Here is a 144,179-nt window from a genome sequence, read left to right on the forward strand (position 1 = left end):
CTAAGAATGGTAAATTCAAAGGAGGCAAATTAACACTGAGTTGCACCCATGGCTCCTTAAATAAGACACAGGCAAGGTTAATTTTTCTCTTTCACTCAATTGCATTTCTCATGCAAGAATGACAAATGTTCTCTCTTGTAATTTTCTTTTATGATAGTGATTCTTTTTGTTTAGCATTGTCTGGACATCTCAATATCAGACAGCACAAAAATTTCCATCCTATTTTAGTTCTCAAAGTATATTGATTTTTAATATACTGGGCTCAATTTTCTATGCAACCATACTTTATTCAGCATGAAAAGTAGTGCAAATTTTAAACATTTATAGAGTTATTTCTCCAAGGGAAAGCACAAGCTAGAAAGAGAAACAAAAATTTCATTTGATGAAATTCAAATAGCACTGGCTGTTCAACTGTAGATACATTTTCTTATCCAGAATAGTCATAGGAAGTCCATTTATGAAATGATATCTGGCCAATTTCTGTCCACTTTGTGGAGAGAGGACATTTTCTGAGGAATCAAAACAAGTGGGAATTTGCCATTGTCTTGTAAGGCTGATGTGACAGACAGGGGAAGACAATATATAAAGTTGAAGTTCCCCCTTTATACATATAACACATGTATATATTTTAAATCAACACATTAATGGATCACACAATGTTATTTTTCAAAATTTTTCTTTTTGTGTTTTTCTTGTCTTACTCCCTTGTCAAGCTCCCTCCTTGCCTCCTGCACAGGTGTGACAACAGGATGTGGCCTTTGTTTTTCATCGCACACATGAAATTGTACACAGCTATTGTTCATTGCACATGTGCTTACCTGTGTTTATATACACAGGGTATATATATGATGCAGAGGGTTTTTCTTCATTATTTAAAAAATGGGTTAAAAACCTATACACTATTCTGCACTTGGTCTTACTTACTCCGTAATTGCTCATAGACATCTTCCAAAGTCATTAAATATGGCTCTAATTCATCTTTTTGGATGGTTGTGGTGTGAACGAACGAGAATTTATTCGACCATTACTTTGTTAATAAGCATTTATTTGAGTTCCTCTCTTTTGCCAGTATGAACAGTGCTGCATTAAATGCTTATGTCCTCGCAGTTTAAAAAAATATATTTTTTAAAAAGCAGTTTAGGCTCACAGCAAAATTAAGAGGAAGATACACCGATTTCTCACTTGCCCTCTGCCCTCACACATGCATAGCCTTCTCCATTATCAGCATCCCTCACCAGAGAGGTGCATTTGTCACAACTGATGAACCTACACTGACACATCATAATCACTCAGAGTCCATAGTTTACATTAGGGTTCACCCTTGGTGTTGTATATCCTATGGGTTTGGACAAATGTATAATGACATGTGTCCATCATTATAGTGTCATACAGAAGAGTTTCACTGCCCTAAAAATCCTCCATTCTCTGCGTTTTATCTTTCTCTCCTAACCTCTGGCAAACGCTGATCTTTCTACTCTTTCCATAGTTATGCCTTTTCTAGAATGTCAAGAAGTTGGAATCATACATGTCCTTGTATTTTTATTTCTGTGTGGTAGATGAAGGTGGATATAGAAGCTTTAGTTTTGATTTTCGATCCCTTTTTGCTCTTTTTATTTATTTATTTAATTTTATTTTTTTTGCGGTATGCGGGCCTCTCACTGTTGTGGCCTCTCCCGTCGCAGAGCACAGGCTCCGGACACGCAGGCTCAGCGGCCATGGCTCACAGGCCCAGCTGCTCCGCGGCATGTGGGATCTTCCTGGACCAGGGCACGAACCCGTGTCCCCTGCATTGGCAGGTGGACTCTCAACCACTGCGCCACCAGGGAAGCCCCCACTTTCACTTTTTAAAAAGTTTTCATCAAAAGACTTGTTTCTTTCCTATTATTTGTTCTCCAGATATTTCCATGGATATCTAAAAACCACTTTGACAGACCAAAGGTCAAGTAACTTGGCACTGCTTAACATAAATTTTGATATAAAACACAATTTGGATTTAATGGTGGATACATATATCAAACTCTATATAAGTAAATCAGAGCTTCCTACAGATAATTTAGAAACAATTCAAAATACCTAAGAGACTTTTAAAATAGGCTTTCTCTTATATTTGATATTAGAAAAAATCTGTAAGAACTTTGAAAATATCTTACAGGATAGTTGTAAGGTGTACGTAGGCCACTTAATAACTGAATATCTTGACCTGTAGGCCTCCCATTGAGTACATTAGTCATTGATGATCTGCCTGTTTAAATGGCCCATTTGAATTCCCATGCTTTGGAGACCTAACTGTTCTTCCAGAAGATAGCATTGAAAGTACCACGTTACACTTCTGTGTGATCTTTGCTAATGGCACTTTGGAATTGTATTAGGTAAGTCATTTTAGATATAACATTTATCACTGTGGATCCAATTGCCAGGTATTGAATTATCAGTTCTTTGAAGAAATAAATTTTGAGGAGCTATGGGAGGAAGGAATACATTTTATAAAGTGTTACAATGCAGCTCACAACTGACCTTTGAATAGTAGTAGTTTTAAGTATGCTGTTAAAAATTTGTAAGGGAGGGCTTCCCTGGTGGCGCAGTGGTTGAGGGTCCACCTGCCGATGCAGGGGACGCGGGTTCGTGCCCTCGTCTGGGAAGATCCCATATGCCGCGGAGCAGCTGAGCCCGTGAGCCATGGCCGCTGGGCCTGCGCGTCCAGAGCCCGTGCTCCGCAACGGGAGAGGCCACAGCAGTGAGAGGCCCATGTACCGGAAAAAAAAAAAAATCTGTAAGGGACAGTTAAGGAAATTATCAGACTGTAAGAGAAACATGTGAGCACGCCAAACAAGGATTTCAGTGTAGATTGTTTTATCAAATGAAATTAAAGGAATAAGTTATAGTTAAAGTTTGAATGGAAGAGCCTGCCATTGTTGTTCCACATCTGGTTGTTGCTGTTTACATTCCTTTATTGAGCCTACATCTTCATAAGCTTTTTGGCAGGTATATGTTGAACATTTCTGTTTCATGGTCAAGACAAGATCAGAGGCAATGGATACTGACAACTGATTTGTCTGTTTTCTTCTGTCTTTTTCCATGACTGCATCTACTGCCTCATCTTGATTTACAAGTGAACCCTAGAAAACCTACAAAAAATAAGAGTTTTGTGGTTTATCTAGGAATAATACAGAAAATATTGCTGTTATTTTTGGTGAAGAAAATCAATTTTGTAGAGTTTATTTCAACCTAAATGAAATGTGAATTTTGTTTAAAGTTAAAAATAAATAAATAAATAAAACCCAATGAACCAGTAGCTTCAATAGACCAAAATAAAACATTGTAACACTATGCTTTTAAAAGACAGGCACCTCATCAGTAAAAGCAACCTGAAGTAACAGATGTGGGAAAGAATTTTTATCTGATAATTCAGTATGAATACAGTTTATCTTCTCATTGGGCTGTAGGGGTAACCGAAAGAGACAATTAGCTTTGAAAATACTGGAAATAGGAGCCCTATCAACCCTCATGTGGTAGGCTTTTACTAGGTGTCAGGCACTGTGCAATGATGTATATTTTGGAGATTAATCCTTTAACAGTTGCTTCATTTGTAAATATTTTCTCCCATTCTGAGGGTTGTCTTTTCATCTTCTTTATGGTTTCCTTTGCTGTGCAAATGTTTTTTGTTTTGTTTTGTTTTGTTTGTCTACTTTACCAGAATGAAAACTTCTTAGAGGCAGGGAATTTGTATTGTTCATTGCTTGGAACATTGTCTGGCATGCAGGAGGCACGTAATAAATATGTAATGAACAAATGAAAGAGTAAGAAAACACAGCAGGAGACAACTTGGCAGTTATGTGGTTGGACTGAAATGGGAGAGAGACAATAAACGCTTAGAGAGTCAGAGATATCTGTGCTGTTACCCTAAATATCCTAGCATTGTCTGATCATCCCAGGAAACTAGTACAAAAAGCTAGTGCTCAAAGAATAGAACAAATAGTATTATTCTTTATTTATGTAATCTTATTCAGTAACAGAAAAGAAGACGATATTCATCAAAAATGTTTAAGTCAAAATATTCCACTGCGAACTTCTCTCTCAGAGGGAAAGTGTTATAAAGGAATATTTTAACATCACCTTGACCTTCACACCAGAAGTTAGCTGGTGACTAGGATAGCATTCAACAGGCATATAATTCTTTTTTAAAAATTTTTATACAGCAGGTTCTTATTAGTCATCAATTTTATACACACCAGTGTATACATGTCAATCCCAATCGCCCAATTCATCACACCACCACCACCACCCTCCTGCCGCTTTCCCTGCTTGGTGTCCATACGTTTGTTCTCTACATCTGTATCTCAATTTCTGCGCTGCAAACCAGTTCATCTATACCATTTTTCTAGGTTCCACAAACATGCGTTAATATATGATATTTGTTTTTCTCTTTCTAACTTACTTCACTCCGTATGACAGTCTCTAGATCCATCCACGTCTCAACAAATGACCCAATTTCGTTCCTTTTTATGGCTGAGTAATATTCCATTGTATATATGTACCACACCTTCTTTATCCATTCGTCTGTCAATGGGCATTTAGGTTGCTTCCATGACCTGGCTATTGTAAATAGTGCTGCAATGAACATTGGGGTGCATGTGTCATTTTGAATTGTGGTTTTCTTTGGGTATATGCCCAGTAGTGGGATTGCTGGATCATATGGTAATTCTATTTTTAGTTTTTTAAGGAACCTCCATACTGTTCTCCATAGTGGCTGTATCAGTTTAAATTCTCACCAACAGTGCAAGAGGGTTCCCTTTTCTCCACACCCTCTCGAGCATTTGTTGTTTGTAGATTTTCTGATGAAACCCATTCTAACTGGTGTGAGGTGATACCTCATTATAGTTTTGATTTGTATTTCTCTAATAATTAGTGATGTTGAGCAACTTTTCATGTGCTTCTTGGCCATCTGTATGTCTTCTTTGGAGAAATGTCTATTTAGGTCTTCTGCCCATTTTTTGATTGGGTTGTTTGTTTTTTTAATATTGAGCTGCATGGGCTGTTTATATATTTTGGAGATTAATCCTTTGTTGATTCATTTGCAAATATGTTCTTTCATTCTGAGGGCTGTCTTTTCATCTTGTTTATGGTTTCCTTTGCTGTGCAAAAGCTTTTAAGTTTCTTTAGGTCCCATTTGTTTATTTTTGTTTTCATTTCCATTACTCTAGGAGGTGGATAAAAAAAGATCTTGCTGTGATTTATGTCATAGAGTGTTCTTCCTATGTTTTCCTCTAAGAGTTTTATAGTCTCTAGTCTTACATTTAGGTCTCTAATCCATTTAGAGTTTATTTTTGTGTATGGTGCTAGGGAGTGTTCTAATTTCATTCTTTTCCATGTAGCTGTCCAGTTTTCCCAGCACCACTTATTGAAGAGGGTGTCTTTTCTCCATTGTCTATCCTTGCCTACTTTGTCATAGATTAGTTGACCATAGGTGCGTTGGTTTACCTCTGGGCTTTCTATCTTGTTCCATTGATCTATATTTCTGTTTTCTTGCCAGTACCATATTGTCTTGATTATTGTAGCTTTGTAGTATAGTCTGAAGTCAGGGAGTCTGATTCTGCCAGCTCCATTTTTTTCCCTCAAGACTGCTTTGGCTCTTTGGGGTCTTTTGTGTCTCCATACAAATTTTAAGATTTTTTGTTCTAGTTCCATAAAAAACACCATTGGTAATTTGATAGGGATTGCATTTAATCTGTAGATTGTTTTGGATAGTATAGTCATTTTCACAATATTGATTCTTCCACTCCAAAAGCATGGTATATCTCTCCAACTTTTTGTGTTGTCTTTGATTTCTTTCATCAGTATCTTATAGTTTTCTGAGTACAGGTCTTCTACCTCCTTAGGTAGGTTTAATCCTAGGTATTTTATTCTTTTTGTTGCAATGGTGAATGGGACTGTTTCCTTAATTTCTCTTTCTGATATTTTGTTGTTAGTGTATAGGAATGCACGAGATTTCTGTGCATTAAGTTTGTATCATGCAACTTTACCATATTCATTGATTAACTCTAGAAGTTTTCTGGTGGCATATTTAGGATTCCCTATGTATAGTAGCATGTCCTCTGCAAACAGTGACAGCTTTACTTCTTCTTTTCTGGTCTGGATTCTTTTTATTTCTTTTTCTTCTCTGACTGCTGTGGCTAGGACTTCCAAAACTATGTTGAATAATAGTGGGAAGAGTGGACATCCTTGCCTTGTCCTGATCTTAGAGGAAATGTTTTCAGTTTTTCACCATTGAGAATGATGTTTGCTGCAGGTTTGTCATATATGGCCTTTATTATGTTGAGGTAGGTTCCCTCTATGCCCACTTTCTGGAGAGTTTTTTTTTTTTTTTTTTTTAAATGTAATTCCTCCGTCATTTTGTTTATTTACTTATTTTTGGCTGTGTTGGGTCTTCGTTTCTGTGCGAGGGCTTTCTCTAGTTGCGGCAAGTGGGGGCCGCTCTTCATCGCGGTGCGCAGGCCTCTCACTATCGCGGCCTCTCTTGCTGTGGAGCACAGGCTCCAGACGCGCAGGCTCAGTAATTGTGGCTGACGGGCCCAGTTGCTCCGCGGCATGTGGGATCTTCCCAGACCAGGGCTCGAACCCGTGTCCCCTGCATTGGCAGGCGGACTCTCAACCACTGCGCCACCAGGGAAGCCCCTCTGGAGAGTTTTTATCATAAGTGAGTGTTGAATTTTGACAAAAGTTTTTTCTGCTTCTATTGAGATGATCATATGGTTTTTATTTTTCAATTTGTTAATATGGTGTATCACATTGCTTGATTTGTGTATATTGAAGAATCCTTGCATCCTTGGGATAAATCCCACTTGATCATGTTGTATGATCCTTTTAATGTGTTGTTGGATTCTGTTTGCTAGTATTTTGTTGAGGATTTTTGCATCTATACTCATCAGTGATATTGGTCTGTAATTTTCTTTTTTTGTAGTAACTTTGTCTGATTTTGGCATCACAGTGATGGTGGCCTCATAGAATGAGTTTGGGAGTGTTCCTTCCTCTGCAAATTTTTGGAAGAGTTTGATAAGGATGGGTGTTAACGCTTCTCTAAATATTTGATAGAATTCACCTGTGAAGCCATCTGGTCCTACACTTTTGTTTGTTGGAGGCGTTTAATCACAGTGTCAATTTCATTACTGTAACTGGTCTGTTCATATTTTCTGTTTCTTCCTGGTTCAGTCTTGGAAGTTTATACCTTTTAAGAATTAGTCCATTTCTTCCAGGTTGTCCATTTTATTGGCATAGAGTTGCCTGTAGTAGTCTCTTAGGATGCTTTGTATTTCTGTGGTGTCTGCTGTAACTTCTCCTTTTTCATTTCTTGTTTTATTGATTTGAGTTCTCTCCCTCTTTTTCTTGATGAGTCTGGCTAAAGGTTTATCAAGTTTGTATATATTCTCAAAGAACAAGCTTTTAATTTTATTGATCTTTCCTATTGTCTTCTTTGTTTCTATTTCATTTATTTCTGCTCTGATTTTTATGATTTCTTACCTTCTTCTAACTTTGGGTTTTGTTTGTTCTTCTTTCTCTAGTTCCTTTAGGTGTAAAGTTGGATTATTTATTTGAGATTATTCTTGTTTCTTGAGGTAGGATGGCATTGCTATAAACTTCCTTGTTAGAACTGCTTTTGCTGCATCACATAGGTTTTAGATCATCGTGTTTTCATTGTCATTTTTTCTAGGTATTTTCTGATTTCCTCTTTGATTTCTTCAGTAAGCTCCTGGTTATTTAGTAATGTATTGTTTAACCTCCATGTGTTTGTGTTCTTTACAGTTTTTTCCCTGTAATTGATTTCCAGTCTCATAGCATTGTGGTCAGGAAAGATGCTTGATATGATTTCAATTTTCTTAAATTTACCAAGCCATGATTTGTGACTCAAGATGTGATCTATCCTGGAGAATGCTCCATGTGCACTTGAGAAGAAAGTGTAATCTGCTGTTTTTGGATGGAATGTCCTATAAATATCAATTAAATCTATCTGGTCTATTGTTTCATTTAAAGCTTGTATTTCCTTATTAATTGTCTGTCTGGATAATCTGTCCATTGTTGTAAGTGAGGTGTTAAAATCCCCCACTATTATTGTGTTACTGTTGATTTCCTATTTTATAGCTGTTAGCAGTTGCCTTATGTACTGAGGTGCTCCTATGTTGGGTGCATATATACTTATAATTGTTATATCTTCTTCTTGGATAGATCCCTTGATCATTATGTAGTGTCACACCTTTTCTCGTGTAACATTCTTTATTTTGAAGTCTACTTTATCTGATATGAGTACTGCTGCTCCAACTTTCTTTTGATTTCCATTTTCATGGAATATCTTTTTCCATCCCCTCATTTTCAGTCTGTATGTGTCCCTAGGTCTGATGTGGGTCTCTTGTAGACAACATATATATGGGTCTTCTTTTTGTATCCATCCCGCAAGCCTGAGTCTTTTGGTTGGAGCATTTAATCCATTTACATTTAAGGTAATTATCACTATGTATGTTCCTATTATCATTTTCTTAATTGTTTTGAGTTTGTTTTTGTAGGTCCTTTTCTTCTCTTGGGTTTCCCAGTTAGAGAAGTTCCTTTAGCATTTGTTGTAGAGCTAGTTTGGTGGTGCTGAATTCTCTTAGCTTTTGCTTGTCTCTAAAGCTTTTGATTTCTCCCTTGAATCTGAAAGAGATCCTTGTCAGGTAGAGTAATCTTGGTTGTAGGTTCTTCCTTTTCATCACTTTAAGTATATCATGTCATTCACTTCTGGTTTGCAGAGTTTCTGCTAGAAATCAGCTGTTAACCTTATGGGAGTTCCCTTGTATGTTATTTGTCATTTTTCCCTTGCTGCTTTCAATAATTTTTCTTTGTCTTTAATTTTTGCCAATTTGATTACTATGTGTCTCGGCATGTTTCTCTTTGGGTTTATCCTATATGGGAGTCTCTGTGCTTCCTGGACTTGGGTGGCTATTTCCTTTCCTATGTTAGGGAAGTATTCAACTATAATCTTCAAATATTTTCTCAGGCCGTTTCTCTCTCTCTTCTCCTTCTGGAACCCCTATAATGCGAATGTTGCTGTGTTTAATGTTGTCCCAGAGGTCTCTTAGGCTGTCTTCAATTCTTTTCATTCTTTTTTCTTTATTCTGTTCTGCAGCAGTGAACTCCACCTTTCTGTCTTCCAGGTCATTTATACATTCTTCTGCCTCAGTTATTCTGTTATTGATTCCTTCTAGTGCAGTTTTCATTTCAGTTATTGTATTGTTTAACTCTGTTTGTTTGTTCCTTAATTCTTCTAAGTCTTTGTTAAACATTTCTTGCATCTTCTCAATCTTTGCCTCCATTCTTTTTCAGAGGTCCTGGATCATCTTTACTATCATTATTCTGGATTCTTTTTCTGGATGGTTGCTTATCTCCCCTTCATTTAGTTGTTTTTCTGGGGTTTTATCTTGTTCCTTCATCTGGTATATAGCTCTCTGCCTTTTCATCTTGTCTATCTTTCTGTGAATGTGGTTTTTGTTCCACAGGCTGCAGGATTGTAGTTCTTGCTTCTGCTGTCTGCCCTCTGGTGGATGAGGCTACCTAAGAGGCTTATGCAAGTTTCCTGATGGGAAGGACTTGTGGTGGGTAGAGCTGATTGTTGCTCTGGTGGGCAGAGCTCAGTAAAACTTTAATCCACTTGACTGCTGATGGGTGGGGTTGGGTTCACACCCTGTTGGTTGTTTGGCCTGAGGCAACCCAACACTGGAGCTTACCTGGGCTCTTTGGTGGGGCTAATGGCAGAATCTGGGAGAGTGCACACCAAGGAGTACTTCCTAGAACTTCTGCTGCCATTGTCCTTGTCCTCACAGTGAGCCACAGCCACTGCCCACCTCTGCAGGAGACCCTCCAACACTAGTAGGTAGATCTGGTCCAGTCTTCCCTGGGGTTAGTGTTCCTTCCCCTGGGTCCCATTGTGCACACTACTTTGTGTGTGCCCTCCAAGAGTGGAGTCTCTGTTTCCCCCAGTCCTGTTGAAGTCCTGCAATCAAATCCCACTAGCCTTCAAAGTCTGATTCTCCAGGAATTCCTCCTCCCGTTGCTGGACCCGGTTGGGAAACTGACGTTGGGCTCAGAACCTTCACTCCAGTGGGTGGACTTCTGTGGTATAAGTGTTCTCCAGTCTGTGAGTCACCCACCTAGCAGTTATGGGATTTTATTTTACTATGATTGTGCCCCTCCTACCATCTCATTGTGGTTTCTCCTTTGTCTTTGGATGTGGGGTGTCTCTTTTGGTGAGTTCCAGCGTCTTCCTGTTGATGATTGTCCAGCAGCTAGTTGTGATTCTGGTGTTTTCACAGAGGGAGTGAGAGCACGTCCTTCTACTCTGCTATCTTGCTTCCTAAATCTGTGCAAAAGTTTTAAGTTTAATTAGGTCCCACTTGTTTATTTTTGTTTATATTTCCATTACTCTAGGAAGTGGGTAAAAAAAGATCTTGCTGTGATTTATGTCAAAGAGTGTTCTTCCTATGTTTTCCTCTAAGAGTTTTACAGTGTCCTGTCTTACATTTAGGTCTCTAATACATTTAGAGTTTATTTTTTGTGTATGGTGTTAGGAAATGTTCTAATTTCATTCTTTTACATGTAGTTGTCCAGTTTTCCCAGCACCACTTATTGAAGAGGCTGTCTTTGCTCCATTGTATATCCTTGCCTCCTTTGTCATAGATTAGGTGACCATGTGCAATGTATGTATGAACATGTTTCCCTTCTCAAGTTAATTTTCAATCACCCTCCTGATGTAGACCTCCTGATGTATTTCTAATTCTCTCCATTGACAATTGCCACTCACGGTGACCTGAAGTACCAAGTGGTCAATACAAACCCAAACTTTTAGTATACATATACCAACTGGTAGCAGTTCATAGAAACTAGGAAAGGTTTTGAGGGAAGAAATCCATTTTCCCTTTTCTCAGGAAAAGTGCTTGTATTTCTTTGTAGTTTTCCAGAAAAATCATTGTTTCCCAAACACGTTTATTCAAGCATTTCGGTCAACACTGGTCAGATTGTAGAGGATTCTTATGAAGGAAAGTAAACTGGACCTTGGAGCCCATAAGGAATATTTGTGCACAGTGAATCCTAAAGGCTCCATGCCAGAAGTTTCAGGAAATGCTTTGCCCTCTGTGCTCCTGCCCACCGAGAGGCACGCATGGGAGAATCACGTCTTTGTCATCACTCTGAAGCTACTCGCCACATTAATATCACGAGGGCCTGTTCGTATCTGGACGCCAGGGAATTGATTAAGTTATGGATGAACTAGTCTGGAAAAATCCTCAATGAAGCAATTGCTCTTTTGGTTTCCTTGTCATCAATGTACCTTTAAAATTAGTGAGAAAATAGTCAGGCTACTGTGTTAATGCCCAAAGACCAATATGTATTCTTGTTGTTATGAGCATGAATGAGCATAGTTACACTTCCAAATACTTAACAGTTTTTTTCAGAAAAGACACGTTTCCGAGAAGTGATCTTGGAATCACTTCTCAAGCCTGGAGATAATAACCTATTTTATCATGGGCTCTGGAAATTTCATTTTGCCAAAACCCTGGGATTTCAATGACAAAAACACAGCAGACAAATTAAAGAATCATTTCTGGCCAGCTCCCAATGTCATTTCATTGAAAAAGGAGAATTTTGTGTTAAGTGTTTATGTTCTCTTGGTTCCATTTCATGGATATGGCAGGATATCAACAATGCAAGTTGATTCAAAGTAGTAGCTTCACTGTGCTTCAGTCTTGGCAAAGGGGTGTATATTGGTCAGGGTTCTCCAGACAAACAGAACCAATAGGATACACACACACTCACACACACACTCACACACACACACACAATCACACACACAGATTTATTTATTTATTGTAAGAAATTGGCTCATTTGATTATGGAGGCTGGCAGGTCCACTCAGCAGAGCAAGTGGGGTGGGTGAAGTCTCTCTGCTGGAGAATTCCCTCTTACTCTGGGGAGGATTGTTTTTTTTGTTCTACTCAGGTATTCACCTTATTGGATGTAACCCATCCACATTAGGGATGGCAATCTGATTTACTTAGCTTATCAATTTAAATGCTAATCTTATCACAAAACACCCTCACAGACATATCCAGAAAAATGTTTGACATAATATCCGGGCACCCTGAGGTCCAGATAAGTTGACACATGATTAACCATCACAGAGATAATGCTGTTTTAACTTGGAAATGAGCCAGTCTGTGAGCAAGGGAAAATGGAATAAGCCTGGAGCAGGCTTAATGTCCTTTTTCAATAAAACCCTCATGCCGTCAGAAATTAACACATGAGGAGGGCTAGCCAGTTAGGGGCATTCAGTTGGGGCAACAAAAGAAATCTCCAAAGTGGTTGTAAAACATAGAAGGTTAGTCTTCCCCCGTGACTTCAAATCTTCAACCTTTTACTCTAGATTAAGGCATCACTTTGGTTTATCAATTCTCGAGAAAAAAAGATAAATATCTTTAGTTCCTTTCTCACCGATTTGTTTTTTCACTATTGTGTTCATATATATGAGAAGGAGTATTTGGGGTAACATTCTCACAGCTGGCACTGTAAAAAATTAATGATTATTAATAAACATCCTAAACCCTTTGCACCCCAATGGATGCCTCTCCTTCACTAGGTTCTCCTGGGGCCAGAGCACTTTCACCAGAGCTGCTGGCATGGCTCACAGTGTTTCTGGAAACCTTTTGGGAATTAACTCCAGCCTGTGCACTGGTGGCCTGAATGTGCCAACAGTTTTTAACTTCATTCTGTAAGACGAGTTTAAATCTTAGAAACAGTCAAGTCGTAATAGGTACCAAATCTTATTAAGAAGGATAGTCAAGAACTGAAGTAAAACAAATAGACCAATGTTTCATCCTTGACCTATAAACTGGTTGTGAAGTTGTATTCAGTGAGGAAGCTCATGACTGTTGGAACCCATTTGGAAGTGAGGACTTCCAGGAGGTATTTAGTAACTACCATATTACTCTCAGAATCTAGCAGAACATTTAATGACTGTGACTCATTTAATCATTCTGATGTCGCATTTAAAAACTTTTCTACCTGGTGAATTCCAGGAGACCTGACTTAGCATTTAGCAGTGGGGACTTTTATTGTCTCAAGATAAAGAATGGAAAACCAAGGCTGGTTGCAGTTGAGTCTTGTGTGTAGGCCCTAATTTCCTTGTGGTTCTGTTCTGGTGAGTGTATACCTGGCTTCTGGAGGGGAGGAGGTGATCTGTGGAGAGATTTCAGGGGCCACATGCAGATGAAGGGGGACAGGTGGGTCTCTAGGTTCCTCAACCCACCTTCAACCAGAACAGCTTTTCTTCTGTTGGTTTGTTGTGTTTTGTATCAGAGGTCAACATACTAGAAAAAAGAAAAAGAAGAATTACACCAATAAGAAAAAATAAATCCTAAATAAAAGAATAAATACATAAATAACACTCTGAAACCACTTGTGTAGTAGAAATAGCTTGTGATTTGAATTTGAAATCTGGGACTGATAGGTAAGTTTTGAAAATTTGAACAAGAGTAACAATGCAAGCATTGTTTCTGTAGAAATGGGAAATAACATGCAGTTGTTATGAAAAGGAAATTAAATATTAACATGTGTAATATCCTTAGCATCATTGCAGTAGAAAAAAGTAGTATTAGTTAGAGTGCAGGCAAAGTTGCTGTGAAAATGAGACCCCAAAATGCAGTGGTTCAAATACCATAGAATGTTATTTTTCTCAGGGCACAGCACCCAGATTGAAGGGTTCTTGGTGGGTGTCTTTTCCCCATAAGGCCCTCCAGGGTGCAGACCCTTCCATTGCTGTTCCTCACTCTCCTTAGGCCCTTGTCTGCATGGTCAGAGTGGTTCTTGATCATTTCAGCTTCAGGAAGGGGACAGCAGCATGGAGAACAGCATCCTCTGTGAGGGACATGTGATGAAAGAATTGTCCCTATCACTTTTGTTCCAACTCAATCCCAGGACCACCCCCAGCTGCAAGGGAGGTGGTATATGTGGTATCTGGCAGAGAGACTACGGGCTCAGCGAAAATTCTGCTGGGAGGGAAGAAGGGGAAATAGGTACATCTCTGTTTTTAACAACTCCTCTTTCTTCCTCTTCCAAAAGTGTTTCAACATGGACACTTCTAAGTCCTTTTTAATATTTGATGGGAAAAATGAAAACCAAACTACAAAAATACCAAAATACAATCACTATCATTTTTGTATACTGGCAATAACTGTTACAAATTGGTTATTCTACACAAAATTCTATACACAATTTTATATATTCTAAACAAAATTTCAAGTGTGTAGAAAGTAAAACACCACTCACCATGGACACCAAGATATAAAGTACTTAGGTACATCCTTATAAGAACACAGAGGACCCTTTTATGGAGAAAGTTCACAGCCAAGATCTGCCGTAACCCTAATCCTAGCCCTCTCTTCAGACTGAGTGTTGGAGGGCTATGGGACCTCAGTCAAGCTGACTAATATCTCTGAGCTCCAGTTTTCTCATTAATAAAATGGGGATAGTGACATCTTTCTCTTAGGGCTCTTTTATGGGTAAAATGTGCTAATATAAAGCACTTATAATATAGCAAAGTGCTGAATGAAGAGCAGTGTTATCATATTTATGAATATATAATTCAGTATTAAAATGTTCAGGGAGTAGGTATTTACAAAGAAGATTACTTGGGTTTTCTTTGCATGATGTCAAACATGACATTTGTCACCCAGATAAACTGCAAGTTATGTAAATGTTGCTCAACCAATCAGTGGCCACAAATTATGGCCCAAGTCTGTGCAAATATTTCTGATTCTGCAAGTTCTTCTTCAAGCATATCAGAACTCAAGTCACTTTTAATGATTCAGCCATTGCCTCCTGTTGCTTCCTTGGGGAGGTGAGCTCAGAGTTGAGCAGACCACTTCTATTGACTCTTAAGGAAGGAATTTTCATTTTATCCCTCTCCTTTTTTCTTCCTTCAAGGAACAAGTTTCACAAAGGTGTAGAAAGTTACTGTTGAAGCAGTTCCCTTCATGAAAATGGAAAAGGAGTCATGACAATCAAAGAGGCAGCTATCACTCAAGCATTACATAGAGCTACACTGACGGCAAGATGACCATGAGTTTTAACAATTACAAATGTCAGTTTCAAAGGTTTCCAAATATAAAGTCAACACACATGAACATTCAACATCATCCTCTATACCTGCAATAAACAAGTAGAAAATGAAACCACACAACAAAAATGCAATACCTAGGTATTATCTAATAAGAATGCATAAGATGTTCATGGAGACAGATTTTAACTCTCTTTTAAAGGGCATGAGAGGAGACCTGAATAAATGGAAAGATAGATCATGTCTATAGATGGAGAGACTTATTTTATTAAAATAAGCTTATTGTTTCATATGTTTAATGTAACTGCAATAAAAATCCTAGTAGAACATTTTTGGAAACAAAAAATTGATTCAAAAATTTATCGAGAGAAAGAAAAAGCCTCCATTTTGAAAAAAGAGCTAAGTATTTGGGGTAAGGGACTTACTTTTCCAATATTTAGACATATTACAGGGCCATAGCAATTTACAAAACAAAACCAACAGCATGGTCTCAGGAAAAGGCACCAGTGGGGGAAAAAGAGACCACTAAGTAGAACAGAATGGACAGCCCAGAAACAGACCTAAGTGTTCACAGGTACCTTTTATGCAGGAGGTAATATAACAAATTTACAAGATAAGGGTAGATTATTTAGTCATTGCTGATGGCAAAATTGGCCTTGTTAATAAGGGAAAATAAAGCTGGATCCTGACATCATGTCATATTTGAACAATTTGGAGTGAAGACCTAAATGTAAAAGATGAAATTTTAAAGAAAATATAGAATACCTTAGTGATCTTGGGAAGTGGAAAGATTTTGTAAACAAGATTCTTAAAGCCTGAAGAATAAGGCAAAAAATTAGATGGATTTGACTACATCAAAACTCAATATGGATTAAACTTAAATGTAAAGCCAGATACTATCAAACTCTTAGAGGAAAACATAGGAAGAACACTCTATGACATAAATCATAGCAAGATCCTTTTTGACCAACCTCCTACAGAAATGGAAATAAAAACAAAAATGAACAAATGGGACTTAATGAAACTTAAAATGTTTTGCACAACAAAGGAAGCCATAAACAAGAAGAAAAGACAACCCTCAGAATGGGTGAAAATATTTGCAAATGAAGCAACTGACAAAGGAATAATCTCCAAAATTTACAAGCAGCTCAATATCAAAAAATCAAACAACACAATCACAAAATGGGCAGAAGGTCTAAATAGACATTTCTCCAAAGAAGATATACAGATTGCCAACAAACACATGAAAGAATGCTCAATGTCATTAATCATTAGAGAAATGCAAATCAAAAGAATAATGAGATATCATCTCACACCAGTCAGAATGGCCATCATCAAAAAATCTACAAACCATACATGCTGGAGAGGGTTTGGAGAAAAGGGAACCCTCTTGCACTATTGGTGGGAATGTGAATTGGTACAGCCACTATGGAGAACAGTATGGAGGTTCCTTAAAAATCTAAAAATAGAACTACCATACAACCCAGCAATCCCACTACTGGGCATATACCCTAAGAAAACCATAATTCAAAAAGAGACATGTACCAAAATGTTCATTGCAGCTCTATTTACAATAGCCAGGACATGGAAGCAACCTAAGTGTCCATCAACAGATGAATGGATAAAGAAGATGTGGCACATATATACAATGGAATATTATTCAGCCATAAAAAGAAACAAAATTGAGTTATTTGTAGTGAGGTGGATGGACCTAGAGTCTGTCAAAAAGAGTGAAGTAAGTCAGAAAAAGAAAAACAAATACCATATGCTAACACATATATATGGAATCTAAGAAAAAAAATGGTCATGAAGAACCTAGGGGCAAGATGGGAATAAAGACACAGACCTACTAGAGAATGGACTTGAGGACACGGGGAGGGGGAAGGGAGACATATTACAGGGCCACAAAGTGAGAGAGTGGCATGGACATATATACACTACCAAACGTAAAATAGCTAGTGGGAAGCAGCCTCATAGCACAGGGAGATCAGCTCCGTGCTTTGTGACCACCTAGAGGGGTGGGATAGGGAGGGCGCGAAGGAGGGAGATGCAAGAGGGAAGAGATATGGGAACATACGTATATGTATAACTGATTCACTTTGTTATAAAGCAGAAACTAGGGCTTCCCTGGTGGCGCAGTGGTTGAGAGTCAGCCTGCTGATGCAGGGGACACGGGTTCATGCCCCGGTCCAGGAAGATCCCACATGCCATGGAGCGCTGGGCCCGTGAGCCATGGCCGCTGAGCCTGCACATCTGGAGCCTGTGCTCCGCAACGGGAGAGACCACAACAATGAGAGGCCCGCGTACCGCAAAAAAAAAAAAATAATAATAAAAGAAACTAACACACTATTGTAAAGCAATTATACTCCAATAAATTTGTTGAAAAAAAAAAAAAAAAGAATGTGGAGTCTGTTCCATGAAGTTAGCAGACAGGTAGTAAACTGGGGGAAGACATTTTTTATCGTACAACTTAGAAAAAGGATAATATTTACAACATATAAAATATTCATTAAAAAACAAAAGACAAGAAACAGAAAAATCAGCAAAGTATTTTAATAGGCAATTTATAGAAGAGGAAATCTAATAAGACATCATTCTCACTGACAATGAGGAAAATTCAACTAATTTATTTCCAATTAGTTTATTATAATCAAATTGGCAAAATGTAAAGATTGAATAATAAAATATTTCTATTTAAAAGGCATTTACCATCTCTCCCTTTGCAAATCCGACTAATGTAATATAATTTTATAAAATATCAATTTTACTTTCATGTTTAGGTCTTTACTAAAAGCGTAAAATGACTAAATGAATAGGTAAATGAACAAAAGAATAAACAAATAAATAAGATCAAACTACAAGAACAGAGACTGGGAAAAAAGAAAGATAAATGACATGAATTTTTAGGTGTATGGGAGTGTAACTGACTTAGTGGAGAAGATGAAATGAACGTCTAAATGCCTGCAGGGGTGGAGAACTGTGAAGAGTGAGTAAATACACTCTGAAAACTCCCTGAAGTCTTTGTATTGAAGACAACAGGCACTATGGCAGGTGGGGCTTGCGAATGGGGCTTGTGAGAGCCTGAAAGTTGGAAGGCTACATGAGAAGCAGTTGGGTTCTCTGGGTCTCGTCCTCCACCATACCCTGCAGCAGGTGTCTATACCTCTCCTGTGCCAGACAGGATCCTAGAGATGTAGTCTAAAGACATCAAATACAGAAGATGTGGCTGGGTGTGGTCATTGACTTGGGAGCCTCACAAAGAAAATGCTGCCTTGATTTCATAGTGAGGTGCACATAAGAGCATCTAGCAAATCTTTTAGTGCCTCACTCAACTATGAATGACAGATGTAAAGCATTAAGCATTTGAGGAAAATCTCCAACATGAAAGAGAAAGACAAAAACAGAGAAAAGCGAATTAGATTAGGCAAATCTATAAAGAAAGTAGGTTAGTCGTTGCTTAGGGAGAGGAAGGGTGTTGGAGGAAAATGAGGAGTGACACAGATAGACATGCGGTTTCTTTTTGCGGTGCTGAAATTTTTCAAAAATTGAATGGGATGATGGTTGCATACTTCAGCGAGTGTACTAATAGTGTCAAGATACAGAGTGAAATGGCCCCATAATTCCCTTTTCTGATCCCAGATCCCTAGAATACAATTATAAGAAGTTCATTGTGCTTCTGCCCAGAATTTTCTGTGTATATGCAAATTACATGCACCTGCATATATATGCAAATGACTTCCAGGCTGACACAAACATGTGTCTGGTATAAATTCATGGAAGCTCTGTGCATTTTTCAATTCACTATTGTTTGTACTCAACCATATGTATGGAGCATCCTTACATGTCATTAAGTATACTTCTCTCATTCATTTTAGGATTGCATGACATCATACAGGATGGCTGAAGCATAATTTATTGAGTCCTGGTGGATGGACATCTAAGTTGTCTCCATACCTTTGCCTTTAAAAACAATGAACAACTTTCTGTCCATAGACTTGAGAACTTGTGCAAATATTTCTGAACTATGAATTCCTGGAGTCAAATTACTGCCAAATTGCCTTCCCAGAGGTTGTTTCAGTTTACACTCCCACCTTTCCCTTCATTCTTTTTTTTTTTTGTCCTTATATTTATTTATTTATTTACATCTTTATTGGAGTATAATTGCTTTACAATGGTGTGTTAGTTTCTGCTTTATAACAAAGTGAATCAGTTATACATATACACATGTTCCCATATCTCTTCCCTCTTGCATCTCCCTCTCTCCCACACTCCCTATCCCACCCCTCTAGGTGGTCGAAAAGCATCGAGCTGATCTCCTTGAGTTATACAGCTGTTTCCCACTAGCTATATATTTTACATTTGGTATTATATATAAGTCCATGCCACTCTCTCACTTCATCCCAGCTTACCCTTCCCCTTCCCTCTACCATCTTTTTAAAAGTGCCACTCTCTCGCTTTGTCACAGCATACCCTTCCCCCCTCCCCATATCCTCAAGTCCATTCTCTAGTAGGTCTGTGTCTTTATTCCCGTCTTACCCCTAGGTTCTTCATGACATTTTTTTCCCTTAAATTCCATATATATGTGTTAGCATACGGTATTTGTCTCTCTCTTTCTGACTTACTTCACTCTGTATGACAGACTCTAGGTCTATCCACCTCATTGCAAATAGCTCAATTTCGTTTCTTTTTATGGCTGAGTAATATTCCATTGTATATATGTGCCACATCTTCTTTATCCATTCATCCGATGATGGGCACTTAGGTTGTTTCCATCTCCGGGCTATTGTAAATAGAGCTGCAATGAACATTTTGGTACATGACTCTTTTTGAATTTCGGTTTTCTCAGGGTATATGCCCAGTAGTGGGATTGCTGGGTCATATGGTAGTTCTATTTGTAGTTTTTTAAGGAACCTCCATACTGTTCTCCATAGTGGCTGAACCAATTCACATTCCCACCAGCAGTGCAAGAGTGTTCCCTTTTCTCCACACCCTCTCCAGCACATATTGGTTCTAGATTTTTTGATGATGGCCATTCTGACTGGTGTGAGATGATATCTCATTGTAGTTTTGATTTGCATTTCTCTAATGATTAATGATGTTGAGCATTCTTTCATGTGTTTGTTGGCAGTCTGTATATCTTCTTTGGGGAAATGTCTATTTAGGTCTTCTGCCCATTTTTGGATTGGGTTGTTTGATTTTTTGTTATTGAGCTGCATGAGCTGCTTGTAAATTTTGGAGATTAATCCTTTGTCGCTTGCTTCATTTGCAAATATTTTCTCCCATTCTGAGGGTTGTCTTTTGGTCTTGTTTATGGTTTCCTTTGCTGTGCAAAAGCTTTGAAGTTTCATTAGGTCCCATTTGTTTATTTTTTTTTTAATTTCCATTACTCTAGGAGGTGGGTCAGAAAGGATCTTGCTGTGATTTATGTCATAGAGTGTTCTGCCTATGTTTTCCTCTAAGAGTTTTATAGTTTCTGGCCTTACATTTAGGTCTTTAATCCATTTTGAGCTTATTTTTGTGTATGGTGTTAGGGAGTGATCTAATCTCATACTTTTACATGTACCTGTCCAGTTTTCCCAGCACCACTTATTGAAGAGGCTGTCCTTTCTCCACTGTACATTCCTGCCACCTTTATCAAAGATAAGGTGTCCATATGTGCATGGGTTTATCTCTGGGCTTTCTATCTTGTTCCATTGATCTATCTTTCTGTTTTTGTGCCAGTACCATACCGTCTTGATAACTGTAGCTTTGTAGTATAGTCTGAAGTCAGGGAGCCTGATTCCTCCAGTTCCTTTTTTCGTTCTCAAGATTGCTTTGGCTATTCGGGGTCTTTTGTGTTTCCAAACAAATTGCAAAATTTTTTGTTCTAGTTCTGTGAAAAATGCCAGTGGTAGTTTGATAGGGATTGCATTGAATCTATAGTTTGCTTTGGGTAGTAGAGTCATTTTCACAATGTTGATTCTTCCAATCCAAGAACATGGTATATCTCTCCATCTATTTGTATCATCTTTAATTTCTTTCATCAGTGTCTTATAATTTTCTGCATACAGGTCTTTTGTCTCCTTAGGTAGGTTTATCCCTAGATATTTTATTCTTTTTCTTGCAATGGTAAATGGGAGTGTTTTCTTGATTTCACTTTCAGATTTTTCATCATTAGTATATAGGAATGCCAGAGATTTCTGTGCATTAATTTTGTATCCTGTCACTTTACCAAATTCATTGATTAGCTCTAGTAGTTTTCTCGTAGCAGCTTTAGGATTCTCTATGTATAGGATCATGTCATCTGCAAACAGTGACAGCTTTACTTCTTCTTTTCTGATTTGGATTCCTTTTATTTCCTTTTCTTCTCTGATTGCTCTGGCTAAAACTTCCAAAACTATGTTGAATAAGAGTGGTGAGAGTGGGCAACCTTGTCTTCTTCCTGATCTTAGTGGAAATGCTTTCGGTTTTTCACCATTGAGGATGATGTTTGCTGTGGGCTTGTCATATATGGCCTTTATTATGTTGAGGAAAGTTCCCTCTATGCCTACTTTCTGCAGGGTTTTTATCATAAATGGGTGTTGAATTTTGTCAAAAGCTTTCTCTGCATCTATTGAGATGATCATATGGTTTTTCTCCTTCAATTTGTTAATATGGTTTATCACATTGATAGATTTGCGTATATTGAAGAATCCTTGCATTCCTGGAATAAACCCCACTTGATCATGGTGTATGATCCTTTTAATGTGCTGTTGGATTCTGTTTGCTAGTATTTTGTTGAGGATTTTTGCATCTATGTTCATCAGTGATATTGGCCTGTAGTTTTCTTTCTTTGGGAGTGTCTTCTTGATTTCACTTTCAGATTTTTCATCATTAGTGTATAGGAATGCCAGAGATTTCTGTGCATTAATTTTGTATCCTGCTACTTTACCAAATTCATTGATTAGCTCTAGTAGTTTTCTCGTAGCAGCTTTAGGATTTTCTATGTATAGTATCATGTCATCTGCAAACAGTGACAGCTTTACTTCTTCTTTTCTGATTTTGATCCCTTTTATTTCCTTTCTTCTCTGATTGCTGTGGCTAAAACTTCCAAATCTATGTTGAATAAGAGTGGTGAGAGTGGGCAACCTTGTCTTCTTCCTGATCTTAGTGGAAATGCTTTCAGTTTTTCACCATTGAGGATGATGTTGGCTGTGGGTTTGTCATATATGGCCTTTATTATGTTGAGGTAAGTTTCCTCTATGCCTACTTTCTGCAGGGTTTTTATCATAAATGAGTGTTGAATTTTGTTGAAAGCTTTCTCTGTATCTATTGAGATGATCATATGGTTTTTCTCCTTCAATTTGTTAATATGGTGTATCACGTTGATTGATTTGAATTCATTGAATAATCCTTGCATTCCTGGAATAAACCCCACTTGATCATGGTGTATGATCCTTCCAATGTGCTGTTGGATTCTGTTTGCTAGTATTTTGTTGTGGATTATTGCATCTATGTTCATCAGTGATGTTGGCCTTTAGTTTTCTTTCTTTGTGACATCCTTGTCTGGTTTTGGTATCAAGGTGATGGTGGCCTCATAGAATGGTTTTGGGAGTGTTCCTCCCTCAGCTATATTTTGGAAGAGTTTGAGAAGGATAGGTGTTAATTATTCTCTAAATGTTTGATAGAATTCACCTGTGAAGCCATCTGGTCCTGGGCTTTTGGTTGTTAGAAGATTTTTAATACAGTTTCAACTTCAGTGCTTGTGATTGGTCTGTTCATATTTTCTATTTCTTCCAGATTCAGTTGTGGCAGGTTGCGTATTTCTGAGAATTTGTCCATTTCTTCCAGGTTGTCCATTTTATTGGCATAGAGTTGCTTGTAGTAATCTCTCATGATCTTTTGTATTTCTGCAGTGTCAGTTGTTACTTCTCCTTTTTCATTACTAATTCTATTGATTTGAGTCTTCTCCCTTTTTTTTCTTGATGAGTCTGGCTAATGGTTTATCTATTTTGTTTATCTTCTCAAAGAACCAGCTTTTAGTTTTATTGATCTTTTCTATTGTTTCCTTCATTTCTTTTTCATTTATTTCTGATCTGATTTTTATGATTTCTTTCCTTCCGCTAACTTTGGGGATTTTTCGTTCTTCTTTCTCTAATTACTTTAGGTGCAAGGTTAGGTTGTTTATTCGAGATGCTTCCTGTTTCTTAAGGTAGGATTGTATTGCTATAAACTTCCATCTTAGAACTGCTTTTGCTGCATCCCATAGGTTTTGGGTCGTCGTGTCTCCATTGTCATTTATTTCTAGGTATTTTTTGATTTCCTGTTTGATTTCTTCAGTGATTACTTCGTTATTAAGTACTGTATTGTTTAGCCTCCATGTGTTTGTGTTTTTTACAGATATTTCCTGTAATTGATATCTAGTCTCATAGTGTTGTGGTCGGAAAAGATACTTGATACCATTTCAATTTTCTTAAATTTACCAAGGCTTGATTTGTGACCCAAGATATGATCTATCCTGGAGAATGTTCCATGAGCACTTGAGAAAAATGTGTATTCTGTTGTTTTTGGATGGAATGTCCTATAAATATCAATTAAGTCCATCCTGTTTAATGTATCATTTAAAGCTTGTGTTTCCTTATTTATTTTCATTTTGGATGATCTGTCCATTGGTGAAAGTGGGGTGTTAATGTCCCCTACTATGAATGTGTTACTGTCGATTTCTCCTTTTATGGCTGTTAGTATTTGCCTTATGTATTGAGGTGCTCCTATGTTGGGTGCATAAATATTTAAAATTGTTATATCTTCTTCTTGGATCGATCCCTTGATCATTATGGAGTGTCCTTCTTTGTCTCTTGTAATAGTCTTTATTTTAAAGTCTATTTTGTCTGATATGAGAATTGCTACTCCAGCTTTCTTTTGGTTTCCATTTGCATGGAATATCTTTTTCCATCCCCTTACTTTCAGTCTGTATGTGTCTCTAGGTCTGAAGTTGGTCTCTTGTAGACAGCATAAATATGGGTCTTGTTTTTGTATCTATTCAGCCAATCTGTGTCTTTTGGTGGGAGCATTTAGTCCATTTACATTTAAGGTAATTATCGATATGTATGTTCCTATTCCCATTTTCTAAATTGTTTTGGGTTCGTTATTATAGGTCTTTTCCTTCTCTTGTGTTTCTTGCCTAGAGAAGTTCCTTTAGCATTTGTTGTAAAGCTGGTTTGGTGGTGCTGAACTCTCTCAACTTTTGCTTGTCTGTAAAGGTTTTAATTTCTCTATCAAATCTGAATGAAATCCTTGCTGGGTAGAGTTATCTTGGTCGCAGCTTTTTCTCCTTCATCAGTTTAAATATGCCCTGCCAGTCCCTTCTGGCTTGCAGAGTTTCTGCTGAAAGATCAGCTGTTAACCTTATGGGATTCTCTTTTGTGTTATTTGTTGTTTCTCCCTTGCTGCTTTTAATATGTTTTCATTGTATTTAATTTTTGACAGTTTGATTAATATATGTCTTGGCATATTTCTGCTTGGATTTATCCTGAATGGGACTCTCTGTGCTTCCTGGACTTGATTAACTATTTCCTTTCCCATATTAGGGAAGTTTTCAACTATAATCTCTTCAAATATTTTCTCAGTCCCTTTCTTTTTCTCTTCTTCTTCTGGAACCCCTATAATTCGAATGTTGGTGCATTTAATGTTGTCCCAGAGGTCTCTGAGACTATCCTCTGTTCTTTTCATTCTTTATTCTTTATTCTGCTCTGCAGTAGTTATTTCCACTATTTTATCTTCCAGGTCACTTATCCATTCTTCTGCCTCAGTTATTCTGCTATTGATCCCATCTAGAGTATTTTTAATTTCATTTATTGTGTTGTTCATCATTGCTTGTTTCATCTTTAGTTCTTCTAGGTCCTTGTTAAATGTTTCTTGTATTTTGTCTATTCTATTTCCAAGATTTTGGATCATCTTTACTATCATTATTCTGAATTCTTTTTTAGGTAGACTGCCTATTTCCTCTTCATTTGTTAGGTCTGGTGGGTTTTTATCTTGCTCCTTCATCTGCTGTGTGTTTTTCTGTCTTCTCATTTTGCTTATCTTACTGTGTTTGGAGTCTCCTTTTTGCAGGCTGCACGTTCGTACTTCGTGTTGTTTTTGGTGTCTGTCCCCAGTGGTTAAAGTTGGTTCAGTGGGTTGTGTAGGCTTCCTGGTGGAGGGGACTAGTGCCTGTGTTCTGGTGGATGAGGCTGGATCTTGTCTCTCTGGTGGGCAGGTCCACGTCTGGTGGTGTGTTTTGGGGTGTCTGTGGACTTATTATGATTTTAGGCAGCCTCTCTGCTAATGGGTGGGGTTGTGTTCCTGTCTTGCTAGTTGTTTGGCATAGGGTGTCCAGCACTGTAGCTTTCTGGTCGTTGAGTGAAGCTGGGTGCTGGTGTTGAGATGGAAATCTCTGGGAGATTTTCGCTGTTTGATATTATGTGGAGCTGGGAGGTCTCTTGTGGACCAGTGTCCTGAAGTTGGCTCTCCCACCTCAGAGGCACAGCACTGAGTCCTGGCTGCAGCACCAAGAGCCTTTCCTCCACACGGCTCAGAATAAAAGTAGAAAGAAAGAAAGTAAGAATGAATGAATGAATGAAAGAAAGAACGAAAAAGAAAGAAAGAAAGAATGAAAGGAGGGAGGGACGGAGGGAGGGAGGGAGGGAGGAAGGAAGAAAGGAAGTAGGGAAGGAAGGAAAGAAAGAAAGAAAGAAGTTAAAATAAAATAAAGTAAGATAAAGTAAAATAAAGTTATTAAAATAAAAAAATAATTATTAAGAAAAAAAATTTTTTTAAGAAAAAAAATAAAAAGCAGACGGACAGAACCCTAGGACAAATGGTGGAAGCACAGCTATACAGACAAAATCTCATACAGAAGCATACACATACACTTACAAACAGAGGAAAAGGGAAAAAATAATATATCTTGCTCTTAAAATCCACCTCCTCAATTTGGGATGATTCGTTGTCTATTCAAGTATTCCACAGATGCAGGGTACATCAAGTTGATTGTGGAGCTTTAATCCGCTGCTTCTGAGGCTGCTGGGAGAGATTTCCCTTTCTCTTCTCTGTTCTCACAGCTCCCTGCGCTCAGCTTTGGATTTGGCCCCGCCTCTGTGTGTAGGTCGCTGGAGGGCGTCTGTTCTTCGTTCAGACAGGACGGGGTTAAAGGAGCAGCTGTTTCGGGGGCTCTGGCTCACTCAGGCCGGGGGTAGGGAGGGGCACGGAGTGTGGGGTGAGCCTGCGGCGGCAGAGGCCGGCGTGACGTTGCACCAGCCTGAGGCACGCCGTGCGTTCTCCCGGGGAAGTTGTCCCTGGATCCCGGGACCCTGGCAGTGGCGGGCTGCACAGGCTCCCCGGAAGGGAGGTGTGGATAGTGACCTGTGCTCGCACACAGGCTTCTTGGTGGCGGCAGCAGCAGCCTTAGCGTCTCATGCCCATCTCTGGTGTCCGCGCTTTTAGCTGCGGCTCGCGCCCATCTCTGGGGCTCCTTTAAGCAGCGCTCTTAATCCCCTCTCCTCGCACACCAGGAGACAAAGAGGGAAGAAAAAGTCTCTTGCCTCTTCAGCAGGTCCAGACTTTTCTCCGGACTCCCTCCCGGCTAGCCGTTGTGCACTAATCCCCTGCAGGCTGTGTTCACGCCGCCAACCCCAGTCCTCTCCCTGCGCTCTGACCTCCGAAGCCCGAGCCTCAGCTCCCAGCCCCGCTCGCCCCAGCGGGTGAGCAGACAAGCCTCTCGGACTGGTGAGTGCCGGTCGCCCCTGATCCTCTGCGTGGGAATATCTCCGCTTATCCCTCCGCACCCCGGTGGCTGCGCTCTCCTCCGCGGCTCCGAAGCTTCCCCCCTCCGCCACCCGCAGTCTCCGCTCGCGAAGGGGCTTCCTAGTGTGTGGAAACCTTTCCTCCTTCACAGCTCCCTCCCACTGGTGCAGGTCCCATCCCTATCCTTTTGTCTCTGTTTATTCTTTTTTATTTTGCCCTACCCAGGTACGTGGGGACTTTCTTGCCTTTTGGGAGGTCTGAGGTCTTCTGCCAGTGTTCAGTAGGTGTTTTGTAGGAGTTGTTCCACGTGTAGATATATTTCTGGTGTATCTGTGGGGAGGAAGGTGATCTCCGCGTATTACTCTTCTGCCATCTTCCCCTCGTCCTCTCTTTTCCCTTCATTCTTGTTAGCATTAAGTACTACCAATCTTCTACATTCTTGTCAATCTAATCAGAAAAAAGTGATCCTATTGCTTTTATTCACCTTCTCTGATCACTATCATCCCTTTTCATTTCTTCTATTAACTGCTTGTTAGCTTTCTGGATGCTTTTAAATAAGAAATATCCAGCCCTTAGAACTTTCTTCACTAGACCAAGAGTTCATGCCCTGCTGTGGACTTTTCATGTTGAACAGAGTGGCTCTTTTCCAAGGTCATTGAACACATACTGCGTTAGGCACTAGACACTGTGTTTTCCCTGCATTGTTTCCTTCTCTTGTAGTAATTCTTGTGAGGGGAACTATGATTTAGCCCCATTTTGTGATGAGAAACTGAAACCTAGAAGGATTAACTCACTTTCCCAAGGTTAGTACACCAATAGTGTTAACCACTAGGTTTATTAGTATTAACCAAAGGTTAATACATTGCATCAGGAGAATGTTTGCAATGTTAATGAGAAAAAAAAGTCTATTAACAATGCTGGATAATTTATTAAGTATCATTTTTGCTTTTGCCTCATGTTTTTCCTCTTCCATCCCCCAAAAGGTCTTACCTTAGGGGCCATTCTCAGGATGGAAATGAGTTGCACAGCTGCTACATCTTCTTAGTGTGTGGGATGTGTGTGTGTGTGTGTGTGTGTGTGTGTGTGTGTGTGTGTGTTTTAAAACCAGACTTTTCAGGACACTGATCCCCAGGAAGGAGGCTGCAGGCACAGAGGGATGGACTCTTGGGACAGAAAGGAAGTGCTGACCCTGCAGGAAGAGCCATTTCCCAGTCCAAGAAAGCTCATGGCTGTGGTGAGAAGCCATGTTGGGCAGGCCCAGATCCCTCACAAAGCTTTGAGGAGAATGGCTCACTGTCCACCCCCATAGGCAGTGAGCTGTGTGGACTGAAAAACAGACCTTTCAGAATTATCTGCTTGACATTAGGCCCCCAGGACCACCACATGGCCCTGTGGAGAGCTGGGAGGAAGTTCCCATAAAGACGGAGATTGAATTTTCCACCAGAAAGAGTGGAGAGAGATTTCAACTCAGATTTCATTTGGCTTTGTAAAAAATGAGACATTTCTTGCATTCCCATGTTAATGTTTGCAAGTTCATTTTTATTACATAGAAAGAGCATATCTTAGGCAGTTACTGATGTATCCAAGGTATTAACCAACAAAAGATGCAGATGAATCAAATATTTTTAGCTCAGCAAGGAAATGGATGAATGGATACCAGACCACCAGACAATGAAAGTTTGATTGAAGCCTTGCATCTGGTTCCTATTAACCAAATGGAGGCAAAATATGTGTTCAAGGTTTCTTGCCAGTTAATTTAAAAAGCAATTTGTATTTCATGGGCTTCAGTTGTAGTTTGGTTTCGGGGATCCCATAGGCATGAAACAACAAGAGGCTGTAATGAGTTAGACAGGCTTATAATTTCTTTTCCATATTGTAAAATCAATAATAACCACCTCTCAGAATATTTGGAAAATAGACACTAGTTACTCACAATTCCACTTTCAAATACAACTTATTGTTTTCTATTGCACATTCTTTTAATGTTCTTCCTGTGAGAATGGAAAGCACATTGTATCTATGTGCATATGTTTGTATTTATAACAGCATTGAATTACTTGTACAGAAGAAGATGGTGTGCATTCTGTATCTTCACAGAAAATTTATCATGTTTTTCTATAGCCATCATGGACATTATTAGTCTTGCTTAAAGTTCATCAGGTGTAGATACTCGTTTCCCTATTTATTCCCCGTGGTGTGAGTCGTTAAGATGCTGTCAGGTTTTTGCTCCTAGAAATAATGATGTAGCCACACCTCTAAGCAGAATGCCAGGAGCCAAAGGCAGGACATCCCATGGCTCTGCACTTGTGCCTGTCACCAAATCACCTTCTGAAAGGGCTGTGCCAGTTTGCACTCAGCAGAGCCTGTTCCCCACACCTCCACGGGGTTGGCTATTCTTCTTTTCCAAATTGGTTAGCAAAAATGGTGTATCATTGGTCTAATTTACACTCTAAGATCACTAATGATTTTGAACATCTTCCCATGTGTTTATTAATGAGTCGTTTGGCCTCTGTTGTGAATCTACTTCAATGACAGTGAGCTTGTACCTTTTAATTGCTCTGTCTGATGTACAGAGAAAAATCAGAAGCTCATTTCCCTAGAACTGATCTTGTCTTCTCACAAGATGGGAAAGGAAACTTAAGATTTTCAATGAATGACACACCTATAGTTTAGAATGGTCCCTTCCTGGGTTGTGCTCAGCTGTTCCAAGTGTACCTCATCTGCTGGTGTCTATAGAGGCTGTGGGCTCCTGGCTCCTGGGGCCTCCCTTGGGTCATCTTATAAACCCAATTCCCACACAAAGGATGGGGCTCACGTGCCATGGCTTTTGAGTTAATCAGGGTTTTGAGTGCTTTTTGAACTCGTTAACAATATAACCAGCAGGGAAGACAAATAAATACCAACCCAAGATGGTTAGAAGGCTGTTTAAGAAATTGGACTTTCTACAGTTCATTAGGAAAAAGTGTGCCTGAATGAGACTTCTCAGGTGTATCTGAGTGATCACGACTTCCTGCAGTCTTAAATGGGAATGGAGACAAAAGCTCTCTGAGTCACAGCTTCCCAGAGACGGTCAGTTTTCTGTGTCAGCTTGGCTGAGCTACAGTTGTCAATTATTCAATCAAATACTTGCCTAGGTGCTGCTGTGAAGGTATGTTGTAGATACGATTAAAGTCCCTCATCAGTTGTCTTTAAGCAAGGAGGATTATCCTGGATGACCTGGGTGGGCCTGATCTGATCAGTTGAAGAGACCCAAGAGCAGAGCAGAAGCTTCCCTGAGGAAGAAGAAACCCACCATGGACAGCAGCTTCACTCCCTGCCTGAGGGTTCCCACCCTTTCACACAGCCTACCTGACAAATTTCGAACTAGCCCAGTCAGACTCCAAAACCACGTAAATCATTTGATTGTGACAAGCCTCTTAATACATGTTTCCTACAGCTTCTGTGTCAATTGTTGAACCGTGGCTGACACACACCCCATTACCCTTGTCATCTACCTCCCCCTCCCTCCCCTTCCCCTTTCCATTCCACTCTGAAAGAACTTTCTGTACATCCCATCCTCCAGTTTTCCCTGGAGCCATGTGGGCAGATGCAACATAGAGAGAAAAATCAATTACTAATTACTAAGAAACCATAACCAGGAGGCATCTTAAATATTTCTACCTGTGTCCTCCCATCCAAACTTTTATTATGAAAGATTTCAAACTACAGAAAATTTGAAAATGTTATAGTAAACACCTGTACAATGTATATTCTACCACTAACATTTTATTACACTTACCTCTGTTAGGTATCCATCCATATATATTCTACTTGTTCATCAACCCATGTTATTTTTTGATGCATTTCAAAGCAAGTTGCAGATATTAATACCTTTCTCCCAAGTGCTTCAGCAAGTATATAGTGTATAGCTCTTTTTTTGAGGAAAAATTCATACAACGAGATGCACAAATCTTAAGTGTACCATTCAATGAGCTTTGAAAGTGCATTCACCTGTGTGATCTGAACTTCATCAACAGGACATTTACATCACCCCACATTTCCCCCATGTTCCTTCAGTCATCCTTTTCTCACCCCTCCAGAGGCAACCAATGATTTTTTCCCTCCATAATTAGTTTTGCTTATTCAAGAAATTAATACATATGGAATCACAGAGTATGTACTATTTTGTGTCTGGCTTCTTTCATTCAACATGATGTTTTTGAGATTCATCCATGTTGTTGAATGTATCAGTTTGTTCTGTTTTGCAGGTGAGAAGCATTTCATTGTACAGATATATCACAATTTGTTTAAACATTCTCCTATTGATGGATATCTGGGTTGTTTTTGACTATTATGAATAATGCTGATATGAATGTTCTTGTGTAAGTCTTTCTGTGGATATATGTTTTTCATATCTCTTGGGTTACTAACTAGGATTGAAATAGGTAGGTTTCATATAGTAGGTTTATGTTTACGTTTATATGAAGCTACCAGGCCTTTTCTCAAGATGGTTGCACTGTTTTATATTTCCACCAGCAGTGCTTGGGTGTTCTGATTGATCTATATTCTCATCAACATTTCATATTGTCAGTCTTTTACCTTTAGTCATTCTGGTGGGTGTGTTGTGATATCTCATTTTGGTTTTAATTTACACTTCCTTGATGACTAATGATATTGAGTCCTTTTTCATGGTAACACTATCTTTTGGTCATGTGTTTACTAAATCCCCGAATCATCTCCACCCCCAGCCTTGTGGGGGACCAGGGCAACCTGGTCAAGAGTTACATTCTGAAATTCTATCTTGAGTCGTGTCTTCATGAAGCCTGGGTAGAATTCTTGACTCCAGTGGGGAATCTGGATACAAAAGACCTTATATAAATGCCAAGTTCCCAACAGAAGAGATATCCTAAAAGGGCAGTTGAGCCAAGGTCTAGAGCAGTGAGTAAGGGAGCTAATGAGGACCATGGAGTCAGTGAGAACCATGGAGGTGAGTGAGGATGGTGGGGGTCAGTGAGGATAATGGAGGTCAGTGAGGATGATGGGGGTCAGTGAGGATGATGGGAACCAGTGAGGACCATGGGGGTCAGTGAGAACCATGGAGGTGAGTGAGGATGGTAGGGGTCAGTGAGGATCATGGGGGTCAGTGAGGTCCATGAGGTCCAGTGAAAATCATGGGGGTCAGTGAAGTTTAAGGGGCCAGTGAGGACCAGGAGGACTAACCATTGGCCATGAGGTTTCTGGGTGTCTTGTCCACCTCCATGCATCAGCAGTGAGTCGTGTAGGGATGTCTTGGGTTGTATTAACTATTTGGTGACAACTTTCCAATAGGGCAATAGATTTTTTCCTTATAAATTAGTATGTGTTATTCATATTATAAAATTATTGAACATTTTCCTATTGTAAACATTTTCCCCAATCTATTGTTTGAGACTCCAGCTTCTCCCATAGTGACTCTTCAAAGTGGGGGTGGAATTATGATGGTGGTTTTCAGATATTAATGTATAATCTATTGCATAACCCAAAATGCATTTGTCATTCTGTCATTACTGACAACTGTGGTTGAACAAAGGCTTTGACTTAGAGAAAAGTTAACACAGCTATTCAGCGAACAGAGAGGTTTGATGGTCAACTTTCCTCAAAGCAGAACTTTAGTCTGAATCAAGCACTTGGCTAGAAAATGATTTGCCTTTCTAGCCACACTAAATCATTTGCCTACAGAGGAAAATGGGTGGGAACTGTTAAATAACACCCCCTGTTCCAAGCAAAACATGTTATGCAAAGCTGGACTTTTACAAAGGATACAAAAATGAGAGGTGGTTTTTCTATCTTAAGTAGGTTTTGCTGGGTAGGAGTTCACTAGAGATCCATTCAAATTTCAAGCCCTTCTCCGGTCAAAACATAATTTGATTGTCAGAAATTCATCAGGCAACTGATTCTACCAGGCAGGCACAATCTCAGGGTGATAACCTCAGAGTATGTCTCCCAGACGTGGGAGTGCTTAGACACGACAGTATAAGCCAGCACATATGCTGAGGACACCCCCTGGTTTGTGTTGGTCCCACATGGCAGAGCCATGCAGGGCTGCTGCAGACTGAATGTTTGTGTCCCTTCAAATTCATATGTTCAAATCTAACACCCAATGATAGTGTTAGGAGGTGGGGCATTTGGGAGTTGAGTAAGTCATGAGGATGGAGTCCCCATGAATGGGATCAGTGTCCTTCTAAAAGAGGCCCTACAGAGTGTTCCACCATGTGAGGACCTAGCGAGAAGACAGCTGTCTCTGAACAAGGAAGTGAGCTATCATCAGACACCAAATCTGCCTGTGCCTTGGTCTTGACTTCTCAGCCTCTGGAACTATGAGAAATAAATGTCTGCTGTTTAAGTCACCTGGTCTATGGTAAATTTTGTTACAGCAGCCTGAATGGACGGGGGCTCCTTGGGGGTCCCTGTGTAAGTATTGGCTACGCTGCAGTGACTGAGGGAATTTGTGAGGGTGTTAAGTAACTGCCTTAGTCAGCTAGGGCTGCCATAACAAAACACTATAGGCTGGGTGGTTTAAACACCACAAAATTATTTCTTACAGTTCTGAAGGCTGTTAAGTCTGAGATCAAGGTGCCAGCCAATTTGGTTCCTTTGCTGTGTCCTCACATGGCAGAGAGACAGAGCAAGCTCTCTGGTCTCTTCTTGAAAGTATACTAATCTCATCATGAGGGTCCCACCCTCATAACTTAATCTAAACCCAATTACCTCCCAAAGGCCCCAGTTCCAAATACCATCACACTGGTCATTAGGGTCTTAACATATGAATTTGAGCCGGCACCATTCATTCTATAGTATTCTGCCCCTGGCCCCCCAAAGTTCACATCCTTCTCACATGGAAAATACATTCATTCCATACAACAGCCCCCAAAGTCTTAATTCATTCAGTATCAGTGCTAAACTTTAAAGTCCAAAGTCTCATCTGAATTAGATATGGATGAGACTTGAACTATAATTCATCCTGAAGCAAAATTCCTCTCCAGCTGTGAATCTGTGAAGCCAGACAAGTTATATGGTCCCAAATACAATGGTGGAACAGGCCTAGGATAGACATTCCCAATCCAAAATGGTGAATTAGAAAAAAGATGAGGGGGAGACAGGTCCCAAGCAAGTACAAAACATAACAAGGAAGATTCCAGAAGATCTTAAAGCTTGAGATTAATCCTCTTTGGTTCTATGCGCTGCCTTCTGAACCCACTGGGGTGATTTATTATGAGATTTGTTATAAGGAATTTGTTTATGCGGTTATGGAGGCTGAGAAGTACAAGATCTGCAGTCAGCAAGCTGCAGACACAGGAAGACCCAGGGGAGCCAGTGGTATGGTTCCAGTCTCAGCCCAAAAACCTGAGTAGTAGGGGGATCAATGATGTAAGTTCCAGTTAGAAGACCAATGTCCCAGGTCAAAGACAGTCACACAGAGAGAGCAAATTCTCCCTTAATGCAGATATTGTTCTATTCAGGCCTTCAACTTATTGGATGGGGCCCACTGACATTGGGGAGAGCAATCTACTTCACTCAGTCTACTGATTCAAATGCTAATCTCATCCAGAAACACCCTCACAGACGTACCCAGAATTCGGTTTAACCAAATATTGGGGCACCCCAGTCAAGCTGATACATAAAATTAGCCATCACAGTGACTGACTGACTGACTGAATGAATAAATAAATGGCATCAAGGGGCTCACGAGGCTGTGGAAACCGCAAGGACATGACTGCAAGCTTCCCAGGACACCTCCAGTTAATCCTCTGAACTCTACAAACTGGCTAAAATGATTTCTCAGGGAGTCCCCAAAAGACTCTGGCAGGGCAGCAGGGGCCGCTGTAATATGAGTGAGGAGGAGGTGGGGTGGCAGTGGGGTGGGAAGGGATCAGTGGGATTCTGCCCCTGACCTGGAGTCACCACCTCACCTGGTCTGGTTTTCTCACAGCAGTTTATAAGCCATCCTGTGTCCTCTGGCTCAGACACTCTGACAGGTCAAGGTGACACAAAGCCAACAAGAGAAGTCATAGGTACCTGGTCTCTCTCATCAGTGGCTCACTTTGCATCCTTCACCTGTTACCTTGTGCAAGCCTATTCACAGGCTGGAGAGCCTATGCCGTTTGGGCCCCACCAGGCTCCAACTGTTGGGTTGGGAACAACTGGACCTGTGCTTTTTCCCAGAATATGAGTGGCTGAATTAGACTCATATACTGAAAGTTTTCTGTCATTTTTTTGTTGTCTGTTTAAGGTTTCCTTTGTGCAATTCTTGTTTCTTCAACTAGCAAGTCACTTGTTCAGGGAAAGGACTGTGGCTTACACCTTGTAATCCCCACATCATTTTACAACCTTGAACAGATGTTCATCACTTGCGTTTTTACTGGATTGGACTGCATCACGGCTTCCAATCAATCCAGCCACTGGGATGGTGGGAAAACTTCATACACTTTTGTTTCTGTTTAAAAGAAAATAAAGGGTCAGGAGGAAAAGCTCAGTTGTCATGAGAGAGGCAGCTGTCTGAAATAAGGAAATATGGGACAAGGTCCCCATGGTGAGTTGGTTTGAATTCAAGCAAATATATTCATTGTAAAAATGTGAATTAACACTGCAGCTCTCGCTCCAATGGTCTGTCTGCCTGTCTTTCCACCGAGGACATTTCAGTCATGTATAGAAATGGAGAGGATAATATAAGGGCTGATGTTTTCCTGCTGTAGCAGAGGCCACAGTGCCCCACCCATAGCCCTCAGTCTCTGGAGTTTTGTGTAGAGAGTTCTTTCAGATGCCCATGGTCCTGTCCCTTGTGTGAGACAGCCTGAGATCAAGGCAGGCAAGATGCTCAAGGGTCAGGAGTTGGTGGACAAAGACCCTGCTCCCTTGCCCTCGGAGGGTGGGCCTTGGGTGTTCCACAGTTTCTCAGAACAGGTGCCGCTCATTAACCACGCCCCCCATATTTGTCTTCCTTCTTTTCCCTGCCTCACTCACTGCCACTCTCATGTGCCCCTGGTCACCTACCAACTCATGTACTGGAGTCAGCTTTAGGAGACCCAACCCAGACACCCACAATCTAGATTCAGAAATTATTAAGATTTTGCCACACTTGCTTCACCTCTTCCCTTTTCCGTGGAGTATCTTAAAACAAATCCCAGATGTCATGTGATGACAATAATGATTTATGGGTCTGCTCCAGGGGAGGAATGGAAAGGCCTCCTTGATATTGCTGCCACGCACATTAGTGCAGCCCTGTCGCCTTCCCAGCCCTCCCCTTCCCACCACAAGCCTGGATGTCCTTACGTGCTGTCTGGCCACAAACTGGGAACGTGTCAACCTGCTTATCGCTGTTTATCTTTTAATGTGTAAGCCTAAGGTTTCAAATTGTGGGTGGGTGTGATAAATTGTGGGGAAGAAGATTCCCTTCAAAAGGAAGGATCTTTCATTAGACAAGAGATAAGGAACAGGGGAAGATCACTCTTAGCAAGCAAACCCAAGCTGCACCTGTGGTGGGGTGAGCAGCTCGCTGTAAAAGACTCGGAAAAAGACCTCAGTTGGCACCAATGATTGCTTTCAAGGGCACCATCTGGTAAGGGCCAAATGCCTTCTGTCGTCTGCCTGGTGATGGTGATGTACTATGGTCACCACTCTCACATCCAGTGCACCTCTGTGCTCTCAGGCTCCTGGAAGTGAGCGTGAACATCATGGCTCTCTCCTTCTTCAACAGAATAGAGCAGCTGATCTCCAGAGAAAAGTCGGTTCTTTATTTTCTGTCTCCAGATTTTCTCTTGCCTTCAGCCTTGATAGTGAGAGAGAGAAGTGTGCACTAAAGCCCTCCTGATATTTGGATTAATGGAAATTAATGGAATGGACAAGACTCCTGCCAGCCTTATTCTCTGGATGTTGGAAGAGAGCACAGCAGATTAGACACGCCTGGTGCAGGGACCCACTGGCCGTAGGGCCTGCATCCAGGGAGCCTGTGATAAGTGAGTGGCTTCATCTCTGAGAGCCACTGAAAGCAGGCCAGATGCATGTTCTCACTTTATTTCCACCAGAAATCAGGGAGGAAGATAGAGAAGGAAAGTAGGTGTGCTGATTATCTCCCCTTTACAGCTGGGAAAACTGTGGCCAGGGCCCTGTGGATGGGGATGGATTTGGTTACAGTGCTGGGAGGCCTGATTTGGTTATAGACACACTTTTATCAGCTTTTGAAATGAGCTCTTGGAAGCTGGGCTATTCATCCCATCGCTTACGCTGTAGGGGCCATGCTGTCCGGTGGAGGGGCTGGTGGCCTGTCAATGGAGGCCCTTGTACAGTGGGTGACTTTGGCTCATCAGCGAACATTCAGGGAATTCCACTCTTGGTGCGTTGGAGCTTTCACAATAGGGGGTTGGAATTCTTTCCAGAGGTGCCACAGGAGGTGGAGAAGGCTGAATGAGGCCTGTGTGTGCTTGTGTCCTCTGCTGTTTTACAAGCCCTCGCTCGCAGCATTTCACAAGATCCTAGAGCAGCGTGGGAAGGAAATCAAAGGACGGGGTTAGTGGTGGAGGCAAAGCAGGCATTGCCACAGGCTGGCTGGGAATCTGCCCCAGTGCCAAAGGCTATGGGTACCAGCAGTGCCCGAGGCCCCAGTGGGAGCACGGGGCGCCGAGTGCCTTGCCCCATGGACAGAGCTGGCCTTCAAAAAAAGTTGACCTTCACTCCCACTGTCTGATTCTGGGTGCTTCCCATTGCCCCAAAAGGTGTGGTCCTGAAGGAGTGATGGACCCAGGCCAAACATCTGTTCGGCTCAAGGTGGTGAAGGAAAAAACAGAGGCAAATTTAAATCAAAATGATGTTGTGTTACATCAGTTTTCATTCACAACCATTTAGAAGGAGATAAGCTCTTTGAAAATAAAAACACAACTTAGTCTATAGGCAAATGAGCTAAAGGTGGGCTCATGTACAACACAGAGAAATGAGCACTTTATCCCTCTAAGGACTCAGGATAGGTCTGCAGATGAGCCTTGAGAGGTTCCACACTCAGCTCAGGGTCCCAGCAGACCCCGGAGTCTTTCTCTGCACAGCCTGTGCACTCTTGACTATTCTGAGTCCATCACAGAAGATACTGACTCCTGGACCCAGAAGAAAGGCCTGGAGCATGTCCCCCACATAGCTTCTGGATTCCCAGGAGTCATGGGTGGTTATTTTATTCTCTGTTTTAAAGATTCAAATATATCACTTTGTAAACTGTCACTCTTTGCTATCTTTAAGGGCTGACTCCACCAGAGTGACTGATGCCATTTGTTATGGGCTGAACTGTGCCCCCTCAAAATTCACACGCTGAAGTCCTAACCCCCAACATCTCAGAATGTGACTGTATTTAGAGATAGGGCCTTTAAAGAGGTAATTAATGTAAAATGAGGTTATTAAGATGGGTCCTAATCCAATATGACTGGTGTCTTATTGGAAGAGGAAATTTAGGACACACACACAGGGAAGTCCATGAGAGGACACAGAGAGAAGGCGGCCTTCTACGAGACAAGGAGAGAAGCCTCAGGAAAAACAACCCTGCCGACATTCTGATCTTGGACTTTCAGCCTCCAGAACTGAGAGAGAATAAACATCTGTTGTTTAAGACCCCAGTCTGTGGTGCTTTGCCTCGCAGCCAGAGAAAACTAATACACTATCCAAACTAATACAAGGTCGTGCAAATGCCTTCCCCCAAGCCAGCTCTGCCTTCCCCATGAAGCAGGGGAACTGGATTTGAGGAGACCTGGATCTCACCCAGGCTGTCAGATGAGTCCTTTTTATTATTCTCCTTTATATTATTATGCTTTGAAAGATTTATTAGTTAATAGTTTTTCATTTTTATAATGAATACTCAGAGGCTTTGAGCAGCAGCACAGCAAGATTAGCTTTGTCATCCAAAGTTGATAGAATTTCGAAAGGAAGACAATATCTTAGTGAGCAATGTTGATGGTAAAGGTGTGATTCCTTTTGGGCTTTTTGAAATGTTAAAAATAGCATGTGGATGCTTTTTACTGCTTTACTGGTCCCTTAGCTGTTCAAAGGCCTTGGCCAGGAAAGGCAAAATCAGAGAAAAATCCAGAGCTGACCACTACACCGACTGTTGTGTAAATGGGGTTAATCTCCTCATTTGGGGTCTTTTGGGGATCACTTATGCATAGCTATGGAAGTCACACTTGGAGAGGAATAGAAATTAAGAATTTATTATACTCACAGTTCCCAGAGAGGGAAAACTGGCACAGCCATAGGGCCACACATGTCACCCAAAGCTCAGTTAAGCTCGGCTGGCAGGAAAACAGGCCAGGAGAGGATGACAGGCGAACGCTTTTATTGGGGTCCTGGCTGCCCCATGGCATGTGGGAAGTGTGTTGTTGACTACTTTGAACTTAACTAGGTCAGCAGAAGGGGAGGGAAGAAGATGGGGCGTCCTCCCAAGACTTGCCACCTGGGCACATTTGAGAGGAGGCTGGCACTGGCGAGGCTCACACAGGTGGCTGGGGGTGCGGATAGGGAGTCCTGAGGTCACAGGGAACAATTGTGTTACATTTGACCACATGTGCCTCAATGGCTCTCAAACAGGATGAATTCCTCTTACCACCTGAGTGGGGAGACTTTGCCTATAGACGGAAAGCATTGCTGAGGCATCGGACAACCAATGTTAATACAGAGGTTAGGAGAAGGGGGCCCCCCAAGGTGGTGACCAGAACTTAGAAACCGGCATGTAGCCAGTCTCCCCATTTACCAGGGGGATAGACAGGAGTAAATGCCTGATACCTCTGGGTTTAAAGAATTTTTTGAAAAACCACAGTTTTGTTGTGAAAGATTTCCCATCTTCTCTAAGTTGTCGGAGATATGTCTGTCCTTGCCAAAATTGTTGACAAGAGGGTCTCTGAGTTGCATGGACCCTGCCTTCCTTGGTCAGCAGGTATTCAAGGACTGCAGGACTATCAGTGGCCAGAGGTTCTTGGGTTTCCTGTATTAGAGACAAGTTCTGGATATTCTTTTAACATGTTCCAGTGAGGGCGGCAGACAGTTGTTGATTAGCTGAGATCATGTGATTTTGTTTGCCTGTACCCAGTGCAGTTGCCTCCACCATTTACAGCAAAAACTATTAATAGATGTACGGAGGTCAGCTGCCTGACCCTGTGACTCTTTGAAGAGAATGTAGGTGTTGCAACGGGGTAGATAGTCGCGGGCACTCCCAATGCCATGGGGTATGAAATATAGGCTCCTGTTATTAGGAAAGTAAAGTACAACAGGTGCCGTGCATTTTCATCAGGGTCACAATCTGGTCCTATGGAGGCATCAGCTAGTGCATCATAATTTCCAGGTTTTAGCCATGTAGATATGAGTGTGGGGTCTGGGAGAACACAGGCATTTGGCCAGACTGTACCGAAATCTGGACAAATATAATTGGTGCCTGGACGTTGGATTCCCTCAATTGAATAATATTGGAGGTGCTTGAGTTTTCCCAAAGGTTCACATCTCCAGAGAAGCCTTGTGGTCTCAGGACTTTGGACCATCTGGCCAAATTCAGAATAGCACCAGTGTTCTAGGCAGAGGTACACATCTGAGTGGCAGACCCAATAGTCAGATCAGGTTGATGTGTGTGCTGTCACTTCTGCAGTTTGGGTTGACATCCTGGAGGCTCTGGGTAGATGCCAAGGAGAGTTGTGGTTGGCAGGGTGATGGGCAATGTTGTACTTGGGGAAGCGGCTGTGGAGGCCGGGGATCCCGAGGAAGTGTGTTGCATAAGAGGGCTGATGGTAGGAGAGTTCCAGGTTAGGGTTAGTAGCATAGGGAAGCAAAAGTCATGAATCATTTTTAACAACCCCCGTAAAAAGAGAAGATTGGGAGGGGCTGGGCCTGGAAAGCAGGGCAAGGAGGAAGTATGTGAGGAACGTTGGTGGCATTTAGCGGGCATAACTTTGCATCCCACAGGGGCTTGACACACCTTAGGGTGGCCTTATCATCATGGGGTTTATGACTCACAGTTCTGTGGAGCCCATGGAAGCCGTGAGGGGTCAGTGTCAGGCATTTTGTAATCTCAGGAAAATAGAACACAGGAGATCATACAGATCAAGGTAATGACCCAGGAATTGGGGAAGCAATGTGGGGTTGACGGAAACCAGAGTGGACCAGTGTGGGTTAGAGGCTGAAGGTGGGTGAGGATGTAACGTTCAGTTCCAAAGGTGGGGTGGACAAGATGTTTTCCTCTCCAGTGGCGTGGAAGCTGTGGTCCACCCTGAGAGTGAGTGTCCCTCCCAGGTGGCTGTCCACTGATGGAAACCTGGGGCCCCATGTGGAAATGTGGCCTAAGGAAGCTTGGAGACCTCTTTTAGAATCTTGCCATAAGCATCTGAACTGCTGCAAATTTTCAGTAACTCTTGGGGATCATTGTGGCCCCTTGGACCAAGACCTGGGCAGCCACTCTTAGGGTCTGAACTTGATAGTCCATCCATAGAGAATAAATCTTTGGGAATAGATTTGAGAATAAATAGTCCATCCATAGAGAATAAATATATAGACAGCTAACTTAGTGGTCCTGGATATAATTGTGACATAGTCCATAGATGTAGTCATATAAACAACATTAGGGGCAGTATAACAGAGATTGGTTAGTGGAGGAGGATGGATTTGGGGTTGTTGTTCAAGCCAGCCAAAGACCCTCTGACCAGTTAAAATTAGTATTCTGGATCAATATTCTGCCCCATTGGGGTCAAACATCTGTGCCATTGGTGGCATTTATAATGGATTTCAAACCATCCAGACTTGATGGCGTGTGGGCCTGAGAAGTGGTCATTGCTGTCCAGCACTCCCGGCTGACACATTCTTGAATGTGATTTTGAATATTTCGGGCCATTTGGTTGCAACAGGTTTTGGTCATGGAGAGCCCTTGCGTGTCTGCCAGCAATCCTAGGATCTCAGCCAAACATAATAAGACCAATAACCAGGAGGCAATTGAGCACTGGCAGCAATTTAACTAGGGGCCTCGAGACTGTTGTCTGAGGAAGTTGTATGACCACAAGGTGGGCACTTTGAGGCCACAGGTCTCTTCCAGTCTGTTGTGGAAGTTCCCATGGGCACCTGAGAGGGAGGCAACATGGGATCATTCTCGGTGTTGGTCATTTCCGAGTATGACTGACATTGACCAGATGAAATCTATCATCTCCTTTGATGGTAACCTGCACGATTCCACTGTTGCTATAATCTCTACCTACTGTGAGAAATTATATGACTTGGGTTCATTAACTAGCACTTATTTATAACCAGAATTAATTAGCAGCATCTCAGTTTTGGGCATGAGCAGATCTGGATATTTATGTGTCCAGATCAGGCAAGCAGGACATTCTTTTGGGCTTTTGATAATCAGTAGGTCAAAACTTTTGATTTGCCCTTGGTCAGGTTTCTATGTTGAAGGGGAAGGGGATATGACTGAGAAATCAAATTTATATTGGGATGTTTTATTTGTGGACGAAATCCAGATGCAATCATCCACTATTGAAAATATCAGGGGTTTCCTCTTATAACTAAAAGGAGAATTTTAGGAGGTCAGAAAAAATTTGTATGGGGTGTGTGTTCCTCAAGGGCATGGGAATTTAATTATATTAATACCTGTGGCAATAGAGAGGTTCATTAGGGTTCCATTCCCCCCTCCTTAACTTTAACAGGAAGTCTTTTAATAGTCCATTATGATGTTCAATTAGTAAATTAGTATGAGAGATGGTGATTCCAAAGGATACCTTATTTCAGGGCCCATTGTTGTACTGTTTAGGATGTGAAATGTGTCCCTTAATCTGGATCTATGATATCAGGAGGCCCAAAGGGCACCAGAATAGTTTCAGTTAGCCCTTGGGTAGATGTTTCTGTGTTGGCTTGCTGTGTAGGAAATGTCAGCAGAAGTCCCATAAAGGAGTCAATTCTTGTTAAAGCATAACAATGGCAGTAGTCTTATGTAATCTGTGTGCCACTGGTGAAAAGGGATATCACACCTTGGCATAGCACCCCATTGTGGCAACTGCCAATGTTTAATTTTGGCACAAACATTACAGTCCTCAACAGAAGTTTCAGCAAGGGAGGGCCTAGAGGGATTCCACATTATTGGGTCCATTCTATCAGGGTATGAATACCCCTATGACCTGATGGTACATGAGCCCTAAAAGGCCAAGGAATGAGGACTCTCTTCTAAGGGAACTGTAGCCAATGAAACAGTTTATATCTTGGAGAGTTGATTGACCAGATGGTGTCTCTTGGTTGGTATGTGCAGATATATGTGTGAAAAATATTGGAATTGGAGACTGGGCTCTTTATTTCCAAACATAAGAACCCCAAAACAAGTTGGCCTTGTACTAGAGAATCATTTCACTGCCATTGGCCATACTTCATCACTAGTCCATTGGCAACTGCCATGAATTGGTGAATATGTGAGTTTGGGGTAACTACCCATGTATGGCATCTTTCAGAGACAGAAATACTTCTAACTCAGCCAAATGGGTAGAATCAAGGACCCATCTTTAGTTAGAGAGGAACTGAAGGCCAGATGGCAGGCCACTGCTCACCAACAGGATACAGTGCATACAAAGGTGGTGTTGCTATTGGTGAAGAACAGCAACTCCCTTTCCATGTCAGGCAGTTGATCCCATGGGGTTCCCCACTCAGCTAGGAAGGGAAAAACAGAGTTGCCATTGTCAACATCTCTAAACCTGTGGGCAAGGGGCTGAGCATGTGGTAGGCTACATCCTTCTGCAGTTTGGAGAGTCCCAGTGTGTCAGATTTGGCTCTTTCCAGTAGGTTCCGTTTCCATTTTAGCAAGGAGGCTTCTGTGGCCATGCTGAGGCATTGTTGGGAGGTGTGGTGGTTAATTTTATATGTCCTTTTGACTGGGCCACTGGATACCCAGATATCTGGCTAAACATTATTTCTGAGTGTATCTTTAAGGGTGTTTTCGGATGAGATTAGCACTTGAATTGGTAGACTCAGTAGAGCAGACTGCCCTCCCCAATGTACGTGGGCCTCATCTAATCAGTTGAGGGCCCAAATGGAAACAAAAATGCATAAGAAGGAAGAATTCAGCCTTTCCTTCCTGATTGCTTGAGCTGGGACATTGATCTTCTGCCCTCAGAGCTCTTGGTTCTCAGGCCTTTGTCTGGGACTGTGTTACATCAACAGCTTCCTGGGTCTCCAGCTTGTAGATGGCAGATCATGGGACTTAGCCTCCATAATCATGTGAGACAATTCCTTATAATAAATCTTTTTATTCCCGTATCTCCATTCATTCTGTTTTTCTGGAGGGTCCTGACTAATACAGGAGCTACCTCTCACCCAGGGCAGAATAGGAATCTGCATGGTTTGTTAGCATGGTTTGTCAGGCACCAGTAAAAGCCTCAGTCTCTATTAGAGCCCAATAGGCAGCCAGAATTTGGTGTTCCGTGGGTCTATGTGGGGTAGTGGCCAAAGCAAGCCATTTGGCTCAAAAGCCTCTGGGTAGCCATTCAGGGCCATGTTTGGTCCAAAGTCTCCAGGAAGTGTGATCAAATGTAGCCAGTGTTCTAATCAATAATCAGCCCCTGGTGAGCCAGTGGCAAGGTTTGCTGTATAGCCTGCTGTGTTAGTTCCAAAGCCTGTTGTGCCTCAGTGGAAAGAGGCAGCCTTCTTGGTAATCTCATCGGTGGGATGAAGCAAGATAGAAAGATGTGTAATATATTGCCTCCAAAACATGGATGGTCTGAGTAAGTGCTGGGCCTGTCTGGCTGTTTGTGTGGTGGGCATAAGTGGAGGAGGTGGTGCTTCATCGAGGTTGGATGAGGTAACAAGAGGCAGTGCAAAGTAACACACAAGAGGGTCAGCTGGATAGACAGCCTTCCCAGATGGTGAATCCCAGCCAGGACAGCCCATCAGTAAGCTACATGCAAACAGTGAGCATCTCCAGGGGACTGAGGGATCATCTGCCCATGTTAAAAGTGCTCTTGTACTTGTCACCAATTGTTGTGTAAACGGGACCAATCCCCTTAGCTGAGGTCCTTTCAGGATCACTTCTACACGACCATGGAAGTCACACTAGGAGAGGCATAGAAATTAAGGATTTGTTATACTCACAGGTCCCAGAGACAGAGGCCTGGCACATCCAGAGGGCCACGCATGTCACCCAAAGCCAGGTTGAGCTCGGCTGGCAGGAAAACAGGCCAGGAGAGAATGGTGGGTGGTCCTGGGCAGGGCAGCCATGGCACTTGGAAAGGGAGTTTTGGGCTATTTTGAACTTAACTAGGTCAGCAGAAGAGGAGGGAGGGGGCTGAAAGTCTTCCCAAGAGTTACTGTCTGGGAAGAGTTGAGAGGAGGCTGGCACTGGTGAGGCGCACACAGGTGGGTGGGGTGGCAGATGGGGAGTCCTGAGGCCACAGGGAACAGCTGTGTTACCCCTGTCCCTGGCTTAACCACTGAAGTCACTCCTGAGAACTCATCACTGAGGGAAAGCTGTTCAGTGAAAAATATTTTCTTTAATATTTTCCCATCTTCCTAATTCCTCTCTGTCTTTGTGTCTATCCTGTTATGTTGAATATATTTCTTTAAGCCTCTTCCATTCTTTCTGGAATAAGGCAGACTATGAGGGGTAGAAGTATTTTGTTGCTGGTTTGCATAAGAAAAACCATCAAAAGAAAACAAGTATTTTATTCTTTTTTCAGAGGTTATTTTTTTAGAACACTTAATGTATTTTTTCACACTTTCACCAACTATTCAATTATGACATATGTAAAGAATTAGAAGCAAGGTTTTGTAAAGTCTGGAAAGTGAAAATATATGAATAAAAGTATAGGGAGTATGTAGATCAGAGAGGAAGGGAAAACCCTGGCTTCTCCACCAAAGCTCACACACCTAGGAGGCTGCAGGTGGTGGTGAGGTTGGTGGAATTCCCAGGGAAAAGGGCACATTCTAGGCTGCTTAGTGTGAGAAGCTTGTCAAATCCTCCTTTGGCCACCTGACAGAAATGATTGAGATTGTCACCTCTAATTTGACTTTTGATGGCATTTGGATTCATAGGTACATGACAGGTGGACCCTTCAGCTAGAAAACATCTCTCTGGAGCATGATTCTCACACTTGAGACACAGGAGAACCCCTGGAGGGCTGGTCACAGCACAGACCTCTGGGCTCCACCCTGGAGGTTCTCACTCAGCAGGAGAGGGACAGCCAGGTCACCTGCATTTATAATGAGTTCCTGGGCGAGGGACGCTGCTGTTCTGGGGAGTCGACTTAAGAACCTCTGGTCAGGTGTTCTCCCAAGCAGCACAGACACAACCCTCTCCCTGTGTGTGTCTCCAGCATCCTGAAATTGGCAGGTGGTGGGCCCGGCCCTGCAGGGACAGTTCTCCCTGTTGCCCTCCCAACACAACCCCTCTGCACCCAACATAAGCCAACCTGAAAGGAGTTTTTAAAAAAAACCATAAGAAAGGTTTGCAAAGAGGAGACTTCGACTGTAAGAATGGGTGAAACAGACTGAACTCTGGTCGAGAGGTCTGTTTTTAGAGAGATTTGTCATCAATTAACAAGCATTGTCCATGGAAAGCAGTGGTGACAGGAAGAAGCAGCGTACACTCTCAGAAGGAGGAACAACATCACGCAGCAGAGGAAGAAATGAGTATAGGAACAGCAAAATGCAGGAGCCTTGCCCAGCTGGCTGAAGACGCATGTGTACCATCTGTCTCTGCCTGCAGAGTGTTCCAAATACTACCCTTGGTTTGAATAATGTGCTGAATTCATTTCCCAGCACAGCCGAGACAGCCTAGTGAGAAAGCCACTGTCTTGCTTTATTTCTGGAACTTACCAGAGCCTGGCAGTACTGGTGTTGGTGTGTCTGGGGTGGCATCTGGACTGGCCTCCCATCTCTCTTACCAATGCCAGCCTTTTCTGTCCCCAGTGGTAAGTGTGGTGTACCCCTGAGCTCTGTCCTGCCCTGCCATCCTTGGAGGACTGTGGGTTTTCTGGGTTCCACAGAGCCCCACGGCAATGAGTCCCCCAAATGGTGAATGAGAGGGACAGCTTGGGGGAACCGTGAAGATTAGATGAAGAATGGGGGGATTGACACACAGAGAGGAGGGATCTCATTTCAAGTCCTGTCTTTCACTTGATCCTCGACAGCTCATGCGCTCAGGAAGCCTGCAGAGCACGGAAAAGCTGACTCTTGGGCTCTGTGGTTGTCCCATGTCATTATAAAAGGACAGAGACTCCAAGGAGGAGGCAGACTTCATTTAGTCCAGGTGAGGAAAAGCTCACTGGGGTGACAGTTCTTCCCTCATGCTGTGGACATCCTGGGACACCTCATGATCCCACATAGCCATTCAGGTTGAGTTGGTTGCTGTCTGCCAGGGTTGCTGCTAAGGGGATTCCTTTTAATGTGAAAGATAGAAATATATTATCTTAACATCTCTTTGGACTTGGATTTTTAAACTTGATTTTGTACAAATACCAACCCTTCCAAAAAAATAAACCATCAAAACAATTACTTAAAAAAAATAGAGCATGGCAAAACTTAAAGGATGGCAAAGGCCTTAAATTATATTTGGGAAACAATAAAAATATCATATTCAAAAGATAAACCCTTTTAAGAAAAGTAGCTAAAGTTTAGTTGTTAAAATAAAGAAGATTTATCCTCATGGGTTTTGCCCAAGTGAATGTAACTTCTGACAGTATACCGAAACTTTTAATAGTGTGTGCTTTATGATTTATTTTTAGTTGGTTTCCTGGGAAAATTGTAATTTTCATTCTAAAGTAGCACATTTTAAAGTATAATATGTTATTGCAACTTGTGGCTAAAACTGTTTTCCATGGGAAAGAATTTCTGATTTTATCATGGAAATCAATGAAGAAACATGACTTAGTTTACTGAAACTCACTTTGCAGGCATCTCAGGAAAAATTAATCACCAAAGCAGATTGGAGAACTCCCGGACCCCAGCATCAGCCTTGGAAAACCATTCTTCAGGCATGGAATGTCACGCCCCCACCCCACCCCCAGGTCCTTCCCTGCAGCGTGGCTGGTGCCACTTCATGGACCCTCTGCCTTGAAACTCAGGTACAGCTGTCTCCAGATATAAATGCTGTGCCACTCTTACAAGGTGGCAAGAATGAAGCTTAATTTTCTTTCAGATAATTTTGTGGGTCATTTTTGGAGGAGAGAGACGATTTGGAGAGAACAGTTCGAAGTAAGCTTTAAGAGACTGTAAAACATTCCAAATTAATGCTTCCTCCAGCTGCGTGTGTCATCCAGGATACACTGGTACTTCAGGGAAGCAGATTCTACCAAAAGGCTTCCAAACTGGAGGAGGGAGCTTGGCAGAGCTGTGTCTATGTGACATGTGGACGTACAACATCCCTGTTCAACAGCCACGATGCTGACACTGGAATTTCCCCAGTAATGGTCACAAGGGACGATTAGCCTTAATGTTTTCCTCTTGACATATTTGGAACTCACAGGAGAGGTTAAGAAAGTTCAGGACAATAACATTTGTAAGTGCAGGGAGTGACAGCCAGGAGCGCTTTCAAAGCTAGGACTTCAGCGTCCTCCCACCCCAGGCAAAGCCACAAACTTCAGGAGATGGAAGCAAGAGGGATGTTGGGGGACCCAGTTGTGGTCCCTCATCTTCCTAGCCTGTTTGTTAGTGACAGCACCTCCCTCTCTGAGCACCTGACTCCCTTCAGCCCCTCACTTAAGACCACCTCACCTGTTGGCCTCAGACTCAGCTTGCCTTAGGCTCTGATCAATAACCTGGCTTCTTAGGACCAGGAAAGGAGCAGCTTGGAATCATGGCCAGTGCAATAGAGGCAGTCCCAGGACTGTGACGTTATTGTTGTTTTATAGCTTTTGTTTATTTTTTTGTTACAGAATGAATGTGTTCATTGTGAAAAAAAAGTTATAAAACTAGAAATATGACAAGAGAATGGAACTGCATTGTCTGACACCCTCAGCAGCTGCTCTCCTGCTTACACCTCTCTTAGAATAAAACCCACATCCCTTGGTCTGGCTGATGCAATCTCTTCCCCCTACAACCTCCACCTGAGTATTATCCACGTTCCTGTTTATCTCCTGTGCTCTGGCCATAGGCCTGTTTCCTGTGCCTCAAAGACATGGACTTCAGTCACCTTCAGACCTTTGTATTTGCTGTTCCTTTCATGTAAACCTAAGCCTTAGACCTTTGAGTGCCCAGCCCCCACCTGTAATTCCAGTCCCACTCAAACATTACTCCACAGAGAGACTTTTCTTTACAACATGCCCAGCCCAACCCTTCCCATACCCATTTTTACATTATAGTACTTTATTTTCTGGACAGATCTTATCACCATCTTCAATTACCTTTCTTTTTAAAAAAATTTTCATAACAGTTTTTTTTCCAGCCTTATTGAGTTATAATTGACATGTAACTGTGTAACTTTATGGTGTACAAACATGATGATTTGATATATGTATGCATTGTGTCCAGTTACTTTTAAAAATTTATTTGTCCATTGCATCTCCCCAATGAGAGGGTCTGCTTCATGAGATCAGAGCCTTGTTGGTTCAGACTAGAAAGCTGCCAAGCTCTCTTGGCCCTCCCAAACCCTTGATGGGAGGACTGTTTCCTCAAGACCCACTGTTGGGTTACAGATGTGATGACTTCTTTCTTTTTTTAATTGAAGTATAGTTGATTTACAATTTTGTGTTAGTGTATAGCAAAGTGATTCAGTTATATATATATATATGTACATATATATATTCTTTTTCATCTTCTTTTCCATTATAGTTTATTGCAAGATATTTAATATAGTTCCCTGTGCTATACAATAGGACCCTGTTGTTTATCTATTTTATATATAGTAGTATGTATCTACTAATTCCAAACTCCTAATTTATCCCTCCCCCGCTTCCCCTTTGGTAATCATAAGTTTGTTTTCTATGTCTGTGAGTCTGTTTCTGTTCTGTAAGTAAGTTCATTTGTACCATTTTTTTTAGGTTCCACATATAAGTGATATTGTATGGTATTTGTCTTTCTCTGTCTGACTTCACTTAATATGATAATCTGTAGGTCCATCCATGTAGCTGCATTATTTCATTCTTTTTTATGGCTGAGTAGTATTTCATAGTATTTCACACACATGCACGTGTGTGTGTGTGTGTGTGTGTGTGTGTGTATATATATATATATATAACATCTTTATCCATTCATCTGTTGATGGACATTTAGGTTGCTTCCACGTCTTGGCTATTGCTATTGTAAACAGTGCTGCTAAGAACATTGGAGTATATATATCTTTTCCAATTAGAATTTCCTCCAGATATATGCCCTGAAGTGGGATTGCTGGATCATATGGCAACTTTTTTTTTTTTTTTTGCGGTACGCGGGCCTCCCACCGCTGCGGCCTCTCCCGTTGCCGAGCACAGGCTCCGGACGCGCAGATCCAGCGGCCATGGCTCACGGGCCCAGCCGCTCTGTGGCACGTGGGATCCTCCAGGACCGGGGCACGAACCCGCATCCCCTGCATCGGCAGGAGGACTCTCAACCACTGCGCCACCGGGGAAGTCCCATATGGAAATTTTATTTTTAGTTTTTTAAGGAAGCTCTATACTGTTTTCCATAGTGGCTGCACCAGTTTACATTCCCACCAATAGTGTATGAGGGTTACTTTTTCTCAACACCCTCTCCAACATTTATTATTTGTAGACTTTTTAATGATGACCATTCTAACCGATGTGAGGTGATACCTCATTATACTTTTGATTTACATTTCGCTAATAATTAGTGATGATGAGCATCTTTTCGTGTGCCTATTGGCCATCTGTATGTTTTCTTTGGAGAAATGTCTATTTAGGTCTTCTGCCCATTTTTTGATTGGGTTGCTTGTTTTTTTGTTATTGAGTAGTATGAGCTGTTCGTGTATTTTGGAAATTAAACCCTTGTTGGTTACCTGGTTTGCAAATATTTTCTCCCAGTCGGTAAGTTGTCATTTCATTTTGTTAATGGTTTGCTTTGCTGTGCAAAAGCTTATAAGTTTGATTAGGTCCCATTTGTTTAATTTTGCTTTTATTTCTACTGACCTAAGAAAACATTGCTATGATTTATGTCAGAGAATGCTTTGCCTATGTTCTCTTCTAGAAGTTTTATGGTATCATGTCCTGTATTTACATCTTTAAGCCATTTCGAGTTTATTTTTGTGTATGGTGTGTGGGAGCTTTCTAACTTCATTGATTTGCATGGAATGTGACAATTTCTGATAGGTGCTGGTTAGTTGTCCTCGGGAGAATTTGTGTCAATTTACACTTCCACCAGCATGCTTTGGGGATTGGCCATTTTCTCCAACCCTTGAAGGCCTGGTTCCTGCGAGCTGTCTCAGGCCCCAGCACAAGGCTTAGCTTTCAGTCAACACTCATCAACTACGTCTGTTCTCTGTTACCCCAGGCATCAAATATTAAATTTATGGTTAATCCACTCATTCCCAACTACCTCTTTTCAAAGTCACTCCACTCTTTTCTTTTCTTAAAAAATTAATTAATGAATGAAATTTTAAAAAATTGAGGTATAATCGACATATAACATTATCTTAGTTTCAAGTGTACCCTGTAATGATTTGGTATTTGTACACATTGTGAAATGATCACCACAGTAAGTCTAGTTACCATCTGACACCATAAGAGTTACAGAATATTTTTTCTTGTGATGAGGACTTTTAAGATCTACTCTGTTAGCAACTTTCAAATATTCAGTACAGTATTATTGACTATAGGTACCATGCTGAACATTGCATCCCCATAACTTATTTATTTTATAACTGGAAGTCTGTACGTTTTGACCTCCTTCATCCATTTCACTCACCTCTACCCCTGATTTCTCTCTGGCAACCACCAATCTATGATCTGCATCTATGAGCTTGTTTTGTTGGTTTTGTTTTTTAGATTCCACATATAAATGAGATCATAGGTATTTGTCTTTCTCTGTCTGATATTTCACTTAGCATAATGTCCTCAAGATCCATTCATGCTGTTGCACATGGCAAGATTCCATTCTTTTTTTATGGATGAATAATATTCCATTATATATATATATATATATATATATATATATAATCATATCTTTATCCATTCATTCGTTAATGGACACGTAGGTTGTTTCTGTATCTTGGCTATTGTAAATAATGCTACAATGAATATGCGGGTGCAAATATCTTTTTGAATTAGTGTTTTTGTTTTCTTCAGATATATACCCAGAAATGGAACTGCTGGATCATAGGGTAGTTCTATTTTTTTCGGGGGATGGTAGTTCTATTTTTAATTTTTTGCATCATCCACTCCTTTTCCTCCTAATTCTCCTGAAGGAGACAGTAGTTCCTGAATTCCACAAAAAGAATCAGTTAAGGCACCATGACTTGCCCAACAATCAAGTATTAAACAATCCTTCTACATAATTAACCCCAGGCTGACTGGCAGGCCACATCCTTCTCAAACATACTACCTGCTCAGCACATGTGTATGTGCTTTCTGCTTTCATCTTCACATCACCAAGAGAGAAAGTTGCTACACTTCCTGCTTTTCAGATGGGAACCCTGATTGTCAAGCCACATAGCCATTAAATAAGTGAACAAGGATTTGCACTTCCTATCTCCCAAACATTTATTTCTTCATTCAGTGGCTATACATTTCAGTCCTGATGCATGGGAAGCACCATGATAAGCTCCGAGGGTACAGTTCTCAACAAGACACTCATAGCTCCTGTCCATGTGGAGTCTGCATTAGAGTGAGAGGACAGGTGTTTGACAAATAGTTACATGATGAACATTAAATTGCAACTGTAATAAGTACAACAAAGGAGAGGTACATAAAGCCATTAAAACACTGAACAGGGTTTGGAACTCTTCTAGGGACTCAAGCAAGACTCTGAGAGTCAGGCTATGTAGAGAGGCACTGAGGTGCCCCAGCCATCGGTCAGCACCCAGGACCTTCCAGCCCAGTCCACCCACCAGCTGAATTTAGCTGTATGAGTGACCCCAACCAAGATCAGCAGAAGTCGGCTCACCATGAGAAATACAAAGTGTTGTTTGAAGCCACTAACTTTTGGGGTGGTTTTGTATACAAGTATAGAAAACTGAAATAGAATCTGATGACTAAACAGAAAATTATATCTTACATTTTTGCCTGTGGTCACTTGGACTGAAGTACTCAGTAAACTCAAGCTTTTGCAGCCAACTTGCTCTCCTTTATGAGACAGTATATAGAATATTAGCAACTCAAGGTCTCCAGGTCTCTGGTGTAGATGACTGCTTCTATTGACACTGGGAAGATGGAAGAAAAAGAAGTTCAAATCCCAACACATGTCCCCAGCCTAGGGTCTTCCTAAGATGTGTTAATGGAATCTCTTCTTTCTTGTTCCCACATGGTGACAATAGCTAAAAATCAAAAGCAAAGTTATATATAGTAGTGTGTATATATCAATCCCAATCTTCCAATTTATTCCCCCTCACCTTACCCTTGGTAACAGATTCACTTTGCTGTACACCTGAAACTAACACAACATTGTAAATCAACTATACCCCAGTAAAAATTAAAACAAACAAACAAAAGCAAAGTTAGATGCAACGGTTTCCCAAACTGCAGTAACAATTGAATTTAAACGGCCTGTGACAGTTAAGCATAAGATGGGAAGCAGTGGCAATGAACATTGGAACAGAGATATCAATATATGGGAGAATGCAGAAACTCAGAGCACTTTGTAAGAACACTCCTTCCATCCCTCTTTTTGAAGGTACTGTAATTTCCTTGCTGGAGGGAATTGCTCTGCAGGGGGATTGATCTACAATTACACTCAGATCTTGGGGTGAATTTCAGAGTCAAATCACAGAGGAGAAAGCTTTCTGAGGTAGTTTTAACACATGTCCTCAGATTCCATGTGGCTTCCTCTTGAACCTGGGTGGGCCTCTGCGGCGCTGTGTTGATTTCTGAGGTCCAGATAGAAGAGGTCATGCAGCCGTGCCTTGGGACACTTGTTCTGGGAGCCTCCAAGTGTTCTTTTTTATTTTTATTTTTTCTCCAGCTTTCTTGAGATTGAATTGACATATTATATTGTGTAAGTGTAAGTTGTACAAAGTGATGATTTGATGCACGTATGTATTGTGAAATGATTATCACGATAGGTTTAGTTAACACATCCATCACCTCACATAGTTACTTGTGTGTGTGTGTGTGTGTGTGTGTGTGTGTGTGTGTGTTTGGTGAGAACTCCAGCTGTCTTGTAAGAATTCTAGCTACCCTGGGGCCACCTTGTGAGTGAACAAGACTTCAGGATGACCCCTGCTGTGGCTACCATCCTACAGCAACCACATGAAAGACCTGGTGAGAATCAGCCTGCTGACCTTGGTCAGCCCAGAACTGAGAGGGGTAATAATAATATGAGACTGTATTCTTTAAAGCCACCATTTGGGGATGGTTTGTTTTGCAGCAATAAAAAACTGGAACATGCCCCCACCAAATAAATTGCATGATTTCACTTTACATTGGGAACACCCTGGGGAATAGGTATATAAACAGGTTCTGAGGGTACAAGGAAGAGCAGGTGTCCTGTGGAGAAGGAGAGAGACATCTCACCATAAGACCGTGAGCTGGGTCATTTTATGTATCAACCTGGCTAGACTATGGTGCCCATTTGTTTGGTCAAACACCAGTCCAGATGTTGCTGTGATCAACATTTGCTATCAGTTGACTTTAAAGCAGGTTACCCTCTGTAATGGGCCTCATGCAATCATCTGAAGGCCTTAGAGCAAAAGACTGAGGTTTTTTTCAAAGAAGGAGGAATTCTGCCACCAGGCTGCAGCTTGGAAATTCTGCCTCAGTTTCTAGCCTTCAGACTCAAAACTGCACTATCAACTTTTAGCTGAATTTTCAATCTGCTGGCCTGCCCTACCAATTTTGACAAGCCTCCACAATCATGTGGGCCAGTTCCTTAAAATCTCTCTCTCTAGATTGATTGATAGTTACAGGGACATAGGTAATAGAGACAGAGGTAGAGCTAGAGATAGAAATAGAGAGAAAGACAAAATGCAGGTAGAGATCATATTGGTTCTGTTTCTCTCGAGAACCCCAACTGATATCAGGGAAGCCTAGCATGTGAATGAAGTTTCTGAGAGTAGTTTCCCTTCTACAAAGGGAAGAACACGTTGCTGGTCCTCACACTCTCATCACTCAGAAGGAAACTGGGCTTCTTTGAAATGTGGAAGCAACAAATGCCAAGTCTGATCATATGTGTGGGTTGACTCAGATCCTGGAAGCTGTGAGGGGGCTAAGACACATGAGGTCCTCCAGCTGGACCAGGAGGCATGGCCAGCAGCTCTGCTATGAATCTTGGAGACTCTGCCTGTCCACAAGGCTTAGGGTCCTGTTTGGGGTCAGCAGCAGCCCCATAGAAATTCCAGGGCAGCCCTCTGGAATTTGGAGCAGAGTGGAGCCATTGCAGACTTGATGACAGGAGGCTTTACTGCTGCAGGGACAGAAGTCCACCATCAATCACATGAGCTTATAGAGGAGTGTGAGTCTCACATGAGACTCCAGTCCTGGCTGGCACTTTTATCCCAGTCTTGTGAGATCCTGGGCAGAGGACCCAGCTAAGCCGTGTGCAGCCTCCTGACCTACGGGAACTGTGAGATAATAAATGATGTTTTAAATACCAAAGTTTGTAGGAATTAGTTATACAGCAATAGAAAACTAATACAGACCCTGAGTGACCATACAGCCTTAGTCACTCATTGAGACTTGTGCATCCTCTCATTCATCTTTCCTTCAAATTCCGAGTGTGCACCAGCCTTCATGGTCAAGTGGCAAATACTGGATGGGGCTGGTCACACCCTGAAGACATTCATCCCCCCTCCCCATTCTCACTCCCACATTGCCTATTTTTGCATCATTGCCAACTCTTGCTAAGGTACATCTGTGGTTTAAAAGTGAGTACTGTAATAGCAGTTGATTGAAGATAAAAATATTTAAACCTGGCTTACTGTTGGTTCTGCACAAAGTGCTGGCATCAGTTCTGAGAATTGGATGAGGGACAGTGCTTCTTTCTCAAGATGCTCAGTTCCAGTCTCTGGGACTTGGCTATTATCAATATGTAACTTAGGGAAATATAATAGGAAAATATGGCATGTTGACTAAACCCAAGTTTGTGATTTAACTATATTGGGAGGGTGGAGGAGGATGTGTGTGTTGGGGAGAAATCTGTGAAATAACCAAATGTTCATCATCCATATCAGGAGTTATCAGCCAAGGTCTACTTTTACAACACAACCTGAATCTGACCACTTCTTATTATGCCCATACTTATTCCGATATTCCAGCCATTGTCAACATATCCCGTCCAGAGCATTTCCTCCTTCCTGATCTTCCAGTTTCCACACTCTTCCCTAAAGTCTGTTTCCCACACAGAGGTGTCTTTTAAGGTATGTCTACCCATGTCACATGTCTGGTTGGCACTCCCAGAGGCTCCCACCACTCAGAACCAGAGAATGTCTTTGCCATGGCTCACAAAGCCCCACATAGCCTGGCCCCCTTGAGTTTTCTTGTCTCACCATCTACAAACTCTTTGCTTGGTTGGAGAGTATTTTGTCAACAGAGACCCTGACTGGTGTTGGATGCTGACCCACAGGAGACTTTGGGAGTTTTTCTTGGGCAGCGAGCATGTTTTTCGGTTGTGTTAGTGAGGATTGCAATGGGAGTAGTTGATGTTTGATGCAAATGTTTTCCTTTCCATGCAGCAAAAGTATGGGAAGAATGGTGCACGTGGGTGATCAGGGGTCAATGTGATGGACTGCAGTTGGTAATTGCTGGGTGTTACATTGGTGGCCAATTCCTAAATCTTCTTCCCACCCAGTGGGGGTGTTTGATACAACATGCGTTTGGTGGAAGGCAGACCCATTTCCTCTGCAAGCTCAAGGGAGCCAGACGTTCTCTCTTCTGCCACCTGGCAGCTGGTTCTGGGCACAGAATATAGGCCAGGTCAACTGGAAGCTCTTGCCTGGGGCTCTGAATCAACAATGCACACGTGCTGGATCCCCATGTAGAGATCATTACTGGCAAAGTCAGTGGGGCCAGGAGGCCTGGTGGAGGAAGCAGTGGAGGGAGAAGGTGATGGCTGCAATGTCCCTCAGAGATGGGACATTCATCCCACTGTATGACTCTGGCTCTACTCTTGACTCCTAACCCCACTGCTCCTGTGTTCTGAGCTGCATGTCCAGATTTCTCTTGATTCTACGAGTACCTGATAATCATCCAATAAAGTGCGTAGGTTAGTTGGCATCTGTTTGCATCTAAGAACTCTTACTGGTTCAATTAATAGATCCCTTCCTGCCCTTCACTTTTGCTTCCTCTGTGTCTCCTTACTCTGTTAAAATAGGGTTAATCAGATTTTATCAAGGACATCTCTAGAGAAATATCTAGTCAATACTGTCTAAAATGAATGCCAAATAGAAGCAGGACTGAGTAATCTCAGTGCTGGTAAAGATGGGCAACTCTCTACCCCTGCCTTTGCCTCTCTGTGCATGATGTGGTGGGCCTTATGGTAAAGACTGCCACAGTACAACCTGCTTTGATTATATTTGTGAAGTATAAGCGAAAGGGTTTCCTTTCGCTTACTGTTACATTTTTCTGCTTCCTCTACATCTTCAGGACCTTATCTGAAGGATAGATACTACTTTACACACTGAGCAACAGGGCATTTCTCAAGTAGTGGAAGGACAGCAGCATCCTCAGTTTGGAGTGGAGGAAAGAGATTTCCGTAAAGGCCCCCAATGTCCTCTTAATGGAAAGAAATTGCAAGTTGATTAGGATGAAAGATGAAAGAAGATGGTAATATATACTTAGAAGGAGAGACTTCAGCACACTGTTTACATGCAAAACAGGAAGGTGTCACATGTATTCTAAACAGGCATCTGCTCCCTGGGGACCACGCCAGGGCCTTGACCATAGCAGGAGCATGAAAAGGAGGGGTTTGATGACATAAGGAAGAAAAACTGAATTGTGAGTTATTTCCATTAGTGCTTCAATAAGTAATAAGTCACGCACACAAATATTGATCAGGTCAGGAATCGACCAACATTTTCTGTAAAGGGCCAGATAGTAAATATGTAAGACCAAAAAATATTTTATAGGGAGGAGTATTTTACCATTGACATTGCTTATAATTGTTGGTTCATGGTGATAATAAAAAGAACCACAGGAGGTTCTGGTGAGTAGAGTGGGCAGCTCAGGGGAGCAGCAACTCATAGTAAATGTCATTTCTGTAATTGGGAGCCAGGTAGTAGAGATTAGCTAGCTCCAAGCTGAGCTCTGTTTCCCACCAAACCAGAACGCAGGCAAGTCATAGCCCAGGGATGGATGTTACAGGGGACGTCATTGAGCCACAAATGCAGCCCAGACCCTGAGTAAGGACTGGAAGTGCTGAAGTCTTGATAGCTCAGTGGGAGGCTGAAGCTGGAGGAACTGAGCATCACACAGAGTCCACTAGACCCACCAGGAGGTGTGGCTCAGTATGTCATCACTCTGTTATCATACTAGAATGACCAGGGAACATTTTAGTAGCTGTGATAGAATAAGAGATTTGGTTTAGAGAGCAAAGCTTCAAGCAAAGTATATTTCATTCTAAGGTTCAGAAATACTTTAATACACTAATGGATATTATAACAAGGCAGAAAGCTTAACATGACACAGCCATATTCCCATCTGATTATTATTCGACCCTGGATTCATACTAGAAAATTAATTAATCCCTCAGAAATAAAGACGTAGGAACAGTGATTGACACTGATTACAAGGGGCCTGGAAGGAAGTGAACATATGGTTTGAGCCTGGCTGGGGACCAAGTCCCTAAGAGCAAGGGATATTGTCAGCGTCATCTGTGGTTTCTCTGCTCAACCATAGCACCCGGACATGTTGAAAGTAACCAAATATGAAGCACAGAATGTGAAAAATGCCAAAATGACTGGTTGGGGTCCTAAATGCAGTATTAGTTTAGAGAAGGGAGTGATTGGGACCAGTTGGTATTTAAAAAAAGATTGCCTGGAAGAACAGATGGGAATTAAGTCTCAGAATCTCTGGGTAGAAGGCTCTGAAAACATATTTGTTCTGGGTCCCATCCGGTGGATATTCAGTCTACTTTTAATAACTCCCAACTTAAGATAAAATCCTTCTTCCTGTAGCTGACACCCTTTGAAATGGGCTCTGCCCCTCGGGATTCTATAAATGGAGTGACGCTTCTGCATGACAGTCATAAATAGCTGGACTCAGCAATGTGTCTCCCATTCTCTCCCTGGAGGCCTCATATCCAGTTTCTCCAAATATGCCCATATGGTGTAGTGTGGAGACTTATCGTGACCTCCTTGTCTCTCTCTGGCTGGGTTTGTCTCTCTTTCTGAGAGTGCAGCAGTTCCCAGAACTGAACATGATATGAGAGGCCTTACTTTCATCAGGCAGAGAGGGGTACCTTCCCTTCACAACCAATCAGCCGGTTGCAAGATGGCGGCTATCAGAATGAGCCAGAAGAGGCCTGGCCCCACCCCAGTGTCCTGTGGGTCCCACTCTACTGGGACCAGACACCAAATGTGGCTGCATACTTGGCTTCATCAGACACATCTCATTCAGTTCCTCCTGGGTTTACTGTTGGTGAAACCCATCAAGCCAATTTTCAAGTAGCAAGCTGCAGTTTCTTCCCCTTTATTTTGTATTTCTGCAATTTATTTATTAGACTGAGGGGTGTATTTTTGGGGATGAAATATTTTGGGGACAAAAGACTGGGGACAGTCTTCTCAGAACAATTGTCCCTACCCACCACCTGTTTAGGCAGTGGATTCAACCACCCTGGGGCCCATTCGTGAGATGGTCACAGGCCCAAGACAAGTGTGACAACACTCAAAATGACAAGCAAGGCTACCCTGATCCCTTCTCTTTGGGTTTTGAACAGGGTTCCTATTGATTGTAGGTCTTGGAGTGGGAAGTTCGAGTGGACACTGACAGCTGTTTAGGGCTTTGTACAAAATTTGTAAATGGAGAATCCATGGAAATGGGTCCTTCTAGTGGCTGATACTAGGGCAAAAGTAATAGGCATGTGTAAATATTGTCCTAAATAATAAAAACACATCATAAAAATGTATTCTTTGAGCTTTATTCTTAATACAATAGACCACTTCTACTCACAGTTTCTTTTCATGCCCTCTGTAGTCCGTTCCAAGTGTTTCTTTTTAAACTTATGTATGCGACTTTGAGATCTATCTGTTCGTTTTATTACCCACACGTGGCCATGACACTATGACAACTTACTGAATTAGAGATCCTAAAATGTTTACTTCAAAGACAGGCAATATTAAACCAAGAGTCAGGACCCTCTAAACAGTTGACACCAAATGGTCTCTTAATGAGCTTTGCTTCTGATTAGGGGGGAGATTCTCCTGGAAATCTTAATCTGTGATAATGGAAACTAAAACTTATCAGACATCTACCTCCCCAAGCCTTCTGCCAGCACTTCACATATGTTATCAATTCTATTAAGTTTTAGTACAAAAAGTCATAGTAAAAAAGTATGCATGGGACATACCTACACTAAAAACTGACCTGTTTAGTTAAAATTTAAATTGAGTTGCATGTCATGTTTCTTTGTTCAATCTGGCAAATTTACAGCTGTGCAAGAGCAGAATTCTATCCTTACCGAGTTTCGTTAAGTGCTTCCTAGCGGAGCAAGACAAACTCTTTGCTGTGACGGTTAAACACACCCACCCCTCAGACAAGCCTAGTCCATTTTTGAGGAACTGGGAACATTCCAGCTCTAGGCTTCCCTCCTGCCAGGCACCAGCCGGGCATCCTGATGCTCTGGGACCTTTCACCTCTCCAAGTGCGTTTAACTCATTCTGCCTCATGGGGGATAAAAGAGCTTTGTCAAAGCCGGGCCTCATTTGCCACTTCAGAGCACCATGTCTGTTGACGTTGCAAAATAGCAGAAGAATTCAACAACAGGTCTTTTCAGAATGTTCATCATGAATGCACAAAGGACAGTCCCAAGTGGGTCAGCAGCTGGCCTGGAGAGCTTTCCGGGTGAGAAATCACATCTGGGTATTCAGCCTTTGCGTTCCACCTCCTCCGGCTGTTCCCCCGGTGACTCACATGGGCAAAGGCAGTGGGCGTCTCCCTCCCCTCATGCAGGCAGCTCTGTTCTGCAAGGGTGGGTGCGCACTTGGAGGGACTTCCCGTGATGACGTCTGACAATCTCCCGCACCTTGGCATTCTATATGAAGAGGCCCGGGGCCCGTCCATCCTTGCGGAATCACCCCACCCCCATCCCACCGAAAACATCAGCCACCTCATGTTTAGGGGGCCTCATGCTAGAGGTCCAATCATAAAGGCAGGAGAAACTTCCAGCAGCTTGCTGCGTCCCCTGTTGTATGCACGGAGAGGCCACACCGCCAGCCAGGCAGCTTGTGAGGGTTTGGTAGGGGCATGACAGGGGGGGATACTAAGAGAGATGCGTGCATAGAAGAGGGATGGGACAGGTCACTGCTCCCTGGTCAGTGTGCACTGTGTGGGGCTGGGGACAGTCCACAACCAGGGATCAAAGGACCCCATCCTGGGGAAGTGCCTGAAGGCTCACCCTGCTTGAGCACCATCTGGGTGACCCCAACACTTCCTGTAGCAAAACTCCCCCCAATTAATTTATCCAGAGGAGGGTGTTGCATCAAACGAGATGCTCCACAAATTTCCACATCAGTGACAGACAACAGGCCCTTTTGGAGCCACGGGGCAAAGCTGTTATTCCTGGCGATGAGTCGCTACAGCTGCACTGTGTTGGTTTTCTTACAGCAAATCATTTATAGTTAATGATCCTTTGCAATAAAGACATAAGCAAGCAATTCATGCCAGAAATGAAAACATCTAGGAATGTAAGGGTGACCTTACTTGAATTCAAATGAATTCATAATAAAATAAAATATTCATTGGATTAAATATTATTAAAAGATTATAACCCTCAGAGCTGCCAACCATGTGAAGAAAAGAGCCCTGTTGCTGCTGGAAATATATTTGGTACAGCCATTTTGGAGGGCAGTTTGGTAGCACATACCAAAACCCTTAAATATGTTTATAACCTTTTTTTTTTTTTTTTTTTTTTTTTTTTGCGGTACGTGGGCCTCTCACTGCTGTGGCCTCTCCCGTTGCGGAGCACAGGCTCCGGGCGCGCAGGCTCAGCGGCCATGGCTCACGGGCCCAGCTGCTCCGCGGCATGTGGGATCTTCCCGGACCGGGGCACGAACCCGTGTCCCCTGCATCGGCAGGTGGACTCTCAACCACCGCGCCACAAGGGAAGCCCTGTTTATAACCTTTGACCTAGCAGTTTCACTTCCAAAAATTACCCTGGGGAAATTAATGTGAATGTGAACAAAATTTTAGCTACATGGAGGATCATGGCAGTAAAAAGTTTGAAAATGCCAATGTCAATAAATTATATATATCTGTGTAATGGAATGTTTAAAATGATGATGCTGATATGGAAAAGAAAGTATGTATGAAGAGCCAAGACATTTCTGAGAAAGAAGATAAAGGAGAGGGATTGGTTATATGAAAACATACTAGAAAGCCAGAGGAATTAAAACAAGGTGGAATTGACTCAGGAAAGATAGACACATAAAGGAAATAGAAGACAGTCCACAAACAGAAACACTTATATATGAAAATTCAGTTTGGTCAAGTAGTATATCAGTACAAACTTCCGGTAATAAGATAAGTTCTGGGGATGTAATGTGTAGCACAATGGCTATCTTGCTAATAGGATAGATCCTAAAAGTTCTTACCATAGGAAAAAAATTTTTCGTAACTGTGTGTGGTGATGAATGCTAACTAAATTTATTGTGGTGATCATTTTGCAATATATACATATATTGAATCATTATGTTGTACACCTTAAACTAATACAATATTATATGCTGTTTATATCTCAATAAAACTGGGACAAAAACAGAGGTATATCAAAATAGTAGGAAGAAGACTGTTTAGTCGGAGGTTTTGAGATAAGTGATTATTCATTAAGACCCTTAGTATGGTCTCAAAAGTAAACTCCAGATGGATTAAATAGGGGAACACCATCTGAAAAAAATAGTAGAAGGGAACATAGGAGAGACATTGCAGCCCTTTGAAGGATTTCCAAAGCAAGAAGCAAAGCCAGAGCTGTAGCAGAGATAGGCCACGTGTTCACCAAATTGTCCCCTGATTCTCCTGGGCAAAGAGGACAATGACCTTTCCCAGTCCTCCCTGCGTCAGAGCAGGAACACGTGAGTGAGTTCTGGCTGGGGGAATGTGGGAGCCAGTGATATATGCTGGCCCTGTTCAGCCCTTCCTGGCTTCTGAGCAGTGTTGTCTGCTCTTTCCTTCTCCCACTCACATGGTGAGGGCAGGGATGCTATGAAAGGACTCAGATCTCTGAATCTGGAGGAGAGAAACCAGGAAGGGTTATTAGACCAGAAACTTCTGAATTAGAAATAAAATGATTTGTGTGTGTGTGTGTGTGCATATGTAAATTCACTTGGATTTTGAAGTTTAAATATAAACCTGCAGCCAGGACTAATACAGAAATCATCAGTGAAAAGACTGTCAGATTTATTAACACAAAGCTTTAGAACTTGTGTACAGCAGAATAGATGACAAGCAAAGTTAAAAGACAATTAAGAGAGTGGTAGAAAGTATTTGCAACATATTTAATAGGTGAAACATTAGTAAAAAGTGCCCCTATAAATCAATAATAAAAGGTAAAACAATTCATTTGAAAAATAGGCAAAAGATATAAAAAAGATATTTTCAGGAAAAAACTGTAAATGACAAACACATGAAAACTTGCTCCACTTCATTTTTAATCATAAAATGCAAATTAGAGCCACGGTGTACCCAGGATTTGCTTATTCCAGTGGAAAAGGTTTTTTTTCTTTTAATTTGGTTATATTCAAGGGTTTGAGAATATGTGTGGAAAGAGGCATCTACACCTTGTTTGTTTTTTCTAAACTTTTTTAGCAACACGTTATAAAATGTGCTGCCCTTGAACATACCAATTCCATTTCTCAGTGTTTTCAATAAAGGAGGAACCTAAATAAATTATGGGAAATTACTGATGCATATTCAGAACACAAATATTAAAAATGAAGAGTGCTATAAGCTCTAAAATGTCCATGGGAATGAAAAATGAACAAGTAGAGGAATTGGTGTTAAAGTGATAATTACAAAAGATGAGCAGTGACATGAAAAATGCATGTCAAAAAAATAGAAGTTACAGATATACAATAATGGTTAAAAGGAAAACATATATTTGCCTGAGGACAAAAATTGGGAGAAAATACTTTGGGATCATGGCTGACTTTTTACATCTATTTTATAAACTTTTATTTAAGTATTAGGATGACATTTCCCCTCTTCCCACACCTTCTTTTTTTGAGGGGCAGAGGTGTGCTGGTAAAGGTTTAACATTCCTGCAGGGGTGAACCCTGATTTATAACACCTGCCATTTCTATGGTATAACTACTTCCATTGTGGCTGATTTCAAGCTACCACCTTAATGTTGACAAGCAGGTGAAATTCCTGACAAATTAAAAATTGATTCTTGTCAACTGGTATGAGCCAGCTTCAGCACACCACTGGAGTTGGGATGGGGGTGGGTGAGATGTGTCCTTTGGTGAGGTAGAAGAAGTCTTCACTGTCTGCATGAAATGTACATGATATAAGAGGTGTTCAATATTAGCAAGAAAGGTTCATAGGTTTTTCTAGATGATCTCTTCAGATCTTTGAAGAATTTAAGTCTCCCTTCCAGCAAGGCACAGAATGTGAAGAACTCCCTCTGGTCCCTACAGACCTCCTATCCCATTGAAGTGGGGGAGAACCACAGATTTTTTTGAATGATATTTGGGAGTTGGTGCATGGAGAGAGGGATAAAAAGCCAGAGGGGTGATGGGGAAGAAAGTCAAAGATGAGAGATCAGCAAGGAGGGTCCTCCCTAGTCAGAGGAGATTAAGGGAGTGTTTCCTGGCAACCTCTGGACGGAATAGAATCAAAAGCCTCTAAAAGTCTGAGTCCAGAGAATGGAATCTTGAGTTTTTCTAGACAGCTATTATCTCAACACTTGGCAGCACCCTTGGAATGGAAGGAAAGGTAGAGGGAGAGTTCACCAGCCATGAGTAAGATGCTAGAATAGGTTGTGGGAGGTGGGAAGTGACCACCTCTGAATGGAATCACAAGCCCCAGAACTTTTGTGAAGCCCTCCAGAGGGCTGTTCTCACAGTGCTCAATGACATAAGCACCGTATTATGGAATTCAAAATGGTGTCATAGTAAGTCTTGGAGTCCAAATGAATCTGGAATTGTGGTCATTATAAAAAACCCTGGAAAGTCAATATTTGCACATATACTGAATGCTGAACAGACTAAGGCAGATGGACACCATGCCCCAGGTACATGTCCCACTTCAGTAGATTTCCCGGTGGGGATGCTGTCTGTTTGAGGGTTAGATTAAAAAAAAAAAAAAAAGACAACATCCATTGCTTCCTGGATATGTCTCCTCTTGGATTCTCCATTTAGGAAGACACCTCAAGACCCTTCTGGAGCTTCAGATGACTTACAGCAGCTGATACAGAGGATGGTTGGGGCTTCTAAATGTTTTTTGGTCCTGGAGTAGTTAGGCACGTAAAAAAAGTAATATTTTAGAAACCATTTTCAGACCTATCTTGTGAATACTTTTGCTCTGAAGCTTCCCACCCTTCAGAGCCCTGGATTTCAGTGTGTTGGAGAAAGGCAGAGACCAGCTAGAATCAATGGGTCAGCTGAGATTGTAGATAATGACGATGATGATGATGGTGGTTATAGTGATGATGGTGATGGTGACAGTGATGATGAGTATGTTGACGGTGATGATGATTTTAAGTTCACATCCAGAAAATAGGCTCTTGGTACTAGCTATTTCTGAGAAAGAAAGGATTTTCTAAATTCACTGAACATATCAAGACATAAGCTTGGTGGAATAAGTCATAAAGTTCTATGTCAAAGGGGGTTCCATCTAGAAAAAAGAAGAGGAGAAGCCCTTTCTCCATCCTGGTGCACTGTAGAAAGAAAGGCAGATGGATAAGTCAGCACAAACTGGGATTCAACTACAGAAAACCTGAAGCAACTATGACAAAACTTTTGAAGTCTGGATAATGGGTACATGGGTGTCCATGACAGTTCAGTGTGTTTGGAATATTTTCTAATTTAAAAACTGAATCACATAAAAATATGTCCTCTCTGCAAAGTCACCATATTTATGCAATATATTCATGGGGTTATCTCTAATATTTATAATTCTTAAGATCTCATTATTACTATATTGCAGAATAACTTTGTTGCAATGAGATAAAGAAAAGGTGATAAGCAGCTAGGTAAAATGAAGGCAGGTCTAATTCACAGTTCAATTACTGTTTGCAAAATATTTGAACCTGTACTTTATAATGACAGCACAGTTCAAATCACAGTTTGCATGAACTGGAAGCAGCAGGGAGTTGAATCCAGGGCTTTCATCCCAACTGCTGAATCTGGATGTTCAGTCGACCCCCTTCACCACAGAAAAGGGAGTCATGTGGGTGCTCTGATGGGTCCATGGACCAATTCCTGAGGCAAGATCTCTCTTAGGGGACAGGTGGTCAGGGTTCAAGGCAAACAGCTGGAATCTGCAGAACACGAGGAGCAAAGGCAATCTGAAAACCTCCCTATGGCCAACAGGGATCTGCTGGTACACCCTCTTGGTAATTTGTGTGCAGTTTTAAAAAAGGCATCCGTGTTAATTATTTAGGTGCAATAGCCATAACACACATGAAGGAAAGGTATGTGTTCCTGTACTTGTGTGTGCACACATGCACCTGTGCACATTGAGAATTCATTTTTTCTCACCCCTTCTTCTTCTTAATATCTTGCCCACTGATTTCAGCCTAAAAGCTCCAGTGTCCCTTGTTGTTTATCTTTCCATTTTTCCCAGGGTTGGACAACTCCAATTTGAGTGGCAATTGGATAGTTAGGGATCATGAAATTGACTTTTTAAAAAAAATCATGGCTATAGTTCAAAATGACTCACAAGGAGAATGGATTTTTTTCTTTTTTGGTAGTTCTCATTCAAGGTTAAATAAACATGAATATTCAGACTGGATTTAATTTTGTTTAAGTCTCAGCAACGTAGGTGAAATAAGAGTCAAGGGTTTACTTCTGTGACAAAGAGAAAAGAAAAGACACAATTTATAGGCACCTGTAGTCTCTGTTATCACCAGTACCATGAGGTGGGTAAGGAGAGGGAGAGCAAGAAAGAAAAGATTCTGGGATAAGAGTCATAGCTTGACTGTTTTAGTTTTTTCCGATGGAATCCAGGAAATGTGGGAACAGGAAAATTGAAAAAAACAAAATAAAAAAACACAAACCTCAACCCAAGCAAAAGCACAAAAATTGAAGAGTCAAGGAGTAAGGAAGAGAAATAGGAGCCTCAGCAAGCTGGTCTGAGGTAGTTCCGAGGGGCTGGGAAGCCCAGGTATAAGAGAGACCTTTCAAATGACAGAGTTAGGGAATTTTTAAGAAAGTGTTTTGGGCATTATGACTATACATTCTTTATGGTATTCTCAGTGGGATGTGGTGAAATGTTGAGCCACTTTTAAATTATTTGGGGGGCTGAATTGATTTTTTTACATTCAACCTTGTGCTGAGATGGGGCCATGAGATGGCTAGAATGCATTTAATTTCACTTTGAATCATCAGCATTTATTGAGCACTCTTTACACATAGAAGGAGGAACTAGTTGTTGTAATCAACCTAGGCTGGAGCAGCTAATTAGCAGCCCTCCCTCAACCCTCACATCTGCCCCTCAAGCCTGCTTGGTCACCATTGACCTGCCCACATTTCTGGGTCCTCCTTCCATTCTCACTGTGACTCTGTGAGAGCTGGTCCTCATCAACTCCTGCCTGGATTAGAGCCTCTAACCCCACCCCATTCACCATGGATGCAGACTCAGGTACATGAATCTCCCTAGACAATCACTTTGTGCTTTTTATCTCCTCTCCTACATCCTCCTATGGTGCCTGGCTGTCTGCAGAATAACAAACATCAGTGATATTGGTCGTTGTGGTAGTTGCTACCATGTGCCGTGCACAGTTCTCCCACTCACCCTCAAGCAGGTACTACTGCCACCTCATGTCACAGTAGGAAACTGAATCACAATATGGTGAAATAACTTGCCCAGGAACAAGAAGGAAGAGCTAGACTTTGAAAGTGGATGCTGTGGCTCCCAAGTCCTTCATCTTAATGACTTTTATTACTGGATTCCTTTATTTTGTTTCATATATTTCCCACATAAGCTCTCTGCTTTTTTTTTATTAGTCCCCAAACAAACTTAAAATTTTTGTTCATGGTGACTTGGTCACACTCTTACTTTCTTCCCTTCTCCCAAGTTTTCTGGGGCTGGACTTCAAGTCCTCTCAACTCCAGCTTCTTCGATGGCTTCAGCTGTCACTGGTCAAGAAACAGTCCCTCTTCAAGACAACCTGCCTTTAGCATAAATTCCCTTGTAGATGTATTTCTCTTCCTATGTCTATATCCTTTCGCATCTAGTTTGTGAGATCACTGAGGCCCATACACCCAGTCTCACATCCCATTTTGTCTCTAGCACCTAGTGCAGAATCTATCACAGAGCTGTGGTTACACAAAGTGCTACTTTCAGAGGGAGCTGGAACTTAGCTCCTTAATCTCCAACAGATCTCTTCCAATCTTTGCATAATTTTCTCAATCCTGTCCAAAGTATTATATAAAGAGTTACAAAAAATTTCTTTCCAATACAATTGCCACTTCCAAGTCCCTTCTAAGTAGAAATTCTAGAGCCATAACTAAATAGAAGGTGGCTATCAGACCCCCAAGTTCTACCTTGACTCACTCCATCCATCCATCCATCCATCCATCCATCCATTTATTAAGTACTTTGGAAGCTCTCATCACTGTGCTACAATAATAACATACTACAATAAAAACACAGTGAACATGTGGATCATGCCTTCCATGGAGTCCACATTCTAGTGAAGGAAACAGAGAGATATAATATAGAGTGTGCAGTGCCTGCGATGGGGGTTGTAGGGAGGATGAATCCCTCAATACAGTGGTCAGGGAAGACACTTTGGCAGAAGCAACAACTAAGCTGAGTCCTTGACAATGAGGAGGAAGTTTCCAGATTGAGAGCTGAGTGAACACAGTCTATTCCAGGTAGGAGCAGTACATACAATGCCCAGGGGCAAAGGAAAGTTTGTAAATCTGTGAACTGGGGCCTCTGGCATGGCCTCATTGGGGCATGCAAGGCAGTGTCTTACATGCCTCCCCAAACAAGAATTTAAAAGCAAGTGGGTCACTTGGGTGGGTGTGATCCCAAGAAGCACTGGGAAGGGTGCAGAAGTGAAACAAGAAAGAGAATATTGTGGGCAAATGAGGCTCAGGTCTGTTGGGAACCCATTTTTTGGTTATGTAGAACAAGTCTCAGAACTGTCCCCTGAAGGGCAGGCAGCTTGGGGAGTCACTGCCGGGGTGATATCTCTCCAGCATTTCCGACCTGCCCTGAACATGGGCTGAGCACACTCCTGCAGCCAGAGAAAGCCTCCAGGCAGAAATCTGTGGAAACAGTGGTCATGTAGGAAGCTGTTCCAGGCCAGCTGTGGGATGAAATGAGGGGACAGGGGTGAGCACTGCTAGTGTTTACTTCAACCAGTCATTTTTTTCCCCTTTCCTCTGTTTACTTCCTATCTAGAGCTTATCCCAAAGGTTATGGAGGCTTTTTTTTATTATTATATCTTGATCATTGCTAAATCACATTACCCAACGTAGTACCTGATATAGTTATGTGCTGGATAGACTTGTGCAACTGCCTGAAGTGCTGCTGACTCCTGAGACCTGTCAGCACATCTCCCCAGTCTGTGCCCTCTGTACTCACTCCCAGTGGGGCTCCCAGTTGCCTGGCTATGCCTGGCTTCCTGCAATCCCAGTTTCATCTTCTTACCTCTACCTGAGCTGCCAGAGAAGTCTGTTGTAGGGATCCTGGGCTCCCAGGTCCCAGGTGACTCCTGTATCTCTTCAACTGCCACATACCTGGGCTTGCCATCTATACCCACTTCTAACATCTGGTGCAGTGTTCCTAGACCCATCCAAAGTCCTTAGTCTAGTGAAAACCTTCAAACTCAAGTACTGTAAGCAAGTATACACCAGCCTAGATTTGCCTTCCCACGTTCTCTGTTTGATGTGATTTGACCTCTCCAGGAAGATGGCCTGGCAACAACTAAATTCTCATAAGCTGCAGAGTAGACATTTCTTTCTTGGAAGAAGGTGTGTTGCGCTCTGTTGCTATCATATGTAGCCCTGTGACTGACAGCATCCCCACCCCTGGGGATTCACTGTTGGCCAGAGGTAGGGAGGGAGGCAGTTCTCAATGGGGTGACTTGGTCACCAGTGGAAAAGTCCTTTCTTCTTCCTCCCTGATGAACTATCTGGAGAGGCAGTCATACAGGCAGACTCTGGTGAGATAGAGTCATAAGCTGTGCTCCTAAGAAGGTGAAGTCAACTTGGGCAAGCATTTCCCTCTATTTTTCTTCTTTCCATGACTCAGTCTATTCCCGCCCCTACCCTCACTCCTGGGACCCAAGCCTCAGGCTCCTCTCCTGGGGAATTTGGGATGGCACTTTGCTGCTGATTTTGGTATTGAGGGGTTTATAAGTGTAGGAGGCCCCCAGGACCCTCCTCTAGCCAGAAATTTCCTATGTCCTTCTGGGAAGCAGATGGGATCATTATACTTTGGTTACTGGTGAATATTGTTGAACAGGATAGTTTCAAACACTTCCAAAAAGATGGGTTGCATATCTGCTGTAAGTCAGGAGAAAAGAGGACAACTACAAATTCCCAGAGAATTCACTTGCTTTATATATTGATATGTACATTTCAGTAAATAGTTGTGGAGAAAACTATCACATTACTTCCCAAAATGGATGGAAGGAAAGTTGTGTTGGACATTCTGAGAAGCTCTGTGGAAGGTGATAAAAGTGGTCACATACAGCCCCACCTCTGCCTGGTTGCTCCTACAGGGTGGGGGGATAGTTGAAGGCAAAACCCTGCATAACCACCCACCTGACACACAGCCGCACTGGCTCAGTGGCCTGGGACTGCTGTGACTAAAATAGTACTCGTAATTACACATTACTTAGAATCACATTTGACAAGAAATAAAGGGAAATTGGAAGCTTTGAATCTGTCTCTGTCTCTAGGGGAAGATAGCCCACCGCCCCCCCCCGCCACATTGAACCTTCTCAAAAGGAAAGCAAGAGTTTTCCCAACAGCACAGTGTGGTCGGCAGCCTCATAAGATGGTCCCCAGTGGGACCCAACCTTGTGTGTCCCCCTCCCCTTGAGTGTGGACCTCAAGATATGCTTCTAGAAAATAGAGCATAGCAAATGGAATGGGGTGACACATCTCAGGTTAAGTTACAAAAGACTGGAGCTCCCATCCTACTGGCATTCTCTCTCTGATTTTTCTGCAAACTTGCTGTGATGAAGAGGGTCATCTGTCAAGGAACTGATGGTGTCTGCTGATCAGCAGCCAGAGAAGAAGTGAGGGTTTAAAAAAAAAAAGCTTTTAAGAAGCTGAATTTTGTGTAAGTGAGCTTGGATGTAGATTATTACCTGGTTAAGCCTTCAGATGAGACTGCTTCAGTTGTCATGTGATTGCAGTCTTGTGAGAAATCTTGAAGCAGAGGACCCAAATAAGTAATGCCCAGTTTCCTGACCCACAGAAATTGTGAGATCATAAATGTGCATCTTTTACACTGCTAAACTTTGGGGTAATTCGTTCTTCAGCAGTACATAAAGAAGACATACATCAAGGGTCTCAAATGTTTATTATATAATAGCACAAAACTACTAAGCAAGTGGACAAACAACTGTAGGAATGAGGGAAAGTATGGACATCCTGAAACATGTCAGAGACAATTGGGTAACAACATAAAGAGATCATCCCATCCACACATAAGTTCCAACAGGATAAGGAGCATGGGATATATGGTTTGATTTCTTTGGGGTAACCCTGGTTATGTAAATTTATGTGAAAGGTTTTGCCTCTTGTGTTGACTTCCTGTTATTTCCCTTTTTATTTACAGTTTGATGGACTTGATTTTTTTCTAATTTTAATTTAATCCTGTTATGCTGTATACAAGTGAAACCTTTTATGGGCTAATTGAACTAAATAATAAAATGTTTGAATACATGAGACTTACATGGTAAGTAAAAAGTATTTACTTACATGGAATCTTGAGTACTGAGTTTGGTGTGGTTCTCTTTTCAGGTCTGGTGAGCAAATCAAGAAAATGTACCATTTTGGTCCTGTTCCAAGTGGTACTGTCTTTTCGATATGATGTAAAGGCAGTGCAGAGCTCTGAAAAGTGTTTGGTTTCTCTGGTGCCTGCATTCTATCACTCTATCTCCTTTTGGATGACTTTATGTCATTTGTATAAAAATACCACAGTTGAAAATAAACATTTCCCAGCCATGAGCAGTGTGTTTTCTGAGGATCTATTTCCTGGCAGGGAATAAAATTGCTTATTCTTTCTATAAGAAAGAATTTCTTTCTATTCTTTCAATGGCATAAGAGAGGATTTCTCAACCTCAGCACGAGTGACATTTTGGACTAAATGCTTATTTACTGGCATGACGGGGGTGTGTGTGTCCTGTTCATTGAAGGAAGTTTAGCAGCATCTCTGACTTCTACCCACCAGATGCTAGTAGTACCCTCAGGTCATGACAATCAAAAATGTCCTTGAGGGGCAAAGTCTCCCTCAGTTGAGAACCATGAGCAAAATATCACCCTGTGAACAGTTTGCCTCCACTGTGATTGATTTAACAACCAGGAAGAGCAATGGCTATAACCCAACAACATTGCACCAGATGTATTATTTATTACTCATCTTGTTTATAGGTTTTTTGGGAATTCATATTTTCTCTTTGGGGACAAGCATAGTGTGTTTTACTGGTATATCATATTGAATTACTGTTTGTATTTCAAACAAAACAACAATGAACAAAAATTCCAAATACTGCTTTAGGAAGGAAGATATATGAGTTTCTTCACAAAATTATATTTCAGGCTATTTTTAAGGTTTCTAAGAATCCTGTGTTCTCCTTCCTGCTGGGAGGCACCTGTGTTTGTTTGAAGCTGTTGTTGGTAGTGTTCAAGAAGCACATTTTGGGAAGCCTCATTCAGTAAATTGGCTCCATTTGATTGAAACCATTTTTTGGAAGACAGTTTTCACATTACAGCTTTAAAGACTTGTAGATTTTGTAAAAAAATTAAATCATGTCCATTAGCAGCTAAGTAAACAAATATACATAAACAAAATTCAATGTTTAGTACATTTCCCCCTAATTGTTGGTTCTTGATTTAGTCATTTTTGGTTTGCAGACAATAGATGCTATAACGATTTCTGCACTTTCTGATTTTCCATGTGCAAATTTTCTAAGATGAGTCATATGGACTTAGTGACTTGTGGAAAAGACATTGGTGGATAATGGAAAATCATGGGCTTCCACATCACATGTACCTGTAACTCTCCTATCTGTAAAATGGGGCAATACTGTCTTTCATGGTGTTCTTGGGAGGACTCAATGGAGACCCATCCTTTTCAAGGTCATCTCTGACCTTGCCCTGCTTTTTTGCAGGTGATAAAAAAACACATAATATAAATATACCCTCTTAACCACTTTTAAGAGAACAGTACATTATTATTGACTATATGTACTATGTTGCACAACATATCTCTAGAACCTACTCAGCTTGCATGGCTGGAACTCCTTGAACAATAACTCCCACTTCCCCTGCCCCCAGCCCCTGGCAATCCCCATTCCATTCTCTGCTTCTGTGAGTTTCACCACTCTAGATACCTCATATAAGTGGAATTATACAGTATTTGTCTTTTTGTGACTGGCTTATTTCGTTTAGCATAATGTCCTTAATGTTCGTCCATATTGTAGTATGTGTCAGAATTTCCTTCCTTTGTAAGGCTGAATAATATTTCATTGTATGTATATACTACACTTTGTTTATCCTTTCTTCCACTGATAGAAACTTGAGTTGTTTCCACATCTTATGTCTTGTGAATAATGCTGCTATGAACTTGGGGATTCAGATATTCCTTTGAGACCTAGTTTCAGTTCTTTTGGATAAATACCCAGCTTTGACCTACTCTTTGACTGCATAGTCCTCTGAAAATAATTTTGTGATAGAAACGACAGAATCTTCTCTAATGCTTTTAACAGAATTTTACATGCCCTTCCACCCCTCCTGGTATGAGGGTGACCTGAGGTCAGGGACTGTGATGCCCCATCTTTTTGTCCCCAGCATCTAAATGGGGCTCAGTAAAGAATGTAGCATGCCTCACAAGGTGGACCAACAAATTACTTAACTGCTGTGAGTGGAGATCTTGATAGAGAGGAGACCCTCAACAAAGATAAAGTCTCCTTCTACAAGTTAGGATCGTGAAGATGGGATTGTAACAATCACAACGCATAAACAACATTCCATAATGTGTTCACTTCATTTAGGCAACAGAGAACCTCCTGTGTCTGAATATGTGTTGAAACATAGCAAAACATATTCTGATAAAAAAGACTACTTTTGTTTAAAGGAGACATGATGATTGCCTTTTTTCTAACAATTTCAACAGGATAATAAGCAAGGGAGAACCAGATAGACACCGATATTTAGTTAAAAGAAGACAGGCCACACACTAAACTGGGCTATGACTTTCTAATGTGAGAGGAAATTCCTAGGAGCACCTTTTAGACAGAAAACAATGCTGGGGTTTGAGCTCCCACATTTGACCTATTTGCAGCAGAGTCAGGGAAGGTCTGCATCTCCTCATCATTCCTTCATTCACCCATGTATTACGTGAACTTTTATCCAGCACTGCCCACACATTTTTTCCCAGCCTCTGTGCCTTTGTAAAATTAAATATCAGTGGGATGTGAGCCATGTCCAGATGATTTCCAGAAGGTCATATGAAAATTTCTTCTTCGAATAAAATCACAACAGTCATGTCTGAAGCCAGTCTTTAGAAAAGGTGGGCATGCATCACACACCCTGTTGTATTCAGTTTTCTCTTCCTTTCATTGTTTTATGTAACGTGGCAATGCTTGGAATACCATCTGATGCTCTTCCACTCTGGGACTGATTTCAAATGTTTTAGCTCGTCCTGAATTAGCTGTGGCTTCTAACACATGCAATTAAAAGATAGCAGGCCTGTTCTCTATCTGACCAGAAGCATGGCACAGACAAACAATCCTTTGCAAATTATAACCTCGAAACCAGGAAACTGTGCTGGCCTTTGCTGATGGCGTGGAGTTCGTGCACAAGTTTGCCTTGGGTACCTCATGGGGACCTGATGCTGACAAATTTTGTGACAAAGGTGACATACTTCACAAGGGGGCACAGACTTACACTTTACAAAGTGGTTTTCCTGGCTCATCTGATGGTCATAGTGTTCTTAGGAAGTAAGTTCAGACCTCAGAGGAGTTAAGTGATCAAGCCTGTACTCCTTCCATACTTGTTAGTGTAGTGTTTGAGTAACTGGCCCAAGGTCACCCTCTGGGAGCTCAGCCTGTTTGGGATGACAATAAGGACTTTGAAACCAATAAAACCCAAGTTCGAATTCCTGTGTAAGTGCTATTAGCTCTGTAACTCTGCACTTTCTTAGTCTCTCTCAGCTTTATTTTTTATTTATTTGTTTATTTTTTTTACGTTACGTGGGCCTCTCACTGTTGTGACTTCTCCCGTTGCAGAGCACAGGCTCCAGATGTGCAGGCTCAGCAGCCATGGCTCATGGGCCCAGCTGCTCCGTGGCACGTGGGGTCTTCCCAGACTGGGGCACGAACCCGTGTCCCCTGCATCAACAGGTGGACTCTCAACCACTGCACCACCAGGAAAGCCCCTCTCTCAGCTTTAATTTCTTCCTCTACAAGTTTGGAATGTAATAGTTAACCTGCAGGGTTATTTTGAGTTTGAAATTAAGTAATATCCATAAAGTTCCTGCTCCCAATGGAGACTTAACAGAGTTGATTTCCTTCTGCTAGTACAGGATGGAGCCAGAACCAGGCCACAGGTCATCTGTCTGATCCCATTTCTCCTGTGAAGCATTTTCCCAGATGAGGCTGCCAGTGAATGCTATTCCACTTGGGCTCAGGATTTTGTTTCTTTTTTAGTGAGGTATAATTGATTTACAATGTTATATTAAGTTTTAGGTGTACAACATCATGATTCAATATTGTTATAGATTATACTCCATTTAAATTTATTAAAAAATAATGGCATATTTCCCTGTGCTCTAAAATATATCCCTGTAGCTTATTTATTTTATATATAGTACTTTGTATCTCTTAATCCCCTCTCCCTACTTGCCCCTGCCCCTTACCCTCCCCACTGGTAACCACTAGTTTGTTCTTGATACCTATGGGTCTACTCTGTGTTATTTTTTAGATTCCACATATAAGTCATAACATAGAGTATTTTTCTTTCTCTGTCTTACTTCACTAAGTATAATAACCTCTAATTTCATTTAAGTTGTTGCAAATGGCAGAGTTTCATTCTCTTTATGGCTGAGTAATATCCCATTCTATATATATCACATATTTGATGGAGACTTAGGTTATTTTCATGTCTCTGTCATGATAAATAATGCTGCAATGAACATAGGGGTGCAGATATCTCTTCTAGATAGTGATTTCGTTTCTTTTGGATAAATACACAGAAGTGAAATTACTGGATCATATGGAAATTTTACTTTTTATTTTTGGGGGAGATTCCATACTCTTCTGCATAGTGGCTGCACCAATTTACATTCCCACCAAGAGTGCACAAGGGTTCCCTTTCCTCCACACCCTCACCAACACTTGTTTTATTTTGCTTTTTCCTTTTTGATAAAAGCCAGCCTAACAGGTATGAGGTGATGGCTCATTGCAGTTTTGACTTGTATTCCTCTAATAATTAGTGATGTTGAGCATCTTTTCATATGCCTATTAGTCTGTATGTCTTCTTTGGAAAAATGTCCATTCAGGTCTTCTGCCCATTTTTTAATCAGGTTTTTTGTTGTTAATGAGTTGTATGAGCTGTTTATGTATTTTGCATATTAACCCCTTATCAATCATATCATTTGTGAATATTTTCTCCTATTCTGCAGGTTGTCTTTTCATTTTGTTGATAGTTTCCCTTGCTATGCAAAAGCTTTTAAGTTTAATTATATCTCATTTGTTTGTTTTTATTTCTTTTGCCTAGGAGGCAGATACAAAAAATACTGCTATAATTTATGTCAAAGAATGTTCTGCCTATGTTCTCTTCTAGGAGTTTAATGGTTTCAGGTCTTACATTCAGGTCTTTAATCCATATTGAGTTTATTTCTGTATATGGTGTGAGGAAATGTTCTAATCTCATTCTTTTACATGTTGCTGTCCAGTTTTCCCAGCACCACTTACAGCGTCTAACTGTTCGTTGTATTCTCATTATTTTCTGTATCTCTGTGGTACTGGTTGTTATTTCTCCTCTTTCATTTCTTATTTTGCTTACTTGGGTCCTCTTTTCTTCTTGATTAGCCTGGCTAAAGATTTATCAATCTTGTTTATCTTTTCAGAAAACCAGATCTTGATTTCATTGATCTTTTCTATTTGTTTTCTGGTCTCTATTTTATTTCCTCTCTGATCTTCATTATTTCTTTCCTTCTGCTGATTTTGAGCTTTGTTCTTCTTTTTCTAATTCCTTTACATGGTAGGTTAGGTTGTTATTTGAGATTTTTCTTGTTTCTTGAAGAAGACTTTTGTCATTATAAACTTCCTTCTTAGAACGGCTTTTACTACATCTCATGAATTTTAGAAAGTTGCATTTCCATTTGTCTTGAGGTATTTTCTAACTTCCTCTGATTTCTTCATTAAGTCCATTGCTTTTTTTAGTAGCATGTTGTTTAGTATCCACATGTTTGTGCTTTTCCCATTTTTCTTCCTGTAATTGATTCTAGTTTCCTATTGTCCTGGTTGAAAAAAAATGCTTGATATAATTCCTATTCTCTTAAATTTGTTGAGACTTGTTTTTTGTGACCTAACATGTGATCTATCCTGGAGAACATTCCATGTAAAAGAATGTAAATTCTGCTGTTTTGGGATGGATTGTTCTATATAGATAGGTATTGAGTCCAACCAGTTTATTGTGTCATTTAAGACCACCGTTTCCTTATTGATTTTCTATCTGGATGATCTGTCCATTGATGTAAGTGGGTGTTAATGTCTTCTACTATTATTGTATTATTGTCAATTTTGCCATTTATGTTTGTCAATATTTGCTTTATATATTTAGATGCTCTTGTATTGGGTGTATGTACATTAATGAGTGTAATATCCTCTTCCTGTATTGATCCTTTTTTTCATGCCCTTCTTTGTCTTTTGTTATAAGCTTTTTTTTTAAAGTCTATTTTGTCTGTTATGAGTATTTCTACCCAGCTTTCTTGTCATTTCCATGTGCATGAAATATCTTCTTCCATTCCCTCACTTTCAGTCTGTGTGTCTTTAGCTCTGAAGTGAGTCTCTTGTAAGCAGCATATAGATGGGTCTTGGTTGTTTAATCCAATCCAACCAGCCACCCTGTCTTTTGATTACAGTATTTAGTTCACTGATATTTATAGTAATTATTGATAGGTATGTACTTATTGCTATTTAAGGCTGCAGGTTCTTCATCCCAAAGTGAGAACACAGATAACCAGTTATCTCTGGAAGACATCACGAAGTGATTGTGAATTGAGAACAGCCACTCAGTCACATATATTATCATTGATTTTCCTCCAATCAGCCTGAAGACTTGCTGCAAACTGTGACAGAAAAGTGAGTGCTTCTGCCAAGTCTTATTGTGACATTCATTCTTAACTCAGGCAGATGGGGATTATCATGAAGTTCAAGACCCAAAAAAGAAGATCTAAAAGTGTCACTAAACGGGAACACGTAGAGAGGTGTTCAGACAGATAGAAACTTGCTCAACTGGGTGCTGTGTGATGAGGAGAGGGGAAATCACATAGGAGTAGGCCTTCTCTGCCCAGTCTGGTCCTTCTCAGTCCAGTACCTGCACTTAAGGATGGAGCCCTCTTTCTGAGTGACTCTCTTTATCTTGGTTCCTTCCACGTAGATGCTGGATGAGAAAATCTCCTTCACTGACAGTTTTAAAATATAGTGTATTAATAGAAAATGTGAGGCATAGTGAAACCAAAAAAATCAGGAGATGACTGCCATTGAAAAGATAGCTTGTTACAAATCCCAAGAGAGGAGGGCATGCCACTTCACATGGGACCACACAGGGAAGCATCAGCATTGGTCAGGAGGCAGAGGGAAAGAAAGAATCTGTGGGTGAGAGTCTTTATTGTGGTTTCATCTGAAGGAAAAAATGAGGCAAGGTAAGCAGGCTTAGGATTGGCTAGTTTGAATAATTTCAGCAGGCTCTGGGGCTATCTTTGGTTGTCTGGTACCTGGCCATGTTTATTAGGGAAGGTGATGGTGGACCAGAGTCTGAGAGCCTGATAGAGGAGGTAGTTGGGGTGGGGCTGTGTATGGGTTGGTGTGTATATGAGAGATGCTCCTTCAGGGAAGTCTAGGTCATTTACTCTCTCTGGACTTGGCTAAATCTGGGAGGGGCAGTCCCTCCAAGGTCAGTAGGCCCCGGATACAAAAGCATCAGAAGTACAGGAAATAAAAGACATAGTTAATATATTGGCCAAGTTTTATATCATTTTTGCAAAACCATCCAGGATTCACATTGGACAGAACCTGGGTCACCTTGCCAATGTCAAGATGGGGCTTCTTAAGAACTCAGATCCTTGGAGGCACATACCAGCTAGCCCTTTCTGGGAACACACTGGATTGAGTTTAATGGTTCCATTTGGGTTAGTGGATGAGACCAAATCTTAGGGGTCCCTCTGGTGAGGGAGGCTCAGCTGAGAAGCACATTTGGGGCTTGGTGGAAGGATCTGACTTTTTAAATCTAATAGGGGTTTGGATCAAAGAAATGATCTATATAAAACACATCACATGAAATCCAATTCCAGAAGAATTTGTGTGCCTGCTTTATGAAGACATTAAATCACTTTCTGAAACTGAGAGTTTTTCTGGAAGCCTTTTCATGACCATTAATCCAGAGCTGTCCTTTAATTTCCCCCCTCCTTTAAAGCAGAGAATGATAACAGGGTCTGAATGATAAACATTTAAAAAAATTTCTTAGGCACAAACCCAAATAATCCAAAAAATATTCAAGCAAAATAGAGAGTTTTTTCTCTTCATTTAAAATTATTAATAACTGAAGCTATACCTTTAAGCATTCAGATTGGATTCTTTCCAAAGTATAGACAGGATACTTGATATGCGGTTTTAAAAAAGTCTGTTCTTTCCTCACATACACATAGTCAAAATGTTCATCTATGTATTCAAGGCAACTGCAAAAGTCTTCTCAAGGTAATACACAATGAAGGGCTACTGAAATCTAGTTTTTGGGGCATGATACCATGGAAGTATCAAAATGTAAAATTCAGGATTATACTACTTGTGTTTATCAAAATTCTCCAGATAATCATTTTTAAAGATAATTTTAAAATCTACTTAACAATTTTATAATAAAAAACTTAATTTAATCAAATTTGACTGTTAAATTGTATCTTCTCTAAAGCTTGCAAGTAAGATATGAAGTATTTGAATATTCAGTAATAATCACCACACTCCTACATGAAAACCCAGAGCAGGGAGTTGACATATTTTCTGACACTGAAAAAATCTGCCATTCTTGCTCCAGATATTCTTCTCCTGATCTTTGCTAAGACCTGACTTTGCCTCTCTTCCTTTGCCTACTTTTCTCCAACCAACAAACATTTACTGAGTGCCTACCATATACCATGCCCTCATTACATCAGGTATTGGAGACACAACATTAAACAAGGCAAACAGTTCCTGACCTCATATAGCTTAGAATCAAACAAGAGAAAAATAATTCTTCAAACAATTTCAATCTATTCACTATTTCAGTGTCACTGATAGGAAAGTACATTTGCAATGGGAATACATGGGGGTCATCTACTGTGGACGTCCAGGAATCCAATTTACTGGTCATCTGTGGTCAATAACTTAATATACTCCTATCAGAGAAAGTCCTGGTTTTTTGTGCAATACTTGAGGAGAAAGACTCTGAACCACTGGGCACGATAAAGAAGTGTGTATCTCTAGTTTTCTGGCATGCATCCTACCACCATGAAGGGAACCAGCCTTATGACAAAGCCTATTTTGCAAGAGATAGATGAGAGTTGACACGGCCAAGCTGCTGCTCAGCCCTTGACAAGCCAACCCTAACTTTGAACTCTTTGGTTACATGAGCCAATGAATATCCTTTGTTGTTCAATCTAAGCTGGCTTTTCTAAGTTGTAATTGACAGCTTCCTAACTGACTCATTAGAAGAGTTGGTAAAATGGAAAGAAAATTCCAGTGAGAGTGAACAAATGTGACAAGAGAATGTGAGGCACTTAGCATGACTAGTGAATTGGGAGAGAGGGAGAAGTAAAAGGAGGTAAGGTTGGAGGATCGTAAAGCACCCTGCTGGCCATCTTACCCTCAGAGAAGTGGGGACCCACTCAAGGCTTATTCGGGGGAGTGATATAATGACATTGCCTTGCAGGAGAATCACTCCGAGGAGGATTAGAGAGGGACAAGACTGGAGAAAGGAAACTGGTCATAAAGTTGTTTTAGTAAATCAAAAATTCTCAAGTGTTTTCGTCTCAGGACCCCTTTGCACTTAAAAATTATTAAGGAACCCCCTAAGCTTTTGTTTTTATGGGTCGTATCTAGCAATATTTGCCATATTAGAATGAAAGATATTTATCTAATTCATTAAAATAACAATGATTAATACATTACATATCAACATAGCACATTTTTATGAAACAAAACTATATTTTCAAAACCCAAAAAAGCTCTAGAGAAAAAAAATGGTATTATTTTACCTTTTTTCCAATCTCTTTATTGTATGGCCTAATGGAAGACAGATGAAGTCTCATCTGCTTTCACAGTCAGTCTGTTGCAAGTGATTTGGTTGAAATATACAAAGAAAATCTAACTTACAAAGATATGAAGTTGGAAAAGGGAGTATTTTCAGATAAGTGTTCATGTTATTCTTTGATACTACATCAAAATCAGCAAGTGGTAATTTCTTTAAGGTTAGTTGTTAGGTGGACTCAGAAGCCATAGCAATAAAAATATTGTTACACTAAATCTATTAGTCTATCTTGCATTTTGAATGGCTTTTACTTGTGCATGATCATGACCTTGCAGAAACCATGAGAGCATCTTGGACCTTGGGGAGGGGTCTCTGGATCACCTTTTCAGAAACATTGAAGTAAATCAAAGAAGTTCTGACAAGAACCAGCGTGAAGCAAGTGGCTAAAAGGAGGTGAAAGGAAAAGTAGAGGTGTACTTAGAGACGGTAAATATGGCATTGCTGCGGGGATTGGCAATTAACTTGATTTAAGAGAATAGGAAGAGATGCCTCCCTGGGTCCTAGCCTGGGTGAATGATGGTGCCATTCATGATAATACAACACAAAGAGAGATTTAGGTTTAGACAAAATGAGATGGATTCTTCTGAAGATGTTGGAATTGGGATGCTTATCAGACACCTCAGAGGATAGAGATATGTGAATCTGAAGTTCATGAGAGCTTTCCCTCAGGGATACACTTGGATTGGAAGCCAGCAGCATACATGCTGACAATTAAAGCCAGAAAGTAGGTGAGGTATCCTGAGTTTACAGAGGGAGAAGAGAAGAGCACTGAGAGCAGAAATCTATAAAGTATTGACATTTAGGGGACAAGGGGGACGAAGTAGCACTCCAAAAGAAGATGGAGATAAAGAAGAAAAATCAGGAAGATGCCATGTCATGGAAGGCAAGGAAGGTAAGGAAGTGCTTCAAGAAGGAAGTGGTCAATAGCGGTGCACATTGCAAATGGTTAAGGAATACAGGAATCAACGTGTCTGCTGAACCTAGAGCATGAGCGCACTGGTGACATTGATAGAACATGGTGGAGGGAAATGTAGAAGTCAGGATTCTTCTTCCTTCCCTCCCTTCTGCCTTCCATAACACTTGTATTTATTGAACACCTGCTGTGTGTCAGGTATGTAATATGGAACATTGTCCACACTTTCTGATGATTATAGTTAGCATTGTGGGGAAGGCATAAAATAATCATATAAACCAATATACATGCTTATTATCCTATGACTATCCTCAAATGAACTCGAAGGAACAGAAGACAAATTCACATTCTCCTGTGTTCAATGCTAAGGTCCAAAATGCTCTAAAAGCCAAAAATTTTTCATAACTCATTTAGTGTCAAAAAAGAATGGTAAGAATTGGTTCAAGATGGCAGAGTAGGAGGATGTGCACTCACTCCCACTTGTGAGAGCACTGGAATCACAACTAATTGCTGAACAATCATTGACAGGAAGAAATTGGAACTCACCAAAAAAGGTACTGCACATCCAAAGACAAAGGAGAAGCTGCAATGAGATGGTAGGAGGGGTGCAATCACAATAAAATCAGATCCCATAACCACTGGGTGGATGACTCACAAACTGTAGAACAATTATACCACAGAAGTCCACCTACTGGACTGAAGGTTCTGAGTCCCATGCCTGGCTGCCCAACCTGGGGATCTTGCAATAGGAGGAGAAATTCTCAAAGATCAGACTTTGAAGGCTAGTGGGATTTGATTGCAGGACTTCAACAGGACTGAGGGAAACAGAGACGCCACTCTTGGAGGGCACACACAAATTAGTGGGTGCATCAGGACCAGATGAAGGAGCAGTGACCCCATAGGAGACTGAACCAGACCTACCTGCTAGTGTTGGAGGGCCTCCTGCAGAGGTGGGGGGTGGTTATGGCTTATCACAGGGACAAGGACATTGACAACAAAAATTCTGGGAAGTACTCCTCGGCATGAGCCCTCCCAGAGTCTGCCTTTAGCCCCACCAAAGAGCCTGTAGTCTCCGGTGCTGGGTCACCTAAGACCAGACAACCAACAGGGAGGGAACTCAGCCCCACCCATCAGCAGGCAAGTGGATTAAAGTTTTACTGAGCTCTGCCCACCAGAGCAACACTCACCTCTACCTACCACCAGTCCCTCCCATCACCAAGCTTGAACAAACCTCTTAGATAGTCTCATCCAACAGAGGGCAGACAGCAGAAGCAAGAAGAATTACAATCCTGCAGCCTGTGGAACAAAAACCACATTCACAGAAATATAGACAAAACGAAAAGGCAGAGGTCTATGTACCAAATGAAGGAACAAGATAAAATCCCAGAAAAACAATTAAATTAAGTGGAGCTAGGCAACCATCCAGAAAAAGAATTCAGAATAATGATACTGAAGATGATCCAGGACTTCGGAAAAAGAATGCAGTCAAAGATCAACAAGATGCAAGAAATGTTTAATAAAGACCTAGAAGAATAAAAGAACAAACAGCTAGAAGAATAAAAGAACAAACAGAGATGGAAAATACAATAACTGAAATGAAAAATACACTAGAAGGAATGAATAGCAGAATAACTGAGGCAGAAGAACAGAAAAGTGACCTGGAAGACAGAATGGTGGAATTCACTGCCATGAAACAGAATAAAGAAAAAAGCATGAAAAGAAATGAAGACAGCCTAAGAGGCCTCTGAGATAACATTAAACACACCAACATTGACATTATAGGGGTCCCAGAGGGAGAATCAAGAGAGAAAGAACCCGAGAAAATATTTGAAGAGATTATTGTCAAAAATTTCCCTAACATGGGAAAGGAAATAGCCACTCGAGTCCAGGAAGCACAGAGAGTCCCAGACAAGATAAACCCAAGGAGAAACATGCTGAAACACACAGTAATCAAATTGACAAAAATTAAAGGCAAAGAAAAATTATTGAAAGCAACAAGGGAAAAATGACAAATTACGTACAAGGGAACTCCCATAAGGTTAAGAGCTGTTTCTCAGCAGAAAACCTGTAAGCCAAAAAGGAGTGGAATGACATATTTAAAGTGATGAAAGGGAAGAACCTACAACCAAGATTACTCTACCTGACAAGGATCTCATTCAGATTTGAGGGAGAAATCAAAAGCTTTAGAGACAAGCAAAAGCTAAGAGAATTCAGCACCACCAAACTAGCTCTACAACAAATGCTAAAGGAACTTCTCTAAGTGGGAAACCCAAGAGAAGAAAAGGACCTACAAAAACAAATGCAAAACAATTAAGAAAATGGTAATAGGAACATACATAGTGATAATTACCTTAAATGTAAATGGATTAAATGCTCCAACCAAAAGACTCAGGCTTGTGGAATGGATTCAGAAACAAGACCCATATATATGTTGTCTAAAAGAAACCCACATCAGACCTAGGGACACATACAGACTGAAAGTGAGGGGATGGAAAAAAGATATTCCATGAAAATGGAAATCAAAAGAAAGTTGGAGCAGCAGTACTCATATCAGATAAAATAGACTTTAAAATAAAGAATGTTACAAGAGACAAGGAAGGACACTACACAATGATCAATGGATCAGTCCAAGAAGAAGATATAACAATTATAAATACATATGCACCCAATATAGGAGGACCTCAATACATAAGGAAACTGCTAACAGCTATAAAAGAGGAAATCAATAGTAACACAATAATAGGTGGGGGATTTTAACACCTCACTTACAACAATGGACAGATTATCCAGACAGACAATTAATAAGGAAACACAAGCTTTAAATGAAACAATAGACCAGATAGATTTAGTTGATATTTATAGGACATTCCATCCAAAAACAGCAGATTACACTTTCTTCTCAAGTGCACATGGAGCATTCTCCAGGATAGATCACATCTTGAGTCACAAATCATGGCTTGGTAAATTTAAGAAAATTGAAATCATATCAAGCATCTTTCCTGACCACAATGCTATGAGATTAGAAATCAATTACAGGGAAAAAACTGTAAAGAACACAAACACATGGAGGTTAAACAATACATTACTAAATAACCAGGAGTTTACTGAAGAAATCAGAGAGGAAATTGGAAGATACCTAGAAAAAAGTGACAATGAAAACACGATGATCCAAAACCTATGTGACGCAGTAAAAGCAGTTCTAAGAGGGAAGTTTATAACAATACCATCCTACATCAAGAAACAAGAATAATCTCAAATAAACAATTTAAACTTACACCTAAAGGAACTAGAGAAAGAAGAACAAACAAAACCCAAAGTTAGAAGAAGGCAAGAAACCATAAAAATCAGAGCAGAAATAAATGAAATAGAAACAAAGAAGACAATAGCCAAGATCAATAACATTAAAAGCTTGTTCTTTGAGAAGATAAACAAACTTGATAAACCTTTAGCCAGACTTATCAAGAAAAAGAGGGAGAGAACTCAAATCAATAAAATTAGAAATGAAAAAGGAGAAGTTACAATGGACACCATAGAAATACAAAGCATCCTAAGAGACTACTACAGGCAACTCTATGCCAATAAAATGGACAACCTGGAAGAATTGGACTAATTCTTAAAAGGTATAAACTTCCAAGACTGAACCAGGAAGAAATAGAAAATATGAACAGACCAGTTACAGTAATGAAATTGACACTGTGATTAAACGTCTTCCAACAAACAAAAGTGTAGGACCAGATGGCTTCACAGGTGAATTCTATCAAATATTTAGAGAAGCGTTAACACCCATCCTTATCAAACTCTTCCAAAAATTTGCAGAGGAAGGAACACTCCCAAACTCATTCTATGAGGCCACCATCACTGTGATGCCAAAATCAGACAAAGTTACTACAAAAAAAGAAAATTACAGACCAATATCACTGATGAGTATAGATGCAAAAATCCTCAACAAAATACTAGCAAACAGAATCCAACAACACATTAAAAGGATCATACAACATGATCAAGTGGGATTTATCCCAGGGATGCAAGGATTTGTCAATATACGCAAATCAAGTAATGTGATACACCATATTTACAAATTGAAGAATAAAAACCATATGATCATCTCAATAGATGCAGAAAATGATTTTGTCAAAATTCAACCCCCATTTATGATAAAGACCCTCCAGAACGTGGGAATAGAGGGGACCTACCTCAACATAAAAAGGCCATATATGACAAACCTGCAGCAAACATCATTCTCAATGGTGAAAAACTGAAAACCTTTCCTCTAAGATCAGGACAAGGCAAGGATGTCCACCCTTTTCACTATTATTCAACATAGGTTTGGAAGTCCTAGACACAGCAATCAGAGAATAAAAAGAAATAAAAGGAACCCAAATCAGAAAAGAAGAAGTAAAGCTGTCACTGTTTGCAAATGACATGATACTATACATAGAGAATCCTAAAGATGCCACCAGAAAACTACGAGAGCTAATCAATTAATTTTGTAAAGTAGAAGGATACAAAATTAATACACAGAAATCTCTTGCATTCCTATATACTAACAACAAAATATCAGAAAGAGAAATTAAGGAAACATTCCCATTCACCCTTGCAACAAAAAGAATAAAATACCTAGGATTAAACCTACCTAAGAAGGTAGAAGACCTGTACTCGGAAAACTATAAGATACTGATGAAAGAAATCAAAGACAACAGAAAAAGTTGGAGAGATATACCATGTTGTTGGATTGGAAAAATCAATATTGTGAAAATGACTATACTACCCAAAGCAATCTACAGATTAAATGCAACCCCTATCAAATTACCAATGGCATTTTTTACGAACTAGAACAAAAAAATCTTAAAATTTGTTTGGAGACACAAAAGACCCCCAGTATCCAAAGCAATCTTAGGGAAAAATATAGAGCCAGACGAATCAGACTCCCTGACTTCAGACTATACTATAAAGCTACAGTAATCAAGACAATATGGTACTGGCACAGAAACAGAAATATAGATCAATGGAAAAGGATAGAAAGCCCAGAGGTAAACCCACACACCTATGGTCAACTAATCTATGACAAAGGAGGCAAGGATATACAATGGAAAAAAGGTAGTCTCTTCAGTATGTGGTGCTGGGAAAACTGGACAGCTACATGGAAAATAATGAAACACTAATGAAAGAATGAAATACTAATAACACTCCCTAACACCATACACAAAAATAAACTCAAAATGGCTTAGAGACCTAAATTAAGAGAAGACACTACAAAATTCTTAGAGGAAAACATAGGAAGAACACTCTTTGACATAAATCACAGCAAGAACTTTTTTGACCCACCTCCTAGAGTAAGGGAAATAAATACAAAAATAAACAAATGGGATGTAATGAAACTTAAAAGCTTTTGCAAATGGAACAATAAACAAGACAGAAAGGCAACCCTCAGAATGGGAGAAAATATTTCAAATCAAAGTAACTGACAAAGAATTAATCTCCAAAATATATAAACAGCTTATGCTACTCAAAATTAAAAAAACAAACAACCCAATCAAAAATGGGCGAAGACCTAAATAGACATTTCTCCAAAGAAGACATACAGATGGCCAAGAGGCATGTGAAAAGGTGCTGAATGTCACTAATTATTAGAGAAATGCAAATCAAAGCTACAATGAGGTATCACCTCACACCAGTTAGAATGGGCATCATCAGAAAATCTGCAAACAACAAATGCTGGAGAGGGTGTGGAGAAAAGGGAACCCTCTTGCACTGTTGGTGGGAATGTAAATTGATACAGCCACTATGGAGAACAGTATGGAGGTTCCTTAAAAAACTAAAAATAGAATTACCATATTACCCAGCAATCCCACTACTGGACAAATACCCAGAGAAAACCGTAATTTAAAAAGACACAGGCACCCCAATGTTCATTGCAGCACTATTAAAATAGCCAGGTCATGGAAGCAACCTAAATGCCCATCAACAGACAGATGGATAAAGAAGATGTGGTATATATATACAATGGAACATTACACAGCCATAAAAAGGAATGAAATTGGGTCATTTGTAGAGATGTGGATGGATCTAGAGACAGTCATACAGAGTGAAGTAAGTCAGAAAGAGAAAAACAAATATCATATATTAATGCATGTATGTGGAATCTAGAAAAATGGTACAGATGGAACAGTTTGCAAGGCAGAAATAGAGACACAGATGTAGAGAACAAATGTATGGACATCAAGGAGGGAAGCGGGGGTGGGGTGGTGGTGGTGGTGTGATGAATTGGGAGATTGGGATTGACATATATACACTAATATGTATAAAATAGATAACTAATAAGAACTTGCTGTTTAAAAAAATTAAATAAAATTCAAAAAAATCCTTCTCTCCATTTCAAAAAAAAAAAAAAAAAAACACACACAAAAAGAATGGTAATATACTATCCTGCCAGTTTCTTAAATTCTGGAAACTTCTGAACTCCTAAGAAATCCACAAGGATTTCAGGTAAAGAGATCATTGACCTGTATTCACTCATTTTTACAGTTAAGGACACAAGACAAAGGAAGGTTAGGAAGTTCTTCACATTCACATAGCCACACCAGGCTACCACACCAAGCTAACTCCCTACTGGGATATCTAATGTCAGATAAAGTAGTACATCTGTCCATCCAGTCATCCATCTTTCCATCGATCCATCGATCGATCGATCCATCCATCCATCCATCCATCCATCCATCCATCCATCCATCCATCCATCTCAAAACATTTACTTGAGACTCCACTATATCCTAGGCTGTAAGAAGACTGCCCTGGTTAAAAGTTACCAGAGAAGAGATGAAAACTTTTTTTCAAATAAACAGGGGCTGCAGAAAGTACTATTTCTGTAGATGTTACTCAGAGGCTCTGGGAATTCAAGGGATGATTTAAATGCTTAGCTGAGCCCTGGCCTTGTAAGGTATTTATCAACTGGGTCCTTCCATCTCTCTCACCATTTACTCAAGTGCAAGGACCACATCTCATCCCTGTTATCATTTGTATTATCCCTGTGAGGTCTCTAGTGTTTGGATACTGTGGTCTCTCAAAAAAAAAAAAAAAATGACAGAGTGGAATTTGATGATTGATTTGTTTTTGCTGCAAGAGGCAGCAGGATAAAAACAGTACAAATGCATTTTATATGGCAGCCTCCAAAGGAATCACAGAAATATTTTCTTAAAAAGCAAATAAGAGAAAGGATACCTTAAAATTTTATTAGAGGATACTACTCTCAAAGGGAGAGGAAAAGCTATGGGAAAGGAAAACATAAAAATAATACAACTAAGTGAATATTTTTGCAGTTGTGAGAGGCCCGTGAGGAAAGGTATATTTAAGAATCTAAGAACTGACAGTGAGCTCACAAAGTCCTAGCATAAAATCAAGAGAAGTGACTAACTGGCTTGGTGCCAAGAAACACATTCCTAAATCTATGAAGGGACCAGCAGATGAGGATATTTAACATGCAGAGACGGAGGGCAAGGGTGAAATAGTATTCCATGACATAGAATACAATGGCATTTACTATAGGAGGCTGGGCACAGAATTTGGATTAACTGGGACATACCTGCACCATTTCTGAGAACTTGGGCTAAATTCTGTGTGGAGATCTGGAGCTGAAACTTCCTGCAGCTATTGCCTAGATCTATGGTGTGTCTGGACTTTACTCAGTTAATAACTTCGTGTCATGGATTTAATCTTTTGGTTCTTGAGAAGGCCAGGACTTTTTGCAAGAGCACAACCCAAACAACTGTTGGAGGATATGGCTTGAGACAGACCAAGTGTTCTCTCCAATGCTAGTACCTTGTCCGTTTTTTTGACCCTTGACCAGAGGTGCCCCACACATCTGCCTCTGGAACACACTCTGCATCCATTTGGGGCTCTCTTGCCCATGTTGGGTCCTGGGGTCCCCTGGGGCCCTGCTGGTGAGCTCACAGTTGCCTCCTGGTCTTAGCTTCTCTGCTTTGTCGTGACAGTACACCCCACAATCTGAGCTATGGACACAATGCAACCCTGAACCTCTGGGTTCTCATCTGCTACACTTTTACAAAGAATGAGATTTTTACTTGAAAACTTTTGGAGTTTGTAGCATCAGAGCCTTCTTACTACTGCCCCTACAAACAATATCTATTGCCCAACCTCAATCCTGAAAACAGAGAAGATGACCCTTTCTGGTGGAGGCTGAGCTCTGAACCCCACCCACCCAGCTTTCCAAGCCCAGGGCCTAAGGATGTGACAATCTGGTAGGTTACTTTTTTTTGTGATCTACATGGGCATTTTCATTTTGTGAAAATGCGTCAAGGGTATACCTTTATGATGTGCACACACATCATAATACCTATGCATTTTTGATTCATATTTTTTCTATACTGTAGATTATACTTCTATAAAAGAGTGAAATGCTTCATTGATTAAAAGAGAAAAAGTAAAGATAGCCAACATAAGTATGCATTGTCTACTTGAAAAAACACTGAGTCTAGGTTTCCAGTTTTATGTTTCAGATCACACTTTATTTAGATAAATTAGAATCACAAAGTTAAATCTAATCAATGTACATGTTGCCTATCAGTTTCTGAAAACAATTATTTAAAAAACCATGTCATGGTTCTCTCAGCTCTGTAATTATTCCAGTGAAACTAAAATGAACTCTAGAGACCCCATTCACTCCACTCTAGAATAGCTGTTGAAGGGATTAAGAATTCACCACTCCAGCCCCCACTTCTCTGCTTTCACCATTTCTCCTCTCCAAGGACAAGAAATAGAGCTTTAAGGATGGAGGCAAGAGACTCAAAGGAGGACTCCAGTGACTAGAAACCCAAATCCAGAAGATAAAACTTCATTTTCATATTGCTATACCACACTCAGTGAGGAGCAGCAGGCACATCACTGAAACAGACATATACAAATTCTCCACAAAACAGCTGTATGTTTCTAGATGTTATTGGTGTCAGAGATCCCAGGGAGGAGGACATAGCCAGTGTTTACTCAGAGCCCACCTGAGGGTGAGAATGTTTTACAAAGTGTGATTGCTTTCACAACCTTTCTTCCCTTTCCCTCATTTAGAAACCATCTGTTGTTAACTGGGACATGCAGATCCTGCTCCCCCATGATGCTGTCCCAGAGGAACATGCTTTGTCTCAGGTGCCACCAGCTGATTATTCTGGGTGCACACTTATGAAAAGAATTTGCTTTTTCTGCTAGCATTGTCAAATTATTGGAAACATAGATACTGTACCTATTAGAGAAAACAAAATCTTCACTGTGCTAAATGGATAATCTCTTCTATCTCTCACAAACTCCTAGGATACCCCATGTAGGATTCCTACTCAGACAGCCTTAATTAAAAACCTGGGGCCCTTAATGACTTCACCAGCCATGTAGATGAAAGATTTTAGTGTGACAGGAAGAAAGAAGCTATATACCCTCTAATTAGTCACTAGAATGTGTAGCTAAAGTCAGCAATGACCTCATTATTTTATAAGTATTTGATGGGAGGAAAGTCCCACTAATGAAATACAGTTTTCAAAAGTGAGATTCATGATTTCATCAACTGTGTATTAACTTTATTTTGGAATTGAATTCATGTAATGCTATATTTTGGCTATATAAGGAAAGCAAAAGATTAATCAGCAGTATAGATCAAAAAGGTGAAGATAAAATAGTAAAAACTCATATCAAAGCTGTATAGGTCACCAAGGGACAGCTAGGAGGTTATTTTTCTTTTGTAGAAATGAGATAAACAGCCTCAGATATTTCTCCCCATCTTTTTGTCCTGTGCAGGTATTTTCTTTCAGCAGCATAAAGATGTATTTCCACTGTCTTCTGTTTTCACTGTTTCTCCTGAAAAATCAGCTATATGTCTTACTGTTGCCTCTTTGAAGTTAATTTGTCTTTTACATTTTTTCTGGCTGCTCTAAAGATTTTTCTCTTTGTTGTTGGTTTTCAGCAGTTTGCCATGATGGTCTCCACGTATGGTTTCCTTTGTGTTTAACCTTGGGGTTCACTGAACTTCTTGCATCTGTGGGTTTCATGAGTTTTGAGAAATTGTCTACAAATATTGCTTCCATTATAATCTCCTTCTTCTCCCTTTCTGGCACTTTATGATGATAGACCATTTTATCACATCACATTTGTTTCTGAAATACATTTTTGTATTTTATACTCTTTTAAATTCTCTATATGTCATTCTAGACCTTTCTATTGGCCTATCTTTCTGTTTCCAAATCTTTTCTTCTACTGAAACCAATCTAGTGTGAATCCATTCTTGAGCTCCTGTATTTTTTCAGTACTGGAGTTTTCATTTGATTTCTTTCTTATCACTTTCTTTTTGCTACCCTCATTTTGGCTTTTAATTTCTTGAACATATGAGTCACAGTTATTTTAAAATCAGTGCCTGATCATCTCATATCTGGATCTGTTTCTATTATATATATATTTTTTCTCATGGCTCTATCTTCTAGTGTATCTGGGAGTTTTTTATTGCATGGTAGACATTGTGTATAAGAAATTGTAGAAGCCCTATATATGATGTCCAATAAGGTAGCCACTAGGTAGCTATTGAGCTCCTTAAGTATGGCTAGTTTTGTGTAAATACTCACTGGATTTTAAAGACTTGTTAAAAAAAATCTAAAATACTTAATAATTTTTATATTGATTATGTCTTAAAATGATATTTTAAATATATAGGTTAAGTAAGGTACATTATTAACATTAACTTCACCAGTTTCTTTTTACTTTTTAAGTACAGCTGCCAGAAAATTTTAAATTACATATGCAGCTCAGATTATATTTCTACTGCACAGAGCTCCTCCAGATGATAATATATTCCTCCAGGGAGGATTCACATTAGCTACTTTCTTGCAAGCTGACGGAGACAGGAAGATCACATTAATTCAATTATGAATTGTGCTGATAGACCTGATAGAGTGTACTGTAGACTCTTAAGGGTCCTCACTGAAAGCCTAAGGAGTTTACTAGGCCTCCTGCTCAGAGACAGACACAGAACTAAAATTCCTCAGCATTGCGAGACTACCAAAAGTTCTATTTAGCTTGTTGTCTTAGTCAGCTTGGGTTGCCATAGCAAATACCCTAGACTGGGTGACTTAAGAAACATTTCTTTCTCACAGTTCTGGAGGCTGGAAGTCTGAGATCAGGGTGCTGGCATGGTTGGGTTCTGGCGAGAGCCACTGCTTGTCTTGGAGATGGCTGCCTTCTCACTGTGTCCTCACATGGCAGAGAGAGAATAATCAAGCTCTCTGATATCTCTTTTTATAAGTATACTGATTCCACCACAATGGCCCTACCTTTATGACCTCATCTAAACCTAATTACTTCCCAAATGTCCCATCTCCAAATATTATCACACTAGAGGTTAGGGCTTCAACATTATGACTTTTGGGGGGAAACAATTCACTCCATAGTATCAACAAGGTTTTAAAATCTGAAAATGCCTTAAATTAAAACTTGGCTCAGAATGTCAGGCTCATGTTTCTGAATTTTTCTACTCTCCAGGAGACTGGTCTCTCAAGTCCTAGGCATTTTGGAAGTCCTGAGCCCCCACTTTTGCCTCCTCAACTCCATGTTACTGCCGAATGCTCAGTCTTTTTCTCCATGATTTTTGTGACTCTACAAATTCCTGGAGGGGCAGAGCTGTGTAGATTGCTCAGCTGACCTCAATACGTTTCCCTTCTCTCTGGGATCATGGTCAAGTTCTAGTAACCAGGTCGTCAAAATCTTCAGATGATGTGTTGGTATTTTATCCAGCTTTTCCAAAGAGACATCAGCTGGATTAGGCTGCTACAACTAGGCTGTTAGAGCTAGGAGTGGATGTACCCATAGCCATCTTCCAGCACTACTTCCTCCCCCATGAATATTTTATTTTACCTCCTTTCTTTTCTTCTTCTCTATTCATCGCTTGAATTTGCAAATTCTGGTAGAATACAGCTACCTATGTGAAGCTTTCCAAAGTGAGAAAGGAATGCTGAGCATTCTACTAAAGGTGAAACAGCTTAAACAGGACCTGCCCATCCTGTCCTGTGAGGTCCCAAGTGAGGACCAAGCTTGGGTTCTGCTGGGAACAGATATAGGAGTTCCCACATCAACAGCTACGTTCTTGGCTTTTGTTACACTTGCTTTAAATATTTTGAGGCTAACCTTAAGCTCATCTCTATGTTATAAAACTTTGGGAGCTAGAGTAAATCCAAAATTACATGTTCACTGTCTCTAGAATGTTCTTTACATTCTAACATCCCTCCTAGTGTGACAGGGACCATTTTCTCTGCCAGGGGTGACAGTCAAATGTTCATAGACAAGCAGTGCCCTCCGCATCCAGCCAGGGAGCATACCTCGAACTTGGTGCTGCTTAACACATGACAAAAGCTAAGTGGAGAAAGGGCATGTGGTTCAACTTTTCTCCTAGATATCCAACAATCTGTGCCTGGATTAAATCAACTGTGACCCTGATCACACTATCGTGGGAACCAGAGAGTCTTTATCGAATTTTACTTTGGATTAATGCCACAAGTAATCAAGGGAGAAAGCAAAAAAAAGAGATAATTTCATTTGTGGATATATTTCCTACGTTAAACAGTACTTTCTTAGGAATACCCATGGGAAAATTTCTCTCTGGTCTTAGGATAAAGAATAACTAGATTGCTCCTTGGAAAACAGTTCATTTTTATACTGTAAACTTTATGAATTATGTAAGTAATGGTAATTTCTTCTTGGATTAGCCACTTAATAGCTTAGAGTTATACTTAGAGCTTACTTCTAACAAGTGTATGGGATCCCATCACATGAATTTGCTATACTCATCCCAAGTCTGCCTTTTCATTTTTCCCTAACCTCAGTGTTCTTTGTCCACCTATCACCTTGATCACTGACATTGCTCTAGGTCAGACGCATCTCTTCCCTTGCTTCAGTTACTGTGGTTGCTATTTTATTGGTCTTCCTCTTTCCAGTCTTACTTCTATTCCCCAATGTATTACCTACACTAGCAAGGATAATCATCATAATCATCTGTATTAGTTAGCTACTGCTGCATGACAAATTAGCCCAAAACCTAGTGGTTTTAAACAACACACATTTGTTATTTCACCATTTCTGTGAGTCAGGAATCTGGGCAAGTCTTAGCTGGATGTCTCTGACTCAGGGTCTCTCAAAACCTGCAATAGGTATTGTCAGAGGCTTCATCATCTGTAGGCTCAACTGGGGAAGGATCCACTTCCAAGCTGACTCACATGACTTCTGGCTGGAGATATCAGTTCCTTCATATATGGGGATCTCTATAGGGCAGCTCATACAATGGCAGCTGGCTTCCCTTAGTGTAATATGGGAGAGACTGAGAGAGGCATCCAGGATGGACTCCACAGTAACCTAATCTCGGAAGTGTCATCCTTTTCCCATATTTTCATCATTAGAAACAGTCACTAAATCCAGTCTAGTCCTAATACACAAAACTGAGTGCACTTTGTTGAAAATCCTTTGGTAGCTCCTTAGTGCTCCTCAAATGAAATCCAAACTCCTTGATGTGACTGGCAGGTCTGTCCAGCCATGGTTCACCCACTGGCCTTATTTAGAGAAACCCCATTCCTGGCCCATTTGTTTTTTTTCCCGAAAGAAGAAAATGGATTGCATTTAGTTTCATTTTTTCTCTGTCCCAGAGGACATTTTCAAAACTGAAAACTTATCCAAGAAGCGTGAAACTGAATGTTGAAAATGTCACCAGAGTAAAGTACAATCCAGAAATTGATTCCTGAATAATTTACAGTTGTCTATAACTGGACTGAAATGAGTAAAAACAATGAAAATGGCTAGCACTTACGACTGGGGGTCAGGTGCTGCTTGGAGAACTTTATAAGGACTAACTTATTTATCCTCAAAGCACCCTGTTCCCTTGTCCTTCCCAGTTCACAGAAGTTGGGCTAAGGAGGCTGGCTTGGAGCCCCCTCCCTTAAGCACTACGGGTATTGCTGTAGCCTGTGCATGAGGATGTGACCTGGTGGATACTGCTGGAACTGGTAACTGCTTTCTGCCTTTCACAAGGCCCACCCAGCATGGGTTTCCACAAGTGATTTGATCCCTGAAAATGGCTTCTGTTGACTGCTTTAGGCCATACATAAAGTTGTAGGAGAAAGAGTGGAAACAACATTTTGAAATATTTTTAATGTGTATTGGGATTTCATGAATTTGATAATATAAGGAGATTTTTGTTGTTGTTTATTTGCTTTGTCCCCTAGTAATCTTTTTGCAACAAGGGGATTTTTTTATATTAAAGTTCTTTTGGACACAAAATTCTGGTGTAGGAGGGTTTTTCCAGAAAGTTTTCAAACTGATTGTTTTCTTTTCTACAAAAATATAAACAACAACAAGAAAGTTTTTGGAAACAGACCTGTGTTGGAAGATTCTGCCATTGGTGGTCTGTGCAGGGAGTTTTAGCTTTCTCTTACCTGTTTCTTCTTCACTCATATTCTAGCAACTGTGATTATGTTTCGGGGATTAAGTCAGGTGATTTCCAGCCAAAGGAGTGATATCAAGATGGGGGTTGATTTGGGGTCAACTCAGGAAACCTCTTAGAGCCAGGTATGGTGAAGAACTGGCAGCTAGAGAGCCCACAGAGGGAAGGGCAGCTGTCCTCAGGGGCTCCCAGGAAGGACATCAGTCTTGGGTAGAAAGTTGGAGAAATGTGCGCATTGCAAACTCTGAATTTCTACCATCCAGTAGCCTTTACTCCTTTCCAAGCCCCCATTCTAAACCAATTACTGTTAAAATAACTTCAGTGTAGTGTGGAAAGAAATGTAAACCGAACAATCATGCTTCCTTTGTGAATATTGGCCTTCACATTTTTAAGAAAAGAATCTCTAAAAGATCTAGGTCTCTGATAGCAACCACACATGGGCCCAATTATTCCAGAAATGAGTTTTATCTTATGTGATTGGGAACACTGGGGACTTTCTGACATTTTTAGCTGCACAATCTCTCAACTTTTAGACACATAAGCTTTGTATAAGTTTTTACTTTTTCACTGATTCCACTTTACCTCCCCAATCCAAATGTTTAATGTATGTTTCATTAATGGTGAATGATTTCTGCTAGTTATCACTCATTTTGCAACCCTGAGCAGCAATTGGAGAAAACAAAACCAAACTTGTGCTCCAGATAGCATGAGTTCAAATCAGCCTTGTCAGAATCTAAGTGATCCATTTGTCAGTTAAAAATCTGGCTTCCTCTCTCCTCTTCTTGAGGAGAGGGAGTTTTATTTTGTGCTGAACACATTTTTAAAGGGACTTTTTGGAAGCTTATCATATCAGGGACTAGACAAACACCATTGTCTGGGGCACATCAGGCCACCTGTCCCCTGTCCTGTGATGGCTCAGCACTGCTTGGAGTCTCTTTGTCAGGTCTCTTTGTGATGGCTGCACCCCAGGGGTGTCTGAGGACCAGACTCCCCTGAAACACTGTCCCTCCCTCCTGCCTATTGTGGTCTCTTTTTTCCCTCCCTCATTTCTTAGTGGTGCTCTATGCAAAAATGATCAGCTAAAAATCTGTTTTAAAAATGTACTTACTTGCACACCTTACCACACTTGGAAAAGTAACCCTTCATGTCTGCACATCCCAGTTTACAAAGCTCAGTCATGTGACATTCTCACTTAACCCTCACCTAAACCAGTGAAGTTAAGGTCACTGCCCATTCTAGAAAGAAGGAGACGGGGCTCACAGGTGCAAGGACACTTGCCCAGGGCTGTGTCTTTCAGATGTGGCAAAGCCATCGATTGAATACAAGCTCATTGCACTACACTACAAGTCATTTTCAGGAAGAAGCACTCGCTCTATCCAGGGTCCAGGGTGTGGCCACATCTGGCTGAGTTCTCACTGCTCTGGCATCTGTGGGCTTCCCTCCCTGAGGGCAAGGGTCATATGGATGGAATGTGAGGGCTGGAACACAACCAGGACACAAAACTATACATGCAAACTTAGGTAAGAGTTTTCTTAGACTCGGAAAAGTAGACACATTTCAAATATTACACATTTTTGAAAGTTGATAAATACCATATATGTCACAATATCATAAAAAAGCATATTTTTATAAATTATCTCATACACTTCTGAAATACTTCAGGAATTTATATATATATATATATATATATATATATATATATATATACATATATATATATATATAATTTTGCCTTGGTGGTAATTTTGTCTGGAAATACCTACTTCTGAAGGATAAGATTCACTGGAATCTCTAATTTGCAAGTTGCTATGTGGGGTGGATAAAATATGACTTCATTTATAGATGGAGTAGTTATTTGTAGAACTGCTACTGCTTTTTGCCCTAAGAAACAGGAGTTCTGATAAGTGCTATTGCATGTGATTCTTGTAAAAAAAAAAATGTACATTGCATTTATAATTAAGTGTACTGCATTTTAAGCACTTTCCTGGCCAGAGAACTCTTCTTTTTTGACAAGGTATCACTGGGACCTGCTTATGGTTGAAAGCATAGTGGCTGGGAGAGTTTTCAGAGAATAGCTTCTGGCTCTGGGTCTCTCTATCCTTGCTTCTCTTCACCACCCCCCACACAGTGCTGTAGGAGGTGATCCCTCTTGCTTGCCAAGACACCAGGGGGCTGGAACTGTAGGCAGGGAGACATTCCAGGAAATCATTCCTGCACTGGAATGGTTAGCAATAAGGTAGCCATACATGGAGGTGACTAAAATCATGAAAATATACCTTCAAAGCTCAAATTCAGCATGCTTCCAAATCAGTTTCCCATTGGTTGCATCCCAAAATGCTCCTAGCCACATGACGCCCTCCAGCTGGAGGGTTAGTGTGAACAAGGTACAGTGGGAGAGAGAAGCTATGACCAGTTGCTGCTACAGTAACCTTCTTTTCAAACCTATGGAAGCAAAACCATGTGAACATGTCTCTTGTGTAAACAAGGGATATAAATATCCTTCGCTCCAAATAATCCTGTTTCCAAGGAGCCATCAGTAGCCTGCAGGGCCATGATGGATGCAGGGTGGGTGTTATATGCTGAATCGTTTCCCTCCTAACATTGAAGCCCTAACCCCCAGCACCTCAGGATGAGACTGTGTTTGGAGATGGGATGTTTAAAGAGATGACCAAGGTAAAATGGGGCTATTAGTATGGGCCATAATCCAATGTGCAGTGTCCTTACAAGAAGAGGAGATTAGGACAAAGACACACACAGAGGGAATACCATGTGAGGACACAGGGAGAAGACAGCTATTTGCAAGCCAAGGAGGGAGGCCTGAGAAGAAACCAACTCTATCCACAACTTGATCTCAGACTTTCAGCCTCCAGAACTGTCAGAGAATAAATTTCTGTTGTTTAAGCTGCCCAGACATGGAGTCCCATACAGATGAATATAGTGGTGTAACCAGGATGTGACTGCAGTGCTCCAGGTTGTAAAGGAAATTTACTGTTGAGTTGTGGTTGAGTTTATTTAGTTTTTCAAAGTGTTTATGGAGTGATCTACTATCTACACTGTACTAAGTACCAGCCATGGGAGGATTATAAGACAGAAAAAATCCTTTCCTGCCCTCTTAACTTATAATCTAGTGGGAGGACATAGATACACATAAATCAATACAATTTCAAGTAAAATGTGTTTGCAACACTAAAGCACTGGAATAGAGAGGGCCTGGCAGTGGCAGGCCTCTTTAAGTAGATGTCAGAGAAGATTTTTCTGAAGACTTGACCCTTGAGAGGAGCCATAAATAACATGAAGAAGGAGCCAACAAACAGATCGTTGAGAACACTATTCCAGGATATGGTGACTGAAGTGCAAATGTCCTGAGGTGGCAACCACCTGAGTGTGCTAGAGGTACATAGTGTCTGGAGAATAGTGGAAACCCAGGAAAGTGGTCCATGATGGACAGGGAAAACCTCAGAGAGATCCTAGAGTCAGCATGAAGAGACTAGATTGAATACTGATTACAAAGGGTCACCATGGAAGACTTTAAGCAGGGGACAATATTATCAGATTCACCCATGGAGGAGACACTCTAAATTTTGTGTGGAGTCTGGAGGAGGGAGGCCAGTGTGGAGGCTGTGAAATCCTCAGTAGTGTTGGTGATGGGCCGGGGCTCATTGGAGACATTTGAAAGAGGAAAAGGGGATACATTTGGGGTCCATTTTGGAAGAAAAGCCCATAAAAGGTGAATGCTGGTATTCTGCTGGTGGCAAGTGAATTGTGGGGCCTTCACTAGATGGAGGAGGGGAGAGAAGGGAAGGTCTGGTGGTGCATGGGGGCATATTGGTGGTTGCAGGGAATATTGAGTTTCATTTGGGGCATATTGAGTTAAGGGTATCTGTTAGTCCAAGAGGAGATGCCAAGTAGTGGCCACCCACCTGAATTGGCTCAGTCAGGAGAGGGAGGAAAGTATGCTTCAGGGACAGCTTGTGGTGGCCAATCATGAAGCAGCTGATGGGAAGGCCTGAATTGCTCATTGCAGTGAAGTCCAACCCCAGGGTGGTTGTCCCTGAGGCAACAATGGGCAGTTAAGGTAAGGAGCAGGCTTGAGGAAGGTGAAAACCTGCTCAGCACCTGGTCAGCCACACCTATGAAGTGGTACAGGTGTGCAGTAAGGCTCACTGAGGGTTTCTTTAACTCACTCTGGAGGAGAGGCGAGGCAAGTGGTCAATGAGGGTATGCAGTTGAGAGAGGATTAGATAATAGTGAGTGATACTAGAGGAGAGATTAGCAAGTAGACCTGGAAGTTGCCCCTGAGGGGGAAGAGCTCAGGAGGGCAAGTTCACAGGGACGTACCACAGAACATTTCCTGAGCTGCTGATACAAAGTTTGCCTGTAAGATGCTCTGTTATCAGCTGTTTGTCTCTGGTGAAGACCAAGGGGATTCAAAGCTCTTCTGAGATAGCAATTCTAGGTAGTACAAAGAACAATGGTTTACTTCATTCAAAAACTTGGATATCAAACTGCCTCCTGGATCTAGCAAGAAACAAATGGCACAAGAATATATGGAGAGAAGAGAATTATAGGGGGAAGTTGAAGATGGTCAGGGCACCATCTGAGTTTTAATAACCATAGCTGACTTGGAGCCAACTGCCAAACTTGTGAGTGGGACCATCCTAAGTCGTCCAGCCCCAGCCACTCTGCATCTGACTTCCACTGTGTATGTGATTAGAGCAGGGATCCACTAATTCTGCCCCATCTAGAAAAACTTCCCAGCTGACTCACAGAATTGTGAGAAAAAATAAATGTTTGTCATATTAAACTTAAGTTTTGGGGTGGTTTGTTATGCAGCAAAAGCTACCTGATACAAACTCATAAGGATGTCATGAAGAGTGACAAGATGAGTAAAGCATTTAGAACAGTGTTGGGACAGTAAATGTTAGTCAATATTGATAATGGGCTATATGTTGCAATTTTTGTCTTGTTTTGTTTTTAATTGTGAGTGCTTTCTTGGCAGGGAGCAGGGTTTTTTTTGTTGTTTTTTTCCTATGGGAACTCCATGAGTCTGAGAGGTATCCCTACAGAAGTCTTGATGTTTGTTTCTTCCAAGTAACCATGGGTTTAAAATTTTATTTATTTATTTAATTATTTTTTAAATTGAAATATAGTTGATTTACAATGTTGTGTTGGTTTCAGGTGTACAGCTCAGTAGATTCAGATATACACACACACACACACATACACACGTGTGTGTGTGTGTGTGTACATATTCTTTTTCAGATTCTTTTCCCTTATTGGTTATTACAAAATATTGAGTATAGTTCCCTGTGCTATATAGTAGGTCCTTGTTGGACCATGGGTTTTTTATATTAATTTCTCAGCTTATGATACCTGCACTATATGGCTCATGTAAACATTTGCCTGGCCCAGATTTGTTTTTTCTATTTAGTACTTTTCCCCATTCAGGGTCCTGGATACATGGCAAATTTCCTTGCTGCTTCCTTGGACCAATGGTGGAGTTTTCTATTCTCCTTTGTGAGAAAGGATGGTTAGCACTACGTGGGGCCTTATCTAGGCACCTCAGTTCCATCCCCAGCCTGCATGAGTGTTAACCACATTCCCATGGTGGTGAATCCCACCGAGGCCCAAGTCCAGGACTGCCTTGGGCTGCCTTGGGCTGACTTGGGCCACTTTCTGAGAATATTCTTCTTTATTCTTTTGAGCTAAGCTGTGCATTTTAAAAGGTTGGCTATTAGTCTATCGTGTCTCTCTCCATAATGGAAGGAAATCCAAATCTGCCCAATCTGCCATCTTGCTGGAAATCACCAGTAATCTCTTTCGTGGCAGATCTAATGGGACTTCTTTCTCTTTGAATAATGGGAAAAATAATTTCCAAAAATTGATTTTTGAGCTGAAAGATACTGTTACTCAGAGCTATCTTTTAAAATGCTGGTTTAGAGTTTTCTTGCAAGAAAGTTATTAACTAGCAATTTAAAGAATTTGCTTCAATGTTTAAAAGAGGTAAGGTGTTTGTAATAGATTCTTTAATATTGAAAAGCTCATGTTAAAAAGTTAGCCTCCTTCCTCAGTACTGTCCCTCCCTGCCCAGCCCACTTCTTTTAACAATGCTGGCAGTTATCTCCCACAGTTTAAATGATATGCTCATCCTTCTGTTTTAAGTTTCAGATGGTACTTATTTACTATCCATCATGAATTATGGGCATTTTCTCCCTTGTACTATCACTACTTGCTCCACCACCCTCCTCTTCCTATTCTTCCTGCCAAATATGATAGTTATATTATATTTTGTTATTTTATTGATTGTTTTAAAAAACGTACTTAAATCTCTACTTCCTACTTTAACAACTTTACAGGGCATCTTGCCTCCACCTAATATGAGATAAAGACGTTAGTGTCTTTATCTGATTCCTTGCTCCATTATCCACCTAATTTTTGTCTGTTACATTTTTACATTTAGTATATCAAAGTCGGCAACATTTACATTGTTTTGCCCAAATTTCTATGTGTGACCATAATTGACACTAAAATTTGAAAAACAATCGCCTTGACATCATAAGTTTTATGGCATTTTTGTTTACTATTTAGGCCAAGTGGTATTGCCAAGATCACACATTTTTCTCTGTTGGATTCTGTGTACTGTTTAGAAGAAAAATATTCGTGCTCAAAAATCAAATGCAGTTTCTTTTGTTATTTCTCATCAACTGCTTTCTATTTGGACCATGAATATATTTAGAGCTTTTGTTTTTTCCCTAGAGTTTCTATTGCCTTTTTTTCCTTTCTAAAAGAACAATGTATTTCATTTATCATTTTTTTTATTTCTTAAATATTTATCTGACACCTGTTTTGTCAGGCAGCTTTCTGAGAATAAAAATGCAAATAAAACAGGCCCAAATCTCTGTCCTTCCATTCATTCTACTAGTGGTAAATGTAAATAATAAACAAAGAAGTAAAATGAATGGCAGATAAGCAGGTAAGTGTTGTGGAGAAATATACAACAGGCAACATCTAGTAAGTGCCATGCTGGGTTGGGGAGTCTGCAATTTTCAATATGGTGATCAGTGAGATTTCTTCGGGGATGATTTGCTACTCATTCTTGTAGTTAGAGATTCACTGCTTTCACACTTATTCTGATTTCCATGGGGTCAGAAACCTGCACTGAGTCCACTGCCCTGCCCTAGAAGCCCTTGTCCTGGCCCCTCTCATGTTGTCCCAGAGCCCAGCTCTGGTTGCAGAACAAATTATTTGGCCCTGGCCTGGCAAGTCTGAGGGCTAGGCAGAAGCCAAGTGTCTTTTAGGTGACACTGTCCCATTTGTCCCGGGCATTTCAACCTGGGTTTGACATCTACATGCACATTGGCAGGGTAAGGAGTGTAGAGCAGCTGTTCATGCTAGGCATTGGCTGGGATAAAGGATGCTTTTGCTAAACTAGTTTCAGCCATGATGAAACAGGTAGTTTTCTGAGATATGGTAGGTGAGGGTAGCGATTTGGGTATGGTATCAAATTCATGTAAAATTGTGTTCATTTTTCCTCTTTCATGGATCATAAACACTGTTTTAGTGCCAGAAAATATTTAAAGTGCCAACCTCATGGATGTTGTAGATGAATGGATTATGGGTTCACAGTGCTTCAGAGTTTCTTTCAGGCAATAATGCTTTCTTTCAGAAAAAAGAAATGACATGATGGAGTTATCATGGTGATTTCTATTTTTTTACTTGGTAATTTCCATATTCTCCACATTCTATTTAATAAACACAGCTTATTTTTATAATCAGAGTAGGACTAAATTTAAACAAAAAGGACATTAGATCTGAATAAGTAGGAGACAGGCATATATGGTCCTTTGTTACTCATGAAATTTCATCTGACAGAGTTTGAATCTATGTTTAATTCAATAAAGTAACACACTTTTCCATGATGTCCCAGAAAGTAGAGAAATTAAAGAAAAATAGACTCAATTACTAGGGAACATTCTATATAACTTGTCTGAACAAAGTGGCCTTTAGTTTGTTTGAGTTTTAGATAATTACAAAACAACACGGGTAAGTAGAAACAAGGGCCCCCGGATCCCTTCTTCACAAGCCAGGGCATAGTGGACAGTGTGGGTGCTGCTTGCCCAGCAATTAAATTATCTCTGGCCTGGGCAAAGCTCCGTAGTTTACATGTGTTCAGAAGATTACTGTTCCCTCCCTTGAAATGTTTTACTTGTTTTTTCAGAAGTGCCACATGGAGACAACGAGGCCCCTCTCTTCTTGGTTTTCCAAATTAACAGGTATCTTAAGGAGGCAGAACCCTATACTCTGTGTGTCACTGTTGGTATTTAAGGCCACAGATCTTGGATGGTGACGGCAGATTACACGGCCATCCCTTGTTACTTGTGGGTGTGGACAGTGTGCTCTCTTGCAGAGAATGACTCACTGCGGGTTTTACTGTCTGAGCTGGGAAGTGACTCAGGACTCTGAAGGATGCTCCCGAGGCAGGAAGCATCCGCTGCCCTGTGGGCCTTTGGAGGGATGACATGAATCAGAGGTTGGGTTCCCACATGTCCTGCTCGGCCATCATAGACCATTGGTCCAGACAGTGCCCTAGATGGAGACAGGTTCTGCTCTGTGGCTCCTTCCTAGCTGTTGAAGTGGTTCTGACCAAATGATCCATCCTAGTGTGACATACATGCTCCACCTCGGCATTCTGAGGGGAAGAATCCTAAAGTGGAGACAGAGAGACTAAAGGACTTGCCCAAAGTCACGCACGTTGTGATGGGAACCCAGGGTGCTCGGCTCCCACTCTGGAGCCTTCCCCTCTGCAACTTGTGTGCCCTAAACTGCAGGAGGAAGTGGAGGATGGTGGGGGGAGAGGGAGCAGGGCAACTGTGAAGTGCGAGGAACTTCAGGGCAGACTTTTCTTATTGCAAAACCCTAATTATAATGTTCTGTACATTTTTTTTTCTATTCAAGTGAGAAACTGCACAAGGCAAATATTGCTTCTGAGACTTTAAAATGATAGCAGCAAGTTGTGTGATTCTCAGGTAAACTGCATGGGGATCCCTGACCTCTGCCTACAATCCCTAGGGAGAGTTTGGGGTCACCTTTCCAAAGCAGCAGCAGTTTATAATACAAAAAGTATCTCTACAGTATAAGTACCTGCATGGAGAAGTGAAGAGCTTTCTCTAAACAGGAGACAATGTGAACCTCACCTGTCACTAAGGTAAAAGCTCCCTGAGTACAGCAATGAGCGCCATCGTGCCAGCCACATAACAGGTACTCAACAGACATTTTTGTTTGGCTGTCCATCAGTGTTCTTCAAGATATCAATAGGAGTTTCAGAGGACAAAGGTGTCTGGGAGCCCAATTAGCTTGGGGAACACTAGAGTAAACAGTAAGCAGGGTTTTTGCCTGAGGTCTTCCTAGCGTCTGTAATGTGCTGGTGGGTGTCACAAAGCCCCAGACAGAGAACGTCTGTGTATTCCTGACCACCCACGCTTGGGAGGAGAGGACAGATAGTTTTTAGTAATGGAAAGAGGTAGGGTTTTAGAGTTAGAAGACATAGACTGGAACTTGCCCCTTATCAACTGTTGTGATATTGGAAAGTCACTCCTGGGTACCCATTTGCCCATCTGAGTAAGGGAACAGTTGTGGCAATGATATGTAACTTCTACTCAGCCTCTGGTAGAATGCCTAGAACAAAGCAAGTGTTTAATACATGAGAACTCTTGGAATTGTAATTGGAAGACTGGGTCCCAGAGACTACCAAGTGGTCCAAGGTCACCCAGCTTTGTCCTTGGTTTGCTTGTCTCCCCCAGTATTCTTTTTACTGCACTATGCTGATGGATGATAGAAATTATACACAGACATGTTTCTCACGTACGTATAACAAATTAAATAGAAGTTGCCAGATGTTTCCGTATCACAGAAGAATGAAGTTAATGGATGTATATCAGGGCTCAAACTTAAGATTTAAGGAGAGATTGCTGAACGTGAGCAGACATAAAAGCTGTCTAGCTTGGTATTTCAGCATTCCAGTGCAGCCCAAGCCATTTGGTCACATCTGGTCTCCATCAGGCCTGAAGTGTTACATAAATACACGCCTGGTTTATAGGGTGAGGATGCCCTACTGAGACAGCCCAGGATTTGTTCTGCGTAAGCCCTGTAGGGGGTCCAGAAGGCAGCCTCACAGCCCTGGGCAACACCCTCTCAAGGGACAGAGCTCTCTGCTCCCCAGTGCAGCTGGGGCAGGGACAGCACACAACTGTGTCCATCCATTCCACCTGCCCTCCCTCATGTCAAACACACCTGAAGTTCAGTCTTTTGGTAGAAAGCTCTGGGTCCAGACAGCTGCTGGAGCTCAGTTCTGAACTTAGAGAAAAACAAAATGCTTCAATGATCCTGTGGGCTCCATCCATCCATCCATCCATCCATGCATCCATCCATCCAATTCATCTATTATCCATCCATCCACCCATCTATTCATCCATCCATGCCCATTCCATCTACTTATTCAATGAACATGAGCTCTTTCCATGTGCAAAGTACTATTCTAGGCACAGGGAATCCAGCAGCAAAGAAGTTAGACATGGGGCTGACCCTTGTGCCCAATTCCAGAGTGAAAAACCCACATTAAGTCATTGCACAATTATTCATTGGCCAGGATGATAAATTCCCAGAAGGGGAATTACAGAGTGTAATGTGAGATGCCTCTTAACTGAGAGGCCAGAAAAAGCTTCCATGAGCACAGAGGACGTGCAGTGGGGCAGCCTCGAAGCCCAGGCTGCAGTCCCTAGATCCACTCTGGCCACTTGGTTTTTGCGAGGCTCGTTTTGTTTTCTCTAGTCCTGCTGGTTTGACTGTTAATTCTTTTCCGAAGAGCCTCCCAAACAAGGCTATCCTTTCTCTAGGCAAAACTATTAAAATGATCCTGGTATCAGTTTTCCTAAGCAATCTAACTAAAGAGTTGAATTTCATAAAAGCAAAGTCCCTTATACCACGGTGAAGGAAGAAGAAAAAGTAAGGATTCCTGTACATCACTGCCCAAGGCAGGAGTCCTTTGTCCTGATGTCTCCTAAGCCTCTGCTGAAGGCATGAGGACCACGGCCTCAGCCCTGTGTGTGTTTTGCTTTTTTTTTAACATCTTTATTGGAGTATAATTGCTTTACAATGGTATGTTAGTTTCTGCGTTATAACAAAGTGAATCAGTTATACATATACATATGTCCCCATATCTCTTCCCTCTTGTACTTCCCTCCCTCCCACCCTCCCTATTCCACCCCTCTAGGTGGTCACAAAGCACCGAGCTGATCTCCCTGTGCTATGCGGCTGCTTCCCACTAGCTATCTACCTCACGTTTGGTAGTGCATATATGTCTGTGTCTCTCTCTCACTTTGTCCCAGCTTACCCTTCCGCCTCCCCCATCCTCAAGTCCATTCTCTAGTAGGTCTGCGTCTTTATTCCCGTCTTGCCCCTAGGTTCTTCATGACCATTATTATTTTTATTTTCATATTCCATATATATGTGTTAGCATATGGTATTTGTTTTTCTCTTTCTGACTTACTTCACTCTGAATGACAGACTCTAGGATATGACCTAGCAATCCCACTACTGGGCATATACCCTGAGAAAACCATAATTCAAAAAGAGTTATATACCACAATGTTCATTGCAACTCTATTTACAATAGCCAAGACACGGAACCCCTGTGTTTTATGCCCCTGCTTGCCAAGCCTGATCCAGATAAGCCACAGAGGAAAAGACATCTCCCTGTTCCTTGCTGGGAGGGGGAGGGCATGGTGAGAAGCAGAGCCACTTCTCGCACACACACCTGAGGCAGTGGTCTTGTTGCTCATGTGCAGTGGCCTGAGTATCGCCAGGCAGGGCTCAGCCTTCTTCTCAGATGGTAGGCTGTAATTATACATTGGAGGTAATCGCACTGGCCTTGTATCTGCTCTCTGTAGCTTTGCCTGGATCTTCAAGAAAGGGAGCCTCTGGTTTTGTGCTACTGTGTAATTTCTTCGTTGGGAAAGGGTTCTTCGGCTACTCCCAAACTGGTAACCTGTGCCCTGGCCACTCATTTCCTCGTGCACAGAATAGCAATTACATAGCCAGAGGGCAGCTGCTGATGGGTTTATTCTTTGTGACATGCATTTTGTGAGACAGAGGAGAGGTCCTCTGTCTTCCACAGGCAACTCTTAAAATAAATACCCCAGACTCCTCCCACGATTATCTGCATGGGAAGAAGGAAGCCACTGTGTCTAACATGCTTTGGAGTATCAGTCAGCGGTGCACACAGGGAAAGATACGAAGGAGCAAGGGAAGGTGGTGGAAACGTTGGAGTTTGTTCCCAGGTGAGGTATGCTCAGGGCCTCACTCCCTGCAGGCAGAGCCAGGGACAAGCTGTGCCCCCAGTTGTTTTTTAGTTTTTCTTTTTTTGCTGTACGTGGGCCCCTCACTGCTGTGGCATCTTCCGTTGCGGAGCACAGGCTCCGGACGCACAGACTCAGTAGCTGTGGCTCACGGGCCCAGCCGCTCCGTGGCATGTGGGATCTTCCCGGACCGGGGCACAAACCCGTGTCCCCTGCATCGGCAGGTGGACTCTCAACTACTGCGCCACCAGGGAAGCCCACTTCCAGTGTTTTTTAGAGGTTAACAAGCAATGATTTTCATCCAAGAGTCGTGACAAGACACTAGTGTGCATGAAGGTATTTGCAGGACAAAGAGCCTCAACGCATGTGCTGTGCCAGATATTGACAGATGGATCCTGAGGTCTTTGCAAGATACTGCATAAGCGAAGAGAAGTGAGGTGTTCTTGAGAATCAAAGCTGGGAGGCACCTTTGACACTCAAGCCTTAATTTAGGGGGAGAAAGCTGCATCGTCCAATGTGAGCAAACCCCACCCCCGTGCCCCACCCCTCACAGCACCCCTTTAGCTGGGGCAGTGAAGGTGATTCCACAGCTCATCCCCATGCTTCTCTGAGACCATGAAACAAGGAACTTTCACTTGGGGTTTGAAATCTGAGAGCTGGAAAGGACCCTGTGCTTTCTCCTCATAGCGAGATGGCGCACATAGAGAGAGGTTGCCAAGGTGCCCTCCTTGGGCCCCGCCTCTGGGATGTGGACTTGGTAGTGTTTGCTCTGTTGTGTGGGGCTGACCAGGGCTGGAATTCAGTTCCCCTGTAGTTGTCAGGATTGGTGCTTCTCTAGTGCCTGTTCTGTAAAGCCTTGTGTGAAAGATGAGTGATCACAAACAAAGTGAGACTCGGACAGGGCCTGCTCCCAAAGCCTCCTTCCCAGCTCTGTCTTCTCCTAAACCAAACCTGCAACTTTAGTGAAAGCTATCTTCTAACCTGTAAACTCTCTCATGAGCTCTCATTATCCTTCCTCCTCATCCTTCCTCTGCCTTTCTCTCTCTCCGTCTCCATGTTCCATAATTCTTAAAATTCTTGACGTTCTGTAACCTTTCTAAAATTTCCAAGGATTTGCATTAAATGCAGCCTCAGTATTTCCTTCATTAACTTGGGCTCCATCTCTATGTTAAAATGGCCAATTATTTCTCCAATTGACAAAGAAAGAGCAGATAGAGGAGCTGCTTAAACCCAGCCAGTGTTGTTTTGTATCTAGATACTGTCAACTTTAAAGTTTGTTTTTCAAGGTAACATTTTGGTTTGCTTTCTACACTTAATATCCTCTCCAAGTCATTTTGATCAACACTGACTCATAGATCTTGTCCTAATTTTACTGAACCGCTGTTTCCCCATTGGTTCAGTTGAAGAGCCCGTGGGGATTTCTCAGAGTGAGGCACTCAGACCTGAGTGTTCAGTTGTCTTTACCAGAAAACAGACCTGATTATACTGAAAGCACATGTGCATACCCATCAAGGTTCTCCCACTTACTCGACCTATGGGACAGCCCAGGGAGTGGTGGGAAAGAGAGGAAAAGAAAAACAAACCTGGGGCTTAATCTGGAGACTCAGGCAGGGAAACATGATGATACCAAAGGATGTGACAAGTGGGTCTTAGAAGGTAACCTCACAGAGGGGTGCAAGGCTTTGTGTCTGTGTGTGACTCCAAACAAGTTTTACAACAGTTATGTTTTAACCCCAATAAGCAGCTAGGGCAGTGGGTCATGACTTTTGAGTTTCATGGATCAGCAATTTTTTTTCAGTTCTATTGAGATGTAATTGACATACAGTACTGTATAAGTTTAAAGTGTACAGCATAATGACTTGGCTCACATATATTGTGAAATGATTTCCATATAAGTTTAGTGATGATGGATCAACAATATTTTAAAAAGAAGTTCATTGGGGCTTCCCTCATGGCGCAGTGGTTAAGAATCCGCCTGCCAATGCAGCGGACATGGGTTCGAGCCCTGGTTCGGGAAGATCCCACATGCCTTGGAGCAACTAAGCCCCTGCACCACAACTACTGAACCTGTGCTCTAGAGCCTGCGAACCACAGCTACTGAAAGCCTCATACCACAACGAAGAGTAGCCCCCGCTCACTGGAACTAGAGAAAGCCCACACGAAGCAACGAAGACCTAACGCAGCCAATAATAAAATAAAATTTAAAAATTTTTAAAAAGTTCAAGCAACAAAACTGCTTTTTATTATCATCCTCAGTTCCTAAGAGAAGACAGTTTAACATGCCAAAATATAGGAAGTGCATAAGTTCAGAATGATAAACAGTCTTTAAATAGATAAATAGATAAATAGATAAATTTGTCTTTTTGAAAAACTAATGTCCATATTTTTCTGGTTTTATTATGAACTCATAGTCATTGCTGACCACAACTGGTCCTGTACTGGATCATTGGCCTAGAGCAATGAGGGGTCTCAACTTCAGTGCTAATAATGCCAGTCAATGGTTTGTTACTGTTTGGAACACTGTGTTGGAAAGGATTCTCATGTGGGGTTCAGGCTCTACCATTATTAATTAGCAACATATGACACGGGCATTACAGTGATTTTGAAATATGTTGACAAATCCTTTGCGTTTCTCTCAGGGAAAGGTGGAGTCCCCGTGAATGCCGGCCAGCCTCAGCAACTTGCTTCTGACAAATAGAATGTGACTTTTGAACACTCACACTTGGAACCCAGCCACCATTGTGTGAGGAAGTCCACAGCACACGAGGAGGCTGTGTTCTAACCTATAGCCCTGGCTGAGGTTCTAGCCAACAGCCAAAACCACCCAATGGCCACGGGAGAGAGAAGCTTGCAGATAATTCCAGCAGCCAGCACCAAGCTGCCCTAGCCGAAAACAAGTGAAGCATAGATAAGCTTCCCTGCTCATATTGAAGATTTGTGAGTGAAAAAAATGTCAGTGTTTCAAGTCACTAGTTTTGGGGGTGGTTAGTCATGCAGCAGTAGAGAACCAGAACAATCACAGGATGAAAAGCAGCAGAAAATACTTATTACCGTCCTTATTCTAGAGCACCTGAAATTAAAAACAAACAAACAGTCTAAGTTACTTTTCTTCTGTTAATCTATTCCTATTTTCAGTTGGAAATTTAAAATTTAAATGTGTCTTATCTATGTCTATGAAAAAAGGCCAAGGTCATATTGATTTCAGTAGGTTACACTCAAATTGACCAATGTTCTGTGTTGAGTTCAACTTCTGCCAACCCCTCTGAAAAATGGTGCAGGGTGACCATGACAACCTCAACATGCTCTGGAGACAGAGGAGAAGATAAATCAGGAAGCGGGACCTCTCAGGACCCTTGCCCGCTTCCCAATGCCCTCCACGTCAGAGGTTGTCACCAGCAACTGCATTCTGCTTCCCAGTGGGTTTGACCAGGAGAATCCAGCACGAGATTAAATTGGGGCCTGAGAATTTCAGAATTCAGAAGAGAGGAGTTCTACATCCAAACACCCAGGGAAGAGCTCCCAGGCTGACCTTTCAGACAATTTTAATGGCCCTTTCCTGCAGTTCAGCCATTCCTCAGACATTCCCTCTCTCCAATGACACGTACTGACAAGTGTGAAATGTACCATGTGTGATTATTCCTCTGTGTGTGTGTGTGTGTGTGTGTGCGTGCGCATGCACATGTGTGTGTATCTGGTCAAGCTGGTACCCTCATTAGGTGCTGAGTGTATAATGACAGAGGTCCAGTCTTTTAGGACTCAGAGTGGACATTCTCAGACATAAATGGCCTAATTTGAGTGCAACATAGCGAAAACAGGTGAGTGTCTGAGGACAGCATTCCGGAGAGCACATATTCAGTGCTCCTTTCTTACAGATGAGCTGAGTGAGCCAGGAGGAGGTACCAGGGAAGATGGGGGGCTGTGGCTGGGACGCCCACCTGCACAAGAGCACAGAGGCTGGGAGCAGCTCTTTACGGCCGGGAGAGGGACCCTCACGGCCTGTAGCCCATCATGCAGAGACCATGCTGAGAGGGGAAGGGTTAGGAGAATTGCTCAGCCCTGGACAGTGCAGGCTGCAGGATGAGGCTGCCAGGACTCAGAAGAGGGGCTCACTGAGTCCCCGGGGGCATCCTGCTGGAGGTCCCACTCTCACACTAGGATTTAAAGAGAAGAGGGGCTGACAGCCTGCAAAAGGAAGACCACAAATCCACAAAGCATTTGGTCATGGATGGATGTTGAAACCTCTTAGTGCAGCTTTCAAAACCCTCCTGACCTGAGCCCGTGTCCCCACCTCTGCCCCATGGCTGGCGTGGACCAGCCCCCTGAGCTTCCACCTTCGCCCCTGTGGTCTCTCACTCACCATCGTGCCATCCACCTGTGCGGCAGCCCCCAAAGATGATTGGTTAGGAGTGTTCTCTCCTGGGAGCAATGCCACAAGGAAGCCTTGGGTGGGGAGGATGGGGCAGGGGCTCTTGGGTGTTAGGGTCTGCGGTAACACTGTCCTCTGACCCTCTTCCTTCCTCTCCACATCTAATTCCTAATCATGCTCAGGGCTGAGGTCCAAGATCACTTCTCTAGGAATGCCCTCCTGGACTCCCAGCTACAGTCATGCACAGCACCTTGTACCTCATACACATCCCAATTTAAATTATAGTTTTACAGTTAATGTTACATTTACTCATTCTCTGTTGAGGTCTAAGTTTTAAAGAGTGCCTGGTGCCCAAGCGGAACCCAGTCCAGAGTGTGTAACTAGGTGCCCATGTAAGCACACCTTGCAGAGCACTCTTGCACCTGGGTGAGAGTTGAGGTGTCTTGATCTCGTGCACATGGGCGTCTTGCGCATTCGCTCACTGAGGACTGAATCAACAGTGTCCCAGCTTTGATGGCTGCAAAAGAGACAACATCCTTCATCCTGTGGATCTGCCCTCTAAACACTAGACAGGACTAGATGAAAGCTGGTCTCTTCTCTCCTTGACATCGCCTGGGGCAGCTCCAGGCTAGGGACAGAATTGAGGCTCATGTCCATGAACAGGGCTGTCAGTCAGGACTACACACATGTGCCCTGAGCTTCCTCACTCCATGGCTGCAGGGTTTCCCAATGTGAGTGAGGGGAAGGAGAGAGAGAGAGAGAGAGAGAGAGAGAGGCAGAGTCGGACTTTGGAAATCAGAGCATCTCTTTCTCTGTATTCTGCCCCTGAGGCAGTTACCAAGATCTGCCCAGGTTCAAGGAAAACAGGGAGGTTCAAGGGAACTTAGACTCCATCCCTCTTTTTTACATTGTGGTAAAATACACATAACATAAACTTTACCATCATAAACATTCTGTGTACAGTTCAGTGGCATTAAACGTATTCACATTGTTGTGCAACCATAACCACCAACCATCTCTAGAACCCTTTTCATCTTCCCAAAAAGAAACTCCACACCCAATAAACTCTTTGGGCCTCACCTTTTCTGGGAGCAGTGAGGTTCTGGAAACATGAGTAGGACTGAACTGGAAGTACCGCTGTGACCATTTTTGAGAAATACTATCTGCCTCAAATTATCCAGATTTCAAGGTGCAGTCAGGAACCATAAATAAAAAAGGCTCATTGCATTTCCCCCTGTCAGCCTTGCCCTACTAAATGAAGGGGTAAGGTCCATGGTTTTCTCTTTCTCAGTACCCAATACTCTCATGCTCTTAGTATCTCGGATGGCCGGTCTTTTCATCTTTAGAAAGAGAAGAAAATTTATATGCTTGCCTTCTAGTTATAAAATTCTATGGTTCTCTATCTTCATCCCATCTAAAACTGCAACAAATTCTCAAAGTATGTTTTGCGCTTTAATTTTTTTAATCCTGGAACATGACGTCTTTCTCTCATTAAGGACCCTTTTCAGATATTGTTTTCATTAAAATGCTTAGAGCAGAGATTCACTGGGCAGTGAAGAGTGGGCTTCTGAAAGCTGCTGTGCTCATTTTTTATGTTTGGCTGTGCAACGTCAACTCCCCTATCTGGGTTAACAAGGGCAAGATGGGTGCCACCAAGAGCCTCAGCACTGACAGTTTTGCTGTGGCCTTAGCCTTCTCCTTCAGACAGAGCTACAAGCAGGAGACAGAAATAAAGGAGAGAAGGTTCCCAAGATGAAGAGGCCACAGGGCCCACATCATTCACTGACTTAGTAATACATCAGTCTTCTTTTAGGAGCAGCTGATTGGCAAATGCACACATCCCTCTGCTTTTAGGTCTGATTACCACTTCACGGGCCAAAATTCATATGAAAATATCATCTTTCAGAAATAAATATGAAGCTTCTTTTAAAACAAGTCAATCATGCTTTCAAATCTTTAAAATCTGAAAAAAAAAACATTATGTGTGAAGAGGTGAAATATGTTGAATAGATTTATTATTTCTGAAGTAAATATGTTTCCATGCTGAAAGCAACCCAGATAGAGGTCTCCACACAAAATTCAAAATAGAAGTGGAAAAGTTCTGAAGCAGCTTTGCAAACGTTATCACATTAAAAATTGTGGGTCGACCTTTCTGTGAAACTGATTTTCTTTGAAAGGGAAAATATGACTTTCCTTAAAAGTTTATTATATTTCATACTCAGTCAGAGTCCCCATGACCCAGCATCCTGTCCTGCATTTATGTTTTTTTAAAGAGAGACCTCAGTCCATCTGGGAATTAAAGCAGAGTAGCTGACCCAAGCCAGGAGAGAACAGATTTATTACAGGCTTCGTTATTTCTGCTTTATGGGAAACCCCCTCTACTGTAACTTCAGAGTAAGGGAGATGGATGAAGAGCCTTGTGGAAAAGATACATACTTCCCAGGGAAGGGACAGTATTTGGAATGCCTTATTCTAGAGCTGGAGTCTCCTCATGAACCCCATTCCCACCTGCTTTAGATGCTGTGAGGTGATGAAACTCCCGCAGTACCTATTGAATTCTGTGACACTCTGCAGGGAAACTTTGCTTCAAGGAACTGGACCAGCCCTTAGGCAGTCACTGCGTCTAAATTATAAACCAACTAAATGATGTATGTCAAGCCGCTCACCAGTCAGCCCACACACACCCCTGGTTTAAGCCGGCTGTCTGTGGACCTGTCTGGGGTCTGTGTAGTAACAGTGAGGCCCCATTCAAGTTCCCAGCACCCATGCCTTTGGGCTCGGACGGCTGGCAAAAGGTCGACGTTCAAAAGTCCCCCTGGATCCTGAAACATAAACACTGCATAATAAGAGGTGTTTTTTTTAAAAAAAAAAGATGGTTTCCATCATTTTCCCAGCTGTCTGAGTTAATGGGTTGCTTCTCTGAGAACCAGAGAGATTAGCCATAAGAGGAGATACAGATGGCCAAGTGTGACCCCCAGGGGACACGGCGCTGGGCCTTTTGGCACAGCTGTTTCCTGATTCACTTTTCTTCTTCAGTAAACACTTTTGTGAGCTGCTTGGTTTGGAAGCAGAGCTGGACTGTCGGAAAACCTTTGATGTGCAGGGAGAATGAAGCTGGACTTGGGTTCCAGCGATTGCAAAAACTAGGTCGAGGAACTTCTCCAACCCTCTGGAGCTTGAGGATTGAAGAGCTGAAAGCAGGACTTCGGCAGTGAACAGGGACTGGGATTTTGTGTGGGAAGGCCCCAAACCCTGTGCCTCTGGCCCACCTCATCCTCTGCCAGATAATGTTTGTCTGAAAGAATAAGTGGCTTATCTGGGACCGGTATTAATGGAAATATTTCCATTTTGGGTTTCCATAATTATAGGTCAGGCTTTCCTTGTAAGCTCTCTGTTGAAATATTCCCACACAGGGATTGAAATCTAAACGTGAAAAAGGGATCTCGGAAGTGCCTGGGAACCAGGACTTGTGACAGGAGTGAAATGGATGTGTCTCTACGCAGCCCACTGTGTTGCAAGCATGTGCTGGGAAATGGAAAGTGGTCCTAGTGAAATAGCCACTCTGGGTGAGGTTAGAATCCAGGCTGGGAGAGGGACCCCATCTGCAAGTCTGATTTAGGTGTTATTACGGTGCATTTCATGTTAAGGTGGCATCAGTGTAGGAGCAGGGCAAGCTTGGGCCTCAAGGCTGCCTGGCCAGGAGCTAACTGAATTAGTTACCCCTGCATCTGAGTGCTGGGTCCGTGCCTGTAAACTGTTTGTGGGGAGGTGATACTTCCCTGATTACATGTCAGTACACAGAGCCCCATAGGCATGTACTGTGCCCCCAGTCAATGGTGGTTCCCTTTCTGCAGTTTCCATTGCCTGTATCTGACTCTGGGTGTCCGATATAACTTTGCATAAACACACAGAAAGCTGAACACAATTTCCTGCTATTTTGCCTTCTTGCTATATCATTGTCTCAGAAGCATTTTTCTTTTCCTGAATCTGCTACAAAAGATCAATGAACCCGTTCTCATATCTAGGGAATCCAGCACCTCTGCCAGCCCAGAGGAATGGAGAGTTATTCTGGTTTCCGGGAGTCAGGGTCCGGAGACCTCTTGTGGCAAGCAGCCTAGAGCCTTAGCGGTAGCAGGTAGGTAGAAATTGATGCCCATAGGCACCAACCACTGCAGGCCACAAAGCAGAGCATTCACAAGCCTGAGGACCTTTCAGGTTGGATGCTTTCAGGTTACATGCTGTGATTCCAACACCTTCCCTTCACTTAGGCAGAAAATGAGGTTTAAAGACTTGATTTGCCCATGAGAAAGAAGCAGCTGCAAAGCCCTTCCCAAATGCTCTCTTTCTCACCTCCATACCCCACTGCCCATTCCATCCTTGGTATTCTGCATGGAAGGCCTTGAAGGCAGCCCCCACCCACCCATGCACCCTGTCCTTTGCCCTGGTAAATGTGACTGGAAACCAGGAAAGTGCTCTGGTTCTCCCCTCACAGAAATAACGGGAGTTATTTTAGCAGAGGGTGAGGGAGAAGAGAGTACTGCCCCTGACTTCCTTGTCCATGAGCATTGTCTTTGGTCTCAACTCACAGTCCCCACCATGCCTGTGTGAAATGCCAACGCAGGTGTGCAAGGCAGTGCCAACACTGGCATCTCTGCAACACTGGCCCCTACCTTGTGTGTGGTTTGTAGGTAATCCCAGTACCTTCCTGGATTGGCCAATGGATGGGGGGAGGATTAGGACCCTATTCGGGGCAGCCCCAAGGTCTGTAGAAGTGATAAACCAGATTCATCCGGGAAAGCAGTTGCCCATACAAACATAATACTGATTCAAACATTAATTCTGCCAAAATAATTCTAAAGAATAAACAAATGGGAAAACTCGGTGCCGCTGCCCTATAAACTCTAAGCTTCCTGTCCTTGACAAGTTGTAAAACACCAAAAGAAGCTTAATTCAACAATTTACAGTCATTTTCAGAACAGATAAAATTCCTTTTCAATGAAACTTACGGGATATGAGATTTTTTGGAAAACTTTTAATTTTGAAATAGTTATAGCTTCACAGGAAGTTACAAAAACAGTAGAGAGATGCCCCATGTACCCTTCACCCAGGTTCCCTTGAAGGTTACATCTTATGAAACTACAGTTCGGCATCAAAACCAGGAAACTGACCTTGGTAACTGTGTACAAGTGCAGCTCGATATCATTTTATCACCTGTGTAGATTCCTGTAGCCACCACCACAATGGAGGTGCAGGCTGCTCTTCCCTCCTGCTGCTGCTATAGTCATACCCATACCCACACAGCATCCTAACACCTGACACCACACACCTGTTCTCTCTCTGTAATTGTGTCATTTTGAAATGCTTTATAAATAGAATGGTACAGTATTGATCTTTTGCTCAGAGATCCCTCTGCATTTCGTATCAATAGTTCATTGCTTTTTACTGCTGAGTCGTATTCCATGGTAGAAAAGTGCCACAATTGTTTAAATATCACCTTTTGAGGATTTTTTTCCCCCAGTTTTTGGATATCACAAATAAAGCTGCTATGAACATTCATACAGAAGTTTCTGTGTGGAATTTTTATTTTTCTGGGATCAATGCCCAGAATTGGGATTGCTGGGCTGTATGTTACATGTATGTTTAGGTTTCTAAGAAAGTACCATACTGTTTCCAAGGTGGCTGCACCTCACAACAGCAATGTATGGGAGATCCAGTTCCTCCCCATCCTTGCCAGCATTTTGTGTTGTTACTAATTTTTATTCTAGCTGTGGTAATAGGTGATATATATAAAAAATATATAATATATTTATATATATATTATATGAGATATATGTTAAATATATTTATATAATATATATATAAAATCATGTGCTTCTTTGCCATCTGTATCTTCCTCAGTAAAATGTCTGTTCATGCCTTTGCTCATATTTTATTGTATTGTTTGCTTTTGTTTTTAATGTTTAATTTTAAGAGTTCCATGAATTTTCTATGTACAAATCCTTTGTCAGATGTGTGATTTGCAATTATCTATCCCGGTCTGTAGGTTGTCTTTTCAACCTCTTCATCTGGGCTTTCTCAGACCAAGAGTCCTTGGTGTTGATAAGATCACATTTACTGAGTTTTTCTCTGATGGATCATGCTTTTGGTGTCATGTCCATTCACCTCCCCTGAGCCTTGAAGATTTTCTCCTGTGTTTTCTTCTAAAAGTTTTATAGCTTTATGTTTTACATATAAATCTATTATCCATTTTGAGTTAAGGTGTGTATAACATGAGAGGTTTAGATCAATGTGTTTTTGTGGTTTTTTTTGGCCTATGAGTGTCCAATTACTCCAGCACCACTTGTTGAAAATACTGGAATATAAAACTTTAAAAAATTGTTTTAATTTGTCATTTTATATATGAATACAGATGTGAAATTCCATTTCTTTGATGTAGGTTTTGACAGTGAAATTCCCCTTTGGGAAGGTTTTGGACCCCAAAATACAGACACAAGTTCTCATGCCTATGCTTCCTCAAGAATGGTGTCTTACCCTGGGGTCTCTGTTTGGTGGGTGGGCAGGTTTCCTGTTGTGGGCAAAATGTTAGTGGGATGGTTGTCTTGTGCTGGGTGATGCCAAAATGAAAGCTCTCCCTATGCTCAATGCTACCATCACTCAACCAGCTACTTCAACTAACACAGGACCCACAGTGGGTGCACATAGGGCATGTCTGTGTTTAGAGCACTGGGACCTTGTCTCCAGACAGTAAAAAATATTAATAAATACATTGAATGGATGAGTGACTGAATGGTAGCTACATCTATTCAATTTTGTATGGATCATTTTATAAAACATGGCTTCTAATACATGGCTTAAGTTTATGAGGCAGCAGTTTTCACTGCATTCTTTATAAGGAGACTGAACACTTTTCTCTCTCACCATCAAAACAAGAATGCTTTTTGGTTCCTATTTGGAGGTACTGGTTTCTGGGTGTTCATTTTTTGTTTGGGCTTGGTCTATATTGAAAGTAACGAGAATGAGAACTTTCGTTTCCCTGGTCTCTCAGGCTCTCCAGGGCTGAGTTAAGGGTGAAGTTCAGTGAGGGTGAAGTTCTGTTTACTTGTCAGCCACACCAGGGGTACATATTGATCTGATTACTCCATCCAGTTATTTTGTTCTCACATTTCTGCCCTTTTGGAGGTGAAATCTTCTTTGGGGGGCTGGGGTAGACGAGCTTCAAGGTGGAGTGCTGGTGGCAGCAAGGAGACAATTCTCATGGCTGCTTGGTCTGTACCTGTATACAGCCTCTCACCTCCATCTGATCTCCACCTTAGGCCACAGTGGGACATGCAGGCAGGGAAGACTTGGAGTGCCATGCCTGATGTGGGGTGTGGGCTGGGGTGTAAGACATCAGAAAGGACCCTCTGGAGGACACTGATGCTGGCTGCTTTTCAGCAAATCACTCAGTAAATATTCAGAGTATGCCTGCACTCTGCAATTCCATCATAAGAGCACTGGGAGGATATTAAAAGAATAGTGTGAAGCCTCACCTCATTCTACCTACCTGCCCAGTGCTCACTATAGCCGTTGAATAACCTGAGTGCCTGCTCTTCATCTGGACTGTGTGGAACACAAGGACACTGCCAAGAGACTTGTTCTCCACAAACTTAACACCTAACAGAGTACTAAGAATCCAGAGGATCATCAATGAATGATTCTTAATTTAAAAAAAAAAAGTGGCAGGGAGTATGGTGGTGGTGGTGTGAAGAATTGGGAGATTGGGATTGACATATATATACTAATATGTATAAAATGGAAAACTAATAAGAACCTGCTGTATAAAAAAATAAATAAAATAAAATTCAAAAAAAAAGTCTACCAAAACAAGTGGTATAAATAAATACTGCAATATTTTAGAGAAGGGAGAGATGTTTTTGGTGCAATATGGGCAGGAAACCTTTTCCAGATCAGGGACACTTATATGGGACCTTGAAGGGAGTGTGTAAATTAAGTGGTGAGTCCCTTTTTCCTTGTTACCCTTGCAAGTCTCCAGAAACCTCTCGATAATGTTAGTCCTGGATTACTGCTCTATGTGAGCCAGCACTCAAGGGTTAAACAGCAGAGAGCCTGATTATATAAAATGAGTTCCAGATTTAGGACAGAATCTGAATTGATACGTCCCATGCTCTATTCCCTGGGAAAATAAAGAGAAAAAAGGTGAATCCCATCTGGTGGTGCTGGGGAAATTTCCCTCAGAGAGAGACCAGCACCAGGGAGCGGGTGGGGGCTGAGCAAGGAAGTCATTTCCATGACATTTCAAGCTTGTAATTCCAAATCTACAGCAGATGGAGATTCTTAGGTTGCATTTCTGAGCCAGATTATAAACAGCACTAATCAGCTCAAGGTAGCCTTGGCATTTCCTGAAAACTCCATGACAGCCTAACTGGGAGACATTCAGCATTCCACTGCAAAGAGTTGCATCAGACACTGCTATTCAGAGCAATTAAAATTAAAAGGCAAGATTAGAAGAGCAGATTAAAATGATCTAACTTTTGCTGTTTGAGAAACTCACTTCAAATTCAACAATTCTAAGTAGGCTGAAAGTAAAAGAATGAAAAAAGACATACCATGAGAATATCAATGAAAAAAAAGCCATGAGTGGCTATATTAATATCCAATAAAATAGATTCCAGAGTAAAGAAAATAGCTAAAGACAAAGGGCGACATTACATAAAGATAAAAGGAAGATATTATAATTCTAATTGTGTACACAAAAAACAATAGAGCTTCAAAATACATGAAGTAAACAGAACCTGATAGAACTGAAAGGATAAATAGATAAATCCACAATAATGATTGGAAACTTCAATGTCCACCTCTTATCAACTAATAGAACTACTGGAGAGAAAATCAGCAAGGAAATAGATATGAACAACAGAATCTAACAACAGGATCTAATTGGCATATATAGAAGACTCCAACCAACTGCAGCAGAATACACATTTTTTTTCAAGTGCTCATGAACATTCACAAAGATAGAATATATCTTGGAACAAAAACAAATATCAAAACATTTAAAAGAATTGAAATCATACAGAATGTATTATGTGGGCATAATGGAATCAAGCTAGAAGTCAATAACACAGAGACAAAAGGAAAATCCCTAATCATATGGAAATAAAACAACATGCTTCTGCATGATGCATGGACTAAAGAGAGAGTCTCAAAGGACTCTTTTTAAAAAATATAACCGAATGATGAATGAAATTAAAAAAAATTATATGAAGGTCTTGCTCACCATCTGCCACACAGAGTGGGGTGTTACTCTAGAACCTCGCTTCAGACAGCCGTGTGGCTGACAGGGTCTTGCTGCTCTGGCTGGGTGTCAGGCCTGAGCCTCTGAGGTGGGAGAGCCAAGTTCCGGACATCGGACCAACAGAGACCTCCTGGGCCCACGTAATATCAATTGGTGAGAGTTCTCCCAGAGATCTCTGTCTCAATGCTAAGACCCAGCTCCACTCAATGACCAGCAAGCTCCAGTGCTGGACACCCCATGTCAAAAAAATAGCAAGATGGAAACACACCTCAACCATTAGCAGAGAGGCCGCCTAAAATCATGATAAGTTCACAGACACCCCAAAACACACCACCAGATGTAGTCCTGCCCACCAGAAAGACAAGATCCAGCCTGACTGATTAAAACACAGGCACCAGTACCCTCAACCAGGAAGACTACACAACCCACTGAAACAACTTTATCACTGGGGCAGCCTTCAAAAACATGCAACTGAGAAACTGGAATTACGAACATGCAGCCTGCGAAAAGGAGACCTCAAACACAGTAAGTTAAGCAAAATGAGAAGACAGAGAAATATGCAGCAGATGAAGGAGCAAGGTAAAAACCCACCAGACCAAACAAGTGAACAGGAAATAGGCAGTCTGCCTGAAATAGAATTCAGAGTAATGAGAGTAAAGATGATCCAAAATCTTGGAAACAGAATGAAGGAAATACAAGAAAATACAAGAAACATTTAAAAAACGACCAGAAAAACTAAAAAGCAAGCAAACAATGTTGAACACACAATAAATGAAATTAAAAATTCTCTAGAAGGAACCAACAGCAGAATAACTGAGGCAGAAGAATGGATAAGTGACCTGGAATATAAAATAGTAGAAATAACTACCACAGAGCAAAATAAAGAAAGAAGAAAGAAAAGAATTGAGGACAGTCTCATAGACCTCTGGGACAACATTAAATGCACCAACATTCAAAAGATAGGGGTCTCAGAAGAAGAAGAGAAAAAGAAAGGGATGGAGAAAATATTTGAAGAGATTATAGTTGAAAACTTCCCTAACATGGGAAAGGAAATAGTCACCCAAGTCCAGGAAGTGCAGAGAGTCCCACACAGAATAGATCCAAGGAGAAACACATCAAGACACATATTAATCAAATTATCAAAAATTAAATACAAAGAAAAAAATACTAAAAGCAGCAAGGGAGCTTCATGACCTTTTTCTTTTTTTTTCTTTAGATTCCAGACGCAAGAGGGAAGAGATATGGGAACATATGTATATGTATAACTGATTCACTTTGTTATAAAGCAGAGACTAACACACCATTGTAAAGCAATTATACTCCAAGAAAGATGTTAAAAAACTTTTAAAAAGCAGCAAGGGAAAAGCAACACATAACATACAAGGTAATCCCCATAAGGTTAACAGCTGATCATTCAGCAGAAACTCTGCAAGCCAGAAGGGAGTGGCAGGACATATTTAAAGTGATGAAAGGGCAAAACCTACAACCAAGATTACTCTACTCAGCAAGGATCTCATTCAGATTCGACGGAGAAATTAAAACATTTACAGACAAGCAAAAGCTAAGAGAATTCAGCACCACTAAACCAGCTTTACAACACATGCTAGAGGAACTTCTCTAAGCAGGAAACACAAGAGAAGTAAAAGACCTACAAAAACAAACCCAAAACAATTAAGAAAATCTTAATAGGAACATACATATTGATAATTACCTTAAATGTAAATGGATTAAATGCTCCAACCAAAAGACATAGACTGGTTGAATGGATACACAAACAAGACCCATATATATGCTGTCTACAAGAGACCCATTTCAGTCCTAGGGACACAAACAGACTGCAAGTGAGGAGATGAAAAAAGATATTCCATGCAAATGGAAATCAAAAGAAAGCTGGAGGAGCAATTCTTGTATCAGAAAAAAATGGATTTTAAAATAAAGACTATTACAAGAGACAAAGAATGACACAACATAATGATCAAGGGATCAATCCAAGAAGAAGATATAAAAATTATAAATATAAAGATATAAAAATTGTAAATATTTATGCACCCAACATAGAAGCACCTCAATACATAAGGCAAATGCTGACAGCCATAAAATGGGAAATCGACAGTAATACAATCATAGTAGGGGACTTTAAAACCCCACTTTCACCAATTGACAGATCATCAAAAATGAAAATAAATAAGGAAACACAAGCTTTAAATGACACATTAAACAAGATGGACTTAATTGATATTTATAGGACATTCCATCCAAAAACAGCAGAATACACTTTCTTCTCAAGTGCTCATGGAATATTCTCCAGGATAGATCATATCTTCAGTCACAAATCAAGCCTTGGTAAACTTAAGAAAATTGAAGCCATATCAGATATCTTTTGCGACTACAACACTATGAGACTAGATATCAATTACAGGAAAAAAACTGTGAAAAATACAAACCCATGGAGGCTAAACAATACACTACTAAATAAGCAACAGATCACAGAAGAAATCAAAGAGGACATCAAAAATTACCTAGAAACAAATGACAATGAAAACATGTTGACCCAAAATCTATTGGATGCAGCAAAAATAGTCCTAAGAAGGAAGTTTATAGTAATACAATCCTACTTCAAGAAACAAGAAAAATGTCAAATAAACAACCTACCCTTACACTTAAAGCAATTAGAGAAAGAAGAACAAAAAAACCCCCAAAGTTAGCAGAAGGAAAGAAATCATAAAGATCAGACCAGAAATAAATGAAAAAGAGATGAAGGAAATGATAGCAAAGATCAATAAAACTAAAGGCTGGTTCTCTGAGAAGATAAACAAAATTGATAAACTATTAACCAGACTCATCAAGAAAAAAAGCGAGAAGACTCAAATCCACAGGATTAGAAATGAAAAAGGAGAAGTAAAACTGACACTGCAGAAATACAAAGGATAATGAGAGATTATTACAAGCAACTCTATGCCAATAAAATGGACAACCTGGAAGAAATGGACAAATTCTTAGAAAAGCACAACCTTCTGAGACTGAACAGGAAGAAATAGAAAACATAAACAGACCAATCACAAGTACTGAAATTGACACTGTGATTAAAAATTTTCAACAAACAAAAGTCCAGGACCAGATAGCTTCACAGGCTAATTCTATCAAATATCTATAGAAGAGTTAAAACCTATCCTTCACAAGCTGTTCCAAAATACAGTGAAGGGAGGAACACTCCCAAACACATTCTACGAGGTCACCATCACCCTGAAACCAAAACCAAAGATGTCACACAAAAAGAAAACTACAGACCAGTATCACTGATGAACATAGATGCAAAACTCCTCAACAAAATACTAGCAAACAGAATCCAACAGCACATTAAAAGGATCACACACCACGATCAAGTGAGGTTTATCCCAGGAATGCAAATATTCTTCAATAGATGCAAATCAATCAATGTGATACACCATATTAACTAATTGAAGGAGAAAAATTATATGATAATCTCAATACAGGCAGAAAAAGCTTTCGACAAAATTCAACACCCACTTATGCTAAAAACCCTCCAGAAAGTAGGCATAGAGGGAACTTACCTCAACATAAAAAAGGCCATATATGACAAACCCACAGCAAACATCATTCTCAATGGTGAAAAACTGAAGCTATTTCCACTAAGATCAGGAACAAGACAAGGTTGCCCACTCTCACCACCATTATCCAACATAGTTTTGGAAGTTTTATCCACAGCAGTCAGAGAACAAAAAGAAATAAAAGGAATCCAAATTGGAAGAGAAGAAGTAAAACTGTCACTGTTTGCAGATGACATGATAATATACATAGAGAAACCTAAAGATGCCACCTGAAAACTACGAGAGCTGATCAATGAATTTGGTAAAGTAGCAGGATACAAAATTGATGCACAGAAATCTCTTGCATTCCTATACACTAATGATGAAATATCTGAAAGAGAAATTAAAGAAAAAATCCCATTCACCACTGTAGTAAAAATGATAATATACTGACTTAAGGAGACTAAACCTACTTAAGGAGGGAAAAGACCTGTACACAGAAACTATAAGATATTGATGAAAGAAATCAAAGGCAACACAAACAGATGGAGAGATATAGTGTTTTCTTGGATTGGAAGAATCAATATTGTGAAAATGACTATACTACCCAAAGCAATCTACAGATTCAATGCAATCCCCATCAAATTACCAATGGCATTTTTCACAAAACTAGAACAAAATATTTTACAATTTATATGGAAACACAAAAGACCCCGAATAGCCAAACAATCTTGAGAAAAAAAATGGAGCTAAAGGAATCATGCTCCCTGACTACACTAAAAAGCTACAGTAATCAAGACAGTATGGTACTGGCACAAAAACAGAAATATAGATCAATGAAACAGGATAGAGAGCTTGGAGATAAACCCACACACCCATGGTCAACTAATCTATGACAAAGGAGGGAGGAATATACAATGGAGAAAAGACAGTCTCTTCAATAAGTGGTGTTGGGAAAACTGGACAGTTACATGTAAAAGAATGAAATTAGACCACTCCCTAACACCATACACAAAAATAAACTCAAAATGGATTAAAGACCTAAATGTAAGGCCAGACACCATCAAACTCTTAGAGGAAAACATAGGAAGAACACACTATGACATAAATCACAGCAAGATCATTTTTGACCCACCTCCTAGAGAAATGGAAATAAAAACAAAAATAAACAAATTGGACCTAATGAAACTTAAAAGCTTTTGCACAGCATAGGAAACCATAAACAAAACGAAATGATAATCCTCAGAATGGGAGAAAATATTTGCAAATGAAGCAACAGACAAAGGAATAATATCCAAAATATACAAGCAACTCATGCAGCTCAATATCAAAAACACAAACAACCCAATCCAAAAATGGTCCAGAGACCTAAATAGACATTTCTCCAAAGAAGATATACAGATTGTCAACAAACACAAGAAAGGATGCTCAACATCACTAATCATTAGAGAAATGCAAATCAAAACTACAATGAGGTATCACTCCACACCAGTCAGAATGGCCATCATCAAAAAATCTAGAAACTAGAAATGCTGGAGAGGGTGTGGAGAAAAGGGAACCCTCTTGCCCTGTTGGTGGAAATGTAAATCGATACAGCCACTATGGAGAACAATATGGAGACTCCTTAAAAAACTATAAATAGAACTACCATACGACCCAGCAATTCCACTACTGGGCATATACCCAGAGAAAACCATAATTCAAAAAGACACATGCACCCCTATGTTCATTGCAGCCCTATTTACAATAGCCAGGTCATGGAAGCAACCTAAGCATCCATTGAAATATGAATGGATAAAGAAGATGTAGCACATATATACAATCGAGTATTACTCAGCCATAAAAAGAAACGAAATTGAGTTTTTTGTAGTTACATGGATGGACCTAGAGTTTGTCATACAGAGTGAAGTAAGTCAGAAAGAGAAAAACAAATACCGTATGCTAACACACATATATGGAATCTAAAAAAAAAGAAAACGTTTCTGAAGAACCTAGGGGCAGGACAGGAATAAAGACGCAGACCTAGAGAATGGACTTGAGGACATGGGGAAGGGGAAGGTTAAGCTGGGACGAAGTGAGAGAGTGGCATTGACATATATACACTACTAAATGTAAAATAGTTTGTAAGCAGCCTCATAGCACAGTGAGATCAGCTCGGTGCTTTGTGACCCCCTAGAGGTGTTTGATAGGGAGGGTGGGAGGGAGATGTAAGAGGAAGGGGTTATGGGGATATATGTGTACTTATAGCTGATTCACTTTTTTATTCAGCAGAAACTAACACAGCATTGTAAAGCAATTATACTCCAATAAAGATGTTAAAAAATAAATTAATTTTAAAAGATATATGAAAATATATAGGATGTGACTAAAACAGTGTTGAGAGGAAATTTTTAGCACTAAATGCTTACATTAGAGAAGAGAAAAAGTCCCATATCTAAATGTAAGTTCATACCTCAAGAAACTGAAAACGAAGAGCAAGATGACCTGAAAGCAAGCTGAAGGGAGGAAATAATAAAGTTCAGAGCAGAAACCACTGAAATTGAAAATAGGAAAACAACAGAGAAAACTAATAAAACTAAACATTGATTCTTTAAAAAAAATCAGTAAAATTGATAAACCTTCAGCAAGAGGTTTCACCAATATCAGGAATGAAGTGAGACTATCACAGAAAATCCTGCAACCATTAAAAAGGATTATAAGGATAATAAAGAAATACTATGAATAACTTTATGCTTATAAACTTGAATATTTAGAATATTTGAATATTTAGAAGAAATGGACCAATTCCTTAAAAACCTAAAGCTGACAAAACTCTAACAAGATGAAACAGATAGTCAGAATAGTTCTATAATGATTAAATAAATTGAATTCATAATTGAAAATCTCTCCTGAAAAAGAAACCTCCAAGCCCAGGTGTTCCACTGGAGAATTCTACTAAATACTTACAAGAATTAACACAATTTTAACACAAGTGCTTCTAGACAATGGAAAAGGAGGGAACACTTCCTAAATTCATTTGATTAGGTCAGTATTATTTTGATACCAAAATCAGAGAATGACAGTTTAAAAATGGAAAAACTACAAAACAATATCTCTCATGAATTTACCACAACAAAATATTAGCAAACCAAATCTAGCAACCTATGAAAGAAATTATATACTATGACCTAGTGGGTCATAGCATTCTAAAAGAAATATAATTCACCATACCAACTAGGCAAAGAAGAAAAATCATACGATCATATCAATTGACACAAAAATGTTATTTTACAAACCCAACACAAATTTGTGATAAAAACTCTTTCCCAGCAATATTGGATTATAGAGGAACTAACTCAAATGGATAAAGAACATTTATAGAAAGTCTGCAGTTAACACCATTCCTTATGATGAAAGTCTGAATGCTCTCTTCCTAAGACTGAGAGCAGGACATGAATGTTCACTCTCAGTATGCTTATTCATTATAGTACTGGAAATTATAGATACTGAAAATGGCAAGGAAAAGGAAAGGCACACCAATTCTAAAGGAAGAATAAAATCATTGCTATTTGCAGGAGACATGATTATCTATGTACATGTAGATTTAAAAAAAATCTACAAAAACTTCTAGAATTAATAAATGAGTTCAGCAACATTGCAAGATTAACATTCAAAAATCAACTGCATTTTATATAATAACAGTGAATATTCAGAAAACATAATTTAAAAACACCACTTGTAATGACTGAAAAAAATGAAGTACTTAGGTATAAATCTAATAAAATATATATAGAACTTGTATACTAAAAACGATAACTTGCTGGTGAAAGAAACCAAGCAGATCTAAGTAAATGAAGAGTCATTGTTTTAATGATTTGGAAGACTCAACATAGTAAACATGCCAATTATCCTTAAACTGATCATAGATTTAATGTACTTATTATTGACATCTCAGCAAGGTTTCTTTTTTAAATTTAATTTAATTTATTTTTTGTACAGCAGGTTCTTATTAGTTATCTATTTTTTACATATTAATGTATATATGTCAATCCCAATCTCCCAATTCATCACACACACACACAACTGCCACTTTGTCCCCTTGGTGTCCATACGTTTGTTCTCTACATCTGTGTCTCTATTTCTGCCTTGCAAACTGGTTAATCTGTACCATTTTTCTAGATTCCACATATATGTGTTAATATATGATATTTGTTTTTCTCTTTCTGACTTACTTCACTCTGTATGACAGTCTCTAGATCCATCCACGTCTCTACAAATGACTCAATTTCGTTCTTTTTATGGCTGAGTAATATTCCATTGTATATATATACCACTTCCTCTTTATCCATTCGTCTGTCAATGAACATTTAGGATGGTTCCATGACCTGACAATGTAAATAGTGCTGCAATGAACATTGGGATGCGTGTGTCTTTTTGAATTATGGTTTTCTCTGCCCAGTAGTGGGATTGCTGGGTTATATGATAATTCTATTTTTAGTTTTTTAAGGAACCTCCATACTGTTCTCCATAGTGGCTGTATCAATTTACATTCTCACCAACAGGGCAAGAGAGTTCCCTTTTCTCCACACCCTCTGCAGCATTCCTTGTTTCTAGATTTTTTTTTTTTTCGGTACACGGGCCTCTCACTGTTGTGGCCTCTCCTCTTGCGAAGCACAGGCTCCGGACACGCAGGCTCAGCGGCCATGGCTCATGGGCCCAGCCGCTCCGTGTCATGTGGGATCTTCCCGGACTGGAGCACGAACCCGTATCCCCTGCATCAGCAGGTGGACTCTAAACCACTGCACCACCAGGGAAGCCCTGTTTCTAGATTTTTTGATGATGGCCATTCTGACTGGTGTGAGGTGATACCTCATTTTAGTTTTGATTTTCATTTCCCTAATAATTAATGATGTTCAACAGCTTTTCATGTGCTTCTTGGCCATCTGTATATCTTCTTTGGAGAAATGTCTATTTAGGTCTTCTGCCCTTTTTTGGATTGGGTTGTTTGGTTTTTTAATACTGAGCTGCATGAGCTGTTTATATATTTTGGAAATTAATCCTCTGTCCATTGATTTGTTTGCAAGTATTTTCTCCCATTCTGAGGGTTGTCTTTTCATCTTGTTTGTAGTTTCCTTTGCTGTGCAAAAGCTTTTAAGTTTCATTAGGTCCCATTTGTTTATTTTTGTTTTTATTTCCATTGCTCTAGGAGGTGGATCAAAAAAGATCTTGCTGTGATTTATGTCAAAGAATGTTCTTCCTATGTTTTCCTCTAAGAGTTTTATAGTGTCCAATCTTACATTTAGGTCTTTATTCCATTTTAGTTTATTTCTGTGTATGGTGTTAAAGAGTGTTCTAATTTCATTCTTTTCCATGTGGCTGTCCAGTTTTCTCAGCACCACTTATTGAAGAGGATATCTTTTCTCCATTGTGTATCCTTGCCTCCTTTGTCATAGATTAGTTGACCATAGGTGTGGGGGTTTATCTCTGGGCTTTCTATCCTGTTCCACTGATGAACAGCACTATCTATCTTGACTTAATTGCCATTTATAAAACACTGTACTCAAAAGTAGGAGAATACACAATCTTTTCAAATGTCTGTGGATAATTTGCTACATTCTGGGTCATAATAGTCTCAAATTTAAAATATATCAAAGAACATTCTCTCACCATAATGCAATTAAATAAAAAATTATTAACAGAAATATACCTGTAATCCCTAAATATGTGGAAAACAAACAACACAGTTTTATATAACCTGTGGATCAAAGAATAAATCAAAAGGGAAATTAGAAAATATTTTGAAGTGAATTAAAATGAAAATAAACCATGTTAAAATTTATAAGATTAGGTAAAACAGTGCTTAGAGGGAATTTTTATCTTTAATCTGTATTAGAAAGAAGATCTCAAATCAAAGATCTAAGTTTCTACCTTAAGAAACTAGAAAAAGAAGGACAAATTAAGGTGAAGAAAGGAAGATAAGAACAGACATCAATGAGATAGAAAATTGAAATAAGAGAGAAAAATCAAACAAATTACTGCTGCTTCTTACAGAAGATCAATAAGATTGATAATTTCATAGCCTGACTTATCAGGAAAGAAAGAGAAAGTAAAAATTACAAACGTCAGACATTAGAGTCTATCACTAAGCTCCTATAGACATTAAGAAAATATTAACAATATTATGAACAACTTTATGCCAATAAATTCAATGATTCAGATGAAATGAACAAATTATTTCAAATATACAAAGCAATAAAGCTCATCCAAAAAGTAATAGATAACTTTTATTACCCTATGACTATTAAAGAAATAGAATCTGTAGTTAAAAATCTTTCTCACAAAAAAACCTTTAAGCCAACATGGTTTCACTTGTGAATTCTGCTAAACATTTAAGGAAGAAATAATGTCAATTCCACACAGACTCTTCCAGAAAACTAAAGAGGGGGAACATTTCCTGACCCAGTCCATGAGGACAGCATTACCCTCATACCTAAACTAGACAAAGACATTATAATATAACTACAGACTAATATTCCTCATAGACATGAAGATAAAAAACTTAGCTAAGATAATTAAAAAGGATAATATCTCATGGAATACAAGGTTGGTTAATATTTTTAAAAAATAAGTGTAATTCATTATGTCAACAGACTTAAAAATATACATATGATCATCTCAGTTGATGCTGAAAAAGCATTTGATAAAACCCAAGTCCATTTTTGATTTTTAAAATGTGCAAACTTAACAAAAACAGCATTTACAAAAAGTCATACAGCTTCCATTATGCTTAATGATAAAAGATGGTATTCTCTCTCCCTAAGATCAGTATCAAGGCAAGGATATTTGCACTCACATTTTTATTCTTCATTGTACTGGAGATTCTAGCTAGTATACTAAGGCAAAAAAAAAAAGTACTAAAATCATACAGATTGGAACAGAAGAAATAGAATTGTCTCTATAAGCAGCTGACATTATTGTCTATACAGAAAATTCCTAAGAATCTAAAAAAGAACACTAGTGAGTTTAGCAACACTAGTGAGTTTAGAACAATTGCAGGATATAAGGTCAATATAAGTGAATTACATTTCTATATAGTACCAATGTACAACTGGAAGTTGATAAGTAAAATATTACCTGTACAATTATATCAAAAATCATGTAACAATTTAACAGTGTATGTGCTATGTCTGTATGTTGAAACTGCAAGTCAGTGATGAAAGCTTAAGATGTCCTAAATAAATGGACAGATATCATGTTTATGGATTGGATTATTCAATATGATTGAGCTGTCAATTCTTCACAATCTCATCTATAGGTTTCTTGTTATTCCAATTAAATTTCTAGATATACTTTTCATAGAAATTAACAAGCTGATTCTGAAATTTATAAGTGAAAGATAAAGGACTAGGAAAGCTAAAATAATTTTGGAAAAGAACAGATTTGGACAACTCATACTACCTGATTTCAAGACTTTATGTATAGCTACAGTAATTGAGGCAGAGGGGTTTTGGCAAAAGGTCAGCAAAGAGAGAGTCTAGGAATAGACATGCACATATATGGCCAACTGATTTGTGTGTGTCGGGGGGTGGCTGTGTTGGGTCATCGTTGCTGCGTGCAGGCTTTCTCTAGTTGCGGCGAGCGGGGGCTGCCCTTCATTGTGGTGCACAGGCTTCTCATTGCGGTGTCTTCTCTTGTTTCAGAGCATGGGCTCTAGGGGCACGGACTTCAGTAGTTGCAGCATGCAGGCTCAGTAGTTGCAACATGCAGGACGTAGAGCATGCGTGCTTCAGTAGTTGCTGTGCGTGGGCTCTAGGGTGCGTGGGCTTCAGTAGTTGTGGTGCATGGGCTCAGTAGTTGTGGCTCACAGGCTCTAGTATGCAGGCTTAGTAGCTGTGGTGCACAGGCTTAGTTGCTCCATGACATGTGGGATCTTTCTGGACCGGGATCAAACCCATGTCCTCTGTGGATTCTTAACCACTGCACCACCAGGGAAGTCCCAACCAACTGATGTTTTATAAAGGCACAAAGACAATTTAATTGAAACAATATAGTCTTTTCAGCAAATAGTGCTGAAACAATTGAATGTCCACACGCATAAATAAATAAACAAACAAACTTAGATCCATACTTCACATCATATAAAAAATTAACTCAATAAGGACCATAGACCTAAATGTAAAACTAGAACTATAAAATTTAAGAACACATAGAAGAAAAATTTTGTTACCTTGAGTTAGACAAAGATTTCTTAGATAAAACACCAAAAGCATGATTCATAAAAGGAAAAAATTAATCAATTGGACTTCATCAAAGTTAAGAACTTCTTCATTTTAAAAATCACTGTTGGGCTTGCCTGGTGGTGCAGTGGTTGGGAGTCAGCCTGCCGATGCAGGGGACACGGGTTCATGCCCCGGTCCACGAAGATCCCACATGCCGCGAGCGACTGGGTCCGTGAGCCATGGCCGCTGAGCCTGCGCGTCCAGAGCCTGTGTTCCACAACGGAAGAGGCCGCGATGGTGAGAGGCCCGCGTACCGCAAAAAAAAAAAAAAAAAAAAAAAAAATCACTGTTAAGGAAATGAAAGGACAAAACACAGACTAGCAGAAAAGATGACACAAATGGCAAAAGCACAAAAAAAGATGTTCAGTGTCATTAGTCATTAGGGAAATGCAAAGTGAAACCACAAGGATGTACCACTTCACTATTAAAAATGGCTAAAATGTTTTTGAAAAGAAAAGTGACAATACCAAATGCTAGTAAGAATGTGGATCAACTACAACTCTCATATATTGTTTGTGAAAGTGCAAAATAATACAGCTACTTTGAAAAGCAGTTCAGCAGTTTCTCATAAAGTTAAACATATAATTGTCATACAATCCTGCAATTCCACTATTAGGCATTTACCCATGTAAAATGATAATTTATGTTCACATAAAAAACCTTTATTCAGATGTTTACAATGGCTTTATTCATAATCTCCTAAATCTGGAAACAATTGAAATGCCCTTAAAGTGGTGAGTGAATAAACAAACTGTGGTACAATAGGACACATCTCAGTAATAATAGGAAATGAACTATTGATGTGTGCAACAAAATGGATAAATCTCAAATATATCATGTTAAGTGAACAAAGCCTTACTCAAGCCTCCATACTATATGATTTCATTTATATGACATTCTGGAAAGGGAAAAATTAATCTTTTTATAGTAAAAAGATCAGTGGTTGTTAGGGGTTGGTGATAGTGGGAGAGGTTGACTGCAAAAGGACTTGGGGAATTTTTTGGTTGATGGCACCTTTATGTATACTGAATTGATGACTGTGTATTTCTCCAAACTTGCAGAACTGTACAATCATATGGGTGAATTAGATATGTAAGTTATATCTTCATAGTAAAAGTTAAATATAACATTAATAATAACATCACATAGGAATAAATTTAACAGAATTATGCTAACCCTTTACACAGAGAACTACAAAACATTAAATCAATGAAGAAACTAAATAAATGGAGAAATATACCATATTCGTGGATTAGAAAATGAACATTATAAAGATTTAAGTCTCCCCAAATTGATTTATAGATTAAATATAGTACTAACTAAAGTCCCAGCATGGTGATTTTTGGAAATTGACAATCTTATTTGACATTTATATGAAAATGAATAGACAAAAGCAGGTAATAAACTCTTGAAAAAATATATCAACATGGATGAGCTTAAACTACTACAAAACAAGACTTATTATAAAGCTATTATAGTTAAGAAAGGGTTACAATGAATGAAGAATTGGCAAATGTATGTGGAATATACAGAATATAGAATTTGGAGTCCAGAAACAGAAGACTTATATGGATACCTGATTTATGACAAGGTGGCACTCCAGCATAGTGGGAAAAGGTGTTTACTTTAAGAAATGTTGCTGGGTCAGTTGGATATCTATACAGAAAAAGTAATGGGTTCTACTATACACTATGTACTTAAATTCAATTCCAGACATGCACTTGATAGGTGTAAATAAGAAAGTATGAACAAAAAACTTCTAGGAGACAACATAGGGGAAAATCTTTATGACCTTGAGCTAGGCGAAGAATTCTTAAACACTAACCAGAAAACACTAACACACAAAACATTAACCATAAAAATATTGTGACGTTGAACTACATTAAATCTAAGAATATCTGCTAATAAAAAACACCATTAAGGGGCACTTCCCTGGTGGTCCAGTGGTTAAGAATCTGCCTTCCAATGCAAGTTATGCATATTTGATTCCTGGTTGGGGAACTAAGATCCCACATGCCACGGGGCAACTAAACCCGTGCACCACAACTACTGAGCCCACGTGCTCCAGAGCCCATGCACCACAACTAGGGAGAAGCCTGCATGCTGCAACTAGAGAAACCCACGCACCACAACGAAAGATCCTGCATGCCACAAAGAAGATCCCATGTGCCAAAACTAGGACCCAATTCAGCCAAATAAATAAATAAATATTTTTAAAAAGAGAAAACAATGAAGTAGTTCATGTTAAAAAACAAAACAGGACTTCCCTGGTGGCGCAGTGGTTGAAAGTCTGCCTGCCGATGCAGGCGACACGGGTTCGTGCCCCAGTCCAGGAAGATCCCACGTGCCACGGAGCAGCCCGTGAGCCATGGCCGCTGAGCCTGCACGTCTGGAGCCTGTGCTCCGCAACGGGAGAGGCCACAACAGTGAGAGGCCTGCGTACCACAAAAAACCAAAACCAAAAACAAAACAAAACCACCATTAAGGGGTTTAAAAGGCCAACCACAGATTTGGAGATATTTGCAACACTTACAACTGATAACGCCTCATATCCAGAAAATATATATTTTCTCCAAATCAAGAAAATGGTAGACAAACCAACTAACTAATGGGTAGGAGATTTAAACAGGCACTTCACAAAAAATGTGAGTGTGAAATTAATACAAGCAGTTTGCAAAGCTGTTGACAATAAATGTTACTATAACTGAAAATGAAACTTTAGTTGTAACCTTCCAGTTTTACTCCTAGATATAAACCCAACAGAATTGCATGTACCAAAAGATAAACATGTATAAAAATCTTAGTGACAGCATGATTCTTAATAGCCCTAAACTAGAAACACTCATATATCTGCCAACACTAATTTTGGTAAATAAATTGTGGTACATTTATACAATGAAAATGAATGACCTGTAGCCATATGCAGCAATTTGAATGCATCTCATAAACGTAATTCTGGATGATAAAAGCCAGACACAGGAGAATACATATTATATGATTTTATTTATATAAAATTCTTCATTAGGCCAAACTAGTCCATCGTGTTAGAAGTCAGGGTAATGTTTAACTTTGGGGAGAGAGGGTAGCAATCAGGAGAAAAATGAGGGAATATTCTGGGAGCTGATAATTTTCTATTTCTTGACCAATGTGGTAGTTACAAGCATGTGATCATTTTGTGATAACTCATAACCTCTACTAATTACCAGTTACTTAAGTCAGCACCTTTTCCCCTCAACTCCTTCAGTGAGGTTGTTTCATATATTTGTAATACAGTTAGACTGTCTGTCATATTATCATTTCAACCTGGGATTCTCCTAATATCCTAAATGATTTTTTAAAATTTCCATACTTTGTGGCTCATTATTTATGTTGTAAAGTACTATGGTTTTGACAAATGCATAGTGCAGCACAGAATCATGCAGAATAGTTTCGCCACCTTAAAAATCTCCTGTGCTTACATCTGCAACTCTTTTTCTTTCCTTGAAACCTTGTCAGTCATCTTTTTAAAAATCAACTTCATAGTTTTGCCTTTTCCAGAATATCAATATAATTGGCATCATGCAGCATGTGCTTTTTTCATACTGACTCCTTTCACTTAGCAATATGCATTTAAGATTCATCTATATATTTTTATGACTTAATAGCTAATTTCTTATTATCACTGTACAATATTCCATTTCATGATGTGCCACAGTTTGTTTTTTCATTTGCCTACTGAAGGACAGTTGCTTTCCAGTTTTGAGTGATCTTGAATAAATATTCCCATGCAATTTGTGTAGACATAAAATTTCACATCAATTGTATAAATACCTAGGAGCATGATTTCTGTATTTTATTGTAAGAATATCTCTAGTTTTATAAGAAACCAATAAACTGTCTTCCAAAGTGACTGTATTATTTTGCATTTTCTCCAGCAATGAACGACAATTCCTCTTGTTCTGCCACATCAACTGTAGTTGATGTTGTCAGTTTTTAAATTTTAGCCATTTAAATGTGTATAACTTTAATTGTATAAGTTTTCAATTTCCTAATGACAAATGATGTTGAATATTTTTCATATGCCTATTTGCCATCAGTCTATTTTCTTTTTTTTTCCCTTCCTCTCATTTTTATTTTGGTAACTTTTTAAAAAATATACTTTATGGTTCATGTATTTTATTACAAAATTCACATAAAATAAAATTTATCTTTTAAAACATTTTAAATTGTACAATCCAGTGGCATTAAGTACATTCACAATGCTGTGCAACCATCACTACTATCTAGTCTCAGAACATTTCATCACCCCAAACAGAAACCCTATACCTATTAAGCAGTCACTGTTAATTCCTCTATTTCCCCTAGACCCTAGCAACCAATAATCTCCTTTCTGTTCCTATGGTTTTATTTATTCTGGATTTTTTTTTATATAAGTGGAATTATACAATGACCATCAGTCTATTTTCTTTAGTGGGGTGTCTGTTCAGATCTTTTACCCATTTTTACTTGGGTTGTTTGTTTACTTATCATTGAGTTTTAAGAAATCTTGGTACATTATGGATACAAGGCCTTTACCAGATACATGTTTTTGTACGTCTCCCAATCGGTGGCTTGTATTTTTAGTTTCTTAGCAGTACCTTTCCCAGAGAAGGGTTTTAGATTTAATAAATTCTTACATCAATTTTTTCTCTTATGAATTGTGATTTTGGTGTAGTATCTAAAAGCTCATCACCAAACTCAAGGTCACATAGTTTTTTTTTTTAATGTTTTCTTCTAGAAGTTTTATAATTCTGCATTTTACACTTAGGTCTATGATCTATTTTGAGTTAATTTTTGTGTAAGGCGTAAGGTCTAGGTCTAGATCTGTGCCTATATTCACTTTCTTAATATGTAGAGTTTCCAGCACCATTTGTTTCTCTATTGAATTGCCTTTGCTTCTTTGTCAAAGATCAGTTATATTTGTGAGGGTATATTTCTGGGCTCTCTATTCTGTTTGATTGATCTATGTGTCTTGGTTACTATAGCTTTATAGTAAGTCTTGAAATTTAATAGTATGACAATTTTGTTCTTCTTCAGCATTATGTTGGCTTTCTAGGTCTTTTGCCTTTTCTATAAACTTTACAACCAGTTTGTGGATATCTAAGAAATACACTTCTGGGATTTTGATTAGGATTGCATTGAATCTCTAGATCAAGTTGGGAAGAATTGACATCTTACCAATATTGAGTCTTCCAATTCTTGAACATGGACTATCTCTTCATTTATGTAGCTCTTATGCTGATATCTTTTTATCAGACTATTATATTTTTATTCATATTAGATCCCATACATCTTTTGTTATATTTATACTTGATGATTTCATTTTTTGAGTGCTATTGTGAATGTTTATTTTAATTTAAAATTTTTATTGTTCTTTGCTGGTATATAAGAAAGAAATTGACTTTTGTATATTAGCCTTATATACTGCAAATTGTTATACTAGCTTATCAGTTTCAATTACATTTTTGTCAATTTGGGGGATTTTCTACATAGACGATCATGGCAGTTTTATTTCTTCCTTTACAATCTGTATGTATTTCATTGCTTTTTGTGGTCTTTAGCTCAACAGCTGTGTTGAGAGAGGACATCCTTGCCTTGTTTCCAGTCTTAGGAGGGAAAGGGTCATTTCTCATCTTTAAGTATGACATTAGCTGAAGGGTTTCTGTAGATGTTCTTTATAAAATTGAGGAAGTTCCTCTCTATTCCTAATTTGCTAAGTGTTTTTATCATGAACAGATGTTGAATTTCGCTAATTTTTTTCTGCATCAATTTATGAATCATATGATTTTTATTCTTTAGCCTTTGGATGTGGTGGATTACATTTATTTATTTTCCAATGTTAAAGCAGTCATGCATAAATCCTTCTTGGTCATGGTGTAAAAGTTTTTCTATACATTATTGTGTTTTATTTACTAATATTTTACTGATTTTTCTATGTTCAAATATAGATATAGGTGAAATATCAGGCTATAGATTTTCTTTCTTGCAATGTCTTTGTCTGATTTTGGTATTAGGGTAATGTTGGCCAAATAGAATGAGTGAGGAAGTATTCCTTCTGCTTCTATTTTCTAGAAGAGATTGTAGAGAATTGGTATCATTTTTTTTCCCCCTTAAATCTCTGGTAGGAGTCAACAGTGAACCCATTTGGGCCTGGTGATTTCTCTTTTGGAAAGTTATTGCTTCATTATCTTTAATAGATGCAGGTCCATTCAGATGATCTATTTCTCTTCCTGTGAGTTTCTGGCAGTTTTTGTCTTTCAAGAAATTGGTCCATTTCATCCAAGTTATCAAATTTGTAGGTATATAGTTGTTCATAGTGTCCCTTTATTAAGTTTTCAACATACATGAAATCTTTAGTGATGATCCCTCCTTCATTTCTGATAATGGTAACTTATTATCTTTTCTCTTTTTTCACTTGATTATTCTGGTGAAAGCTTTATCAATTTTATTGATTTTTTAAAAGAACCAGTTTTTTGATTCATTGATTTTTCTCTATTTTTTCTTGTGTTCCACATTCTTTACTTCTGCTTTAATTTTATATCTTTCTCCTTGCTTTAGACTTTAATTGTTCTTCTTTCTCTAGTTTCCTAAGGTGGACACTTAGATTATTGTTTTTATATTTTCTTCTTTTTTAATATATGTATTTAATATTATAATATTCTAAGCACTGTTTTCACTGAATTCCACACATTGTCATATGTTGTATTTCCATTTTCCTTTACTTCAAAATATTTTTAAACTTCTCTTGAGATTTCTTCCTTCAGTCATGTGTTACTTAGAAGTATGTTGTTTAATTTCCAAATATTGGAGATCTTCCTTTCTGTTACTGATTTCTCATTTCCTTCCACTGTTGTCTGAGAACATATTTGTATGATTTCTACTCTTTTAAATTAGTTAAAGTGTGTCTTATGACTCAGAATGTGTTTTACGTTGGTAAATGTTCCATGTTCCAAAAATCAAATAATAGACATAACCCCTAACATATCAAATAATTACCTTAATATAAATGTTATATATAGTATAACACTCCACACACAACAATATAGTACACACTTTTTTCAAGTGCTCATGGAACATTTGCCAAGACTGGCCATATTCTGGGCTGTAAAACACAAGCATCAATGAATTTTTAAAAATTGAAATCATAGAGTGTGTTCTTTGACCACAATGGAATCAATTAGAGATTAATTACAGTGTGGCAACACATTTCTAAATAATCCATGGATCAAAATCTCAGAGGAAATTTTAAAAAATGTAGAACCAAACGATGAATGAAAATGAAAATACAGACTATCAAACCTATGTAGAACGCAGCTTAAGCACTGAGAGGAAAACTTATAGCCATAAATACTTACATTAGAAATGAGGAGAGATCTCAAAATAATAGTCAAAGTTTCTACTTCAAGAACCTAAAAAATAAAAAAGCAAAATAAGCAAGCAGAAGGAAGGAAGGAAACAATACAGTTACTTTGAAATTGAAAATAGGAAAAAAAGAAAAATCAATGAAATAAAGCTGGCTCCTTAACAAATCAATAAAATTGATAAACCTCTAGTAAGATTAACAAAAATAAAAAGAAGACACAAATCATCAGTGTCAGGAATGAAATATGGTATGTCACTACAGATTCTGCAGTCATTAAAAGAATAATAAAGGAATACTATGAGTAAATTTACACTTGTAAATTTAATAACTTAAAAGAAATGAATCAATTCCTCAAAAACCTCAACTACCAAAACTCAACCAACATGAAATAGATAATCTGAATAGTCTTATAATCATTAAGAAATTGAATTTGCAATTAAAAGTCTCCTGAAAATAAAATTATCCATTTAATGGTGGTTTTTCTGCAAGGAGTCTCAGACACCAATGATAGCTTTTTCCATATAAGTTAAGGAAATGGGACTTTCAGTTTACAAAATTTTGCACTGATGAGTGAATTTCATTCATAAACAGAATTATGGATGTTTAAAGAAATATGAAAATCATGATTCACATCTCCACTTATAGTAACATCATTTCCCCCTCCGCACTTAGTTCTTTACACTAAGTAGAATGTGCTATTTTTAATTTTATTCTTTCCACGATGATAAATTAACAGATTTTCTCATCACCTACTGCTATGATATTTTCTGCAATCTCCTCTTAAGGCAGAATTAATTGCTCTCTTATCCAGGTCTCCAGAGCATTGAATGCACAGTGTGAGAATTACTTGTCTTCAGGACATCTTTACTTTCTTCAGAGGTCATTTGTCAAAGGGACAGTTTTTAGTTATATGCCTTTGCAGCCCTCCTACTGGCCCAATGTCTGGGATATAGCAGGCACTCCATAATTCTTGTTGACTTGAAATTCAAATCAGGAAAACTATTTAGAAGTAAACCACTGAGAATAGAAAGCGACACTGTTGCATGATTTTCATGAAATTGGCTTCAGATTATCAACAGAGTTAAATTAAGCATCATTTTAAAAAGCAACTTTGGAGTGAAGGATACCAACCTCTACAACAATAAAAAATTTTGTTTTGAGAGATCAGTGAAAGATCTTGTAAGTTGGTGTAACCAGTGGGATAAAAAGATTGGTTTGGGGGAATTATAACTGAATTTATTATAAAATCAGACTTAACTCTGCACAAAAAACCCTGCATCTTAATATTGCTAAAATAATATATTTTATGTGTAGGAAAGTGAGTGAATTATAAGTTTAGCAAGGGCTGAAATGAGATTGTGATACCAAAATATCAATTGTACCATACTTATTCATTTCCAAATAATTTGGGGAATTATATGTAGACACTCACACAACTAATTATTGGTTGTTTAAGTGTCATGCATTTAATTGACAAGCAGATCACAGTTTTAATTCAAGGAGCTAAATTTGCTTCAATATTCAGAAACTTTTGGCAGTGGGGTCTCTTTGGGATTGAATTATTTAATCATTGGCTCTTGACCTC

At 40.3% G+C, this 144,179-nt stretch overlaps 1 long non-coding RNA gene across 3 annotated transcripts; it reads left to right on the plus strand.

The window, feature by feature from the left end:
• The first annotated feature begins 26,153 nt into the window (after positions 1-26,153).
• On the plus strand, positions 26,154-112,807 carry LOC137227119 (uncharacterized). 3 transcript variants are annotated; one of them, XR_010944710.1, is made up of 4 exons: positions 26,154-26,854; positions 46,999-47,117; positions 47,761-47,931; positions 112,386-112,807. It is a non-coding gene; the product is annotated as an uncharacterized lncRNA (long non-coding RNA). The 3 variants fall into 3 exon arrangements; XR_010944709.1 differs by lacking the exon at positions 112,386-112,807 and adding an exon at positions 48,742-49,641; XR_010944708.1 differs by lacking the exon at positions 112,386-112,807 and having other exon boundaries at positions 47,761-49,641.
• The last annotated feature ends 31,372 nt before the right edge of the window (positions 112,808-144,179 follow it).

Source organism: Pseudorca crassidens, chromosome 7 (genome assembly GCF_039906515.1).
Source record: "Pseudorca crassidens isolate mPseCra1 chromosome 7, mPseCra1.hap1, whole genome shotgun sequence".
Classification (NCBI taxonomy): domain Eukaryota; kingdom Metazoa; phylum Chordata; class Mammalia; order Artiodactyla; family Delphinidae; genus Pseudorca; species Pseudorca crassidens.